At 57.6% G+C, this 139,104-nt stretch overlaps 2 protein-coding genes across 4 annotated transcripts; one reads left to right on the top strand and one right to left on the bottom strand.

Moving 5' to 3' along the window:
• The first annotated feature begins 24,000 nt into the window (after nt 1-24,000).
• Nucleotides 24,001-91,247, top strand: PTPRE (protein tyrosine phosphatase receptor type E). Of its 3 annotated transcripts, XM_054728677.1 has the most exons (20): nt 24,001-24,105; nt 56,643-56,761; nt 60,008-60,101; nt 60,767-60,840; nt 63,076-63,212; nt 70,318-70,408; nt 71,241-71,317; nt 72,114-72,150; nt 72,612-72,709; nt 77,360-77,479; nt 78,903-79,066; nt 79,764-79,899; nt 80,170-80,319; nt 80,623-80,716; nt 81,611-81,687; nt 85,052-85,186; nt 87,738-87,863; nt 88,901-89,067; nt 90,534-90,669; nt 90,904-91,247. In XM_054728677.1, the coding sequence occupies exons 2-20, from the start codon at nt 56,650-56,652 to the stop codon at nt 90,976-90,978; spliced, it is 2,100 nt and encodes a 699-aa protein (XP_054584652.1). In that variant the 5' UTR covers nt 24,001-24,105; nt 56,643-56,649; the 3' UTR covers nt 90,979-91,247. The 3 variants fall into 3 exon arrangements, with proteins under 3 accessions (XP_054584652.1, XP_054584651.1, XP_054584650.1); XM_054728676.1 differs by lacking the exons at nt 24,001-24,105; nt 56,643-56,761; nt 60,008-60,101 and adding an exon at nt 60,591-60,702 and having other exon boundaries at nt 78,906-79,066; XM_054728675.1 differs by lacking the exons at nt 24,001-24,105; nt 56,643-56,761; nt 60,008-60,101 and adding an exon at nt 60,591-60,702.
• Nucleotides 91,248-98,866: 7,619 nt separating this feature from the next.
• MKI67 (marker of proliferation Ki-67) lies at nt 98,867-122,510 on the bottom strand. The gene is made up of 15 exons (XM_054728674.1): nt 122,419-122,510; nt 120,316-120,394; nt 120,111-120,226; nt 117,133-117,199; nt 114,200-114,245; nt 112,530-113,516; nt 111,092-111,267; nt 109,582-109,900; nt 109,373-109,491; nt 109,102-109,273; nt 107,893-108,048; nt 105,872-107,015; nt 101,569-105,583; nt 100,329-100,772; nt 98,867-98,946 (listed from the first exon to the last, which is right to left on the bottom strand). Exons 1-15 carry the CDS (start codon nt 122,508-122,510, stop codon nt 98,881-98,883), a joined length of 7,998 nt encoding a protein of 2,665 aa, XP_054584649.1. The 3' UTR covers nt 98,867-98,880.
• Nucleotides 122,511-139,104: the final 16,594 nt, after the last annotated feature.

Here is a 139,104-nt window from a genome sequence, read left to right as displayed (position 1 = left end):
CCTTGAGTGTGGCTCTTCCACAAAATACCACGGCCTGGGCGAGTCTATTTTGAAGAAGTGGCGTTAGAAGAAGTTTAAGTTTAAAAAATTTGGCTCTCAAAAGAAATTTCCATCGTTGTCCTGTTGATATTTGGCTCTGCTGACTAAGGAGTTTGCCGACCACTGGTCTGACAAATCCAACGACGCTTTCATGACTTCACCCTTCGCCTGGCACTCTGCCAGGAAGACCCCGTGAACTTGCCCGTGAACTGGAGAGGGAGGGCTCATTTCAGGAAACGTCTCCACACTGTCGCTCAGAGCACCAGGGGCCCCTGTCGGTATCACCTCGGCGTAAATGTCGGCTTTCCTGCATTCCGCGGTGGGGTGCGTTCATCCCTAAGAATGGCCTCTGTCGAGATGATTCCATTCTTTCCCCTGAACTATCTGTGAGGACCCCCCCCCCCGCCCCAGGTCGGACGTCTCTGCCGCTCTGGAGACTGTTGCGGAGGAACGCCTCCCCAGTTCTTTCTTGGCCTCTCTCCCTCTGGCCCGACGGGCTTCCAGAACTCTGTTGGTTCTTGAAGCTTCTTGTCACAACGCATCCCATCGGGGTGGGGGGCACTCTTCGGCTTCCTGTGGTCTCAGAGCCCCAGTTTGGGGGCTGCAACCTGAGGATCCATCCTCCACGGCCCGGCCCCAAAGACATGCTACCTTGAATGGTTGGAGGCCTCCTGGGCAGGCGCCCGGATTTCATTTTCTCAGGCCCTGGAATTGGAGGCCTCGGTGCCGTTATTCCGGGGGGGGGGGGGGGGGGGCGGGATATGGGGGGGGATTGATGTCAGCACTTCCCACCGGGACTTTGTCTGTTCTCCCCTGCCGTTTACTTCCAGGCTTCCCCCGCCTCCCATCGGCCAGTCGACAGGCGGGCTGGGCGTGGCCGTGCCCAGAGCTGGGCCTGCCCGCCGGGGGGGGCGTGCTGCCGGGTGATGTTGTTGGACACGGAGCTGGGACCAGACAGTGTCGTCTGTGCCGCGCCCCTGAGACACGTAGACGGGGCAGAGCAGGCCTGTGAGGAGCTGGCCGGTGGCCACGGAGCAGCTCCCGGCGTGGACGGCAGTGGGGACCGTGTCCGTGTCCAGCCCCGTGCCCCGCGCCCCTGGGCCCGCGTGCTCCCCTCTCTGCTCTGGCTCCTGTCTGGGGAGGCCCCTTTCTCTGGACAAATGTCAGCAGCACTGACGGCGCCGGCTGCAGAGGAAGCCGTGCGGAGGCAGCGTGTGTGGCCTCCCCCGCCGGAACCGCGTTTGTCCGTGAACCAGGCTCGCTGTGTTGACACGTCCTCGGGGAAGGGGCCCCCGGGAGTGAGTGTTTGGCCGGAGAGTGGGCTTTCTTTTCTCAAAGCTCCTCAGGGTGTGTCTTCCTGTCACTGAGGCGTTTCCTTCCCCAAGATTCGTCACCCTCCCTCCTCACCTGACCGCAGAAGTGCACTCTCTGTTCTATTCGTAACCTTTGCTGGCCCCTGGAGGTGGGCGCCATTGGTGATTCTGGCCTTGCTGACCCCTGGAGGCGGTCGCCATTGGTGGTTCCCGCCTTGCTGACCCCCAGAGGCGGTCGCCATTGGTGGTTCTGAGCTTACCGACCCCTGGAGGTGGTCGCCATTGGTGGTTCTGGCCTTGCTGACCCCTGGAGGCGGTCGCCATTGGTGGTTCTGAGCTTGCTGACCCCTGGAGGTGGTCGCCATTGGTGGTTCTGACCTTGCTGACCCCTGGAGGTGGTCGCCATTGGTGGTTCTGGCCTTGCTGACCCCTGGAGGTGGTCGCCATTGGTGGTTCTGGCCTTGCTGACCCCTGGAGGTGGTCACCATTGGTGGTTCTGGCCTTGCTGACCCCTGGAGGTGGGCGCCATTGGTGGTTCTGGCCTTGCTGGCCCCTGGAGGTGGTCGCCATTGGTGGTTCTGGCCTTGCTGACCCCTGGAGGCGGTCGCCATTGGTGGTTCCCGACTTGCTGACCCCTGGAGGTGGTCGCCATTGGTGGTTCTGAGCTTACCGACCCCTGGAGGTGGTCGCCATTGGTGGTTCTGGCCTTGCTGACCCCTGGAGGTGGTCGCCATTGGTGGGTTCCCACCTGGCCCTACACTGTAGTTGAAGATGGGAAGGAAGGAAATTGCCGGTCAGAGCACCTGCTGGACCCGGTGTGACTGCGACGTCCCCCCTGGAGGTTCTGCGGGTTTCTGAGAGGCCAGGTGTGCGGTGAGCTTCTCCTCGAGGGGCAGGTGGCCCAATAAGGCGGCAGCAACCTGGGAGGTGCCTGGAGGTGCGGGCCAGTTGGCACCCGACAGAGCAGCCCCTGGTGAGTCCGACAGAAGCTGGGCGGGGCCGGCAGAGCACGGCCGTCCTTCATAGTCGGGGGGGGCGGGCTCCTGTGTGTGAAGGGAGTCCTTCACTCGGAGTCCATGGTCTACATCAGGGTTCACTGAAGAGTTCGCTCAATACTACATTTGGCAAATGTATATGTGATGGAGAGTATCCTCAGAAAATGCCCTAAAATTTTTCTATTCTCTACCAATTCATCGCCCTCCCTCCTAACCCCTGTAACCACTGATCATTTCCGCTGTCTCGCTGGTCTTTTCTGGAATGTCAGGTAGTGGGATCACATACTCATGGATGGATTTTTGGGTTGGCTTCTCTCACTCAGTCATATCCATGGACGGCTTCTCCAGGCATTGTCATGGCTCGATAGCTCCTTTCTCTTTAGTGCTGAAGGATACTGTCTGGTCTGGATGTTCCAGTTTCTTTATCCGTTCTCCTACTGAAGGACATCTTGATCACTTGCAGGTCTTGACAATTATGAATAAACATTCGGATGCAGGTTTTTGTGTGAACATATTTTCAGCGCCTTTGGCTAAATACCAAGTAGCACAATTGCTGGGTCCTCAGTGTCTTTAGTTATGTCAGAACACGACCAGCTGTCTTCCTAACTGGCTGTACCCGTTTGCGTTCCCGGCCGTGAATGAGAGTTCCTGTCGCTCCACATCCTTGTCAGCACTTGGTGGTGTCCGTGTTCTGGATTCTGGCCATTCGGACAGGTGTGTGGCGGTGCCTCATGGTTGCTGTAATTTGCATTTCCCTGATGACATATGGTGGGGAGCATCTCTTGCTATGCTGGTTTGTCCCTCTGTGTATCTTCTTCAATGAGGTATCTGTTGGGGTCGTCTGCCCATTTTTTAATCGGGTGGTTTATTCTTTTATTGTTGCGTTTTGAGAGTTCTTCGGATATTATTGATAAGAGCCCTTGATCAGATTTGTCTTTTGCAAATATTTTTCTTCCAGCCTGTGGCTTGCCTCCTCATCCTCTTGATATTGTCCTTTGCAGAGCAGAAATGTTTAATTTGATGAAGTCCAGCTTATGCCTTCTTTCATGAATCGTGTCTTTGGTGGTGCGTCTAAAAAAGTCATCACCATACCCAATTACATACATTTTTCTCCCATGTTATATTCTAGGAGTTTTATAGTTTTGAGTTTTACAGTTAGATCTGTGATCAGATTGGGTTAATTTTTGCAAAGGGTGTAAGATCTGTGTCTACCTTCACTTTTTTAGACGTGGATGTCCAGCTATTCCACCACCGTTTGTTGAACACATTATCTTTTCTCCGTTGTACTGCCTTTGTTCCTTTGTCAAAGATCAGTTGACACCATGTGCATCCATGTCTACGCTTTCTGTTCTGTTGACCTGTTTGTTTACTTACTATCTTAATTACGGGGCTTCATAGTAAGTCTTGAAGCCTAGCAGTGCCCATCCTCCAACCTCATTCTTCTCCTTCAGCATCAAGTTGGCCACTCTGGGCCTCTTGCCGCTCTATAAGAGCTGTGTCATCAGTTTCTCAATATCCACAGAACAGCCTGCTGGGATTTTGATTGGGATTGCATTGAATCAATATATCAAGTTGGGAAGAACTGACAGCTTGATAATATTGAGTGTTTCTATCCATGAACATGGAACATCTCTCCATTTATTTAGTTGTGCTTTTATTTCATTCACCAGAGTTCTGTCATTCTCCTCATAGATTTTGTACAGTTTTGAAAGATTTATACCTAAGATTTTTATCTGGGCTGTGCTAATGTAAATGGTATTGTGTCTCTAATTTAAAATTTCATTTGTTCACTACTGATATGTAGAAAAGCAATTGACTTTTTAATGTTAATCTTGTGTCCTGCAGCCTTGCTATAATTGGTTACTAGTTCCAAGAGGTTCTTCTTTTATCAATTCAGATTTTCTACATAAATCGGTGAATAAAAACTGTTCTGTTGCTCAATTCCCAATTAGTGTACCTTTTGTTTCCTTTTCTTGTCTTATTGCGCTCGCGAAGACTTCCGGTGCCTTGTTGGAAAGGAGTTGGGAGAGGAATCATCCTTTTCTTGCTCCCGATCTTAGTGGGGGAGCATGTAGCTTCTCACCCCTAAGCGTTATGCTAGCTGTGGATTTTTGGGAAGATGTTCTTTACAACGTTAAGGGAGTTCCACTCTCTTCTTCGTTTGCTGAGAGTTTTTTATCATGAATAGGTGTTAATGTTGTCAGATGGTTTTTCCTGTTTCTACTGATCTGATCATGGATGTTTCTTCTTTAGCATGTTGATATGATGAGGTACGTTAATTGATTTTCATATGTTGAGCCAGCTTTGCATACCTAGAATTAATACCACTTAGTTGTGGTGTATAATTCTTTTCATACATTGCTGTATTTGATTCCCTAATATTTTGTTGAGGATTGTTACATCTGTGTTCACGGGGGAAACTGGTCTGTAGTTTTTTTGTGATGTCTTTGTCTGACTTTGGTATTGGGGTAATGCTGCCCTCACAGAATGATTTAGGAAGTATTCCCTCTGCCTCTGTCTTCCCAGAGAGATTGTAGAGAGTTGGTATAATTTTTTTCTTAAAGTTGGGTAGAATTCACCAGTGACTCATCTTTGCCTGGTGCTTTCTGTTTTAGAAGGTTATTAATTTTTTATTCAACTTCTTTAATAGATACAGTCCAGGAAAAGACAGCACAGGGTGTCCTAAAAGGTACCCAGTCCATGCATTCATTCACTCACTCACTCACTCATTCATTCCTGAATTTGCAAGGAAAGTGATTGCCATGCCGATTAGAAGCGTTAAGTTTATTACTGGGGAGATGTTTGTATTAAAGGCCACACTTTTCAAACGGCCTTAAGCACTTTCTTCATTGTGGTTTAGGTGTGCCTCCTCTGTGAGCTCGTAGCCAAGATTTCTTTTTTTTTCCATTCTTGTTTTTATTTTATTTTTTAATATATTTTTTGTTTTCATAGAGGAAGTGAGAGGGAGAGAGAGATAGAAACATCAATGTTGAGAGAGAATCATTGATTGGCTACCTCCTGCAGGCCCCCTACTGGGGATTGCGTGTGCCCTGACCGGGAATCGAACCGTGACCTCCTGGTTCATAGGTCGATGCTCAGCCACTGAGCCACACCGGCCGGGCTGGTTTTTATTCGTATTTCCCTTCTGATAACTGACGCTGAGTCTTGAATGTAACCAGCCTTGCAGTGGCCGGGAGGAAGTCTTATTAGCTGGGTGCTATTTTCCTACTTCCCAGGTTCCATTTTTCCAACCTGTTCGGTTACTCCCCACACTCTGTCCCAGGTTTGACCGGATTTCTTTGCAGGACAGTCGAGACCCTGCATCCATGTGACCCAGGGACACAGACTTCGTGTCTGCTCTTTCACAAGGTCCTGCATCCACTTCCGGCCCCGGGCCCTGCCTCCCACGCCTTGGCCCCACTTCTCACCTTGTGCTTTGCACCTGTCACAGCTGTTGTGGCTCCTTGGGGTCTCACCCCCAACTTCACCTGGTCCCCTCTGACCCTGAGCTCCTGGAGACGCACACACTCTCTATTCACAGCTTCGCTCTGCGCCCCCAGGCCCTGCAGTAGGTCCCGTCGGCACTTGGGGATTTGCCATCGGCCAGACGTTCCTGGAATTCATGATCATGTAGCTCCATTAGCCCCCAAAATGGGAGACTTTCTCTGATAGAGAAACAAGGGGTCCCCACTCGCCCCCCTCTTTGCTGTGAGCGTGCATTCAGCCGGTGCCAACGTGTGGCCTCTGAAGCAGAGCTGTGGGTGTGGGGGTTCCCCCCCGCCCCACCCCCCACGTGCCCGGCCTCTATGTGGCCTTCTTCGGGGCATAGAAGTGCTTTCTTCAGCTCGCACAGGCGAGGACGCTTAGCATTCAGGGGCGACCCCAGCTGCAGCCTCGGTCCCCCCGTCGCGGTGACAGCCCCCCCTTGGGCGGGAGGAGAGCGGAGAACAGTGTGGGCCTGTGCGGAGCGGCTCCGGGGCCCCGGCCTGGAGAATGGGAAGAGCTTCCTTCCCCAGAGGCCTCCGTGGGCAGCGAGGCCGGGGAGGGTGTGGCCAGGGGCCGTCCAGCCCGCCTCGGGGAGCCCTCCCCCCAGACGCCTGGGGAGCATGTGGCCCTCAGCGCCCCCCGTCCCCGTTTCTCAGGACCCTTGGAAGGCCGTGCGCCCGATTCCGGGTGTCGGTTCAGAGTGGATCTCCGTGGCTGGAGCGTCGCCGCCACGCGACGTCGGCGTCGCTTCTGGCGAAGCTTCTGAGGTTGGAACTGGCGTGCTGCCGTGTTTATCACCCTCAAATGGCAGGAAGTGGATGCTGCCCCCCTGAAGCTTATCATCCTAAATGCCACCAGCCTGGCAGGGACCCTTCAGACACAAGGGAAGCGCTTTGGTTAGTGATTCCCATGGTAACTAATGAGCACCCCGCCCCCCCATTTCGGTGGCTATTTTAAGCCCTTACACGGATTTGCATCCCCGTGCAAACGTGCAGAAGTGTGGCCGGCCCAGCCATTTGGCTCAGTGGCTAGAGCTTCGGCCCAGGGACTGAAGGGTCCCGGGTTTGATTCCCGTCAAGGGCACGTACGCTGGTTGCAGGCTCGATCCCTGGCCGCGGTCCAGGCGTGCAGAAGGCAGCCGATCCCTGTGTCTCTCACATCGCTGTGTCTCTCTCCGTCTCTCCCCCTCCCTTCCCTCTCTCCAAAAAAAAAAAAAAAAGGCGCGTGCTCTCAGCTGGGATGCGGGCTTGTCGGGGATGGACATGCTCTCCGACTCCTTGCCGGCGTTTGCAGAGGGCGGGAGGCCAGCTCCCCACCGGGGTGCTCAGAGACCTCAACTCAGGGAGCGGTCTCGGCTCCCCGCTGCCTTCCTTTACCCTTTACATCAAAACACAAACACGCACGCGGCTGCGTGCGGGATTCCTCTTGCCGTTACATAAAGCACAAACATGCCTGCGCTGGAGTGGCCAGGAATGAAATGACAAAGCTGGCTCCAGGTGGGCTAAGCGGGGGGACCCCTCCCCGGGGCAGAGGCTGAGCCGGCACGCACTGCAAGGCGTGCAGCCCTTGGCTGGCTGGGGGCCTGGCCATCTCTCACCTCATCCCGGCTGCCGTGTGTGTGTGTGTGTGTGTGTGTGTGTGTGTGTGTGTGTGTGTGTGTGACAGAGGGGGGAGGAGAGAGAGAGAGAGAGAGAGAGAGAGAGAGACAGGGACGCTCCTGCCTCCCCAGGGCCGCCGTGCGGACGGAGGAGATGACATGAGCTGGCGTCGCGTGCATTCTTGGCGCCGGCGTCTGGAAGGGGAGGTGAGGCGGGGGGTCCTCTCTGCGTCTGGAGAACCCGTGAGTGTGAACGGGCCGGTCGGGAGCTGGTGCCACATGTCATCGGCGCTCTGGGTCCCGAGCACGGCCTTTGCCCGGGCCTCACGGCCTCGGGGTCAAGGCAGCGTGGAGGTCCCCTCTCCCTCGGCCTGAGACTCCGGAATCTGGACGCGTTTGCAACTGAAGCCGAATGTTGAGGTCGTAGCTGCGGCTGGCGCGTGGGCACAGGTGGGCACAGGTGGGCACGCCACTCCCGCCCACGCCGTGCTCCGGGCAGCGGGTCTCGGTCAGGACGTCCAGCCCAGGACGAGGGCTGGCGGGAGCGCGGGCCTCGCAGTCACCGCCTGCAGTTGAGGACGAGGCTGGACGTGACCCGGGGGCCATCGCCTGGTGCTCAGAGCTCCGCCTCCTCGGCCGCGGTGAAGTGAGGGCTCGGCGAGGGGATGCCGCCTGTGGGGCGACACGGCCCCCGCGGTGCCCGGGGCCTGCTGTCGGCACCTTCGGTCGGAGGGGCACCGGGAGGGAGGTTCCCGCCGAGCCTGTGGTGGCTGCTTCACTCTCAAGGGGGCTCCTGGGAAACTCTCCAGAAACACAACCCCTGGTTTAGTTTAAAATATGTTTTTCTTGATTTCAGAGAGAGAGGAAGGGAGAGGGAGAGAGAAATAGAAACGTGGATGAGAGAGCAACATGGACCGGCTGCCTCCTGCACGCCCCACGCCGGGGATCGAGCCGGCATCCTGGGCCTGGGCCCTGACCGGGAATTGAACCGTGACCTCCTGGTTCAGGGGTCGATGCTGAACCCCTGAGCCACCGGACAGGCCCGGTTCCGTTTAAATGGAAGGGGGTTTGTCAGACACGTGGCTGCCCTTGAATGAGACGCCCCACTCTCCCCAGGGCAGGCCGGGAGGGCGAGGCTGGTGCCGGCCGGTCGGGGACCCCATGGGGTGGCCGGGGACCCCGGGAGGGTGCGTCCGCAATCCCTGAGGCCTCCTGTCAAATTCCGGCGCGGCCGTCAGCTCCAGGCCGGGTTCCCTGGTTCCACTTCCGGAGCCCCCGCCTTCGGGGAGACCCAGCCTGTGTCCAGGGAGCCTCTCTCGTCCTGGAATTTGCTGGTGAATCCTAGGTCCCAGTTGGGGGTGAGGCAGGAGGATGGGACAGCGTGTCCCCGGCTGTGACGTTACATAAACTGTTGGCTCTTAGGAAGGGGTGTGCGGTGACCACGGAGCACGTGGGGGAGGGAGCGTCCCGGCCAGTGTCCTTCCGCTGGGCGCTGGCCACAGCGCCCCCTCTTCCGTGGCCCTGGGCTGCTCCCCACGCAGCCTGTCTCCCAGGAAGTGATCCCTGACCGAAGCATAGGGACCCGCTAACGTCGGGGCGTCATCTCCTGAGAGCGTGGGGTCGGCTGCTGGGGTGTCCCCTCCCTCCGCCTCTTCCTGACCGCGTGACCTCCCATGACCCTGGGTTTCCCATGAGCTCTAGGGTCTGGCGCCCGCGTCCCGGATTGGTCTCCTCGGCCTCGCCGTTCCCAGCATTCTTTCTCCTTCACGGTGACTGCGTGTCCTCCCGTGCTCGACCTCAGTGAGGACGCGTGACAGGGCTCAGTCCCGTTATCACGCATTCCCATCAAGGAGAGGAAAGGCCATCATGGGAGATGGGCCCCTGGCGGGAGTGTGGCCAGCGTGGCGCCCGGCAGACCGTCAGTGCCGCTCCGACACCTGGGCACCTGGCTCCCTCCCATCCCCCCCACCCCCCGCCACGCCCGCCCCTCGCCTGGACCTCACGGTCTCACCGTCGGAGCTCTCAGGCTCCTTCACACAACACTGTGTCCTCGGATCAACCTCTGAAGCTGCCCGTGACCTCGTGTGCAGAGGCCATCGGAGTCCAGGGACGTGCCGGGCCTGCCCAAGGTCACCAGCTGGCAAGGTCACCAGCCTGCCGCGGGGGCAGCGGGCAGGGCTCTGGCTTGGGGAGCGCCCACCCCTGGCCTCCCTCGCTCCCTTGGACCTGGATCACTGGGCAGACTACTGGCCAACCTGAGGCAGGTGAGGACCCGGGGTGCCCCCTCCCCCGATTCTGAGACCCACACCCGTCCCCTCTGACATCTGCATGTTGGTTGACCCAAATGCCTGGGGTGATGCAGACGGTGGAAGCTGCTCAGATCCACACATTTTACGGTGATTCCTTGAGTTGTGAAGAAAGAAAACAGCCCTGGCCAGTTTTGCTCAGTGGTTAGAGCGTTGGCTTTCGGACTGAAGGCCCCTGGGTTTTCGGGGTGCGTGCAGGAGGCAACCAATCGATGCCTCTCTCTCACATCGATGTTTCTCTCTCTGTGCCTCTCCCCTTCCCTTCCACTCTCTCTAAAAGTCGATGGAAAATATTCCCGGGTGAGGATTTTTTTTAAAAAAGAAAAAAAAACACATTTTCCTTGAGAATGCTGAGCACACCGCCCCCTCCCTGCCCGCCCCCCGAAGAGGAGGGCTGACTTTGCAGGTGGACGGACAGACTGCCAGCAGAGAGCGTGCCTGTGGCCGGGGCCTGCCCAGCATGGGGCCACCTGTCTGTGCTGTAACGCGGTTTTGTTCCCTGTTCAGGGGAGACTCTCAGCTTTTCTCTTTCAGGCAGTAGGACACAGGTGATGCTCAGGCCGCCCCCACCCCCACCCCCATTTTAGAACCAGCCCCCTCTTCCTGCACCTCACACAGATTCTCAGGAGAGCACTGATGGGTCAGCTCAGCCGTCAGGTGGAGGGAGTCATTAAGCCAAAATGTTTAGGCAGGTCGGGCTCGCCCCTCTGCCCTTTGTCCGGGGTTGGTGGGAACTGGCATTTGGATCAACAGCATCCGTTGTAACGTTTAAGTTAAGAAGCTCAGTGTGAGTTTCCTCTCGCTCTGGGTCCAGGGGAGTACGGGGCCTCCTGAATAATCACTTAATGCCGTGGCTCACGGTGAGGGGGCCGTGGCACCGTGGCTCCGCCCTGGGCCTCTGCAGCTGCTGCTGTTCACGGCGGAGGGTGGGACAGCCGCCAGCCCGGCCCTGCACACGCAGGCTCAGCAGCCTGGCCGCGGGCCTCGGCCGCCTCAAATTGACGCTCTGGAAAAGCGACACCTACGAACGTGGGTTCACTGCCCGAGGATGAGAGAGAAATCGTTTTCTCTGCGGCTCAGGGCACATTTATTAGAAGAAAAATGTCTTCAGAATCAGGCTCACAGTTGAGTCCCCGTGAGCATCATGTGCCCTGGAAGCCTGTCCTGGGTACCTTTCACAGCGCGACCCCAATGGGAGGCGTGAAGCAGGCCTGGCTCTCCAGAAACCCTCCCCGCTCGGCCCCATTCACCCAGGCGGGGCGAGGAGAGACAGTGTCAGGTGGAGTGTGATCAAGGCGCTGGCACAGGTCAGCAAGGAGGCACAGGGCCTGCAGACAGAGCAGTCCCTGGGTGAGGTCGCTGCCACCTGAGTTGCTCCCCCCCCCCCCCCCTCTGCTGCCTGGCCCAGGCGGCGGAGACGGGCAGGGGTGTCCAGGCTTGGTCACCAGGGCCCTCCATACGGGCGCCGACCTCGAGGGTGAGTTTTAGAGAATCGCCTGGAAGGAGAGCATGGGCCGCGGGCGTGTTTGGGCAGCAGCAGGTTCGGAGTCACAGCATTTTTGCTCCTAGTTGACGGCACCATGACGTCATTCCCCCGTCAGCCCAGGGCTCCGGACGCCTCCCCGGGCCAGACGCTGCTCCATGCCCGTGGCCATTTCTCTCCGGTGTGACATGGCCCTGTGTGTATGTTATAAAATCACAGCTCCACGCGGCTGGGAGCCCTGTGGCCAGCCGGCCCTGGCTTTTCCGTGAGCGGGTGATTTTATTTCAGCGCTTTATCCCAGGTCACTTACCGGCAGACGGCAGGGGTGGGGAAAAGTAACGTGACCCCCTTACACCGACTGATCTCCTCCTTCTGCAAACCAGAAGGTGTCGAGCGTGATGTGTGTACAGAGTCCTGGTGCACCGTGAGGGGCCCGGGTTTCCATGGCAGGGTGCCCGTTCTCCCAGCCAGGATCCGGGCCCTCCAGGAGGGGAGGGAACTGGCCAGCACTGTCTTGGGTCACGGCTGAGCTGACTCAGTTTACCGCAGTCAAACAGGGTGGGGTGGGGTGGGGCGGGGTCAAGAGCCAGCACCCAGGAAGTAAGAGACTAGGTCTGTGGGGTTCTGCGCGGGACCCCAAACTGCGCGGGACCCCGTCTGGGAGGAGAGTGTGGCACCGTGAAGCAGGCGTGGTCACAGGGGTGTCACTAAAACCGGGACAGGGCGGCGGGCTCACAGATGACCCCTGGTGAGGTGGCCGGCTTCCGGGGGGTGGCATGCGGAAGAAACATCACCTGCTGACCGGCCACGGGCTCCTGGGCCTGGACCGCCTGTGCACCGTTACCGAGCGGACGGCACCAGGGTCCCAGAGGCGATCGCCTGTGAGTGGCAGCTCGGTACAGTTCCGGCAGCATCCACCGGCGCCCTCTGGGATCTGCGGGGGCGGGGGGGAGGGTGGAGATAGGGCCTTTGCTGAGCAGCTGCCACGAGTAATTCCTAAACGGTGCCCCCCGTTTAGAAGTCCAACATGTGGGTCACAGGCTGGGCAAGTGGCTGCTTGAGAACATGGGTCTTCTTTCCTGTGTTAGCAGCGTTGCTTTAAGGGTCCCTCCCGCCCCCTTTCGAGGTGGCGTGCTGGCTGCAGGCCGGCAGCATAGGATTCGCCCCCCTCCTGTCCTTGGTGGAGGTTCCCTCCCCGCTGGGTTCAGCAGCTCCTTCCAGAGCTTTCCCTGCCGTAGAGCTACAGGTGTCCACAGCTCGGCTGATGCCCGGAAGGTGAACCAGGAAGCCGAGAGACGTGGCGGACGGGCTGCTGGGCCTCTGAGCTCCCGCACGCTCCCGCCGCCTGACTTACCGCCTGGAAGCGGTGACCTTGCCCGGAGCTGGGGCAGCGCGGGGCCCTCATCGCTGAGGGTCCCCCCGCCCCGAGCACTGGGGCCTGTGGCGGGGCCTCTTGTGTCCTCACGGGCAGGCATGTCCCTGCGCTTCGGACCATCCGTCTAGACCAGGCGTCCTCAAACTGCGGCCCGCGGGCCACATGCGGGTGTTTTTGCCGTTTTGTTTTTTTACTTCAACATAAGATATGTGCAGTGTGCATAGGAATTTGTGCATAGTTTTTTTTAAACTATAGTCCGGCCCTCCAGCGGTCTGAGGGACAGTGAACTGGCCCCCCTGTTTAAAAAGTTTGAGGACCCCTGATCTAAACGAATCGGCCGAGTCCTGTCTCAAGGGCCACCGCCGGGCAGTGAATGACGCCCCTCGCTACTCCGAGAGCCCTGACCCCCTGACCAGGTCGGCTCCGGTCTTTGGGGAAATGGGCACCAAGAGGATGCAGCCAGGACAGCTCCGCGCTGGGTCCCGGGAGCCTGCTTCGGGGTCAGAGTTCACGCCCTCTCCTTGCACTGCCTGACTTTTCTCTGTGTGCCTGGCGGTATACTGTCACCCCGCCATGGTGCTCACATTCGAGGTGCCCTCGGCACAGAAGCACGCACGCAGACGTCTTTTATATGTGAGTGTGCGCCCCAAATTTCCTAACGGCTGCTGCCGTCATTGGAATGAAGAGGCGGTGGATACCGCCTCCCCTGCACCCCCGCCCGCTGGGATGGCTGTGGAGCTGTGGCCCGAGGCTGGTGACCCAGAGGCCTTACTGCTGCCTGAACGAGGGGAGACGGCCCAGTTCTGCCGCCTCAGCACCGGCCAAGTCAGAAAGGACTGCAGTTCCCCGAAGTGGAGCGTTCTGAGGGGGCGGTGCTAAGAGCTGGAGTCGTGTTTTGTTCTTTGCAGAGTGATGTGGTCTTTCCTTATCTGGTGAGGGATCCGGACCAGACCCTGCAGCGAGGCCACTTCCTGTAGGAGCACCGCCCCCAGCCAGCGCCTGGCCTGGCCTCCCCACCCCCAGCCACCCCCTGGCCCGGCCTCCCCGCCCCCAGGTGGATTTCCCCTGCGCTGTGCCCTCACACCACCTCTCTATGGTCCAGCTGGGCATCCTCCCGGGTCTGGTCTCTGGAAGCCAGTGATGGTTCCTGTGTGCCCGGCCAGACCTCCGCGGCCAGCTGGCCCAGGCCTCTGTGAGCCAGGCCTCTCCTGCCCACTCACCAGCTCCACAGGAAGTGTGTGGCCCGCCTGGGCCTTTCCAGATCTTTCCGGCGCACAGACCACAGGGGAGCCCTTTCTAGAAGGAGGAGTTCTCCAGGGCCAACATCGCCCTGAACAGGCTGTGCCCCGCCACGGAGGTGAAGAATCACAGGGGAATTCTCTCAGGGGAAAGGACGGACAGATGTCACGACAGTGTGGGCGGATTCCCTCGTGGGCTCCCCGGTTCGGCCCAGCCACGCGGGGTCTCAGCGACCCCGCCTTAGGGTCCCCGCTACCCATTGCCTTGCTCTGTGCGGCACTAATCACGTCTCCGTCTTATCTTTAAAATGGGACTCAACTGGCCCGGCTGCTGTGGCTCAGTGGTTGAGCATTGACCTATGAACCAGGAGGTCACAGTTCAATTCCCAGTCAGGGCACAGGCCCAGGTTGTGGGCTCGATGCCCAGTGTGGGGTGTGCAGGAGGCAGCTGATCAATGATTCTCTCTCATTGTTGATGTTTCTGTCTCTCTCTCCCTCTCCCTTCCTCGCTGAGATCAATAAAAATATATTTAAAACATAAAAATAAAATTAAAAATAATGGGACTCAACCAGCTTCCTGGGGTTGACTGTGGGCCCACAGAGAGACAACCTCAGCGGCCGCCGAGGCACTTGACCGACCATCAGTCTAATAGCTTCTCTGCTTCCCCTTTTTGGGGGACAGTGCTGCCCCAGGAAGACCAGGGACCTCTCCGTTGCGGGAGGACACTGTGCAGGCCCCTCAATGCCACCCCTCCCCCTCCAGGAGCCGTGTGTCCACGGGGCCCACCCTCCCCTCCCCTCTCCTTCCCTCCCCTCCCCTCCCCTCTCCCATTTCGGAATGTGCTCATTTCACCTTTTTCAACGTTTCGCTCCATTGCGTGCAGCCATCTGCACCAGGCCCGGCTGGCGTTAGAGGGTCCCCTGGCTGGTGGTTTTTCTCGACTTCTCTACTGAGAGAAGCTGCCGCTTGTGGTTTCACGCTGACATGTGTGCGCCCCAAGCCGAGACCATGTGTGATCTATTAGTAGAGCCCGCTGTTCCGTGTATTCTTGCTTTGTTTAACCAAATAAAACAGGGGATGGGAGGTAGAAGCGGGCAAAGGGGGGACACGTGGTGATGGAAGGAGACCTGACGTGGGGTGGTGGGCACACAGCACAGTGTACAGATGACGGGTTATAGAATTGTACCCCTGAAACCCATATAGTTGTATTCACCCATGTCACCCCACGACATGCAATAAAAAAGCGGGAGAGTGAAAACAACACAGCATTCGTTCAAGGTTTAATGTAGAAGTACGGGTTGTGTTTGATTGACATGTGGCCGATGGTGCTCATTCATCCCTTTAGCCGGCCGTTGACAGAGGGCCCCTCTGGTTCTCACGCGACTGGGGTTTTCCTTGGGGTTCGCAGTCCGGCTTGACTCAAGCCTGCAGCCCTGCTTCTGCACGGGACAGGCTTCTGCTTGTCACTGGTCTTCTCTCATGCTGACATGACTCAGCATTTCATGCTAACGTGACTCAGCGCTGTGTGGCAGGTCGTTTTTAGCATTTCTAGGGATCCTGAAATATGAAGGGCTCCTTCCGCTCCTGGCTTGTCCCATGCTTGGTCCCAGGCAGACACCACAAGTCACTCCCTCCAGCATCTTCCCAGATTCTTTCTGGGGGACGGTCGGGGTAGATCTTACAATAAGTTATTCTTACAAAAAAGCAGTTCTCCGTCCTCCAGGGATCACCACAGTGTCCCTCACCTTCCTGCCACTCGCTGTGTTACCCTGGGCTCCATTGCACTCTGGGAAACCTGTGACTTCATGTTACTCCACAGATAGATTCCCAGTTGTTGTTTTTTTGTAGATTCGTTGGAATTTTCTATGTAGGCATTCATGCCATTTGAGAATTAAAATAGTATTATTTTTTTCTTTCCAATTTCTATGTCTTTTATTTATTTTTCCTGCCTTATTGCATGGACTAGGACTTCCAGTACAATCCTATATAATAAAAGGCTAATATGCAAATAGACCGAACAGCAGAACAACCCGTCGCTATGATGCGCACTGACCACCAGGGGGCAGAGGCTCAATGCAGGAGCTGCCCCCTGGTGGTTAGTGCTCCAGAAACCAGGCTGGCGAGCACAGCGGTGGTGGCAGGAGTCTCTCCCACCACTGGGGCAGTCAGACATCCCCCGAGGGCTCCTGGACTGCAAGAAGGCGCAGGCCGGGCTGAGGGGACCCTCCCCCGCCCCCTGGGTGCACGAATTTCATGCACCAGGCCTCTAGTGTTAAATATGAGTGGAGAAAGTAGACATCCTTACCATTATTCCCAGTATTGGGGGTCGGGGGGGACATTCAGTCTTCCACCATTAAGAATCATGTTAGCTGTGGATTTGCCCAAGTAGATTTAAAATTCCTTGGTAACCAGAACTGTTACTTTTGCTTCTTCAACTCTTAAACCTACTTCACGGGTCAGCTTTTCAGTTAATACAACCTGTTACAGTTGTGTAGAGCCTTCATTGTCTTCGCTTTAAAATAATGTGGCCTGGCCATGACCAAGGTAAGGAGTAGTCTGTTTTGGTGGGAAAATCCATGTACTGCACTAGACATTTAAAACCAGTGGCTATCGATTTCATGGTCTCCCCGTGCAAGTATGCGATGGCGACCGAGCATGTCCCCAGCCACAGCTAAGAGCAGGCTAAGTGCCTCACTGGCCACTCACGCAAGAACAAGGGAGTTGCGTCTGTCACCGGAGAGGGGATAAACAAAACGTGGTCTGTGTGTGCAAGGGACTCGTACTCATCCACGAAAAGGAAGCAAGTACTGGGACATCCTACAGCGTACGAAGCGAAAGCAGCCAGCCGCACGTGTTGTAGGATCCCATTTATATGAAACTAGAGGCCTGATGCACGAAATTCGTGCAAGAGTAGGCCTTCCTTCCCCCGGCTGCCGGCACTGGCTTCCCTCTGGCACCCAGGACCTGGGCTCCCCTCCGGGACCCGGGCTTCCCTCGCAGCCCCTGCTTCGTCCAGAAGGTCGTCCGGAAGGACATCCGGTCTAATTAGCATATTACGCTTTTAGTATTATAGATGTCCAGAATAGGCGAATCCATAGCCAGCCAGTAGATTCGTGGTTGCCAGGGCTCATGGGGTAGGGAGGAAAGGGGCTGGGGTGGGGCGTGGGGCCGGGGAGGTTATGAATGAAAAGGCATGGGGGTTTTGGGGGGATGATGACAATGTAGAACGAGATAACGGTGACGGTTATGAAACTCAAGGATATGCTGAAACCCATTGAATTGTATACTTTGAACGGGTGGACTTTATGGTGTGTAAATTATACCTCAATAAAACTGTCTTTAAAAGAGCATTAGCGTTAAATTAGTGGGGAAATGAGGAAGCCGAACGGTGATTAACTGGGGTGAGGGGATACCCCGAGCAGGTTTTAAGTGGGTGACTCTAGGGAAGGTGGGCTGAGGGGACGCCTCAGGGGGAGGGGCGTTGTGGGCTGCAGAGGGAGCAGCTGACTGGTGGGGCGGCCACGTTTCTCAGATCTCGGTCAGCCACCACCTCCACCATCAACCAGCAACCGGCGAGTCCAGGAGAGTTGGGGGAAGGACCCTTTGGAAAGCTGATGGTTTCGGCAAAAAGCATCGATGGTCCTGAAGATAAAAAGCCTCAGGGAGAGCCGAGCAGTGAAGCAAAAGTGAAGCAAAGTATATTTTTAAAACATAAATAATAAAATTAAAAGTGTATTTTTAAAACATGAAAATAAAATTTAAAATAATGGGACTCAACCAGCTTGAGTGAGGGTGAGCTGCGCAGGGTGAGCTGTTTTTTTTATCTTATTCCACCCCTGACGTAGAGAAAGCAGCGGCAGCCGCGCTTGTTAACCAGGAACCTGACCCTTTCTCTCTCTCTCTCTCTCTCTCTCTCTTTCAGACTATAGCCCGCGCCGGCCCCGGGTGAGTACCACGTCTGTCACACCTGTTTCTGATGTGGCGTCAGCTGCCTCAAAACCACGTGTGGGTTCCCCTGTCAGAGAAGCCTCCTCTTCCAGAGAAAGAAGGCCATCGGGCCGCGTGTTAGGAGTGAGTTTTATGCCTTAACCTGCTCGAACTGGCTCCTCTCCCACTTCCTTACTTTTGTTGTTGTTGTTTTTTGCACTTAAAGCCGGGCCCCCCTGCTCGGGGTCCTGACATGTATTGCTGCGAACTCCGTTTCCGCAGCTGTCCTTTCGCTGCCTCGTCCCGACTCTTAAAGGGGCCTTGTCTTATCTCGGGGGCGTGCCTTCGACGACGGTTAGGAGCCCAGGCACGCCGTCGAGTCTGTGGTCATGGCTCCTTCCATGCTCTGCGGTGGGCACAGCCGACAAGAGCTTTTCTGGATTGCACTTCCGCTCGTTTGCTTTTTAAAGGTGTTGTCCTCACGTAATCGTGTGCCTTCCGACGTCCAGGCCGCAGGGCATGGTCTTGATGTCTTCGTGTTTAGACAGAGAAGCACCAAACCCTTTTTGTGTTCTACTCAACCAGCGGAACGGGGTTCCGTCCCCTCGGGAGCTTGGAGGAGCGTCTGACAGCTGCTGCAGCGGCCGCGGCAGGCGGGCAGGCGGCCCCTGGTCTGCCGTGGAGGAGACGCCCGCTTTGAGTGAGACCTTTCGCGAGGGAGCCAGACGGGGCAGCCAGGAGTCCTTATTTCCCAAATGCCTCCTGTGTTCGACCCGCCCGAACTCTGCTCTGGATGAGCCTGCGGCCGGTGGGGCCAGTCTTGTGCCCTGGTTGGCTTTCTCTTGTGGGGCAGGCCCTCCGCGGTGCTCCATCCGGGCACGAACGTTATGGTCACTCCTGAGTGATGGACTGGTCACTCCTGAGTGATGGACTGGTCACTCCTGGGTGATGGACTGGTCACTCCTGGGGTGATGGACTGGTCACTCCTGGGTGATGGACTGGTCACTCCTGGGTGATGGACTGGTCACTCCTGGGTGATGGACTGGTCACTCCTGGGTGATGGACCGGTCACTCCTGGGTGATGGACTGGTCACTCCTGGGTGATGGACTGGTCACTCCTGGGGTGAGGGACTGGTCACTCCTGGGTGATGGACTGGTCACTCCTGGGTGATGGACTGGTCACTCCTGGGTGATGAACTGGTCACTCCTGGGGTGATGGACTGGTCACTCCTGGGTGAGGGACTGGTCACTCCTGGGTGAGGGACTGGTCACTCCTGGGTGATGGACTGGTCACTCCTGGGTGAGGGACTGGTCACTCCTGGGGTGATGAACTGGTCACTCCTGGGTGATGGACCGGTCACTCCTGGGTGATGGACTGGTCACTCCTGGGTGATGAACCGGTCACTCCTGGGGTGATGGACTGGTCATTCCTGGGTGATGGACTGGTCATTCCTGGGTGATGGACCGGTCACTCCTGGGTGATGAACTGGTCATTCCTGGGTGATGAACTGGTCACTCCTGGGTGATGAACCGGTCACTCCTGGGGTGATGGACTGGTCACTCCTGGGTGATGGACTGGTCACTCCTGGGTGATGGACTGGTCACTCCTGGGTGATGAACCGGTCACTCCTGGGTGATGGACTGGTCACTCCTGGGTGATGGACTGGTCACTCCTGGGTGATGAACTGGTCACTCCTGGGTGATGGACTGGTCACTCCTGGGTGATGAACTGGTCACTCCTGGGTGATGGACTGGTCACTCCTGGGTGATGGACTGGTCATTCCTGGGTGATGGACTGGTCACTCCTGGGTGATGGACCGGTCACTCCTGGGTGATGAACCGGTCATTCCTGGGTGATGGACCGGTCACTCCTGGGTGATGGACCGGTCATTCCTGGGTGATGGACTGGTCACTCCTGGGTGATGAACCGGTCATTCCTGGGGTGATGGACTGGTCACTCCTGGGTGATGGACTGGTCACTCCTGGGTGATGAACTGGTCATTCCTGGGGTGATGGACTGGTCACTCCTGGGTGAGGGACCGGTCACTCCTGGGTGATGGACCGGTCATTCCTGGGTGATGAACCGGTCACTCCTGGGTGATGGACTGGTCACTCCTGGGTGATGGACTGGTCACTCCTGGGTGATGGACTGGTCACTCCTGGGTGATGAACTGGTCACTCCTGGGTGATGAACCGGTCACTCCTGGGGTGATGGACTGGTCACTCCTGGGTGATGGACCGGTCACTCCTGGGTGATGGACCGGTCACTCCTGGGTGATGGACTGGTCACTCCTGGGTGATGAACCGGTCACTCCTGGGTGATGGACCGGTCACTCCTGGGGTGATGGACTGGTCACTCCTGGGTGATGGACTGGTCACTCCTGGGGTGATGGACCGGTCACTCCTGGGTGATGGACCGGTCACTCCTGGGTGATGGACCGGTCACTCCTGGGTGATGAACCGGTCATTCCTGGGGTGATGGACCGGTCACTCCTGGGTGATGGACTGGTCACTCCTGGGTGATGGACCGGTCACTCCTGGGTGATGAACCGGTCATTCCTGGGTGATGGACTGGTCACTCCTGGGTGATGGACTGGTCACTCCTGGGTGATGGACTGGTCATTCCTGGGTGATGGACTGGTCACTCCTGGGGTGATGAACTGGTCACTCCTGGGTGATGGACTGGTCACTCCTGGGTGATGGACTGGTCACTCCTGGGTGATGAACCGGTCACTCCTGGGGTGATGGACTAGTCATTCCTGGGTGATGGACTGGTCATTCCTGGGTGATGGACCGGTCACTCCTGGGTGATGAACCGGTCATTCCTGGGTGATGGACTGGTCATTCCTGGGTGATGGACTGGTCACTCCTGGGGTGATGGACTGGTCACTCCTGGGGTGATGAACTGGTCACTCCTGGGTGATGGACTGGTCACTCCTGGGTGATGGACTGGTCATTCCTGGGGTGATGGACTGGTCACTCCTGGGTGATGGGCTGGTCACTCCTGGGTGATGAACTGGTCACTCCTGGGTGATGGACTGGTCATTCCTGGGTGATGGACTGGTCACTCCTGGGGTGATGGACTGGTCACTCCTGGGTGATGGACTGGTCACTCCTGGGTGATGGACTGGTCACTCCTGGGTGATGAACCGGTCACTCCTGGGGTGATGGACTGGTCATTCCTGGGTGATGGACTGGTCACTCCTGGGTGATGAACCGGTCATTCCTGGGTGATGGACCGGTCACTCCTGGGTGATGGACTGGTCATTCCTGGGTGATGGACTGGTCACTCCTGGGTGATGGTTATGGGTGGACTGTTGCTCTCGTGAAGGATGGCAACGATAGTCAGTGATTTCAGGAGCGAGAACAGGGACGTCGGCCCGCGCTGCCTCTCAGCCGGTTGTGTTGTCCACCGTCGCTGTCGCATCCTCATTGGCTGCTGTCCGTCTGAATGACATGCTCTCCTTGGGCAGGTGCCGCCGTGGGGTCAAAGAGAAGGGTCATTACTGCAACGATATCCGTGGGATAGAGACTCCGTTACAAGGAGTCGGCAGTCCCTGTGGCCTCCGCGTCCCAAGCCAGAGGTACCGGCTCATCCACGCGGGTCCGAATGGCTAGATAACATGCTCATCCAGAGCAGCGGGTCCCACCCTGCTGGGCTGGAATTCCTGAAAGTCAGGCCCCACAGACGGGTCTCCTTCCGCAGCGCAGGCACAGGTTCTGATGGTTCACCGGGTCTGACCGTGGCTCCCTCCGCACCCGGTCCTGCCACCCGCCCTCTGGGACCACCTGGCCTCTTGGCTCGCTGACCTGTGGCCATGAGTGGGCAGCAGTTCAAAGCCAGTGACAGACTCACAAGTTCGTCCACGGGGCCAAGGTCACTGAGCGTCATCCAGGAGTCCACGTCTTACCGCTGCTCCCACCACAGGCCCTTGGGAGCCAGAGCAGCTTTGGGCAGCTCGCCCCTCTCCTCGGGCCCATCCTTTGCCTCCGTTTCCGAGAGGGGATTTGGGAAGCGGGGGTCCTGGAGGGAAGGTGCTCCTGATCCAGGGAATCTTTCTCTGGAATCCTGACCGCCGCCTCTGGAATCTGCCTGCTGGGCGTTGGGACAGAGCGTCCGACTGGGCTTTAGCCCATGGCATTTCCATTGCTAAGCATTCGAGACTTGGTCCGGAGCTTCCGGATTTCAACTAGCAGAAAAGAATTTATTTCTAATTTGTGGAATTAGCAACTTGCTTCTGAGTCCAATAGCTCAGCCTGGCCTGGCTGGTGGCTCAGTAGTTGAACGTCGGCCCGAGAAGCAGGTTCGATTCCCGGTCAGGGCTCATGCCTGGGTTGAGGGCTCAGTCCCCAGTAGGGGATGTGAAGGAGGCAGTCAGTCCATGATTTTCTCTCATCACTGATGTTTCTCTATCTCTCTCTCCCTCACCCCTCCTTTCTCTCTGAGATCAACAAAATAAGATTAAAAAACAGCTCACCCTGCGCAGGACGGGAGAGAGTACGCATCCTGAGGATGGAGACTGTCCCAGCCTCTGTCCCCACGTGGTGGGCCGGCTGCAGAGGGAGCCCACACTCTGTGCCCGCCCCCTTTCCTCCCATCTGTCAATCATCACGTCCCAGGATTATGGTGACACTGAAGTGAGGTGACTCAGAGTCAGCACGGAACATTGCTATTATTAACACCATCTCGGAAGTATGGCAATTGCTTTCAACTGTTAAAGGAGGCGTTCACCTGGGCAGCAGTGTGTATGCCGGGACCCCGTGGAGAGCAATGGGCTTTCCCTTCCTAGCCATGATCCCTCATCTTCCAGTAAATAAACCAACACTATGCTAATAATTGAACGTTTTTATTTTATTTATTTATTTATTTTTAATATATTTTGTTGATTTTTTACAGAGAGGAAGGGAGAGGGAGAGAGAGTTAGAAACATCGATGATAGAGAAACACCGATCAGCTGCCTCTTGCACAACCCCTACTGGGGATGTGCCCGCAACCAAGGTACATGCCCTTGACCGGAATCGAACCTGGGACTTTTCAGTCCGCAGGCCGACGCTCTATCCACTGAGCCAAACCGGTTTCGGCAATAATTGAACGTTTTTAAAGAGTCAGAAATTTTCCCACTTAAACTGGATTCAGAGGAGTCTTTTCAGCACAGCCACTCATTCTCGTATTTTTCCTTTTTTAAAAAAAAAAAATCTGTATTTAAAAATAAGCTTCGGAAGTAATGCTATAGTTCTTATTGATCATCTGATATGACCACAGTTCCCTCACGGGAGACTGTTGGCCAGTCCGTGGCTCTCAGGCGCATGGTATTTAAATAATGCGATGGAATTTCAGAATCAAGACTGTGTGGAAGGCACAGAATTCAGGTTGAGATCTCTGCCCCAGGCTCTCTGAGGCGTTACCTGGTTATCCCAAAGGGTGTCTTGACTCTCACTGTGGCTCGTGGCAGTACCAAAGGAACAAAAGAAAACTACATCAAGGGCTACTATCAAATGACACGAATTTGATTTTAAATTTAACCAGGGACGTTCATTCACCAGCCTTGCCCTCCGGAACGTTCCGTGCTGCCTCCTCCATCCGTTTGAACACGGGTGACCTTTGTCCTCCGAGTCATTTTTCCTCCTTGAACTTGGTCTGCGTGGCCACCACGGCAGGAAGGAAGAAGAAAGAATCTGAAAGTTTTTCAATGAGGTGTGTTCTGCAGCGGCCGGAGGGCCACTCGGCCCCCGCCCGCCTCGGCCAGGCTCGCTCCCGCTGACCGCCGCGCTCCGGGCCTGCGCCGGGTCTGCGGAAAAGCGTGGGGGGTGCGCAGCACGAAGCTCTGAAAACTCGCCGCGGCGTCCGGCCCGCTTCCTTCCTTGGCCGGTCCGGGCTTTTACTAGCTTCCTTGGATCCCACGGTTTCCTTTCTGAGCAAAAAGCCTTCCTCCCCCCAGAGCAGTGAGTCTCCCGGGAGACGGGGTGAGAGGAAGCCGCCAGCCACCGAGAGGAATGTTCCTGGATCTGCTGGCGACAGGCAGACTCACTCATCCTTTTACTTCCACTTCCATCCCACCCCCAGGAAAGTCCCCACGTTCTTCCAAGACGCCCCGAAAGGACTCTGCTGCGTCATGGTTCGTCAGGCACCGAGGCCTGGGCACGAGCAGTCACAGTTTCCCCTGGGGGGGCGGGGGGCACAGGACACAGCTTCCCTATATAAACCCACGGCCGGCCCCAGCTCCCAGCAGGCCCAGCTCAGAGCCGGAATCCTCCTTCCAGAGACCCCGTGGCAGCCACAGGCAGGGAAGCATGGATTGTCGCCGGCCAGGATGGTCCCCCGGGGACGCCCCAGGAGCACGAGAGGTAAAGGGGAGCTCCGAGGAGAGCCTTCTTGTGAGGGTTCACGCGGTGGCTGCAGGCGATAAGGCCTGTAGGCGTGGGCTCCAGGACTCCGCGGCCGGGCAGCTCTGGGGAGGGAGAAATTGGCCAGCGGTGGGTGAGCCTCGCCCAGCCCAGCAGGAAATCTGGGTGTGGCCGCAGGAAACCCTGTGGTCCCGGCTCTGCCAGGCACTGCCTGGGCTGCTGGCTGTCAGGCCGCCAGGAACCCGGGGGCAGGCCCGGCTCGGAGGAAAACAGTCCCCGACCATTGTGGGGCCCTGGGCTGGCCGCACACATCAACACCCCGCCCCTGTGAAGCCGGACATCTCCTATTTCTATCATCCAGACGCCCTCCCATTGTCCTTAGCCACAGGACCCGTGACGTGCACTGTGGGTCCCGGGACGTGGTGAGAAAGTGGGAGGCGCCAGGGCAGGGGTCAGGGAGCTGGTGGCCGGGGAGCCCGTGTTCAGGGCCACAGGGCGGGCCGGCGTGCCGGGTGCAAGGCTGTCCTCACCTGGTAGGAGCAGATGGTGTCGTCAGCTGCAGGCCCGGAGGACCCCCAGGAGGCGGCATCACCCACCCTGCGTGAGGGCAGGGATTGATAGAGCCTTTTCGGTGTGAGTCACAGAGAGGTTTCTCAGACCCACCGAGACACGGGCTCGGGAATGAGTTCCGGGGCAAAGGGAAGGTGTGTGAGCCAATCCCCTGGCTTCAGGGACTCTCCCCAGCTCCTGCCCCATCCGCTGGGGGCGTCCCTGTGTGCATCGGGACATTGAGCTACAGGATATTAGATGCGTTCGGCTTCAAAACTGCCGATTGGAAATGGTTTTTTAAAACTGCTTATCAGGCCCAGCCAGTGTAGCTCAGTGGTTGAGAGTTGACCTATGAATCAAGAGGTCACGGTTCGATTCCTGGTCAGGGCACATGCCCAGATTGTGGGCTCGATTCCCAGTCAGGGGCGTGCAGGAGGCAGCCGATCAATGATTCTGTCATCATTGATGTTTCTATCTCTCTCTCCCTTCCTTTCCTGTCTGAAATTAATACAAATATATATATTCATGCAAGGGGCTCGGCCCTCGCAGCCCCTGGCGGCCCCGGCCTCATCCGGAAGGTCATCTGGATGGTCGATCTGTTCAGTCTAATTAGCATATTAGCTCTTTATTATATGGGTTATATACTGAGCGGCCAGATTATTATGATCTCTGAATGCGTAATAATCTGGCCACTCAGTGTGTGTGTGTGTGTGTGTGTGTGTGTGTGCGTGTGTGTATTAGAGGCCCGGTGCATGAGTTCGTGCATGGGTGGAGTCCAGCCAGCCTGGCCAGGGGGAGGGGACATGGGTGGTTGGCCGGCCTGCCTGCTGGTCGAACTCCTAGTTGAGGGGACAATTTGCATATTAGCCTTTTATTATATAGGATATACACTGAGTGGCCAGATTATTATGTGTTCAGAGATCATAATAATCTGGCCACTCAGTGTATGTGTGTGTATAGATAGATAGATATAGATGTATATGTTAAACCTGCTTATTATGGTGCAGAGTTTAGTGCGAAGTATCTAAAATGTGGGGAAAGGAGAGACGCCTGTGGCGTTACTGAACTAAAGCCAGTTGCATGATGGATTCCCTGAGTTGCTTTTCTTCTCTTGGCTTTGAATAGAAGTGAGAATAAGCAAAAAAATATAAACACCCCAAAACTTGCATTTGTGTTATTTTATGACGGGGCTTATTGAATTCTAACAACTTAAAAACAGTATGTTGACGTATTCCAATGAGTTCAAACAGCTCTGTAAGGATGGATCTGCTATCAGAAATGGTACTTCTGTAAAGCTCCCACGTTGCCATGCTGCTGCAGAGAAACTCCTTTTTTAAACACGCCATGTTGGTGGAAAGATTTAGTCACAAAAAACAGGACTTGATCTCTTTCCTGTTTTTCCAGATAGCCTAAATGAGAGGCCTCATGCTGGAAAGATAAACCGCACTCAGGACCCCACGCGGGCAGGGGGCACACCTGGGAGTTTACGGAGCCGCTCGAGCTCCCTGTCCGGCTTGGGCCTCCGAGGCGCCCGGAGGCCGTGGACTTGTGATTCTCACCTCCACCCTGATGGTGAGGACACAGGCCGGTGGGCCGTGGGCCCGGGGCCCCCTGCGCCGCGCCAGGTCCTCTCCTCCCTCCCCCAAAGGGAGGCACCGCCAGCCGAAAGAAAATAACATTCTCCGTTATGAAAGGTACCGCCTTGCAGCTATTCCAGGCATAGAGCGTGTTAACGAACAGGAGCCTGTCCCGTGGACGCTTCTGCACACGCTCACGGGCAGTAATTGTATTTTGGAACGACTTCCCGATTTCCCGAGCTGATCTTGGCCAGGCTTCCGAACTGTTTCCGGGTGTGATCTGCTGGCCAATCCAGTGCCTAATCTCTCTTCACACACGCACCAGGCTTCCTTCCCACCGCCTGGCCCGCAGCCGGTCCGTGCACCCGCCCACCCGGCGGCGTGTACCTCCCGCAGGCTCCGGGCTGCGCACGCTCCTGAGAAACGAGGTCGGAGATCCCAGTTCTGATGGTGTGTTTGCGCAGGAGCCTAGAAGAAGGAGTGGGCAGAAACAGACCTCAGCCCTGACCGGTGTGGCTCAGGGGATAGAGCGTCGGCCTGCGAACTGAAGGGTCCCGGGTTCGATTCTGGTCAAGGGCATGTGCCTTGGTTGCGGGCCCATCCCCAGTGGGGGGCGTGCAGGAGGCAGCTGATCGATGTTTCTCTCTCATCGATGTTTCTGGCTCTCTCTCCCTCTCCCTTCCTCTCTGTAAAAAATCAATAAAATATATTTTAAAAAAAAGAAACAGAGCTCAGTTCTCCAGCGCTGAATGACTCAGCCCGGCCCGAGCCACCCCTCCTCTGTCTATAAAGTAAAAGGCGGCGCGAACAGTCACAGTTCTCTTCAAGGCATCGAGTTCTGTGACCCCCGGGGGGGGGGGGTTCTCTGGGTTTTGAGCTCACAGCAGAAAAGCCCCAAAGCAGCCACGGCTGTGTGTGCAGCGTGTCCGTGGAACGTCCCTGTTCCACGTGCCGCCGCCTTCCCTTGTGGGGTGCCGCGTGTCCGGGGAACGGCCCTGTTTTGTGCGCCCCACTTCGAAAGCCGCCTGGGGCGTTTTCTCGTCCCTGTGTCTTAGATGCAGGTGCTGGCCCACTCCTTCCAAAGGAGGCAGGTCCGGGAAGGAGGGTGTGCTAAGGGAAAAGGAGGGTTTTGCTTTCCGAGATGTGGCAGGAAGGCAGGAAGGGACGGCTGGGGGTCCCCGGGCGTTGATGTGAACACGTGAGCAGGCGCATCCGTTAATGGAGCAAAGGCCCTTTGCCTGCTGTTCTGAGGTCCTGCCCGCGGGGTTCTGGGGGGCCGGGAGCGTGTCCTTGACCATGAAGAAGTGGCTCCCGGGAAGGCAGATCACTTCATCTGGTCGGAAACCATGGAAACCCCCAGTGCCCGCCCCCCTCTTCCCGGGAGCTCTCAGTGAAAGACAGGCCAGGCGTGTGCGTGGCTGGAGGGAGTCGGCCCGGCCCGGGGGCTCAGTGGGAGCGGGATCCATTCAGAATCCTCCCTGTTTCCAGCGCCCACGGTTGCTTCCTTCCAGGGCGAAGCCACCTGACGTTCTGTGATGCAGTTTCCCGTCGGGGGTGGATTTATTGAATTTTTAATGAGTGATTCACTACCCAGGGCTGTCTGTTTTTGAGCTGAGGATTAAGTCATGTTTCCTTTATTTTTTTTTAAATACATTTTTATTGATTCCAGAGAGGAAGGGAGAGGGAGAAAGAGATAGGAACATCCGTGATGCAAGAAAATCATCCATCGCTGCCTCCTGCACGCCCCACCGGGGGATCGAGCCTACAACCCGGGCCTGTGCCCTGACCGGGAATCGAACGTGACCTGGTTCAGGAGCCACGCCAGCCGGGCAAGCCCTGTTTCCTTTGAGGAATTATTTTTAATCGTAGCCTGAGCGCTGCAGTCCTCGGAGCGTGGGGGCGCGGGGCGTGGGGACATTTCCAGGCTCCGAGGAAATGGCAGTGAGGGTCTCATCCCGCGACCCCCCTGTTCTCCCTGGAGGAGCCGGTGCCCCGTCAGATACCCCAAATGTTGCTTTCTAGCGAGATGGCTTCGAAAGTTGTGTGATTTTTTAACGTTTTTTCACGTCTCGGCAAGCCCGTTCCACTTGGGCGCCGTGCGGTCGCTTCCCCAGCGGAAGCCGGGACACAATCAGTTTCCACGCCGTGCGTGTCACGCTTCCTCCCGTCCGCTCTGTTTACTCCGAGTGGCCTGTCCGCCCAGCTGGGATCTGGTGCACGGCCTCGCTGGACAGTCAACCCCGGGGGTCGCCTTGGCTGCCAAGAGCGTTAGCTCATCTCAGGCGTCACCTCCCCTCAGCCCCGCCCCTCAGAGGAGGGAGGGAGCGGCCATCCACCCATCCATCCATCCGGTGACCCGTCCCGCCCAGCCTGGCCCAGGCCACCGGGACGATGGGCATGCAGAGGCGGAGAGGTCCAGTGGGGCAGGAGATGGTGCAAGTCAGAGAACAACAGGATGATTTGGGGGGGCAGCGGGGAGGCGGCCTGCTCTATGGAGTCAGCCTGGTAGAAACAACAGGGTCCGCAAAGCAGCGGGGTGAGAGTGAAGGGTGACCCCGGGGTCAGGAGGCCCGACCTCGAGCCTCACTCGCCCCGTGGATTCAATGAAGTCGCCCGTCTCCCAAGGTGCCCCCTTCTCCTGAGTCGCCCACCTCTGCAAGGCTCTAGCCTTCTGACTACCAAGACGGGGCCCCGGCCCTGGCCGGTGCGGCTCAGTGGATACAGCATCAGCCTGCGGACTGAGGGTCCCGGGTTCGATTCCAGCCAAGGGCACATGCCCAGGTTGCGGGCTCGATCCCCAGTGGGGGACATGCAGGAGGCAGGCAATCCATGAGTCTCTCTCATCATTGATGTTTCTCTCCCTCTCCCTTCCTCTCTGAAATCAATAACAATATATTTAAAAATAATAATAAAGTACATACAGGGGTAGCAGGTGGGGGTAGAGGGAGTGCTTTTCTTTCAAGATGAACTGTTTCTCACCGACTCTGAGGCCTGGGCTCAGGGCTCCTGGAGCTGGTGTCCCCGGAGAGGAGACCACCCTTTGTCGGGGTGCTGCTCACCGGTCCCCAGCCCTGGGGAAGGCCAGATGCTCACCGGCCCAGCAGCCTCAACTGCTTCATCTGCCGACGGGCCACCACCGGAAACCAGGTACCGAGTCTGAAATCCAGGGACCTCCTCCAGGAGCCCGGGTACCTGGTCAGAAGCCCTGGTATCGCACCAGCAACCCGAGTACCGGCTCCGGCGTTAGTGATCACGGCGCAAAGGGCCTCATTAGTCACCAGAACGGATTGACCCCTTCCTGAAACTCCTCCGAAAGAGCTCAGAACGCTTCACTGTTTCATCTCACCGAGGCTGCACGCGTTTTATAAAAATGTCCCTGTCCAAGGGCCACAGCAGAGTCCTTGGGAATTTGAAAAAGTGTGACATCGCCCCTCGTCACGGCCCCGTGGCCGGATGAACCTAGACGTGCCGACGCCTGAGGAAACGGCTCGTAGACATTTCTGCTGGGATCCCAGGTTCTGTGAGGCCGGAGCCCGTCACAGCGGGTCTCAGCCCCCGACGGTGCGTCTGAGCTCCTTACGTCCATGGCGAGGGCTGCCTTCGAGGGCGTGGTGTAAGGAGAAGTAGGTACTCATCTTGGCAGAGTGGCCCCATGATGGAGAGCAGTCCGCGCAGCTGTCTGTCAGGAGGGCAGATTTCCTTCCAACTCCTCCTCTCTGCTGTCACCGTGATGTCTGTGACGTGTGACACGGAACTGGAAATGGATGCTGGCTTGGAGCCTGGCCAGGGGAGCGGGACCAGGCCGTGCGACTGGCCCCCTGCCTGCCTGTGAAGGTGGGGGGTGTCAGCCCGGAGGACAGCCGCGTCCCAGTTGTCTGTGAACCCCTGGCCCCGCGCGCACCTGGCCGACCTCAGGCCTCCGCGGCGGCTGGTGAATGAGGGGCCAGTGAATGGCTGGGCGGGGAGAGCGGATGGAGTCGGAGGAGGCAGAGGACGCTGAGGACGCCGTCTGCCGTCTCCAGCGCCTGGGGCGGCACTTACGATGAACCGCCGGCTCCACGAAAGGCTGGCTCTCCTGGTCAGAAAAGCGGGGAAAAGCTTTCTCCTTTCTCCTGCCGTCTCTCTCTCCGCAGACCTGTCACAGTGGTGGGTGGTTTTGTTTTGTTTCTGAGATTTTTATTGGTTTCAGAGTGGAAGGGAGAGGGGGAGAGAGAGAGAAACATCAATGAGAGAGCAGCATCATCGATCAGATGCCTCCTGCACGCCCCTATGGGGATCGAGTCCACAACCCGGCATGTGCCCTGACCGGGAATCGAACCGGAGACCTCTTGGTTCACGGCTGAGCCACCCCGGCCGGGTTTGATTTTGTTTTTTGATGGGGGTTCTCTCTCCTGCCCCCCACCCCCAGGATTCCTAAGAGCTAAGGGACCCCCCACCCATCAGAGCGCCTCCGAGCGCGGAAATGCCATGTCTTGAAAAAGGGGGTGTGTCCCATCAATCACAGGTTGAGTCTGAGACAAGGACCTGCTCTCAGCTGTAGGTCTGTGCGCTGAGAAGAATGACTCGGACCCCCACCCCGTGGCCCCGTCAGAGCAGAGCGCGGACACCCGACAGACCTCCCCACCCCCTTCCCGAGAGACAGGCTGGTCCCCGGGGCGTCTCCACCCGCACCATCTGCGCTCTCTCCTCAGACAGGGGAACCCAGCATGCCTCCCCGGGTGCGGGGTGGTGAGTGCTGAGGATGAGGGAATCACAGAAGTCCACTCATGAGACAGGGCCCCCGACCCCCCGTTAATGAGGTGGGCTCGCCCCAACGTGCGTGTGGCAGCCAGGAGACCAAGTTCAAGCACCTGCTTTGCCCTCGGTGGACTGCTAGGGCCTCTGTGTAAAGGGCGTGGTGGGTTCCAGAGGCGCCTAACGCTCAGGGTCCGTGGGCCAGACCAGCAGCACAGAGCTGCCCAGCTGGGGCCTCGCGGACGGCCTGGAGCGGCTGGCGGCGGGACCTGGACGGAGCCAGGCCTTCTGTGGTCCCCTAGACAGCGTCCTGCAGGAGGTGGAGGGACCTGGACGGAGCCAGGCTTCTGTGGTCCCCTAGACAGCGTCCTGCAGGAGGCGGCGGGACCTGGACGGAGCCAGGCTTCTGTGGTCCCCTAGACAGCGTCCTGCAGGAGGTGGCGGGACCTGGACGGAGCCAGGCTTCTGTGGTCCCCTAGACAGCGTCCTGCAGGAGGTGGAGGGACCTGGACGGAGCCAGGCTTCTGTGGTCCCCTAGACAGCGTCCTGCAGGAGGCGGCGGTAAACACCCGCGTGGGAGCCGCGTCCCCGGCGATGCTGCCATTGCTCGACCCCCTCCCTGACGGCACAGCCGGCTGCCTGAACAAGCGCCGCGTGGGGTCGGGCGGGTTTGCTGAGCACGACAGGGAAGTTGCCGGGGCCCGAATCGTGCTCACAGCCTCGGCAGCATTCGGTCTGTGTTCACGCTCAGCCACGCACACACCTGTTTCCCACACGTCCAAACACAGGCGCTGTCTGCGAGGTCAGCAAGCCGCCGGCCCTGCCCCGGTGCGCTGGAGGCTGGTCTCCCGGGACAGTCCAGGCGTGGTCCTCTCGCTGCCGGGACCAGCGCTCACGGTCATTCCCGAATGCCGGGTCCCGGTGCTTCCCCGAGTGGACACGGGGCGGGACTGGTGCCGGTTCTGTGGAGGGAGGCGATCCTCGAAGAAGGACATGCCGCGCCGGGGCTGCCGTCCGGCATCACGCACCTGCGCCTGCGCTTCACCGAGGCGGTCCACGGGCGAGGAACCCCATTCCCGTGGCAGGCCGTACGCGGGGATCTCCATACCTGGCCTGGTGAAGCCGTTCCTTCCACAGCCAAAAACACGGCGAGAGAGGATGTGGGGCGGGCGGGGCAGGCTTGGGGGGCACACCCGTGGGTGCCCCGCCTCGTCCTGCCTCAGACTGACTTTGGATCATTATCCATTCCAATCGCTCAGGACTCCAGCCATGCAGTCGCTCAGCATCTACCCCCGAGACGCCCCCAGTTTTTCTAACTGTGGCCCCGGAGCCTGGAACCCATGCCTGCCGATTCCCATCCACCCATCGGGCACCCGTCCCAGCCTCCAGCCTCGGGCTCATTCCACATCTGCAGCCGAGCTCTGAAACCTTCGTCCCGGGGAAGGAGGAGGCAGGGGGGTGCAGGCAGCCCCACCACGCACCCCACCACACACCCCACCACGCACCCCACCATGCACGCAGGCTCCACGCTCAGCACCGGCCGTGCGCCCTGCTGCGGGTTCCCTAATGCCCGGCGCCCCCTCTCGGGGAGTGGGTGCTGTGAGCAGGGTGCCTATTGGTGCTGGCGGGCGGGCGGCGGCCGAGGCCCCCACGGACACGGCATTCCTTCCCGGACAGAAAGCCGCTTTCAGTCCCTGAGCCAACAGCCCTCTCCTCGCCCAGCCTGGCAGCCTTCCGAGCGGGGAGCCAAGAAGAAAGAGAGAAAAGGAAAACAAAGCGAAAGCCAAGCAAACACGGGGTCAGAGCGAAGACCGGAGGGCGTGAGCCCCAGCTCAGGCTATCGTTATGAAGGGGCCACGCGTGGATCGGACATTTTCCTTGGCCTGTGGCGTTCGTTACGGACCCCCCTTTTCCTTAGGGCGGCCTCTGGAGTGCAGTCCAGGTGGCCAATCCCTCTTGTGGGCGCCGGCTCCCAGGAGGCAGGCCAGCCCTCGGGACCGTGTGCGGCAGGCGCTGAGGACAGCCGGCTGCTGGCCCCGAGTGCCCACGTCAGCTCGCGTGTGCTCGGAAGGTAAGGCCATGAAGCCACGTGCTCCACGGGCCGCCACGGGCCGCGAAGGTGATCCTCCACGTCCCTCCTCCGAGGCGGCTCTTAAGAGCTGGGCACCATCCCACCACCCGGACGCCAGGGCTGGAACCTCGGAGGACCAGCCGCCTGGAGTTCAGGGCGAGGTCAGCACCTGACTGGGCCAGCCCTTAGGAGACCAGGCCTCAGGAGGCCCCTGGGCATGTCTGTCTGCTTTTACGTTTTAATCCTCACCTGAGGACAGTTTTCCCGTTGATTTTCAGAGAGAACGAAGGGAGGGGGGAGAGGGAGAGAGAGAAACATGGATGCGAGAGAAACACATCAATTGGTTGCCTCCTGCACATGCCAGCCCTGAGCCGGGGATCCAGCCTGCAACCGAGGTGCGTGCCCTTGACCAGGAATTGAGCCCGCGACCCTTCGGTCCGAGGCCGACACTCTAACCACTGAGCCAGACCAGCGAGGGCACCTGTCTTTTCTCTTTAATCCAAACGTTACAAGTGGGAGACCTCGGGAATTAGTATACGTGCACGTCGGTGTGTGTGCCTGACTCACAGGTTAAAAGCGAAGTGGAACTGTGCTGTTGCTTCCAAAACGGCCAGTTCACGTGAACGCCCAGCGGTGAACACGTCCAGTTCCTCACTCCCAGGCCTCTTACTTTCACGTTTTGTAAAAAAAAAAAAAAACATTTCTCAGGTCATTGGACGTAGTAAGAAACTCCCCGAAAGTTAAGGGAAGGGAGTGAATGGAGGTATTTTAAGATGTGTCTTCTTGTTTTAATTCACTGTCCAGCTGGCTGGTGTTGCTAGTGACCCATGAACCGGGAGGTCACGGTTCGATTCCCAGTCAGGGCACAGGCCCGGGCTGCGGGCTCGATCCCCAGTGTGGGGCGTGCAGGAGGCAGCCCGTGGAGGCAGCCGATGGATGAGTCTCTCTCATCACTGATGTTTCTCTCTCCCTCTCCCTTCCTCCCTGAAATCAATAAAAATAATTGCTCTCTACGTCAGCTGTGCCCGACCATCACCGCCGGGGGACGAAGATCAGAGTTCACGGGACGTTAGCACGGCCAAGTGTTTGTTTTCGGGGAGCAAACGGTTCGATGGAAGCGAGGGCCGTGGCTGCTGAGAGACCCAGTGGGACCCGGCAGTGACGCTGCAGCATCACCATGGCAACGGGGAACAATGGCCCCCGGGGGGGGGGGGGGGCGGTTAAGAGAGATCTCAGATCCGGGTGCAGGCTGAGATGGTTTTCCGTGATTGTTTCAGAAACTCCTTGTCACCAGGAAATGAATGAGAAGCGGCCTCTTGAGAAAAGAAATGGGTTTGCAGACAACTGACGTGTCATCCAAGTCACCGAGGCGGGAGGCGGGGCGGGCGGCCCTGGAGAAGCTGCTGAGGACGGACCTGCCTTGTTTTGTGTTTCATCCTCACTGGAGGGTGGTGCCTCCCGGGCATCATGGGGCCCAGGAGCCGCTCGGAGTCCGCACAGAACCGTCCCGGGGACCCGCCGGTGCGTCTTCACAGGAGGCAGACATGATGGGGAGTGACGGGCACAGGGTCTGCCACTCCCTAGCACCGTCCTTGGCACAAAGCAAGTGCCCAGGACACCGCACTTCCGATCCCCAGGACAGCGTGGAAGCGAGCCTGGGGCTGGTGCCGGGACGGAATGGCGTTAAGCAAGAAGGCGGGCATCGCCGCCAGCCGCGCTCCAGCCCGCCTGCTGCTGGGGGGCGCTCACACCGGGCTTCCTTCGGACAGACCTGAAGCCACGTCTTTGGGGGGGGGGGGGCCGTGTGGTGCCTGCACCGCTAACCACGGCCACGCTGCCGCGATGTCCGACCCACTGAACGCGAAATGAAGAAGCTGCCGAAGACCTTCCGCTTTGCCCCGGGCAGGGAGGCCTGGGGAGCGAGGCAGCTGCGGGGCTTCAGTTTGGGGAGACCAGGCCTGAGCGTAGAGCTTGAGGGTACGTTTCCCTTTAGGTTTTAGGAAGCGCCGTGGGAAAAAAGGAAACAGATATTTCTGATATGAGACTTCCGCCCTTCCAAGCAGCGGCACGCCCGAAATAGAACGGCTCTTTCTGCTGAGTAGAAAAAGCTAGAACGAAAGACTTTTATCATCTAGAGATATAGACTTATTGTTGATGTCAGAGAGGAAGGGAGAGGAGAGGAGAGAGAGAGAGAAACATCCATGATGAGAGAGAATCATGGATCCATTGCCTCCTGCACGCCCCACATTGGGGATCGAACCCGCAACCTGCACACGTGCCCTGACTGGGAATCGAACCCTGACCTCCTGGTTCATAGGTTGACACTCAGCCACTGGGCCACTCGGGCCGGGCAGAAGAATTTCATCCTGGAAGCCCGTTCGGGGACAGGCACTAATAATAGGTGTCCTTCCGCTTTCTTCAATGCAGGTGCCCAGGTTGCATTTCAACTTCGCTTTGCCTTGAAAGCATCGTTAGAAAGCGCAGCATTAGCCACTTATATTTGAAGACGAAACACGGAGCCCAGGGGAGTCCGGGTTGGGGTTGCCCTTGCCCTCGTGGGTGCTGGGGGGCTCCCCTCCTGTCCTCCTCCTTCCGGGCCCAGGTCACCCGGGTTCTGATTGCCCCGCGGGGATGCTGGCAGCAATAGCCAGGGACCCACCTGCATGGCTCCCAGGACCCGGACTGGATCGTATGCCTCCTTTCTCACAGATTTATTTGAAATTTTAAAAAAAGTCACACCCTCGCTGATTTGGTTCAGTGGATAGAGCATCAACTTGTGGACTGAAGGTCCCGGGTTCGATTCCGGTCAAGGGCACATGCCCGGGTTGTGGGCTCCATCCCCAGTAGGGGGCATGAAGGAGGCAGCCAAGCAATGATTCTCTCTCATCATGGATGTTTCTATCTCTCTCTCTCCCTCTCCCTTCCTCTCAAATCAATAAAAATATATATTTTTTAAAAAGTCACTCCACCTCTGCGAATCATACATTTCTGTTCGAGTGTGCATTTCAGCTAGAAATGAGCGATCTGCCCAGTCACTTTGCCCAGGTGCTGGGCTCTGGTGTGTGAGGGCATCGCCTGAGGACCGGAAGCTGCTGCCGTGGGAAGGTGGTGACGACGGAAACGCCACGTCAATAACGCGCTGCCTCCCCGCGGGAGCCTGCGTGGAAATGTCCGTCTCACCAGCCCGCGAGACTCCGTGCTGTGCACGGGGGTTTGAACGAGTTGGTCACCTAGGGGATCCCCGAAAGCCGTGCTCTGGGGGTGTGCATGGATGCAGAATACAGACACGGAGGGAGACTTCCAGAATGTTCCTTCCGTCGCCGGATTAGGTTGTGAGAAAAGTGCCTTTTCCAAAGGCTTTTAAATGCTCCTATCTCGTGCTGCTCCTCGCTGAACACGCAGGCGAGACACGGCAGGTCCGCTCTTTGCCGAGTTTGCGTGTGCGCTTACCCTGCCCGGCGGTAACACCCAGGCAGGAGGTGGGTTAGCGGTTTTGTGCAAGTGACTTAGGCTGGCTTACGTCTTCCTCTTCTTAAGTTGCTATTTAACGTGTAAGGACTTTCTCTTTCGCTTAAAATACAATAACTAAATGTCCTTTTTTTTTTTTTTTATCCTCACTCAAGGATATTTTTTCCCATTGATTTTTAGTTTGTATTTTTTTAGAGGGAGTGAAGGGGAGGAAGGAGGGGGGGAGAGAAAGAGAGAAACATCGATGTGAGAGAGACGGATCAATTGGTTGCCTCCCGCACATGCACCCCGACTGGGGCCAGGGATTAAGCCACCAACTGAGGTAGGCTCTAACCACTGAGCAAACTAAACGTTCTTGAATCAAAGCGACAGTGCTCAAAATTTTGGATGTGCATCTCTCACCTCATCTGAAAATTCTCCAGGCGTTTTGGGACGCGTTTGCCGGGAAGGCTGGCTCGGCGAGCATCCGCAGTGGCCCCCGGACGGGGAGGCTCGCGCTGCGTTCCTGCTTTCTCCTTTCTCTCTCGAGCTGCTGCCGCGGCCTGAGGCTGCATCACACCGAACAGCCGTGTTCTCCGGAGAACGTGTGTGTGTGTATGTTCGCATTACTTGTCCACGGCCAACGCTGCTACGCGGTAAACTCAGACACGGCTCCCCCATACGTTGTTTCTGGGGCCTACGGTGGAGCAGGCGTCGTGCTGAGAAACATGTGAGCCTGCGTTAGAAAAGGGGGCTCTTTCAGTCCGTTTGTCCGCGCCTTTCCCCAGGAGGGGCCCCACCCGCTCCGGCCCTTCACTCAACGGCGGCCGGCGGCCCGCGTTCCCAGCAGGAGGCCCCCAGCCCCTTGGCTCACGGCCCCAGAGGCTCAGCGATGTGGAGACCCCTGTGTCCGGGCGGTGACGGTGCCCCGGGCAGGAAGCTGCCAGCCAGGCCTGGCACCTCCTCACGCCGAGCCAGCTGGAAGGGGCCTGTGCGTTTGGGCCCATAGACACCCGAGGAGATCCGGAGTTCACCTCACATGTTTGCTCGGTTGTGTTTTCGCTGGAAGTTGACTCTTTGCTGTTAGGAAAGCGACAGGGAACATGTCATCGCGTTCGCCTGTCGAATGCGAGGGCTTCATGGGGACGTCGGAGGGTCCCGAGGAGGCTGGGTCTGCAGCTCTGTTCTCTGGCCTGCGCGGCTGGGCTGGGCTGGGCTGGGCTGGGCTGGGCTGGGCTGGCTGGGCTGGGCTGTGCTGGGCTGGGCTGGGCTGTGTTGGGCTGTGCTGGGCTGGGGAGAGGGTCCGGGGAAGGCAGCGTGGAGCCTCTTCGTGTGTATTTCACCCCCACCCTGCAGAGCGCCGTCTGGGCAGCTCGGAAGATGTCACTGGATTTCACGGGAGTTAATCCTCGCGCTCCCAGTCCCGCAGTGTCTTCTTGCCGTTTCTTCTCTGGGGGCTCCCGCGTCTGTACATCAGGCCCCGAATCCTGGTCCCACTCCGCTGAGGAGCCGCCCTCGTGATGGAGGCAAACTGAGGGCACCACCCGCCCACCGTCACGACCCCCTCCTCGGCACAGTCTCCCATCCTGTGCCTTCTGTGTCGGGGCCCCTGGCGCCTCCCGGGTGGCGGGGGAGGGGGGAGGGGGCGGGGCAGCGAGGCCCTGGGGAGACAGCGTGGGAACGCCTTTAGAGCGAAGGCCCGTGAGAAGCTGGGAAAGGCGGCCTCTGTTCGCGGAGCAGCAGGAGGCAGCTTGATGCTCACCTGGGGGAAGGAGTCCCACCTGAGAACAGCACCGAGGATTCGGGGCTGAGGGGGCGGTGGCTCGCGGCCCATCCCCTCTCCTGCCGTGAATCAGCGCCTTTGCAGGGGAAGCTGGGTCCCCCCTGCCTGGTGTCTGCAGGGGAAGCTGGGTCCCCCCTGCCTGGTGTCTGCAGGGGAAGCTGGTCCCCCCTGCCTGGTGTCTGCAGGGGAAGCTGGGTCCCCCCTGCCTGGTGTCTGCAGGGGAAGCTGGTCCCCCCTGCCTGGTGTCTGCAGGGGAAGCTGGGTCCCCCCTGCCTGGTGTCTGCAGGGGAAGCTGGTCCCTCCTGCCTGCTGTCTGCAGGCTGCCAGGCCGCTGCCTGGGAGGGCGTCCAGGCCGTGCCCCCGGCGGCCACGCTCCAAACTCCAGAGCGGGTGTGTCCACTCCGGAGCGGGTGTGTCCGCCGAGCAGGAGCTGAGCGGGAAGGAGACTGGATGTTCCGTTCCCGGACGCTCCCCGCTTGTCTGTTTGTGGTGTGACCTCGCGGGGCCGTGGGGAAGCAGGGGAGAGGGCCCTCCCAGGAGCCGGGCGGGGACAGTGTTTCCTGGAAGCTCGGATAAAGGGGGCCACCTGCGAGCTCCCCGGGAACCGCGTAGGAGAGGATGCTTCAGGAGGAGTGGGGATCGGGGTCCCGCCCTGAACTCCAGGGGCCCCCCGGGATGGGAGACTGTGTGGAGGAGGGAGTGGGGACAGTGGGCGGGGAAGTCGGTGATACGGGAACCGCGCCTGCTCATCTCTGTCTTCCCAGCTCCTGGCACATCAGTTCGCTTCGTAATATTTGTGGACAATATGTCTTTTTTTTAACATTTGTATTTATTTCAGGGAGGAAGGGAGAGGGAGAGAGAGAAAAACATCCATGATGAGAGAAGAATCATCGACCGGCTGCCTCCTGCACGCCCCACACCGGGGAGAGCGCCCACAGCCCAGGCACGTGCCCTGACCAGGAATCAAACCGGGGACCCTTCGGTCCACAGGCCGACCTATCCACTGAGCCACACCAGCGAGGGCAGTGGTCCGTGTGTCTCATGTGTGGTGTCTGTCTCTCTACAGACCCTCCTGGAAAGCGGCGTGGGCTTTGGATCAGACACCGGGTTCAAGTCCTGCCCCATCCCCTTGGCTCTGAGGCCTGGGACGGTGACCGCCTCTGTGAGGTGGACTGCACTCCCGGGAGCGGAGCGGCGAGAGGAGGTGACTTGTAAAGCGCTCGGCGTGCGCCTGCCCGTGCCCAGGCCCCGGCCTCGTAGCTTCTTCCCTCCTGATTCCGCAGGGGAGCCGTCACTGGGTTTCTTTGGGAAACAAATTCAAAAAGTGGGCCATGCTCTGGGAAAACAAACGTTCCCAGGTGTTTTCTAAAGCGTCAAAGAATATCGGCACCGCCCGGCCAGTGTGGCTCAGTGGTTGAGCATGAACCAGGAGGTCACGGTTTGATTAGACACTTGTCAGGACACAGGCCTGGGTTGCAGGCTCGATCCCCAGTGAGGGGCGTGCAGGGGGCAGCCGACCCATGAGTCCCTCTCAGCACTGATGTTTCTCTCTCGCTCCCTCTCCCTTCCTCTCTGAAATCAATACAAATATATTTAAAATATATATATACTAGCGTTCCCGTTGCAGGAAAAATCCTGCAATAGGATTTCCTGCTGCACTCTACCCCGCCTCCGCTCCGCCCTTGTCGCCCGCCCCGCCTTCTCCTCCAGCCCGCCTGCATTTCCCTTTGCCCCCGGCCCTGCCTCCGCTCCTCCCTTGTCCTCCCCCCCCCCCGCCCCCGGCTTGCTTGCTTCTTCGAAGCTTTACTCCTTTCTGCAGCTCTTGGCTTCTTTCGATGCTGTCTTGATATGCAAATTAGCCGCCATCTTTGTTGGGGTAATTTGCATACTCGTCCTGATTGGCTGGTGGGCGTGGCTTGGCTGGTGGGCGTGGTTTAGGTGTAGCGAAGGTGCGGTCAATTTGCATATTTGTCTATTATTAGATTAGATATATCAACGCTGTTGATGTTAAAGGTGTGCTCTGTGGTTTGTATTTCCAAACTGTCCTCTGTTACATCCAACCTGGTAATAGTGTAAAAAAGGGGGCGTGGGGAGGAGGGCAGCACACTCATGCCGGGAAGCAGCCTTTCAGCCTCAAATAGCCTTGCTAGAAAGTCAAGTACATAGTCCTCCGTCCACTCGGGGCCTAAGGGCTGGAGGGCCGCCAGCGCCTTCCACCCGGAGCGAAAGGGGTGAGACCCAACTTGATGGGTGTAAACCGTGCCGCGCACCTTCCGACAGCGTGATCTGCAACGCACACTCGCCGTGTAACCGGCACAGTGGGGCCCACAGAACGCAGGGCTAGGGCTTCCTCAGAGAAACGATGACTGCAGAAGGGGCGAGGGGCAGACGCTGGACGCCCGGGTAGGGGCCCCTCGTGTCTGCTAGAATATTCGTCTGTGGCACCATTTCCAGCACCCCACCGGCCCCCACGCCAGAGCGTCTGCCCGGTCCGTGGGAGGAAGCTGTGTCGTCTACCCAGACGTGGGACTCAGTTTCCTCATGTGTGCGGTGAGGGTGGTAACGGCCCCAATCCCTTGTTGTCGTGGCGATTGAATGAGCAGTTAGCACCAAGCGCACAGCGCTGACACCCAGCCCCCATCCAGCGCTTCCCATAACGTTACGTCCGCGAGGGTCTTGGCAGCCAGGAGGTGGGGGGCGGGGCCTTTTGTCCTAGAGCACCGTCTGTGGTCGTCCTGAGGGGATGACCTCGCTGCTGAGGTGAAATTCACATCCCATCGTATGAGCCGTGCTCGGGAGTACAATCCAGTGGCACGTAGGGCATGCACAGTGTTGTGCAACTACTGTCTGGACATGTTCCTCATCCCGAAGGAACACCCTGTACCCGGTAAGCGGTCCACCCCCCTCCCCCCTCCCGGGCTCCGGGCTGCCACTGTCTCTATGGACTTACATAGGCGGGATACTCCCCGTCAATGAAATCAGACGGTCCATGGACGCTCGCCCTGGTCTCTTTCACCCAGCCATGTGTGTGAGGCTGGTCCGTGCTGCGGCACGTGTCGATGCTTCCTTCTTTGCGCAGCTGAACGGCACCCGTTGTACGTATAGACCACATTTCGTGGGTTGGCCGTTCATCGGCGGCTGGGCGTCCTGGTGGTTTTCTGCCTCTGGGCTCCTGTGAGTAACGCGGCTACGGACATTCGTACAGGTTTTTGTTTCAGTACCTGATTTCAGTTCTGCTGGGCGTGTACCCAAGAGTGAGGGGATAGCTCATTGTGGTTTTAATTTGCATCTCTCTGGTGATGAGTGGCGTTGAGCATCTTTTTAAACGTCTGTTGGCCATCTGTATGTCCTCTTTGGAGAAGTGTCTATTCAGGTTCTTTGCCCATTTTTTATATTGCGTTATTTGTTTTCTTGGTGTCGAGTTGTAGAAGTTCTTTATCAATTTGGTGTACAGTATTCCACAAATCAATAAATGTGATACATTGCATAAACAAAAGGTAAAAATCACTTGATCATATCAATAGATGCAGAAAGTGCTTCTGATAAAATTCAACACCCATTTATGATAAAAACTCTCAGCAAAGTGAGAATAGAGGGAACATACCTCAATATTGTAAAAGCCACATAAGGTAAACCCACAGCCAACATCCTACTCAATGGGCAAACACTAAAGGTGTTTTCCTTAAGATCAGGAACAAGACAGGGATGTCTGCTTTCACTGCTCTTATTCAACACTGGAGGCCCGGTGCATGAAATTTGTGCACAGGAGGAGGGTGTCCCTCAGCCCAGCCTGCACTGTCTCCAATCTGGGACCCCTCAAGGGATGCCATCCCTCTCACAATCCAGAACTGCTGGCTCCCAATCGCTCGTCGGCCTGCCTGCCTGATTGCCCCTAACTGCTTCTGCCTGCCTGCCAGCCTAATCACCCCCTAACCACTCCCCTCCCTGCCAGCCTGATCGATGCCTAACTGCTCCCCTGCCAGCCCAATTGCCCCAACTGCCCTCCCCTGGTGGCCTGGTCCCCTGCCAACTGCCCTTCCCTGCTGGCCTGGTCCCCCCCAACTGCCCTCATCTGTCGGCCCAGTCACCCCTACCTGCCCTCCCTTGCAGGCCTGGTTGCCCCCAACTGCCCTCCCCTGCAGGCCTGGTCACCCCCAACTGCTCTCCCCTGCTGGCCATCTTGTGGTGGCCATCTTGTGTCCACATGGGGCGGCCATTTTTGACCACATGGGGGCAGCCATCTTGTGTGTCGAAGTGACGGTCAATTTGCATATTACCCTTTTATTATATAGGATAGTACTGCAAGTTCTAGCCACAGCAGTCAGACAAGAAGAAATAAAAGGCATCCAAATTGGAAAGGAGGAAGTAAAACTGTCATTATTTGCAGATGACATGATACTATATATAGAGAACCCTAAAGACTCCACCAAAAACTACTAGAACTGATAAATGAATTCAGTAAAGTAGCAGGATACAAAATTAATATTCAGAAATCAGTGGCATTTTTATACACAAATAATGAACTATCCACAAAGGAAACTAAGAAAATAATCCCACTTACAATTGCAGCAACAAGAAAAAAGGTATCTAGGAATAAATTTAACCCTTTGCACTCGCTTGCTTTTTTCTCGATTCCTTTATTCTACTCGGGATTTAATTTTTTAAATACCCCAGATTTTACAAAGCACGGCAGTAGAATAAAAAACTGGAGTTTCTTTTCATACAAACTTATTTTTTGGATTTTTTTATATTTCAAATTATTGGTACATTCAAAGAGTAATTTGCACTCGACATCCGAGTGCAAAAGGTTAAGGATGTAAAAGACCTGTACTTGGAAAATTATGGGATAGTGAAGAAAGAAACTGAGGCAATACAAGTAAGTGGAAACATATACCGTGTTCATGGATAGGAAGAATTAACATCATTAAAATGTCCACACTACCTAAAGCAGTCTATAGATTCAATGAGATTCCTATTAAAATGGCAATGGAATATGTCATAACTAGAACAAATACGTATTCCAAACATTTATATAGAACCACAAAAGACCCCAAATAGTCTCAGCAATCTTGAGTAAGAAGAACAGGGTTGGCGAAATCCTGCTACTTGATATCAAACTATACTATAAGGCCATAGTAATCAAAACAGCATGGTCCTGGCATACACGCAAGTATAGAGATCCACGGGACAGAATGGAGAGCCCAGAAATAAAGACATACCTCCATGGTCAAAGGAGGCAAGAACATACAATGGGGTAAAGAGAGTCTATTCAACAAATGGTGTTGGAAAAATTGGACAGATGCATGCAAAACAATGAAACTAGACCACCTACTTGCACCACACACAAGAATAAACTCAACATGGATTGAAGACTTAAACCACGAAACCAGAAAAATCCTGGAAGAAAACACAGGCAGTACAATCTCCAACGTTTCTCACAGCAATTTTTTTTTTTTTTCTGCTCTATCTCCTTGGGCAAGGGAAACAAAAGAGGAAAATAAACAAATGGGACTACATCAAACGGAAAAGCTTTTGCACAGCCTAGGAAACCATGAGCAACATGAAAAGACACCCCACTGCGTGGGAGGAGATATTCGCCAGCGGTACACCTTCTCGCTTTTTGGATGGTGCCCTCTGATGCACAAAAGCCCTTCAGGCTTGGGTGGAACCTGAGCATCGCGGTGAAGAAACGTGCATCACGCAGGGAGGGAGTCCTCCCTCCTGCATCCTCGTCCAGCCTTCCTCGCCCTCAAAGGGCGGCCCTCGGCTTGCACCTAGCGTGTCGTTACGTCTCAGCACTTGCTCACGCAGACTTTTAGCAGACTTTAGCCCAAGAGCTTTGCACAGGGCCAGTGTTTAGCAAGAATTTCAAAATTCACCTTCCCCCATCTTCACTGAGATGATGGTCAGGGTTGTCTCTCTGTGTGGCTAGTGAGGTCAAGGTCATCTCTCTATGTGGCTAGGGATGCTGGTTTTCCCATTTTACCCTAATGATAGAGTGTCCTTTTAAGTTCCATCCATGGAATTGATTGTTTTAGAGAAATGAGTGAACGCCGTTTCGGAGCTTGTGAAGGTGGCAAGAAAATACCGGAATGTGAGAACTTGCTGGAGGCCCCTGGGCACCCTGGGCAGGGACCGCTGAGAGGGTGTGATGGGAGGTGCTGGGCAGGCCAGCATGATGGAGCAATGGGGCTGCCGTGGGTGAGTCCGGGGTGTGTCCAGGGGTTGTACTGGGCCCAGCGAGATTGGGCGAAGAAGACCTTGGACTCCGGGTGAAGAGACAGAGCGAGTGGAAGTTGTCTGAGAGAGGAGCGCGGCAGGATGTGGTGGCCGATGGGCGTGGGACCTGAGGGGAGAGAAGGTCCTACAGGATCCCGGAGTCAACAGAGGGGAAGGCGGGCAGGCAGGGAACCGGAGGCCTCCTAGAGATTTCGTCACACCCGCCTTAGCTCAGCATCTGTAACAGTTTCCTGTGGCTGCTGCCAACCACGAGCACAGCCTCGGGGCTTCAGACCGCAGGCGTTCATTCTCCCACCTCTGGGAGGCTGGAGGTCGGAGGTCAGGGCGTCCGCGTCTCTGCACAGCGTCTTGGGGAGGACCCAGCCTGTCCTTCCTCCTGTAGGTCTCCTTTATTTACATAGAGCCCTTCACTCCCGACACGCGGGCCGCCGTATGTCTGCGCGTTTCCCCCCCAAGCAGTCCTCTGCGACACCGGCTGGGTGTCCCACCCCTTCCCTCCATTCTGACCCTGTCCACCTGCAGAGAGCCTCAGACCCACAAGGTAAGGTCTCAGCCCCACAGGACGGCCCCGCCCACTTCAGACGCCAATCCCACGGCCAGCCGGTCACCTGTGCTTTGACTGATGGGCTGTGGATCTGAGGTTCCCACACCCCTCTCCCCCTCGGGTTCACTTCATTTGCTAGCCGGGCTCACAGAACTCAGAGAAACCCTCGGTGTATAAAAGGGTGTGATAACGGACACAGATGGGCGGCCCGGAGAGAGATGCCTGCGCCAGAGGGCGTTGGGTGGGCCACCCTCCCGGCTCATGGAAGGGCTCCCCTGGTCTGGAAGCTCTCCGGGCTGTACTTTGGGGGTTTTATGGAGGATCCGTCACGTAGTCATGTTGGATCATGGACTCCATCTCCAGCCCTCCTCCCTCCGGAGGGCAGGGGGGAGGGGCGGTGCTGAAAGTCCCAAACTTCTCCTCACGGCTGGGTCTTCCCGGTGACCGGCCCTCACCCGGGAGCCACCCAGCGTCTCCTCATGGGAACAAACACTCCTATCAGCCAGCATGTTACCAGGGTTTCAGGAACTGGGGTCAAAGGCCAAACATTAAAACAAACGATGCTGTTAGCGCTCTTATCACTTAGGAAATTCCAAGGGTTTTGGGTGCTCTGTGCCAGGAATGGGGAAGATCAGATATATACTTCGTGGGGTTTTGTTGTGGTTAATCCCCACCTGAGGATATTTTTCCACTGATTTTTAGAGAGAGAGAAGCATCGATGTGAGAGAGGCACATCAGTTGGTTGCCTCCCGCACACGCCCCGACCAGGGCCGGGGATCAAGCCTGCAACCGAGGTGCGTGACCTTGACTGGAATTGAACCCGTGATCCTCAGTCCGTGGGCCGACGCTCTATCCACTGAGCCACACCGGCCGGTGGATTCTAAGTCACAGCGTCACACGTGGCCCTCTCGCCTCGTAAGGGCACCAGGCGTTGCATCGAGGGTCCTGCCTGGTCCATGAACCTCGTGTTGACAGCTACCCCTGCGAGAACCCGTGGGCAGGAGGTCACCTTGTGAGGTTCGGGGTGCACATGAACTTGGGGCAGCACCGTTCAGCCCCATACAGCACCTGTTGCAGTGGCTGGCCGTCCCTTTCCACCGAAGGCCTTAGGGGTAGCAGTGACACAGGTGGGTCTCCCGAGATCACACCTCGTCCACTCACCTTCTCTCTGGAGTTCTGGCCTCAGCTGGAGTCTGCGCCCCCAGGATCCCAGGTCACCATGTCACAGACCTAGGAGAGCGCTGGGGAAATCAGAGCATAAAAATGAAATGAAATGAAATGAAATGAAATGAAATGAAATGAAATGAAATGAAATGAAAGTGAGAGCATAAGGATGATGTGCGTGATTACGGCTGGGCACCTCGTAGGGACTTACCTGCCTTTGACTTGAAAAGTCTCAGCTTCCTGCCGTCTGAGCCGAGCAGAGCCAGGAGGTTGCTAGTCTTTGAAGCCTTCAGGGTAGTCAAGTTGCACTTGGAACTTCCCTGCACGGAGTCGGAGTCGGGAGACACCTGCCCTTCCTTGGCGTTTGCCTGGCTTTGCGGCCCGCGATCCAGCAGGGAGGTCAGCAGTCACTGGGGCGGATGAAAGGAGGGAGAGAGCCGACACCGGAGACTGTGTCCGGACCACAAAGCACTCTTTCAGCAGGAAGGGGCTCTCCTGCCCGCTCCCTCCCTCCTCCCTCCTCCCTCCTCCCTCCTCCCTCCTCCCTCCTCCCTCCTCCTCGCTGTCCTCGGATTTCAGATACAGGAGGCTCTTAGCCCAGAGGGACTTCAGAGTGGGACGCAGCTCATGCCAGCTCCGAGGTCTTACAGCCCTTCCCTGCCCTGAACATTTCTAAACAGAATTGAAAATCTCAGAAGCGCACGGCCTAGTCCCTATGTTCTTACCTGACGTCCCAGCAGGGCGTGGCAGTCCTTTCCTTTGAGGTTTCTTTTCTTCCTTCCTTTTTTTTTTTTCTTAGAACAAGGAATTCTCGAAGGCCACACGTTCTGTGACTGTTGATAAATATTGAGGAGACGCAGCAGGTGTGTGTAGAGGCGTTGGGCGGTTGGGGGAAAAGAAAGCTCAAGGCAGGCTCCTTCTGGCAAAGCTTCTGGCCGCTCCGTTCACGCGTTGGACAAATATTTACTAGGCACTCGCTTTGTGACGCGGGGTGTCTCCCAGGTGAAACCGAGTTCATTTTGCACTCGGATGTCGAGTGTGACTCGACACGGTTAGCATTAGAATAAAGGAACTGAGAAAAAAGCAAGCGAGTGCAAAGGGTTAAAACGAGGAATCCCAAACCCACAGAACGCCAACGTCTGTCACTGCCCACGCAGTGCAGTGCGTGGAGGTCTTTGGGGGAGGAGGAGGGGTAAATAAGTATTTTCAGTAAATTTTTGGAATTTACGAAAGTTGTGTCCCTTCGTCCTGAAAGGAAATGTTTTCCAGTTTAGACAGAGTGCCGTGTTCGCCACGTTTGTCCTGATGAAAGTCTCACCGCGTTTCAGACTCGTCCCCGGGTCCGAGTCCGGCCTCTGCCATTTTACCAGCGGCGTGGCCTCGGGCAGGGGACGTGACCGCTCTGATCCTCAAAACTCTGCTGGGAGGCAGGCACGGGGAGGGCCTGGGGCTGTCTCAGCAGCTGCTGGGAGGCGAGGGCCACATGTGTAATGTGTGAAGGGGGTGGGCCAGCGGCCACGGCCACGGCCACGGCCAGCACCGTTGCTTGTCACGCATCTGCATAGCTCGCCTGCTTCTGGGAATCAGGGTGCGTGTTGCCTCGGTACTGGACTCCTCCCTGGGGAACCCCCCGCGTCCCAGTGCCACCTCAGGGAAGAAGGGAGAAATCCAGCGATTCTTAGCAGAAGTTCCGGGAGCCATGGGTAACGTGCATGATGTTAAGGCCTCAAAAGCCAGCTCTCCCATCTCCGAATCACATGGGCCAGCGTCCTCTATCCCTGAGGAGAGAGAATCATAGGTTGGCTGCCTCCCGCACGCCCCCTACTGGGGATTGAGCCAGAAACCTGCCATGCGCCCTTGACCTGAATCGAACCCAGGACCTCCTGGTTCATCGGTCGATGCTTAACCACTGAGCAGCACAGGCCAGGCAGGGAGGGAGCAGATCTTTTATTCCTCAAAGGACAGATGTCAGTTCCCCGGGCCCAGCTGTGCTCTGTGCTCTCCGGGAGGGCGGGGAGGGTGGGGAGGGCGAGGCCAGCGGCAAGGACCTGCCTTGGGAAGGACCGGCCCTGGCTCCCTCGGCCCGCCGCGGTCAGGGTGAGAGCTCAGGCGAGTGCCGCCCCTGCACGCGGGGAGTGATCTCCGGTGCGAGGACGGCTGAGGCCATGGATGCGCAAGGCCAGATCGCTGCGAACCACTGGGTCATCCCGGCCGGGACGGGTGGCCTGGTCCCGCCAGCAGAGGCCCTGACGCCTGGGGCTGCCTGGAGGGAGTGCTTGCCCAGTGAATGGCCAGGGGGCGGAGGACGACCCTCATTCCCGCGCCGTGGGTGGTGAGCAGGGACCATACCGCCTGGCGGCCCTGGGCAGTCTCGGGTCCTCCGCTCAGTGGCACTGAGGGAGCCCTGGCTGCACCCACGCTCTGTGGGGGACGCCCGAGACCCCGCCCGGACACCGTGCCTCCCGGACCTCAGGAGGGGCGCCTCTGTCCTCCGGCAACGGGGGCGTGCGGGAGGCAGCCAACCCATGATTCTCTCTCCTCGGGGATGTGTCTCTCTCTCCCTCTCCCTTCCTCTCTGACGTCAATAAAAATAAATTTTTAAAAAACCCGCTCCCTCCCTGGGCAGCAGGTGCTGTCCCCACATTGGGGAAGGGCTGTGCACCCCACCCCCGCCCCGCCACTTCCTGCCCTCCGCTCCCCCTGCCCCGCAGCCTCCTTTTCTTTCTCCCCAGCTTCGTCTCCCGAAACGCAGATGTCAGAGCCCGGCGGCTGTCAGCAGTGGGTTTATTCAATAGCGGATAGCTGATCGGCACGGGGGAGGCAGGCGATAGCAGGCGTGGCCGGGACGTCTGCGGCGCCCTCAGCTGCCCCCGCTGCCCTGGCACCCCGTCCCATGTGCACGCTCGGAGTTACCGTCCCCAGCACGTCCGTGTTCATGCGTGTGCAAGAACTGCTGCGTGGGCACCGCGCCCGCTTCCTGAATGGGAGATGCAGTTTGCTTTCTAGTTTCTCTCTCGCTTCGGGCCAGGCAAGTCCATAGAGAGCAGAATTTCTTGACGTGGGTCGAGATCAGGACCGACGGATTAGGAAATAAAACTCCAGGCTGGGACACGGCTGGAGGGCGCCTGTCAGGAGGGTTCGGTGCATCTTTCCACGCTGGCTCCTAGCTCACGGCTTCCGCCGAATGAACGGAGAAGGAAATGGTTAGCGAGCATTTGTCCTGGCGGGTGGGGTCGTTACTTCGTCGGGGGAGGGAGGGGTGCAGGGACCCTGGAAAGATGCTGGTGGGGAGGGCCGACCTTGGAGGAGGAGGGAGTTAGGAACCTTCTGGTTTGGATCTGGGAGTCCCAGCAGGTGGGAGCAGACGATCCTATGGCTTCCAGACAGCGCCACCTGCTGGTCTTCTCTGGCATTGTTCCCGGGCTCCCAGCGACAGCGCATGCGTGAGACAAGAGTCCGCCCCGCCCCGCGTCGCCTTCCAAATTCGGGTGCAAGTTGCGCCCATAAAACAAACCGCGGAATGACAATACTCTCATCACGTGAAACCCCCTTCCTGGACATCCCTGCCACTCGCGGCTTCCTCTTTCTACAGCAGTCGTTATTATGTGTCTGTCTGCCCCGTTGGGCTCTGAGCATCCCGGGGACACCCTGCACCCCAAGGGACCGCGGTGGGTTCCCAGCCCAAGGAGGGGCTCAGCGAGTCTGGATGCATCAAACGAACAGGCCGCGCCCTGAGCGTAGGGCATGTGGCTGTCGCAGCTCCTCCCACCAGCTCGGAGCAGAGCTGGGCCAGGGAAGCCACCTGTGCCCCGCGGAGCCTAACAGCAGGCCCGGCCGCAGGTCACAGAGGAGGAACCCCGAAGGTGGTGGGGCCCAGGCATGAACCCGGACCCACGTGCCTCTCTCGTGCTCTGGGCTGGCTGCCTCCTGAGTCTCCCAGGGAGTCGCCAGGGCTATTCCAGGACAACAGGTACCTTGGGGACAGCTCTGGGGTCCCCATCACTCAGGGGCCCAGGCGCCCAAACGCTGCCCCTCCCCCCTCCCCCCCACCCCCTTCCCGCTTTGCTGAAGACCCCGGACAGCTCCTCGGAAGCAGGAAGGCAGAGACCTGGACCCTCAGGAAGGAGGCGGGGCAGCTGTCTTCCCGCAGCCACGCGGGGATCTGGGTTTCTGCTCATCTCCGGGGTCCTCATGCGCACCTACTACGCGCGAGACACGCAGAGGCATGGCTTCCTGCCTGTGGGATCTCCGGCACCGGGACCTGCGCTGAAGGCCAGGAATGGAACACACTTCCAAGGGGGTTGACGCCAGCCCCTCCCCACCCCACTGGGACCCACAGGCGTCCTTCCCAGGGAGGGCTGGTCTCCCTGTGCGAGCAGACACCCCTCCAAGGCGGCCGCGGCCCTGTCGGCGCTTGACGACCAAGCGAGCCCTCCCTCCGTGCTCTGTGTCCAGAAGTCGCTCCGTAAATATTTGTTGGACGGGTGAACAAAACAAATCTCTGCGACTGGCTCCCGGCCGTGCTCAGATCAGTGTTTCTGTAAACATTCATGAGTGTGAGACCAGCCCGCTGGATGAACAGGCCTGCGTCTTCCGCTAAAGCGTGTCTGTTTATTCATGTTCCCAAAGGGAGCTCTCGGGTGTGCTGCTGTCATCGCCTCCCATAACTGGGTGGTGCGGGTTGCGGTTTACCGGCGGCATCAGCGAGGGGACTGGGCCCCCCGAACTGCCACCCCAGGGGTTCAGTGGCACCGGGTGGAAGCTGATGGGTTAGCGGGGCAAACGGGGCAAAGAGAATGTTCTCCCCGAAAAACAGTGAGTAGAGGAGTCACGGAGATGCTCCGCAGATCTGACTTTTTATGGTCGAATAATGGGTAGGATCTTTACTAGGAAACCTGTTGGGGTAACTTAGGAATGGGGCGCATCCTATCTCTGAGTGCCCCTGGGGCTGGTGGTAGCAAGGACTCAGACAGAAGTCAGCATTGTGAGGTGGAGCCTGGTGAGAAAAGCAGTCCTGTAAACAGAGTCCCCGCGGTCAGAGGAAGTGCGTGAAGGGAGGTCCTGAGGGCGGGGCCCTGTTTATTCTGTTGTATTTACGCAGGAAGTGCCTACGAATGAATGAATGCATGAATGAATGAATGAATGAATGAAGCTACCAGGGACTTACTTAGATTAAATCCACATGTGACCCTGCTTCCGGCACGGAGTGGGCCAGGTCTTCAAAATGGACCCTGGCCCCGCGACCCCTCCCGGCAGGAGTGGGGTGTGCACCCACCGTGGCTGGGGTGCCTGGGGCGGGCCTGAACCAGAGGTTGGTTATAAATGAGTCACGCTCCTTGCGTGGCCCAGTTAACGCGTTCCAGGGACGGGGGGCCAGCTGGTTCCTTCTTGAGGGACAGTGACACCCCCTGCTGGGCTGGCCCGGCTTCTGCCCTAATTAGCTATTTACCCCAGAGGCCCCGGGCGGGAAGGTGGATTTATTTTTAATAAAAGAAGATTAAAAACGGTGTATCCGCAGCATATGCAGGGGGAGGGAACCAGATTAAAACCCTCCCCCAGCCGTGGGTAGCGGTGGGCTGACGAGGCATGGCTTCCCGCGGAATCACTAAAGCTTCTCACTTGGTGCTCCCCACTCTGTTTCAGAGTCGTTTGTTGAGTCGTGCGTGCGGGTGGGGGTGACGGAGGGCCTGGCCACCCGGGGAGGGGCAGCCCCGGGCCGTGTGATGAAGGAGGCAGGCGGGGTGGCCCGGCCAGCACCGGGCAGCGTGGGGCCTCCTGGCCCTCGGCAAGCCCAGGTCCCAGCCACGGGGCCAGCCCACGGCCACGCAGGCTGCACCCGGTTGTCCCAAGAGAAGCCACGTGTCCAGACTGTGTGTGGCCGCTCCCCTTTTTTAAACTTTTCAAACTAATTTAAAACCTTTCCAAATCATAAGCACCCTAGCCGGTGTGGCTCAGCGGGCAGAGCGTCAGCCTGCGGACTGCAGGGTCCCGGGTTCGATCCCGGTCAAGGGCACGGACCTCGGTTGCAGGCTTCCAGCCCTGGTAGGGGGGCGTGCGGGAGGCCACCCATCAATGTGTCTCTAAAAACCAATGGGAAAAAAATCCTCGGGTGAGGATTTAAAAAATAAATAATAAATAAAAAGCATGCACCTGCCTGCTCCTCAAACGCAGCAATGCCACTTGTAGGCACTCGCCCCTGAACAATGAGGAACATTTGTCCGCAGACAGACCGTGACCCAAGTTCAGAGCAGCTTTGCTCATCGTGGGAAAACAGCAACAACGCAAACGCGTGCCCGGAGGAGCGCGCGGACGGGCAGGCGTGGTGGCCGCGCCAAGGGAAGCCTTCAGCGCCAGGAGGTGGGTCCTGCGGAGGCGGCATCGGGCTGCCCTCCTCCCGCTCGGACACACGTCACCAGGACGGTGACAGTGAGCAGGGACTTGACAGCAGAACCCTTGAGTTCCCAGGGACGCCGTAGGCTCACCAGCCGGCCCGTCCACACATCATCCTCAGATCCTTCCAGAAAGGAGCAGTGGGCGTTCTCAGCCACCTTCGCAGACGCAGGGGGAGCGAGGCGCAGTGCTCACCTGCGCGCAAGTGAGGACGTGCGTGTCGGGACAGCAGGTGGCCTCTCTCTGGACACAGGTGCAGCCGCAGAGGAATTTCACCTGCACCTGCCCCGCGCAGGGGCCACCGTCCTCTCTCTCCAGCGCCTCCCAAGGTCACGGCGGCCGGCGGCTCCCGGGAGAGACCTGGGAGCAGGAACACGGTGTGCCTGGCCCGGCCTCTGCCCCACACACGATGGTGTCCGAGGCCGCTGGCCGCTGCCCAGCGGGAGGGCAGGCACCACCCCGAGCCTGGCGGGAGGGCAGCGTGCTGGGCTCCGGGGCCCTGGCTCCCCACGTGGCCGAGGGACCCGCTGAGCTCGGGGGCCAGGAAGGCAGGGTTCCTGCCGTCAGCTTCTGGTCCCTGCATTCCCAAGCAGGAGCCCCCACCCTGGGAGACCTGGAGACCCCTGTGATCGGCCTGTAGCCGTGCCAGCCCTCACGCCCTTCCTGCCGCACCCCAGGCCGGCCACCCCACCTGGGCTTTTCTCCCTCCTGCCTCTGCCCCTCCCGGGCTGCCCTTCCTGGTCCATGTCCCCTCGGGTCACAGTGACCCCCGGGGATGTGCGTCCCCCTCTCTGCCCTGCGAGACCGTCCTGTGGTTAGTGACCTACAGGGCAAACTCCGCAGAAGCGGAAATAAGACCGGGTCCTGTCCATCCTTGTCCCTGAGTGCCTCACTGGCCGGCCGAGGGGCTGTGTGGGCCTCAGTTTGCGTTGTCTCGAAGCCACTGTGACGTGTGTCTGAGCGGGAGGGAGCGTAGCCGATGCGGTGTCCTCGGGACCAACCTCGACTGCTCGCCGTGGGGGACTGAGTGGGAGGACCGGGGACTGAGTGGGAGGGCCGGGGGCTGAGTGGGAGGACCGGGGGCTGAGTGGGAGGACCGGGGGCCGGGTGGGAGGACCGGGGGCCGGGTGGGAGGACCGGGGACTGAGTGGGAGGACCGGGGGCTGGGTGGGAGGACCGGGGGCTGGGTGGGAGGAGCGGGGGCTGAGTGGGAGGACCGGGGACTGGGTGGGAGGACCGGGGGCTGAGTGGGAGGACCGGGGGCTGAGTGGGAGGACCGGGGACTGGGTGGGAGGACCGGGGGCTGAGTGGGAGGACCGGGGACTGAGTGGGAGGACCGGGGACTGAGTGGGAGGACCGAGGGCTGAGTGGGAGGACCTGGGACTGAGTGGGAGGACCGGGGGCTGAGTGGGAGGACCGGGGACTGAGTGGGAGGACCAGGAACTAAGTGGGAGGACCGGGGGCTGAGTGGGAGGACCGGGGGCTGAGTGGGAGGACCGGGGGCTGAGTGGGAGGACCAGGAACTAAGTGGGAGGACCGGGGACTGAGTGGGAGGACCGGGGGCTGAGTGGGAGGACCGGGGGCCGAGTGGGAGGACCGGGGGCTGAGTGGGAGGACCGGGGGCTGAGTGGGAGGACCGGTCGCTTGTCGGGCCGCCAGCTTCTCTGCGGCACTTGGGCCGTCACTGTCCACCAGCTGACGGGGCGGGGCGCCTGCAGTGAGCCCGCCCAGGATGGGCATCTGCGCCAAAGATGGGGAGTCACTGGGCCCCTCGGACACCTGGAACCAGGTCACATGACCAGCCCCAGGGTAACTGCCTACCAAAAAGTATTAAAAGGGCATTGGATGGGTCCAGCCGGTGCGGCTCAGGGGTTGAGCGTCAACCTATGAACCAGGAGGTCAGGGTTCAATTCCCGGTCAGGGCACACGTCCGGGTTGCGGCCTCCATCCCCAGTGTGGGGCGAGCAGGAGGCAGCCGATCCGTGATTCTCTCTCATCATTGAGGTTTCTATCTCCCTCTTCCTCTCCCTTTCTCTCCGAAATCAATGAGAATAAAATTTACTTTAAAATTCGTCGAATGGAATAAAAAGGCAATTCTAATCAGAATGGCAGCTGGCTGGCTTTCGCTGGGAGCGAAAGGCAAGTCCGCTTTGTTGCAAATAAACTGTTTCGGTTTACTCCGTTCCGGAGATCCGATGTGTTTTATGCCCAACGGCACGTAGTGGTTGTAAGGATCCTGTACACTGGTTCAATAAAATGGTGGACATTCGGCATGGAGTCCATCACCACCCCACGCGTTATTTTTGTACTGATTCGTATCTGTGCTCATCAGGTGGCGGGTGAGCGCCCTTGGAGGGGGAACGTCCGGGGCCTGACAAGGTGATTGATCTGGCAACATAATTGCTCCAGGAAAGGGACTTGGATGGTGGGCCGGGCTTGAAGGCTGCAAGGTGTAGTGCCCTCTGCTGGCCGTGCCAGGAAAATCACCCGGTGTTAGATGCCGGGTAAGATGATGTCCTTTGGGTCAAGAGTGCTGGCCTCCTCTCCCATTGGTCAACATGTGGGGAGGGGCGTTTTCAAATGAATGCGTGTGACTAGGAGTTCTGCATCTATGATTTGTGTTAAGCCAATGAATACTCCCTACCTACTCAATTCCTCTGTAATTTACTCATCATATTAAAGTATTGTAGCCCAGCCGGCGTGGCTCAGTGGTTGAGCGTCGACCTATGAACCAGGAGATCACGGTTTGATTCCCGGTCAGGGCACATGCCTGGGTTGCAGGCTTGATCCCCAGTAGAGGGCGTGCAGGAGGCAGCTGATCCATGATCCTCTTTCGTCATTGATGTTTCTATCTCTCTCTCTCCCTCTCCTTTCCTCTCTGAAATCAATAAGATATCCTACCTAATAAAAGGGTAATATGTAAATTACCATCACTCCGCTATGCCCACGATTGGGCCAGCGGGAGGCACAGGGGGCGGGACTTGGGATGGCCGGGGTGGCCGATTGGGCCAGCCGGACACTGAGCTCGCATCGCCAGCGGCAGTGCGAGCTCAGCGTCTGCGCCATGGCTGTGCTGCGGCACAGAAGGGGCCTCTGGGGCAGCGAGCTCATGTCCCACTGCGGACCATCAAAAGCGGGGGAGCTGGATGCCTGTCTGCTCCGGCACCAGGCACCCAGCTCCCCCCGCGATCGAAAGCGAAAGCATATAGGGGACTCTACACGTGCATGATTCAATCATGCACTGGGCCTCTAGTATATATATATATTAGCTGTATTCAATAGCAGATTTTTTGTTAATGCCGTGAGAGGACTGGACTGGGCTTTCAAATGATTAATCGGGCTCTGGAGTTGGGGGAAGGTGGGGGCCTGGGGGCCTGTTTGCACAGCTCTGGAGGGAGACAGCAAGGCCTGCTCTCGGACTAAGAGCCGGGGTGCAGGCTGTGGCGTGGCCGGGGGACAGCAGAGAGGACCCCGAGCAGGTGGCCTGGTTCCCCCGCTGAGACACGGGCTGTCTGCCCTGCCTTTCTGAGCCGGGGCTTCCTCCTCGGGGGCTGTCTTCCCCGAGCCGACCTGATGCAGACTAGCACTACTGACCGTGCCACGCGGGCACAGCGCCGTGTGCCCAGCTGTCAGCAGACGGCCCCCACGAGGACGCGGGAAGGAACGGGGACCGGCCTCTTTGGGGTCTGGGACGCTGCCTCTCAGAACCCTGGGTCTCGTGTTTGGGGAGTTTCTCCTTCCTGGGTCCCCCACGTCCTGGTTGCCTCCCTCTCCCCCTAAACAGACACACAGACACAGAAGGAAATTAATCCGACGGCAGGGCTCTGAGGGCCTGGGGGTTCTGGGGTGCCACCTGGCTCGTCAGGGAGAAATCCCTGCCCACGTGCGGTTCAGACCGCACCCCTGTGGTTCCGGGACCCTCCCCCAGCTCAGACCGACACGGCAGTGCTGCCGAAGCACCGCGCTGTCGCCCGGTCCCAGCCCACCCGTGTCCACCTGGGGAGGGGCGTCCCCTGAGCCTGCCCCTGCCTCTTCCAGGTTCGCCATGGAGCCCTTCTGCCCGCTCCTGCTGGCGGGTTTTAGTCTGCGGCTCGCCAAGGCCTTCACCGTCAACGACAGCACCCCAGCCGACAGCAACTGGACCTCCACAACCTCAGGTGAGCGCCCTGCGCCCCTTCGCGGCTGCCCCCACCCCCACCCCACAGCCGCCCCGCCCAGGAACTCACAGGGCCCTCCTGGGATTAGCCTGGCTGAGAGGGGAGGAGGGAGGCGGGCTGGCTTGTATGAGGGGTGAGGGGTGAAGGGTGAGGGGTCAGGTGCTTTGGGTGTGGACGCCTAGAAAAGCAGGCTGCCTGGGATAGCCCGTGGTTCAGGTTCATTCATTGCCCGGAGCCCAGCCCAGGGCTCAGGAGGCAGCAAATAGAAGCCCCTGCTGAGGGAGGCAGGAGACCCCGTGGGAGCCCATTCAGACCAACCCCAGCCAGAGCCACCCCGGGCCAGCCACCCGGTCCTTAGATACGGACACAGCAGTGAGGTGAAGACTTGTTAATGTGTTTAGATAAGATTTGGGTATGCCGGTTAGGATTGTTTTTAAACATAAGAACCCTTACCTTTTAGAGACACATGTTAAAGTGTTTACACATGATAGGGTGTCTAGCAGTGACTTGAAAAAGAGTAAGTGGGGGGTGGGGGGTGGGGCATGAGCTCCTGGACAGGAGGTGGGCGGGGCTACAGGGGAACGTGCTCAGCCTTGTCCTGGAAAGAAGGCTGGGCGGCCCATGGGTTCATTATTCTATTCTCTCGCCTATTTTAAAAAAATACATTTTTATTGATTTCAGAGGGAGAGGGAAAGAGAAACATCAGTGATGAGAATCATCAATCAGCTGCCTCCTGCACGCCCCCTACTGGGGATCGAGCCAGCAGCCCCAGCATGTGCCCTGACCAGGAATCGAACCACGACCTCCTGGTTCATAGGTCGATGCTCAACCACTGAGCCTCACCAGCCGGGCTCAAGTCCCTAACTCTCCATTTCCAGGACCAGATTCTATGTAAGGCACACGCTTTGCAGGTGTACATGTGCCCAAAATGTGCATGAGCACCACACACACCTGAATTTGGGGAGAAGGCTGCTCCAAGGTGACCGTCTAGGGACCCCCCCTAACCCCCCGCCCCCCCGTCTGAGCCACACCCGTTGGAAATGAAGCAGACACTGGCTTCGGCATTTCCTCTTAGCCTCCCTCTCGGGAGCCAGTCCGGCAGGGACAGCCTGGCCTGGCCCGTTTATTTTTCAAAGTTGTGTTTCGGTTGAATTATTCCCATGTTTAAACATCAGGTAGCTTTACATGAAAATGGAGTAGATTCCTTCTTTTGCAGAATTGGGAGAAGTGGGCACTCTGACCACTGTCCCCTTAGCCCCATGGGCTGGGCTGGGAAGCGGCCAGCAGGCCTGCCCACCGGTGCTCCTGCTGACCTCTGCCCCCAAAGAGGCCGCCGCTGGCACACAGCAGACACCCCGAGCGGGGGCCGCCTGCCCCATGCGCCACCTCTATCCCTGTGCACAGCCCCCCACCCCCGGAGCCCCTGACAGAGCCCCTGGGGTGGGCTGTCTGGGGTCCAGGTGCCCCCTGAAACTCCGGGGCAGGCTGCATCCTCGCCAGGGCCACCGCCCTTCGGTCACTGCCCAGGAAGAAGCTGAGCCGGGCAGCCTGGCCCCTGGGCGGTGAGAGGTGGCATTTCTGCGGCAGCGAGGGGAGGGGGCCCTGCCAGAGCCCTGTGGCTGCCAGGCAGGATGGAGATGGAGCCCAGTCCCAGGGCAGAGCAGTGACTCCTCAGCTCCGCCCCTTGGCCTTAGGCTGCAGCATGACACTGGCCAGAAGGGGGCGGCATTGGCACAGCCTGGACCGAGGATGTGTCCTGGGCGGGCCAGGTTGATGGTGGCTGGGCCGCCTCCTCACACCCGCTGTCCTCCGTGCGGCGCTGCATCTAACAGTCACTCCGGGGGCGGGTGTTGTCATTTATGAGAAGTAGAGGCCGTGGCCACTCCAGGGACCAGGGTGGGAGTGGGTTGGATGGCCTGCTCCCGGGAGCTTACTACCTGGAGGCTGAGATGCAGGGTGAGGGGAGACTGCAGGGCTGGGGAGCCCCCCTGGGCTCAGGGTCGTGCTTGGTGCTTCTGTGAACTCAGATGGCAGCGGCCCAGGTTGCCTTGAGGGGAAGGCCCCCCCACACTCAGGTCTGTCCGCTGCAGGAGAAGGCGGTCTGTGCCTGGAGGCATCAGAGCCCCTCGGGACCGACAGGAGGGAATCCCGGTGGGCTTCCTGGGGGAGGGGGCCTTTGCTGTGAGCAGGGACATTTTGGTGAGGAGGGGCCACATGGCCGGCTGGGGCGGCAGGAACCACATCAGAACATCGGGGAGCAGGCGGGGCTGAAGCTGGCAGCCAGGTCCCGAGACTCCCTTGGAATTGGGGCTTCTGGGGCAGGTCCCGGCTGTGCAGGGTCCAGGGCTGGGGCCTTCTAGTTGAGGAAGGTGAAGCTGGTGGGTGGAAGGACAGACAAGGAAGAGGAGGGTCATGCCTGGAGGCCAGCTTTCCCCAGAGCAGGGGACCTGGAGCTCGGGGCCTGGGGGATGGGGTCACGAGGGGCGGGGAGGTGGCTGTGGGCTCTGACCCCAGGCCCTGAGGTCCCACCGGAGGCCCTGGAGCCCCCCAGTGCGACCTGGGCCAGAGCTGCGGGTGGCGGCACCGTCACCCTTCTCTGCCTCCCCACTAGGGGGACAGGCAGGCGCCCTGGATCCCTGAAAAACGGGCCACATGTGGGGTGGGGGTGGGGGTGGGGACTCGGCGTGGTGCCTTCACCACCCCGCCAGGGGACCTCGAACGAGTCACTTCTCAGTGTCAACACTGCCACTTGTGAAGTGGGGGGCCCTTCGTGGCTGCCATGGACAGGAGTGGGCTGCGCGGCACCTGTGAAGGGGGGGGGGGCAGGCTGTGTGCAGGAAGGAGGGCGGGGGAGGAGGCTTTATAAACTGTAAGTGCGGTCCCGGGTCCGGGAAGAAAGGTCCCTGGGGAGGGGCTGCATTACAGACTGTGGAGTGTGGTTCTGCCATTGGGCGGGGGGCGGGAGGGGTGATGGGGAGGCTACTTGTCAAACTGTAGGTGGGGTTGTGGTGCTGGGAGGAGGGGCTGGTGGGATGCAGGGAGCTTTGTGTGAACTGGAGTGCGGGGTCTGGCATGGGGAAAGGGCTGATGGGAGGCAACTTTGCAAACTAAAGCGAGGCCACTACCGGGAAGGCAGCGGGGAGGCTGTGAACGTGGAGCGCAGTCTGGGGTTGGGACTCTCCCGGCCCGGACCCCCCTCTCCCCTGAACCGAGTCCGGTCCTGACGGGCGCCCCGCTCCCCGCTAGAGCCGCAGGCCCCGGGCGCCCGGCCGCTGCTGGCCTGGCTGCTGCTGCCGCTGCTGCTGCTGCTCCTGCTGCTCCCGGCCGTCTACTTCCTCAGGTGGGAGTGTCCCTCCCTCCGTGTCCCTCCCCCCGCCGGGTCCCTCCCTCCGTGTCCCTCCTCCCTCCCCCGGGTCCCTCCCTCCGTGTCCCTCCCCCCTCCGGGTCCCTCCCTCCGTGTCCCTCCTCCCTCCCCCGGGTCCCTCCCTCCGTGTCCCTCCCCCCACCCCGCCCCGCCGGGTCCCTCCCTCCGTGTCCCTCCTCCTTCCCCCGGGTCCCTCCCTCCGTGTCCCTCCTCCCTCCCCCGGGTCCCTCCCTCCGTGTCCCTCCCCCCTCCGGGTCCCTCCCTCCGTGTCCCTCCCCCCTCCGGGTCCCTCCCTCCGTGTCCCTCCTCCCTCCCCCGGGTCCCTCCCTCCGTGTCCCTCCCCCCTCCCCCGGGTCCCTCCCCCCTCCCCCGGGTCCCTCCCTCCGTGTCCCTCCCCCCTCCCCCGGGTCCCTCCCTCCGTGTCCCTCCTCCCTCCCCCGGGTCCCTCCCCCGCGGGCCGCCCCGTCGGCGCAGGAGGAAATGAGCGCCCGGGGCTGCGCGGAGAAGGGGCGTGGGGCCCGGAGGCAGAGGGACGCGGGGCCATGAGCTCCCGGAGCAGCTTCTCCCGGCTCACCTGGTGGGTGCCCTCGGGCGGCGGGCTGGGCGCCGCCCGGCGGAACCCTAACCCGTCTGTCCCCCAGGTTCAGGAAGCACCGGAAAGCCTCGGTCAGCGCCGGCGACAGGAAGATGCCCAACGGGATCCTGGAGGAGCAAGGTACGCCCGCTGCGCGGACCGGGGCCTGACACGGGGGCCCGATGCGCAGACCGAGGGGTCCCCTGCGCGGACACACGGGGTCCCAGGCGCCCACACGCCGGGGGCTGTGGTCCGTGATACGCAGACAGGCCGGGGTTCAGGGTCCGATGCGCCGAGCCGGGGGCTCCCTCCCGGCGCCGCGGTACCGGGGACGCACCGCCCCCCGGGGCGCCGTTTCAAAGCTCCTCTGCGCGGAGCAGAGCTCGGAAAGGTGCGGCTGGTGGCGTCTGGGCACGGCTGGCATCCCGTCTGCCGTCCTGACGGGGCGGGCACGCGTGTCTCAGGGCGCCTCGCAGTCCAGCTAAGGGGCGCTCAGCTGAGGCTCCGAGGGGCCCAGCAGGGGGTGTTGAACCGGAAGGATGGGGTCCGGGGCGCTTCCCACGGCCTCAGGCTCAGTGCGGCTCCTCGTGGTAAATGCTATTGAGAGGCACGTCGCTTGCCTGGCCACACCTCGAGGTGCGGACAGCGGCGTGCGAGGCCTCTCGCGTGGGTGACCTGGCTCCGTCAGCCAGCGCCTGCGGAAGTTCTGTGGTTTGGGGAGCAGACGTGCTGCCTGTCAGGCTTCACGGGGGTTGTGAAAGCCCCCCCTTCTCCCCCCGGCCCCCAGGAGCATCCCCAGCGAGGACCTGGCCCGGGAGCAGGGCAGAGTGCGGGGGGCGTGACCCTGGGTGGGTGATAATGTGGCCTCCGGGCCACCTTCCTGGAGGCTGTGGGAGGGGAGGAGGCTGTGGGGGGGAGGAGGCTGTGGGAGGGGAGGAGGCTGGGGGGGGGAGGAGGCTGTGGGGGGGAGGAGGCTGTGGGGGGGAGGAGGCTGTGGGAGGGGAGGAGGCTGGGGGGGGGGGGGAGGCTGTGTGGGGGAGGAAGGTGTAGGGGGAGGAGGCCGTGGGGGGGAGGAGGCTGTGGGAGGGAGGAAGGTGTAGGGGGAGGAGGCCGTGGGAGGGAGGAGGCTGTGGGAGGGGGGAAGGTGTAGGGGGAGGAGGCTGTGGGGGGGGAGGAGGCTGTGGGAGGGGGGAAGGTGTGGGAGGCTGGCTCCTTCCGCAGCCTGGGCATCGGGAACAGCCCTGGGGCAGGCCGTGGCTGGGCGCAGAGCAGCTGCCCTGCAGGCAGGCGGGCAGGCAGGGACAGGCCCTGAGCAAGGGAGACAGCGAGGTTACCAGGGTGACCTTGTCTCACTCCGAATTGTGGGTGCCCTTCATCTGGGACCCCCTTGCCGCCCATCACCCTTCTCCTTGTCTTTCTTTTTTTTAAATATAATTTTATCGATCTCAGAGAGGAAGGGAGAGGGAGAGAATCACTGATCGGCTGCCGCCTGCACGCCCCACACTGGGGATCCAGCCAAAACCCAGGCCTGTGCCCCGACCGGGAGTCAAACTGAGACCGCCTGGTTCAGAGGTGGATGCTCAGCCACTGAGCCACACCAGCCGGGCAGCCCTGTCCTTTCCAATGCCCCTTGCCTCACCCACCACCTCCCTCCCAAAAAAATCAAAACCCACCCTCGCCAGTTTGGCTCAGTGGGTAGAGCGTCGGCCTGTGGACTGAAGGGTCCCAGGTTCGATTCCGGTCAAGGACACATGCCTGCGTTGTGGGCTCGATCCCCAGTAGGGGGCGTGCAGGAGGCAGCCGATCACTGAGTCTCTCTCATCATTGATGTTTCTCTCTCTCCCTCTCCCTTCCTCTCTGAGATCAATAACAATATATTATTTAAAAAAACACAAAACTTGGAGCTCTGGGGGTTTGACCCAGCAGGACTGTGTGTCGCCAACAGGATGGAGGCAGGGCGTAGCCTGCTGATTCCCAGTCTGTGCTGAGCTTGCTTCCAGAACCTGGGACCACCCTCCCCTCCTCCCGGCCTGGAGGCTGCCGGGGAGGCTGCCTGGAGCTTTCGTGGAAGGGGCGGGGGCTGGAGGGAAGGCGAGATGGCTGGGTGGGGCGGTGGGGCGCTGGGAAGGGAAGGCGTCTATGGTTTCTGAGAGCAGGTAATGGGGACCCCGTCCCTTAGAAGGGGTGCGGGTGTCCTGTTGGGCTCAGACCTCTGCCTTCAGCTGCTCAGGCCCGCTGGGCCCGGCCAGGAGGTCTGACAGGAGCGGGGCCCTCCAGCCGTGGCCGCTCCAGGCAGGCTGTCGGTCAGTCTGGTGGATGGCTCGCCCACCCACCCCGGGTCCTGCTGAGCGGCCCGTGTTTCCTTGGCTCCCACAGAGCAGCAGAGGGTGATGCTTCTCAGCCGGTCCCCGTCGGGGCCCAAGAAGTACTTCCCCATCCCGGTGGGCCGGCTGGAGGAGGAGATCCGGGCCCGCTCGGCCGACGACGGCAAGATGTTCCGCGAGGAGTTCCACGTGAGTGGAGGGCCCTCCGTCCGGCGCCGCGGGGCTGGTCAGGACTGGTCAGGACTGGGACGCTGTTAGGGTTACGGTTAACGTCCCGCAGGCCCGGAACTCCTGCCTCCATGAGGACACTGTCCCCCAAGACTGGCTGGGCCCCCCCTCCTTTTCAGTGCCCCCACTGACGCCCGTTCCTCATTTATGACACGAGACATAGAGGGAGGGGTGCGTGAGGTCTCCTTCTGGCCCAAACTCCGAAACCAAGTGCCAGAGACACTGTGGCCGCGAGGCCGTGGAGGACCAGGCCCGAGGCCACAGTATAACCAGTGTCTCCCAGTAAATGTGATTTTCTTAAAAAAGGAAGCCATGGACTCCGGGTGCCGGGCATCTAACAGTGGTGGGAACTGTGCCTCTGAGCCAGCACCACGGGTCAGTCAAACTCTGGGGACCACCTTGAGGGAGACCTCTGCCCCAACAGCTTTTTTTAAAAAAAATATTTTGTATTGATTTCAGAGAGGAAGGGAGAGGGAGAGAGAGAGAAACATCAATGATGAGAGAGAAGCATTGATCCACTGCCTCCTGCACTCCCCCCACCCCCACTGGGGACCAAGCCTGCAATCCAGGCCTGTGCCCTGACCGGGAATCGAACCGTTGACCTCCTGGTTCATAGATCTGTGCCCAACCACTGAGCCACGCTGGCCAGGCCCAGCAGCTCTTTGGTGTCTGTTGGAGTCCGTGTAACCTAAGGTTTTACTTGTTTCCTCCGGCGACTGCTTCCTGGGTGTAGTACCTCCATGAACTTAGCAATGACAGCAGCTGAGATGGATTTGACCAGCTGGTACGGTCCCCGTGGTAACAAACTGGTCCTACTAACTCTCCGCCAGAAATACAAGTACAGTAAGGACACCTCCCCTGGCGTTGTTAATTAAAAAATATATATATTTGTATTGATTTCAGAGAGGAAGAGAGAGGGAGAGAGAGAAACATCAATGATGAGAGAGGATCATTGATTGGCTGCCTCCTGCACACCCCACACTGGGGATCGAGCCCGCAACCTGGGCATGTGCCCTGACCTCCTGGTTCATAGGTTGATGCTCAACCACTGAGCCACGCTGGCTGGGTATTAAATTAGTATTTAGTGTCCTATGAATTGAGAACCAAATAGATAGCTGGCTAGATAGATAGATAGATAGATAGATAGGTAGGTAGGTAGATAGATAGATAGATAGATAGGTAGGTAGGTAGATAGATAGATAGATAGATAGATAGATAGGTAGGTAGGTAGGTAGATAGATAGATAGATGGTAGGTAGGTAGGTAGATAGATAGATAGATAGATAGATAGGTAGGTATGTAGGTAGATAGATAGATGGTAGGTAGGTAGGTAGATAGATAGATAGGTAGGTAGGTAGGTAGGTAGATAGATAGTAGGTAGGTAGGTAGATAGATAGATAGATGGTAGGTAGGTAGGTAGGTAGATAGATGGTAGGTAGGTAGGTAGGTAGATAGATAGATAGATAGATGGTAGGAAGGTGGGTAGGTAGGTAGGTAGGTAGATAGTAGGTAGGTAGATAGATGGTAGGTAGGTAGGTAGGTAGGTAGATAGATAGTAGGTAGGTAGGTAGGTAGGTAGATAGATAGATGGTAGGTAGGTAGGTAGGTAGATGGTAGGTAGGTAGGTAGATAGATAGATAGATGGTAGGAAGGTGGGTAGGTAGGTAGGTAGGTAGATAGATGGTAGGTAGGTAGGTAGGTAGATAGATGGTAGGTAGGTAGGTAGGTAGGTAGATAGATGGTAGGTAGGTAGGTAGATAGATGGTAGGTAGGTAGGTAGGTAGGTAGGTAGGTAGGTAGGTAGATGGTAGGTAGGTAGGTAGGTAGGTAGATGGTAGGTAGGTAGATGGTAGGTAGGTAGATGATAGGTAGGTAGGTAGGTAGGTAGATAGATGGTAGGTAGGTAGGTAGTTAGATAGATAGATGGTAGGTAGGTAGGTAGGTAGATAGTAGGTAGGTAGGTAGGTAGGTAGGTAGGTAGATAGGTAGGTAGGTAGGTAGGTAGGTAGGTAGGTAGGTAGGTAGGTAGGTAGATGGTAGGTAGGTAGGTAGGTAGGTAGATGGTAGGTAGGTAGGTAGGTAGGTAGGTAGATGGTAGGTAGGTAGGTAGGTAGGTAGATAGATAGGTAGGTAGGTAGGTAGGTAGGTAGATAGATGGTAGGTAGGTAGGTAGATGGTAGGTAGGTAGGTAGGTAGATAGATGGTAGGTAGGTAGGTAGGTAGGTAGATGGTAGGTAGGTAGATGGTAGGTAGGTAGGTAGGTAGGTAGATAGATGGTAGGTAGGTAGGTAGGTAGATAGATGGTAGGTAGGTAGGTAGGTAGGTAGATGGTAGGTAGGTAGGTAGGTAGGTAGGTAGGTAGGTAGATGGTAGGTAGGTAGGTAGGTAGATAGATAGATAGATGGTAGGTAGGTAGGTAGGTAAATAGATAGTAGGTAGGTAGGTAGGTAGTTAGATGGTAGGTAGGTAGGTAGATAGATGGTAGGTAGGTAGGTAGGTAGGTAGGTAGGTAGATGGTAGGTAGGTAGGTAGGTAGGTAGATGGTAGGTAGGTAGGTAGGTAGGTAGGTAGATGGTAGGTGGGTAGATGGTAGGTAGGTAGGTAGGTAGGTAGGTAGATAGATGGTAGGTAGATGGTAGGTAGGTAGGTAGATAGGTAGATGGTAGGTAGGTAGATGGTAGGTAGGTAGGTAGGTAGGTAGGTAGGTAGATGGTAGGTAGGTAGATGGTAGGTAGGTAGGTAGGTAGATAGATAGATGGTAGGTAGATGGTAGGTAGATGGTAGGTAGATAGATGGTAGGTAGGTAGGTAGGTAGGTAGATGGTAGGTAGGTAGGTAGGTAGGTAGATGGTATGTAGGTAGGTAGGTAGGTAGGTAGATGGTAGGTAGGTAGGTAGGTAGATAGATGGTAGGTAGGTAGGTAGGTAGGTAGGTAGATGGTAGGTAGGTAGGTAGGTAGGTAGATGGTAGGTAGGTAGGTAGGTAGGTAGATGGTAGGTAGGTAGGTAGGTAGGTAGGTAGGTAGGTAGGTAGATAGATGGTAGGTAGATAGATGGTAGGTAGGTAGGTAGGTAGGTAGGTAGATAGGTAGGTAGGTAGGTAGGTAGGTAGATGGTAGGTAGGTAGATGGTAGGTAGGTAGGTAGGTAGATGGTAGGTAGGTAGATGGTAGGTAGATAGTAGGTAGATGGTAGGTAGATGGTAGGTAGGTAGGTAGGTAGGTAGTTGGTAGGTAGGTAGGTAGGTAGGTAGATGGTAGGTAGGTAGGTAGGTAGGTAGATGGTAGGTAGGTAGATGGTAGGTAGGTAGGTAGATAGATAGATAGATGGTAGGTAGGTAGGTAGATAGATGGTAGGTAGGTAGGTAGGTAGGTAGGTAGATGGTAGGTAGGTAGGTAGGTAGGTAGGTAGATGGTAGGTAGGTAGATGGTAGGTAGGTAGGTAGGTAGATAGATAGATGGTAGGTAGGTAGGTAGGTAGATGGTAGGTAGGTAGGTAGGTAGGTAGGTAGATAGGTAGGTAGGTAGGTAGTAGGTAGGTAGGTAGGTAGATGGTAGGTAGGTAGATGGTAGGTAGGTAGGTAGGTAGGTGAATGTAGAGGTGGGCAGGGAGAGAGACACTGGCGAGTGTTGGGTTTTGCTCTTCAGTGTTTATCCCTTGAGTTTTATGTTCTGCATCTTCCACGTGTACGTGGCCACGGGCGGCGTGTTGAGTGGGAAACAGGATGGGTTCCCCGCAGGACGGCTGCCTGTCGGGCCCTGCCTGTCGGGCCCTGGCACATCAGTCAGTGTCCGGGACGCCAGCTCCATCCGGGGTGGGGGGTGCGCAGGGGGCCTGGGTGACAGGGGCTGGGTGCGCAGTGGAGCGTGCGCAGCGGAGGTTGTGCAATTGTTACCTCGAAAGATGACGTGACTCCCACTGCAGACTCGCGCCTGTCCGCACAGAAGCCACGTGGGGCGCGGGAAGGTGATGACACATCTCACTGCACTTTCTCTATGTTTTAGCCCAGTTCTCGTCTGCACTTAGCTCGCTTCCTTTTCGGTGTTTCCCTGTGTCCCCTTTCTGGAGAAATTGGGTCAGATTGGAAAATAGCTCCAAGCAGTATTGTTTTGCAAGCGCTCCCACAGATAAGAGAAGTTACTTCTGCATTCTCAAAACACCCCTCCGGTTCCGAGTGACCAGGCTTTTCCCTCCCTTCCTGTCCGGCCCTGGCTCTGCGTGTCTCCCCGTCGAGACTGGTGACTGGTGACTGGTGTGGGGCTCTGAGTCAGGACCCACAGGCCCTGCCCCCACCTCAGGTCCGTGCCACTGCGGAGCAGGGACCGGAATCGAGGTCAGGCAGGCAGGCGAGGCCCTGGCCCCAGGCGCAGAAGTGGAGGAGCCACCAAAACAAAAGCCCTGTCCTGGGGAAAAGTAACATTTTAATGCAACATTTACAAATAGCACAGTGACCGCCAGCAACCCAGGCAGAACTTGTAAGCAACAACGGGGTTGCTGGGGCCAATGTTCCCTGCCGCTCCAGGCTCCGGGGGGCTTGTCCCCACACCTCACTGGGCGGGTCCTGACTTAAAAGTTTCATTATTTTATTTACTTATTTATTTTTGGTCATTATGGATTCTTGGCATTTATTTTGATTTTTTAAACATGGCGTTTGCATATTACTTTGTTTTGAATCTTGAGGCTCGGGGGTGCCCCTTTCCATTGTGCACCCACGACAGATGCCTCACTCTCTCTCCTGGACCCCGCCCCGCCCTGCCATCCGCAGCCTCCCCAGGGGGGTCCCTCCGTCCAGCGAAGGGCAGGTAGGCAGAGGGCAGAGGGCAGAGGGGAGAGCGCTGGGCTTGAGCCTAGCGGCGTGGAACCGGGTCCTGGCTCAGGGGAACCCCGGCCAGGCTGTGTGACCCCAAGGTGCTCTCCTCTCCAGTGAGGGATGGCCGTGCCCTCAGCCCGTCCGGCCTCATCCCTCTGCTAAGAGCAGCGGGGCCACCGGGACCAGCCACTCTGGGCTCTGCCCCGCTTCCCCCTCCTTTCTCGTCCGCTGCCCTGAGCTTCTCTCCCAAACACTGTGAAAGGGAGACCGTTGGTCTCCGAGGAGGGGGTCCCCAGGAGTTTGGGCACTTGAGTATTGCTGAGCTGAGCTTGCTGAGGATAAAAGGGGGAGGGGGGCGCTGGGACCAGGTCAGTGGGCTGACGGTCTGCCTCCGACCAGCCTGGAGGCAATCTCTGCCTCAGTTTCCTCGCCTGGGAAATGAGGGCACCCCCTGCCCCCATGAGGTTTTCGTAAGTAACCTGCAAAGAGTGAGGCGTGCCCAGCTGGGCCCCGTGTGCACACGCGGCGTCTGGAGGAGTCTTCCGCCCGCAGCCCCTGCCCCGCCCCAGGAGAACGCTGTCCTAGCCACGTCCTGCAGGTGCGTGCCCCCCGGGCCAGGAAGCCCAGCGCCTCTGCCCGGCAGGCGCTGTAGGAGGCACAGGGAGGTGCCCGGAGAGGTCCCGGCACAGGACACACACACACACACACACACACACACACACACACACACACGCCTGCACCGTCGCCTGGGCTCGCTGCCTGCCCGCACCTGCTCCTTGTCTGTTCCTCAGCTCGCTGGCACCTGCCCAGCCCTGTGAGCACGCGCTGGCTCATGCGCACATTCACGGAAATGAAATCTCACCGCAGACAAACAGACAAACCCTCTTCTGCCGCTTACACAACCGGACAGGGAATCACAAGGTGTGACTGAGCCAGCGCTACGTGCGCGGCTCACGCCTGGCGCTGCGGGCTGACCCGGCTCCGGCACAGCCCCCACTGCTCCCGGTTCCCCTGAGCTACCCGAGCCGATAGCCGCTGGCGAGGGGAGGCCCGGGCGGGTTGGGGGCAGGCAGAGTGCGGGGCAGCTCAGTGCGGGCGGGCGGCTGGGCGGGCGGCCGGTCCCTCCCCAGCTGGAACCGGGCTGGGTGGTAGGTGCCGGAGCACTTAGTTCCTCTCGCCCCAGCGCCGCTCTGTGCCGCCCACGGAGCTGTATCGGCACCCTGTCTCCATCCTGCCACCCAGGCCCCTCCTGCCACCCCACCCACCCCTGCAGCCGCCTCGCCTTCCGAGGAAGGCGGAGGCTTCTCGGGGCTTTTCCCTTCTTTTGAATTTACTGTTTAACAGACATTTTAGAGAGGTTTGGGTTTACAGAAACATTGGCCAGGAAGTGGCAGGTGCTGGATCACAGTTCCCAACGCCGAACCCATTGCTTTAGCGCTACATTGTTACAATTGTCCAGCCAATAGTGACTTGTTACAATTGATGAGCCAATAGTGACTTGTTACAATCGATGAGCCAATAGTGACTTGTTACAATTGATGAGCCAGTAGTGACTTGTTACAATTGATGAGCCAATAGTGACTTGTTACAATTGATGAGCCAATAGTGACTTGTTACAATCGATGAGCCAATAGTGACTTGTTACAATTGATGAGCCAGTAGTGACTTGTTACAATTGCCCAGCCAATAGTGACTTGTTACAATTGATGAGCCAATAGTGACTTGTTACAATTGATAAAGCAATAGTGACTTGTTACAATTGCCCAGCCAATAGTGACTTGTTACAATTGCCCAGCCAATAGTGACTTGTTACAATTGATGAGCCAATAGTGACTTGTTACAATTGATAAAGCAATAGTGACTTGTTACAATGGATGAGCCAATAGTGACTTGTTACAATTGCCCAGCCAATAGTGACTTGTTACAATTGCCCAGCCAATAGTGACTTGTTACAATTGATGAGCCAATAGTGACTTGTTACAATTGATGAGCCAATAGTGACTTGTTACAATTGCCCAGCCAATAGTGACTTGTTACAATTGCCCAGCCAATAGTGACTTGTTACAATTGCCCAGCCAATAGTGACTTGTTACAATTGATGAGCCAATGGTGACTTGTTACAATTGCCCAGCCAATAGTGACTTGCTACAATGGATGAGGTGACGGGCAGTGGTTGGACCAGAGACCTGTCTCCCAGGGAGGCTGACAGAACTCGGTGCTAGGATTGGTCACATTTAGTGTTTCCTTTGTTTTCTTCCAGTCGTTGCCGTCGGGACACACGCAGGGAACTTTCGAGCAGGCCAATAAAGAAGAAAACAGAGACAAGAACAGATACCCCAACATCCTTCCCAGTAAGACGTCACTGTTTCTGCGTGGCCGGCGGCCTTTTGACTAAACTCCGAGTTCCCTTGCAGCTCCGGGTGACGGTGCGTGTCACTCCGAGTGACGTGACGAGCCCGGTGCTGGGGGATCAGAGCCCGGGTCGGCGCAGCTGCTGGGAGCTCGCACCCGGCCCCCGGGCCCCGGTGTGCCGCACGGGCACAGGCAGCCTGCGTCGGCGACGGTCTGGCTGCTGGGCCTGTGCTTAATGAGGCCTGGGCGGCCCAGGGGCCAGGAGGGGGCCGCCGCACTGGCGGGCAGGGCCCCTCCTGCGGGATCAGATCCTGAGCCCCAGCCAAGGCGGCTGGTGGGAGGACTCTGCAGGGTCTGAGACTGTAGCTGGGAGGACTCTGTGGGGTCTGAGACTGTAGCTGGGAGGACTCTGTGGGGTCTGAGACTGTAGCTGGGAGGACTCTGCAGGGTCTGAGACTGTAGCTGGGAGGACTCTGTGGGGTCTGAGACTGTAGCTGGGAGGACTCTGCGGGGTCTGATACTGTAGCTGGGAGGACTCTGTGGGGTCTGATACTATAGCTGGGAGGACTCTGCGGGGTCTGATACTGTAGCTGGGAGGACTCTGCGGGGTCTGAGACTGTAGCTGGGAGGACTCTGTGGGGTCTGAGACTGTAGCTGGGAGGACTCTGCGGGGTCTGATACTGTAGCTGGGAGGACTCTGCGGGGTCTGATACTGTAGCTGGGAGGACTCTGCGGGGTCTGAGACTGTAGCTGGGAGGACTGCGGGGTCTGATACGGTAGATGGCAGACGTGATTTCCTTCTGATATCATGGTGTGTGTTTTTTAAAACAGATGATCATTCCAGGGTGATTTTGAGCCAAGTGGATGGAACCCCCTGTTCGGACTACATTAATGCTTCATACATAGATGTAAGTCCTCCGTGTTCCTGTCCCGGGCCCAGCATGACCACCTGGGGCTCTGAGTCATGACCCCCATGCTTTCTTCTGGGTCCGGGAACGTCAACTGTCACAACGTGGGCAGTGTGGCCACAGCGCGGAGGGCATGGGAGCATCCACACCTTTTGAATTAGTATCTGCGCTCGTTTTCAAGAAACATAGGTACCGCCCTGGCCGGTTTGGTCAGTGGGTAGAGTGCCGGCCTGCAGACCAAAGGGTTCCGGGTTTGATTCAGGTCAAGGGCACGAACCTTGGTTGCAGGCTCCTCTCTGGCCTGGGGCCTGGTCAGGGCTCGTGCAGGAGGCAACCAATTGATATGTTTCTCCCACATCAACGTTTCTCTCTGTCTTTCCCTCTCTCGTCCACTCTCTCTAAAATCAATGGAAAGATACCCTCGGGTGAGGATTAACAAAAAGAAAAAGAAAAAAAGAAACATAGGTACCAAGGATGTTCATTAAGGCTTTGTTTATATAACTGATAAAATAGAGCAGGAGGGACCGGTTAAATAAATGATGGTAAAGCCACACACAATGGATTATTACGGATCCATCTTAATTGAACCTTAAAAGATCATTTAATATAAGTTATAAAATTATCATAAGACTACAATATAAGAGAATTTATCTGTATAAACCAATTTTATATATATATATATATATCTGTGTCTACCCATGTGTGTGTCTCGAAAGGTATTCCCAGAAAATAAAGACTAGAGAGGGACATACAAAGATAATTTTGAGATATTATAACTCTGTTTTTCTATTTCTAGGGTTACAAGGAGAAGAATAAATTCATAGCAGCTCAAGGTAAGCTTGTTATTGTTACTCTCTCATCACACACACACACACACACACACACACACACACACACTCACACTCACACTCTCACACCACATCCACGTGCGATATTGAGACTAAAACACTGAGTGGCCACAAACCACTTGGACCCGTAGCTGCAGACCAGCTCCCATTCTGATAGGTTCCTGCCTGTGACTGTCACCTGCTCGGGGGCCAGGGATTCAGCCCCCCGAGGAGTTCCCAGCTCCAGCGGGGAGCGGCGAGTGTGGCGGGATGGAAGGGGCAGGCTGGGACCTGCTGGTCCCTCCAGCCCAGCGTTCTGGAATTCTGTAGGGTGTGAACTGGATCGACCCGCCCTTTTGTGCCTCAGAGAATCGGGGGAGCAGCCGCCCAGGGCCCAGGCGGTGCCTGGGGCGGGGGCCCACGGGACTTCTCTCTTGCCTGACTTTGGGGTCCTCCTCCACGTGCAGGCCCGAAGCAGGAGACGGTGAATGACTTCTGGAGGATGATCTGGGAGCAGAAGTCGGCGACCATCGTCATGCTGACGAACCTGAAAGAAAGGAAAGAGGTGAGCCCGCCCGCTGACAGGGAAGCACTTTCTTTTCGCTGCTGTTGGCGGGGGCGGGGGTGGGGTGTACCACTTCCTCTTCCTGTTCGCTCCCCTCTCACTGCACAAGAAAATTAAAAAGCGCCCCCTGGCTCACAGCATCTCTATCTTGAAATAAATACTCGATGTTCCAAGTAGCTGTGGATGGGGAAATGGGCAGACCCGTAGAGAATCCTCCTGGGTGCCTTTGACCCAAACTGATGACCGTTGTTGCCAGGAAGCGAAATCTCCAGGACTGAGAAAATGCTCCCGAGAAGGGCTGCTTCCAGCTTGTTTTGTACGTTAGTCCGAGGAGGAGGCTTAGGAGGGGCCCATGGAATCCACTGGTGGTGGATTAAGGGCGCGGGAGAGAGCATCGCGGGAAACCTCTGGGGTTAAATAAGAGACACACACGTCTTTTACATTGCTGGGTATAGGAGAGTCCATAGCCCGGCCGGCATGGCTCAGTGGTTGAGCATTGACCTATGAACCAGGAGGTCACGGTTCGATTGCTGGTCGGGACACATGCCCGGGTTGTGGGCTAGATCCCCGGTGGGGGACGTGCAAGAGGCAGCTGATGGATGATTCTCATCATTGATGTTTCGATCTCTCCCTCTCCCTTTGTCTCTCTGAAGTAATGATGATGATGATGATGATGATGATGATGATGATGATGAACATTTGCAGCACATAGAGATGGTATTCAGGGGACCAGATAACCATGAGGGGTTCCGTGCTCTCGGCTCTGGTGGGAGATTGTGCCCGGGGGTCTGGGAAAGGGATCGCTCGGCCTCCCAAAGGTTTGTTACATTAGATGCAAAGAGACAATGATAGGCTCAGCCAAGGGCAAACGCTGACCTCTGTCCAGGAAGCTACCTGCTGGGATGTGACTCCCACCAGGGCCCGCTTTAGTTGGGAGTTTCATGCCGGTCCTACCTGGTCACTTCCCGAGTTTGTAGGGTCCTGCAGGCTGGCCTCCCGAGCTGGGCGGGTTAGTCTGTGGCCCTTCTCCCTCCACGGGGCTCGCTGTTCTCCACGACGATGCCAGGATGTAAGGGTTTTCTCTTTTCCGCCAGGGTCCTCCCGGCTGGCGGGCAGCTCTCGCTCCATGATGGGGGCAGTGGGTTTTAGTACTTTGATTTTTATTATGTTGAGCATGTCATGTGTGGGCCTCACACTGTAAGCAAAAGTGACTTCCTGCTTATTAGCCAGACTAGAGAAATGCATTTGAAAATCAAGATATATATTGTATATATATAAAAAATACATATGTATAAAATATCACCTAAGGATATTTTTCCATTGATTTTTAGAGAGACTGGAAGGGAGAGGGAGAGACAGAGAGAAACATCGATGTGAGCCAAACTGGCTAGGGCAAGCTATAGTGAATGAAAGCTGAGTTATCCTTCTAATATATGGAATTGGCTGTTTCTAATTCAAGAAGGAACGTGCATTGTAAGAACTCAAAGCCACTTTAAAGAGTTAAGCTAAATGAGCCCTAGCCAGTTTGGCTCAGTGGATAGAGCATCGGTCTGCAGACTGAGGAGTCCCAGGTTCAGTTCTAGTCACGGGCACAGACCTCGCTTGCAGGCTCAGTCCCTGCCCTGCTGGGTGCGTGTGGGAAGCAACCAATCGGTACGTCTCTCTCTCACGTTGATATTTCTCTGTGTGTCTCCCGCTCCCTTCCACTCTCTCTAAATATCAGTGGGAAAATATCCTCAGGTGAGGGTTAACCAAATAATAATAATAATAATAATAATAATAATAATAATTAATTTAAACAGATTCCTTTCCTATGTGTGGCAATGCCATCTCTCATCTCCTGGCCCGGCTCCGCCCAGTGCAGGGTTGTGTGCAGGGACCCGGCTGCAAATCAGCCTCCTGCACCTTATTCCGCCCCGAGGGCTGGCGCCACAGAAAGAAACAAACGCAGCCGGGCAGGAGGGGCACACAGAGTGATGGAGCGTGAAGGGGACGGTGGTGCCCGGAGGCCTGAGCCACGTGGCGGAGGGCCGGGCCGGGCGGGGCCTGTACATCCCGCAGACCCGGGGCAGGAATGCGGGGCGAGCTTCGTGGCTCCCAGCCTGCTTCAGCCAGCTGGGCGGGGGTGGGGGGTGGGGGGGGGCGCAGACCCTGTGGGGCAGCCAGAACCCCCGCTGATTAGTTCCTGGCAGAAAGTGGGGGGTGGGGGTGCGGTGTGGGGTGGAGCAGCCCCTGGGGTCGAGGCCAGGACACCAGCACAGCTCACCTGGGGGATGGTGCTGGTGCCGGAGGGAATTTTACCAACTCCAGCCAGAGAGGACGCGCTTGTGAAACCAGGAGCAACCTCCCGCCCCCCACCCCCCAGTGGCCACTCCGCCCCGGGCCCCCCAGTGGCCACACCAGGCAGGGCGGCTAGAAATGCATCGAGGAGCCGGGCTTGGGGCAAGAGGGCCGAGGGCCGAGGGTCAGCGGGGGCTTGTCTTGAAGGAAGTGAGCTCACTTCCAGAATGGAGGCAGCATTGGGAGCTGGAGGGAGACTGGTAGGAGGTGGGGAAACTTTCTAGCACATTCTAGCCTGCGGGCTGCGGCAAAGGTGGCGGAAGCAGTGGGAAGGAAGGCCCAGATCCAGGCCTGGCCCCAGGAGCTAATCTCTGCTCTGCCTTTCCTCCTTCACTTCACTCCCTGGCTTGGGACAAGGAGCCCAGGCAGCTTGGCTAAGGCCCGGCGCCGGGGAGGGGGGTGGGGGGGAGGGCTGCCCTTTGCGATGGCCCTCAGCTGCGGTGGGGGTGGGAGGCCAGGGACAGGCAGGGCCGGCCCAGTCATTGCAGCCGGGCCCTGTCCCTGAGCCACGGGAGATAGCCTCCGGCCATGATTTCCGGTCGGGGTGGGGGGTGTTTTAGCAGGAGTGGGGACAGGGCTGGGCAGGGCCACCCTTCTCTGTGTGAGTCCTGGAGTGACTGCAGGAGGCTGGACTCCCAGGGACACTTAGCTGCCTCCCCTGCCCCCCACCCCCTCTGAGCAGAGGCTGTGGCGGGACTCCCCTGGGACCAGCTGGCTGGGGGCGGGGCTGGTTTACAAACAGGAAACACTGAGACCAGAAGCTGGGCGGGGGGGGGATCCTGAGAGCAGCCCCCACCGCCCCGCAGGCGGCCTGAGCCGGCCCCTCGGCTGTGTCACTCTGAGCCGCCTCCGGGGTCTCTCCGTGTCTGTGGCTCGGACAGGCCTGCCCGGGTGTCCGCGTCCCCCGTTGCCCATGAACTCATTTCTCAACCGAGTTCCCTTTTTCTCACGGCTCCCACTTCTGCTGAGGCCCCCTCCCACCCCGGCCCAGGGTTGTGAAACAGCTGCTGTCACCTCCTGAGCTGCCCTGGAGGGAGGGAGGGACGGCTTCGGGTGGCTTAGGAGGCCTGCACCTCACAGGAGCCTGGGGGGCAGGCACCCCCCAAGGGCCCAGGGACGGCCTTTCCCGGCGAGAAGCTCGGGCGGGGCCCAGGGGCCCAGGAGGCTGAGCCGGGCCCAAACCAGGGCCTTGGGGGGCTTGCTTCTCCGGGCCGCTTCGGGGACACCCCGGGCCGGATGTGGGAGGGACGTGGTCCCGTGGGTGTCATAACACAGACCCGGGCTCTGGTAAACAGCAGGGCGCCTCCGAGAGGTGATTAATCCTCATGGGACTCCCGCCGCGCCACCCCGGGCCGTTTCCGGGACCGGCTGTCCCGTGTTCAGGAGGCTGTGCCTGCAGAGATGGTGCTGATGGGCCTGCACCCCTCGGGGGTCCTGCTCAGGGCTGGCCGCTGTGGGTGCCGGGGCCCCGGGCTGCCTCCTCCGGGGCTGTGTGGGCCCTTTGTAGTGGGGAGGGGGAGGGACGGACTCGGCCTCTTAGCCACGTGGCCATGCCCGGGGTGCCCATCAGCCCTGTCCTCAGAGGAACGGGCATCAAGTGGCCACAGCCTCGCCCCTCGGCTGCAAGCCACACGCGTCCTCAGCCGGCGGAGCTGGGCAGGGCCACGCGCCCCACACGGGAGGTGTTTGGGGGCACAGTCCCAGGGGTTGGGTGCGGGCCTGAGGCCTGGGGGCCCCCGGTGTCAGGTTCCCGGCCCTGCAGGGCGCAGGCTCAGCAAGAGGGGTCAGTGAACCGTGGCCCGGTGACCGGGTGAATGCGTCCGGGCATGGGCGTCAGCTAGGCCGTTACAGGCCGGGGGCTGCTCTGAGCAGCTGCGTGGCCTCAGTTTCCCCGTTTATAAGCAGACACTTCCCCGTGTTCTTGTTTAAAATTTTACTTACTGATTTGAGAGCGAGAGAGAGAGACGTTTGTTGTTTCCCTTGCTTATGCATTCATTGATTGCTTGTGTGTGCCCTGACCCCGGGTCAAACGCACAGCCTTGGGTTTTCAGGACGGCGTTCCAACCCACTGAGCCACCCAGCCAGGGCCTGCCCTGCTCTTTCCCGCTGCAGGCAGCTGCCAGTCTATCTCCAAGGCTGGGGGAGGGGCTGGACGGGGAGGAGAGACGCATGCCCAGTACAGTGTGGTGACATGGAAGGTCCTTGCCGGTCAGCCACACCTGGGAGCAGGGCATGGGCCAGCGTGGGCGTGGCCACGGCCCCGCCAGGATTGGAGGTGTTTGAGGCCCGTGTGCTGTCCGCCCCCCGCAGGAGAAGTGCTTTCAGTACTGGCCGGACCAGGGCTGCTGGACCTACGGACACATCCGCGTGTGCGTGGAGGACTGCGTGGTGCTGGTGGACTACACCGTCCGCAAGTTCTGCATCCAGTCGGTAAGCGGGGCGCTGACGGCCGGGCAGGGGGCTGTCCAAGCGGGGGTGTCAGAGCACACGGGCCTGTGATTCATGGTAGACAGAGCTTCACCCACCGGGCTCTGTCCCCGCCCCCAGCCCTGACCCCGCCCCCAGCTCTGTCCCCGCCCCCAGCTCCGCCCCCGCCCCCAGCTCCGCCCCCGCCCCCAGCCCTGACCCCGCCCCCAGCTCTGACCCCGCCCCCAGCTCTGCACACACACTCAGCTCTGCCCCGCCCCCAGCTCTGCCCCTGCCCACACCCTCAGCTCGGCCCCGCCCCCCAGCTCTGCCCCCGCCCCCAGCACTTCCCCGCCCCCAGCTCTGGCACCGCCCTCAGCTCTGTCCCCGCCCCCAGCTCGGCCCCGGCCCCCAGCTTTGTCCCCGCCCCCAGCTCTATCCCCGCCCCCAGCTCCGCCCCCGCCCCCGCCCCCAGCTCTGCCTCCACCCCCCAGCTCTGGCCCCGCCCCCAACTCTGCCCCACCCCAGCTATGGCCCCGCCCCCAGCTATGGCCCCGCCCCCAGCTCGGCCTCCCATTCACTAGCATTGCAGTGGCGCTTGCTGAGTGGGTCTGAGGCCCGAGGACTTGCCAGGTGGGGACAGGATAGGGGGGACAGGACAGGGACAGATGGGGGTCAGCGGGCTGAGATGAGAGTCCACAGCGGAGGGCCAAGGACCAGGACCACTTAGTGCTGGGCGCTCCCGGCTCCCAGGGCCGCTCCGGGCGGAGGAAGTGAGTCCGGCGGAGGCGGGTGCGTGGGGATTCCCTTGGTAACAGTGCCTTTCACTCACTGGGACCCGCAGCGGGAGTTTCTAACGTTTCAGAATTACAGCTGGAACTTCCTCATTAGCCTCCACACTTAGTCCCTACGAGCTGTCCCCTGACAGGTTTACGGCGTCTCAGCAGAGACGCCTGTGTGTGTCAGGGCAGATGAAACAGTCAGAGCCGTGAGCACAGGCCGGGTACCAGGAATGGACGGTGGGTGGGTGGTGCACACACTTAGGTCACAGCATAGACGTCTGAGCTTCTAGGAGCCACAGCACAGAAAGGGAAGGTGGGCTTTGTCCCCTTACACCCCTCCCAGACACACACACACAGATACACACACACCCAGACACACTCACTACATATACACAGATACACGTGCACACACACTGTGGTCCGGGCAAGCTCCTAGGCCCTGGGTAACAGCATCCGTGGGAGAGGCTGAGCAGCGGGGCGCCTCCTCCCAGGCCCACAGCATCATTGTCTCCCCAGAAGGCCCTGGGGAGCGGAGGGCTGCGCTGTGGGCACTTACCCAGGCCCCAGGCAGAGGGCGCCCCCTGCTGGCCTCGGGGTCCCTGAGTCCTGGACCAACTCCAGGGGTGGGGGGTGGCTGTCCCACACACGTCCCCCTGTCCCCACAGCAGCTCCCCGATGGCTGCAGGGCCCCCCGGCTCCTGTGCCAACTGCACTTCACCAGCTGGCCCGACTTCGGGGTGCCCTTCACCCCCATCGGGATGCTCAAGTTCCTGAAGAAGGTGAAGACGCTCAACCCCGCGCACGCGGGGCCCATCGTGGTGCACTGCAGGTGCGTCGGGACCCGGGGCGGCTCGTGGGGGGACTCAGCCAGCGAGCACCGGTATGGGGGGGCACAGGGCCTGGCGGGCGGTGTGAATACCAGCACAGTCACAGGGCAGCAGCCCAGGGACCCCCACCCCGTGCATCCCGTGGTAGCACAGCCCTGACTCCCGTGGCACGTGAGGGGGACCCCATCTACCACTCATCTACCACAGACAAGCCGAGAGGCCAGCGTTGATAGTGGGAGTGGGGATGGATGGAGCCCGCAACCCGGGCTCTGACTGGGAATCGAACCGTGACTGGGAATCGAACCGTGACCTCCTGGTTCATAGGTCGAGGCTCAGCCACTGAGCCTCGCCGGCCGGGCATGGTGTTACAGTTTTTAAAAAGCCAGTTACACCAGGTGTGACGAGAAGACAGCACTTGGTGACAGGAAAATGTATCTGAACAGCCTCCGGCAGGCCGCCCACAGCAGCTCTTTCTGATAAGCCTGTGGAGTTTCTAGATGATTTTTACTAGGGTTACGGCGCCCTCTGGTGGCCCCGCCATAGACTTGCTCTTCTGTGACCCAAAGAGGCTGGGTGAAGGGATGAGGGGCCAGCCTCCCCAGGAAGGGCGGCGGGAAGGGCGGGCGTGTCCCTCTGAGGCCCTGTCGTTTGCTTGGGGGGGTGTGGCTCACGGTGCGGCATCTCCCTCTGTCCCCGCAGCGCGGGCGTGGGCCGGACGGGCACCTTCATCGTCATCGATGCCATGATGGACATGATGTACGCGGAGCAGAAGGTGGACGTCTTCGAGTTCGTGGCGAGAATCCGCAATCAGCGCCCTCAGATGGTGCAGACAGACGTGAGTCCCGCCTGCCCCGGCCCCGCCCTCTCCCCTCTCCCCTGCCCCAGATCCGGGTCTGAGCTCTACAAAGCCACCCAGCCACCTCTACAGCCCCGTAGGGGCGTGGGGGACCGTGCGCAGTAATGGGATCTTTACTCAAGGCCATAAGTGTCACTCTCAACAGCCATTAACCGCACTTGTGTCCAACCTCCTCCCGTGCCCGGAGCGGCTGCGCCCCTCGCTGGGGCGGGGCTGCGGGACTCCAGGCCGTGCCCGTTGCGTCCGCAGGTGCAGTACACGTTCATCTACCAGGCCCTGCTGGAGTTCTACCTCTACGGCGACACCGAGCTGGACGTGGCCTCCCTGGAGAAGCACCTGCAGACGCTGCAGGGCACCGCCACGCACTTCGACAAGATCGGGCTGGAGGAGGAGTTCAGGGTGAGCGCCCGGCTCCAAGGAGGGGGCGGCGTACAGGAAGCTGCCTCCCCGATGACCCCAGAGACGGCGAGGGGGGAGGGGAGGGAGGGCTGGCCCTCCGTGACTCCCTGGGAGGACGGATGGGGGGCTCTCGGAGCGGGGCAGCGGCCGGGGGTGGCGGGCAGGGAGAGTGTCCCGCATACATTAACTGCCCGAGGCCCCGAGGGGTCTGGAGATGGAGGGGGGCCCTGGTGCCCAGGGTCAGGAAGCTGAGGTGGGCCAGGAGCGTGCGTGTGTAACCGTGGCTGGGTCCTTTGACGGCAGAAACTGACGAATGTCCGGATCATGAAGGAGAACATGCGGACAGGCAACCTGCCGGCAAACATGAAGAAGGCCCGGGTCATCCAGATCATCCCGTGTACGCAGCCGGCTCCCCGGGGCGCGGTGGGCGGGGGGGGGCGGGGCGGGCGGTCCCTGAGGCTTCAGGCCCCGAGGGCTCACGACCACCCACCTCTGTCACCCAGGGCCCAGGGCAAGGCCCCCTCTGGGCCCCGGGCTCCCCCGCCCCCACCAGGAGAGAACGCCCACTGACAGGCCAGTGTGTTGGGGGTTGGGGGGCAGACGTGGGTGCAGAGCTGGGGCGGCGGCGGGGCTGGGGGGGGGACTTCCCAGCAGCGGAGGAGCATGACTCAGCGCCTCCCGGTTCTGCATTCCATGAGTCTCCCCGCAGCCTGGGCGAGGCCGGGCACCCCATTCCCCAGAGCAGGAGCGCTGGCCCCCCAGGCCAGGCAGCAGACCTGAGGAGCTCAGCGGAGACCTTCCCGGAAAAGGGCCAGGCGTTGGCCTGCCGGGTCTTGGGTGAGGGCGGGCCGAGGAACGGGCCTCCGTGATCGGAGGGACCTGGAGGCCGGGCCGCCTGGAGCAGAGGGAGTGTCCTTCAGACCCCTCCCGGAGGACCCGCTGCCGGGCACCGGCAAGGCGCAGGCAGACTCGCTGGGGCCACACTGCACAGGGAGTGCGTGGCGGCTGTCCGGGCTCCTTTCCCGGCCTCAGACGCCGGCTCCTCTGGGCTGCCCCCGCCCACACCCCTTTCGCCCCTAAGATGCAGTGCTTGTCACACTCCTATGTTGACAGGGATGGTCTCAGTTCATGACAAACGAAACCCGTCGCTGGGTTCCTTTCCTGACGGCACCCCCTCCCGGGCCGTTCATCCGCCTGTTCTATAAGGTCAACCCCCCGAGGGCCGGCCTTGCTGTGGGGGCTGGAGGGCGGGCGGGACGGGTCCCCTCACCAGAGGACTTGCCGCCTGCAGATGACTTCAACCGCGTGATCCTGTCCATGAAGCGGGGCCAGGAGCACACGGACTACATCAACGCGTCCTTCATCGACGTGAGTGCGGCCCTGGCTGTGCTGTGGGGGGAGACCCCTCTCAGTCCCAAGAGGAGTCGCCGTCACCATCGGAAGGCTGGGCCTGCCCCCCCCAAATCCAAGCCTCTCATGGGAATTCCTCGTTAGAAAAAATGAATGATGAGCGCAAGGAAGAGAGGCGATGGCCACGCGGCCCCATCGATTGTTCCGCCGTCAATGTGAACCGGTTTTCCTTTCCCGCCTCTGTCCCCGCCGGCTGTCCTGGTGCCTCCGGGCTCTCTCCTGCCGTTTCTAGGACACGTTCGCGCGGGACAGTGCTGGGCGGGAAGCTCGGGCCCGGTCTGGCTAGGACAGTGGTCGGCAAACCGCGGCTCGCGAGCCACATGCGGCTCTTTGGCCCCTTGAGTGTTCTAACGCCACTTCTGCAAAACAGACTCGCCCAGGCCGAAAACCGACTTCCGCGCAGGGGCCACGAAGTGTCAGTCGCACTGTACGTGCGCGCCCGCACGTGGTGTTTTGTGGGAGAGCCACACTCAAGGGGCCAAAGAGCCGCATGTGGCTCGCGAGCCGCAGTTTGCCGACCTCGGGGCTAGGATGTCTGCTGGCAGAAGGGAAAACTGTGCCAAAGGCCCCGGGGCCCCGAGGGAGGAACCGGGATGTGAGCCACTTCCTCTGACTCTGCCCCCGGGCTCTTTGCACAACCGCGGTGCCAACTTAACCGGAACCCCGGCCACGCAGAGTAAAAGCCCACAGTGCTCCCTCAGTGCTCCCCCAGGTGCCCCCCCAGTGCTCCCCCAGGAGCTCCCCCAGTGCTCCCCCAGGTTCTCCCACGGTGCTCCCCCAGTGCTCCCCCAGGAGCTCCCCCAATGCTCCCCCAGTGCTCCCCCAGGTGCTCCCCCAGTGCTCCCCCAGGTGCTCCCCCGGTGCTCCCCCCGGTGCTCCCCCAGTGCTCCCCCAGGTTCTCCCACGGTGCTCCCCCAGTGCTCCCCCAGGAGCTCCCCCAATGCTCCCCCCGGTGCTCCCCCCGGTGCTCCCCCCGGTGCTCCCCCAGGTGCTCCCCCAGTGCTCCCCCAGGTGCTCCCCCAGATGCTCCCCCGGTGCTCCCCCAGTGCTCCCCCAGGAGCTCCCCCGGTGCTCCCCCAGGAGCTCCCCCAGTGCTCCCCCAGTGCTCCCCCAGGTGCTCCCCCAGATGCTCCCCCGGTGCTCCCCCAGTGCTCCCCCAGGTGCTCCCCCAGGAGCTCCCCCGGTGCTCCCCCAGTGCTCCCCCAGGTGCTCCCCCAGATGCTCCCCCGGTGCTCCCCCAGGAGCTCCCCCAGTGCTCCCCCAGTGCTCCCCCAGGAGCTCCCCCAGGAGCTCCCCCAGTGCTCCCCCAGGAGCTCCCCCAGTGCTCCCCCAGTGCTCCCCCAGGAGCTCCCCCAGTGCTCCCCCAGTGCTCCCCCAGGTGCTCCCCCAGATGCTCCCCCGGTGCTCCCCCAGTGCTCCCCCAGGAGCTCCCCCGGTGCTCCCCCAGGAGCTCCCCCAGTGCTCCCCCAGTGCTCCCCCAGTGCTCCCCCAGGAGCTCCCCCAGTGCTCCCCCAGGTGCTCCCCCAGGAGCTCCCCCAGGTGCTCCACCAGATGCTCCCCCGGTGCTCCCCCAGGAGCTCCCCCAGTGCTCCCCCAGTGCTCCCCCAGTGCTCCCCCAGGAGCTCCCCCAATGCTCCCCCCGGTGCTCCCCCCGGTGCTCCCCCCGGTGCTCCCCCAGGTGCTCCCCCAGTGCTCCCCCAGGTGCTCCCCCAGATGCTCCCCCGGTGCTCCCCCAGTGCTCCCCCAGGAGCTCCCCCAGTGCTCCCCCAGGTGCTCCCCCAGATGCTCCCCCGGTGCTCCCCCAGTGCTCCCCCAGGTGCTCCCCCAGGAGCTCCCCCGGTGCTCCCCCAGTGCTCCCCCAGGTGCTCCCCCAGATGCTCCCCCGGTGCTCCCCCAGGAGCTCCCCCAGTGCTCCCCCAGTGCTCCCCCAGGAGCTCCCCCAGTGCTCCCCCAGTGCTCCCCCAGGAGCTCCCCCGGTGCTCCCCCAGTGCTCCCCCAGGTGCTCCCCCAGATGCTCCCCCGGTGCTCCCCCAGGAGCTCCCCCAGTGCTCCCCCAGTGCTCCCCCAGGTGCTCCCCCAGGAGCTCCCCCAGTGCTCCCCCAGGTGCTCCCCCAGGTGCTCCCCCAGGAGCTCCCCCGGTGCTCCCCCAGTGCTCCCCCAGTGCTCCCCCAGGTGCTCCCACGGTGCTCCCCCAGGTGCTCCCCCAGATGCTCCCCCGGTGCTCCCCCAGTGCTCCCCCAGGAGCTCCCCCGGTGCTCCCCCAGGAGCTCCCCCAGTGCTCCCCCAGTGCTCCCCCAGGTGCTCCCCCAGATGCTCCCCCGGTGCTCCCCCAGTGCTCCCCCAGGTGCTCCCCCAGGAGCTCCCCCGGTGCTCCCCCAGTGCTCCCCCAGGTGCTCCCCCAGATGCTCCCCCGGTGCTCCCCCAGGAGCTCCCCCAGTGCTCCCCCAGTGCTCCCCCAGATGCTCCCCCGGTGCTCCCCCAGTGCTCCCCCAGGAGCTCCCCCGGTGCTCCCCCAGGAGCTCCCCCAGTGCTCCCCCAGTGCTCCCCCAGTGCTCCCCCAGGAGCTCCCCCAGTGCTCCCCCAGGTGCTCCCCCAGGAGCTCCCCCAGGTGCTCCCCCAGATGCTCCCCCGGTGCTCCCCCAGGAGCTCCCCCAGTGCTCCCCCAGGTGCTCCCCCAGATGCTCCCCCGGTGCTCCCCCAGGAGCTCCCCCAGTGCTCCCCCAGGTGCTCCCCCAGGAGCTCCCCTAGTGCTCCCCCAGTGCTCCCCCAGGAGCTCCCCCAGTGCTCCCCCAGGTGCTCCCCCAGGAGCTCCCCCAGTGCTCCCCCAGGTGCTCCCCCAGGTGCTCCCCCAGTGCTCCCCCAGTGCTCCCCCAGGAGCTCCCCCAGTGCTCCCCCAGGTGCTCCCCCAGGAGCTCCCCCAGTGCTCCCCCAGGTGCTCCCCCAGGTGCTCCCCCAGGAGCTCCCCCGGTGCTCCCTCAGTGCTCCCCCAGGTGCCCCCCCAGTGCTCCCCCAGGAGCTCCCCCAGTGCTCCCCCAGGGGGCCGCAGGCGCGGGGCAGGGCACGGCGCCATTCAGCTGCCTGGTTTTCCATTCCCGCCAGCCGTGTGCCAGGGCTCCAGGTTCTCCCACCCTCGCCAGCTCTTACTGCTGTCGGCCCTTCCCGTAGAGCCAGGAGGGGCGGCCCGCCCTGGGGCCGGCCCGGGTCCTGGTCCTGGGAGCCGGGATGCTCTCCCTCGTCCGGCCCCCGCTGTGCGGAGTCCCGGCTGGTCCGGATGGAGCCGAGGGAGGAAGTCAGCCGTAACGTCCCCTCTGCTCCCCGGCAGGGCTACCGGCAGAAGGACTACTTCATGGCCACGCAGGGGCCCCTGGCGCACACGGTGGAGGACTTCTGGAGGATGGTGTGGGAGTGGCGCTGCCACACCATCGTGATGCTGACGGAGGTGCAGGAGCGAGAGCAGGTGAGGCGCTGCCCGCCCGGGCCCCAGGCGGCTCGCACACACGGCCCTGCCCACCCCGGTGACGGGCGCCTCATTGCAAATGTCCCACCGGCTCTCTGGTGGGGAGGTCCGGCCTCAGCTGCCGAGAGGGGTTGGCGCTGCAAAAGGTCTCATTCCACCCTCCCTCCGTCCCTCCGTCCGTCCGTCCCTCCCTCCCTCTTCCTTCCTTTCTTCCTTTTGGGAGGGGCTAACTATAACCACCATCAGCTTTCGTTCTTAGACTTTATTTAACCTGCCTTGAAATTGCACCGTTTGTTGTCTGCCACAAATACAAATTTTACTGCAACTTATTGGAGAAAATACAAATTTGTTCAAAACTTATTGGAGAAAAAGCATGTATTCACTTTTATCCAGACATAAAGCTGGCCCTAGCCAGCTTGGCTCAGTGGATAGAGCGTCAGCCTGCGGCTGAAGGGTCCCAGGTTCGATTCTGGCTAAGGGCACAGGCCTGGGTTGTGGGCTTGATCCCTAGGGGGCGTGCAGGAGCAGCTGATCAATGATTCTCTCTCCTTCTCCCTTCCTCTCGGAAATATATATTAAAAAAAATAAAAGACATAAAGCTGCAGGTGTTGATGCCGGCGCCACTCGGCGTTGTCCTGCTCGAGGTGAACGGGTTGTGTTTCGTTTTCCCAGAGACCATCGGGGCCTTCTCGGATTAGCCTTTATTTAATAACATGACAAGGACTCCTGAACCCACCGTCCAGCTGAAAACCCAAAGTTTTCCCAATAACGTGCGTCTACCCAGGTGTCCCCCCAAGGTGTAGCCACTACCCCGAATTTGGGTTTCGATTTCTTTGCTCTTTAAAAACCGGTTTTATTGAGACACGCTTCACCTACCGTACAGTTCGTCCTTGTAAAGGCCTCCGTTCAGTGGGCTTTAGCCTATGCACAGACTTGTGCAGCCTCACCACTAATTCCCGATCCTTCTCGTCACCCCCGAAAGCAACCCCGAACCCATGAACCATCACCCCCGCCCCTCCCCCTCCGCGGCCCCTGCCACCGCCGATCCACTCTCTGACTCTCTGGATTGGCCCGCTCTGGGCGTTTCACGTGAATGGAACCTCACAGCGTGTCTCCTGCTTGCGTTCCTTCCCGTCGCATCGTGCTTTCGAGGTTCGGCCGCGTGGTGGCTGGGAAGCTCTTGGTCCCTCTGGCTGGCAGGTGCTGCTCACTGTGCGGCGGGACCACCTGGGTGTGTCCGTCCCTCAGTCGATGGACGATGGAGCTGCTTCCGCTCTTGGGCTCTCCTGAGTCATGTGCCGAGCATTCAGGTCCAGGTTTTCACCTGGCGCCCGTTCTCGTTTCTCTCGAGGAGCGTCAGGGGGGATAGCAGGGCCGTACCCTAACTCTGTATTCAGCTCCTCTGACTTACCCTTTTGGGGCCCGCCTCATTTTACATCCCCGCCCGCCGGGTGCGGGTTCCAGGTCCCCCCATCCTTGCCAACACTTATTATTGTCTGTCTTTGTTATTTTTTTATTATTTTTTTAAAAATATATTTTATTGATATTTTACAGAGAGGAAGAGAGAGGGATAGAGGTAGAAACATTGTTGAGAGAGAAACATCCATCAGCTGCCTCCTGCACACCCCCACTGGGGATGTGCCCACAACCCATGCCCTTGACCGGAATCAACCTGGGACCCTTGAGTCCGCAGGCCGACGCTTATCCACTGAGCCAAACCGGTTTCGGCTGTCTTTTTTATAAAGCCATCCAGCGGAAGTGTTCTTTGCTTTAAAAAAAGCTTTACTGTCATAAGTATGTGTGTGTGTGTGTGTGTGTGTGCGTCTAAAGACACTGCCGATCGGTTTTGCTGGCTTCTTGCTGTCGATAGAGGGTATCGTTTCAGTACAGGTTCGTCAGGGACTTTCGGTTTCTGCTCTGAATTATGCTTTGATATTTTTCTGTGCCGCCTAAAGCTGTGCTTCATTCATCATCCCTTCGTTCTGTTCCTCTTCACCAGCCAGCCATCAGCACGGCACGTGCCCCTTCTCCTGCCGGGAGCACTGGGGGGGGGGGGGGGGGGGGCGCATTTTGTTGGTTTGTTTCATGAAGGCTCAGGGCAGCCACATAGGCCGTGCGGGTTACCTGTTCCCTGCCCACTCCAGCCGATGGCGCTGGCGTTCCCAGCAGCCCTTCCTGGCTGTGAGCAGGAACCCAGCTTCATGGAAAACCAGTTTTCCAAGCGCCACATATCGAATAACCTCTCCTTCCTGTCCCGTGTCCGAGTGCCACGTACGCACGTCTGTTCTGTCCCCTTGCCCAGCGGGCATTGGTGGGCATTCACGTTCGGATTCATGTCATTTTCTTGTCCCGACAAAACATGTTAAACGGAAACACTTTTCTCTGTATGTTGTGATCTTGTTTCCAGGCATACCCTCTGCTTACTCAAATAAACCATTATAAAAATTCAGAAAACTGTGTGGAACCACTGGAGAGCAGTCCTGCATCCTGTAGTTGAAACGGCTGGCAGCAAACTGCTCATTAGGAGACTTACATTCTGTTCCCCCCCCAGGACAAGTGCTACCAGTACTGGCCGGCAGAGGGCTCCGTGACGCACGGCGACATAACCATCGAGATCAAGAGCGACACCCTTTCCGAAGCCATCAGCGTCCGAGACTTCCTGGTCACCTGCAACCAGGTACCGCGGCCCTGCCCTGTGCGCGGCGCCCAGCACGCAGCCGGCCCTCCGGTTCCACCCGTCTAGGCTCCTCCTGCCCTTTCCGGAGCCCCCCGTGGAGGTCAGAGCCCCCGTGGAGGTCAGGGCCCCCCATGGAGGTCAGAGCCCCGCGTGGAGGTCAGAGCCCCGTGTGGAGGTCAGAGTCCCGTGATGAACGGGGCCAGGTTATGCAGGGGCCGCTCTATAACATTCAGACTGCCAAGCTCACCTGCCTCCTTGCTGAGGGACAAGGGTGACGGGGCGCCCCCTGCCCACCCCCACTCCGGTGAAAGGTGGTGATGGGCAGGAGGGATAAAGGGGACAGGTGAACCCACAGAGGCCCTGCGGGGCTCCCTGCAGGTGCCTTTTCAGAGCCCCTGACCGTGCCCGTCCCCACGGGGTCCCTGCCCTGCTCCTGGCCAAGAGGGGAGTTCTGTGGGGCGGTCATACGTGAAGGGCTCGTCTGTGGGACTTGGTTCCGAGCCCAAAGTGGTCAGCACCGCAGAGAAGGCTCCCGGGGAGACTGGTTGCCTCCACCCAGTCACCACCCAGAAACTAGACCCACAAACTGCTCACTCCAGCCCTGACGGTCCCTCGGGCCCCGGCTTCTCAGAGAGAGCTGGCCTGGCCTCAGGCACAGCGGCCAGGGGCTCCGGGGACACAGCTGGCCTGGCCTCTCAGGCACAGCGGCCAGGGGCTCCGGGGACACAGCTGGCCTGGCCTCAGGCACAGCGGCCAGGGGCTCCGGGGACACAGCTGGCCTGGCCTCAGGCACAGCGGCCAGGGGCTCCGGGGACACAGCTGGCCTGGCCTCTCAGGCACAGCGGCCAGGGGCTCCGGAGACGCCTCTGCACATCCTGCTTCCCCCTCGGAAGGAAGCACGACCAGCCTGCCCCCAGGGCGACCACAGTGGACACAGCCCCGCGGAACCCTCAGGGCGGCCAGTGGTGCCTGCGGCCCGAGGGCAGGTGGCCTGGGGCCTCCCCCCCGGCAGCACCCCTGAGATGCCCTCCCCACAGCCCCCGGCCCGCCAGGAGGAGCAGACCCGCGCCGTCCGCCAGTTCCACTTCCACGGCTGGCCCGAGGTGGGCATCCCGGCCGAGGGCAAGGGCATGATCGACCTCATCGCGGCCGTGCAGAAGCAGCAGCAGCAGACGGGCAACCACCCCATCACCGTGCACTGCAGGTGAGCGCCCCCTGCTGGCCGCGCGCCGCACCGCCGGCTCCCAGCGCGGAAGGTCTCCGGGCTGCACCCTCACCTCCTCTTGCGCGCGCACACGTCACTTTACAGAAATGCCCCCTGATCAGACGTGCGGATGCGTTTCGTGGGAGGGGTCAGGAACCGATTCAAACACACATTTCGTGCGCCTCTTCAGCCATCACAGAAACCCCAAGCACAGCTCAGAGAGACCCGCTCCTGAACTTCAAGGCGCTCTGCGTCGGGGTGCTGGCTCGCCTCTGGGCCCTCTCCCTTGGGCGCTGGGAGGGGAGCCGGTGCCCCGAGGCCAGTACCGCAGAGGGCTCTGCTCCTGGGACGCGCCTGGGCGCACTCCTGGCCTGGCCGCAGGGGAGCACACGCCCCTGTTTGGGGGCCCCAGGTGCCCGTGGAGGTCACTTAGAACAAACTAGAAATGAGTTCCTGCGTGAGTGGCCTCCGAAACCCGGACTGAGTTTAGAACACGTTGGGCACCAGAGCTACGCAGGTGACGTGGCCCCCGGGGCAGGCGCGGGACAGGACCCTGCAGGGGGTAGGGGCCCAGGTCAGCCCACCTTACCCCTCCTGGGGCCTCAACAGGGAGGCCTTGCATTGCTAACAAGTTCCCAGGAGGGCGCTGCTGCTGTTCCCGGGACCCCACTCTGAGAACCAGCGGGCTCCCCAGGAAGACGGGCAATGGTGACAGCAGCTTAAACGCCGTGGCAGGCCTGACCCCGCCCAGGGGGTGTCCGTCCGCCGTCACAGGCGGGCGTTGTGCCAGTGCCCAGCTGCTGCCTCTGGGCGAAAAGCTGAGCTGCACCTCAATGGCCATTAGAAGGCCACACTGCCCTGGCCGGTTTGGATGGAGCGTCGGCCTGCAGACTGAAGGGTCCCAGGTTCGATTCCCATCAAGAGCACATGCCCAGGCCCTAACCGGTGTGGCTCAGTGGATGGAGCGTCGGCCTGCAGACTCGGGTCCCAGGTTCGATTCCGGTCAAGGGCATGTGCCTTGGTTGCGGGCACATCCCCGGTGGGGGGTGTGCAGGAGGCAGCTGATCGGTGTTTCTCTCTCATCGATGTTTCTGGCTCTCTCTCCCTCTCCCTTCCTCTCTGTAAAAAATCAATAAAAATATATATATATTTTAAAAAAACAAATCAATAAAATATATATGAAAAAAATATTATATATATTTTTAAAAAAGAGCACATGCCCAGGTTGCGGGCTCGATCCAGTAGGGGGCGTGCAGGAGGCAGCCCATGGATGATTCTCTCATCACTGATGTTTCTCTCTCTCTCCCCCTTCCTCTCTGAAATAAAGAAAAATATATTAAAGTCACACTCCCATCCTCCCCACCATGGGCTGCAGCAGCGATGTGTGGGGTGGGCCCCGTCCCATTGCTCCCCCCTTCCCACCCCCAGGCGGGCGTGGCCCTGCCTGAAGCGCTCTCTCCCCGCAGCGCGGGCGCGGGGCGCACCGGTACGTTCATCGCCCTCAGCAACATCCTGGAGCGCGTGAAGGCGGAGGGGCTGCTGGACGTGTTCCAGGCGGTGAAGAGCCTCCGCCTGCAGCGGCCGCACATGGTGCAGACCCAGGTGAGCAGGCGCCGGGTCCGGGAGCTCGTGGACCTTTCTGTGTGGGGAAACGGACTCACCGGGGACCCTCGTGCTCTGAAAACGGAATTGCGTGCCGGGAGCTGGTGTGCATGAGGGTCTGCAGTATTTCCACACAGGCTGTCGCGTGTCTTCTTTCTGAATGCTTCTGCTAATTATTCCAGTGTTTTTTTTTAAAAAATATCATTTTAATGTATTTTTGGTTTTCTTTTTCAGGAACAGTATGAATTCTGCTACAAAGTGGTACAAGATTTTATTGATATATTTTCTGATTATGCTAATTTCAAATGAGAATTCCTGCCTTAAAATATTTTTTAATTTAATGGTCAGTCTATTTTGTAAAAAAAAAATCATGTTAATTTATTTCGTAGTTGACATTAATATCCTTTCTAATGTCTTTGTATATATATCCTGTTATGCTTTAAAGGCCGCCTGCTGTAAAGTTATGATGTCTTAAAAAGGCCCCCTTTTAAAAACTGGAATAATGTATTAAGGTCAGATAATTTCCCATAAAGTATATATTTCGCTAATATCAGTAAATATTTTAATTTCTCACTAGATTCATATCATTTAATCTCTCACATTCAGCACCTCTAAATGTTATACATCGTCATAGGCCAAGTGTACAAAATGCCAAACGCAGCGTTGAGGAGGAAACGGCCGGGGGCTCAGACATCAGTTGGAAATTCGCTTTCTTCACGCTCGTCTGACAGCCCTGAGCCGCAGCTTTTTGGAAGGCAAACTGCTCCCGAAGCGACGCGATAGAGCGTGTGTTTTGTCAAGTCCTGGGTCCCAGCCCACGTGGTTTCCCTCTGACAATCTAAAGGTCCGAGGAGGCTGTGCAGCCTGAGTCCGGGGCTGAGGTTAGTGACGGAGCAGTGAGACCTCCACATGCGTGTGTCCCGGGCTGTGTCCGGGCCTCCGGGGACAGGTGACAGGAGGAGACCCAGGTGGTCGGTCCGGTGCGCCCACGGCTTTGGATGCAGCCAAAGCAGCCTTCCCAGCTGCGCTCCCACAGCGCCCCCTGCCGCCCGGCCCTCCGCGTGTGGGACGCAGGTGAATGCGTTTCTCGCGCTGGTCCCATTGGCCGCAGCTGCCAGCGTGGGCGGGAGGTCTCCCCGGGGCCCCACCTCAAACCCCGTCCCACCCCCAAAGTTCAGGCCCAGCCCCACGCCCGGCGCCCACGGGAGCCGGGAGCCCGCGCTCGGTAGGAAGAGCAGGAGGAGCGCAGGTAACGATGCTGTAAACTTCCCGAGAAGCGTTTCGGTACGTGAGAACCCCTTGTAAAAACGAAGACCGTTTGTAAGAAGAGAAACCCTAAAATCTAGATTTATACCGTTTTTTAAACGCCCCGCTCCGCAGTGTTTAATTAGAGAAAAGAAAGGCTAGCTTATTTTTGGATGGAAATACTACGGAGACCTTGGACACTGGATGACCATGATCCCCTGCCGGACAGGATTGGCTTAAGGGGTTAACAAAAAAGGGGGGGTGGGAGGGGTGACCGCAGACAAGTTTAATTTGGTAGCCCTGGTCTTTCTGTGGCCGGCCGGTGCCTGGCAGGTGAGCACAACCTCACACACCTGGTCTCGCTGGCTGACAGCAGCTCACCTGTGCGTTTGTGGTACACCTGCTGCTTTTTAAAAGACATAACGCCTCGTGTGACATTCCCCCTGCAGGCGGATTGCACTTTCTCCTGTGTTCATTGCCTGAGCACGGTGCACCCGGGGCGAGCCGGGTTCTGAGGGCAGGCCCACAGCTGTGTCCATGCCAGTGAGCGGGCCGGACCCAGGGGGGCCGAGTTCTAAGCACAGGCCCACAGCTGTGTCCATGCCAGTGAGCGGGCCGGACCCAGGGGGGCTGGGTTCTAAGCACAGGCCCACAGCTGTGTCCATGCCAGTGAGCGGGCCCTACCCAGGCGGGGCCGGGTCCTAAGCACAGGCCCACAGCTGTGTCCATGCCAGTGAGCGGGCCGGACCCAGGGGGGCTGGGTCCTAAGCACAGGCCCACAGCTGTGTCCATGCCCGTGAGCAGGCCGGACCCAGGCGGGGCCGGGTCCTAAGCACAGGCCCACAGCTGTGTCCATGCCAGTGAGCGGGCCGGACCCAGGGGGGCCGGGTTCTAAGCACAGGCCCACAGCTGTGTCCATGCCAGTGAGCGGGCCGGACCCAGGGGGGCCGGGTCCTAAGCACAGGCCCACCGCTGTGTCCATGCCAGTGAGCGGGCCGGACCCAGGGGGGCCGGGTTCTAAGCACAGGCCCACAGCTGTGTCCATGCCAGTGAGCGGGCCGGACCCAGGGGGGCTGGGTCCTAAGCACAGGCCCACAGCTGTGTCCATGCCAGTGAGCGGGCCGGACCCAGGGGGGCCGGGTTCTAAGCACAGGCCCACCGCTGTGTCCATGCCAGTGAGCGGGCCGGACCCAGGTGGGGCCGGGTCCTAAGCACAGGCCCACAGCTGTGTCCATGCCAGTGAGCAGGCCGGACCCAGGGGGGCTGGGTCCTAAGCACAGGCCCACAGCTGTGTCCATGCCAGTGAGCGGGCCGGACCCAGGCGGGGCCGGGTCCTAAGCACAGGCCCACCGCTGTGTCCATGCCAGTGAGCGGGCCCTACCCAGGCGGGGCTGGGTTCTAAGCACAGGCCCACAGGTGGCCAGGTTCCTGCCTCTCCCCTGAACCCCACCAAGGGCAGCGCAGGTGCCCCGCTGGGAAGACAAAAGCACAACTGGGTGAGGGCTGCCGTGCCGCCGCCGGCCACAGCCCTGGCTGTGCACACCACACTGATGCCGCCCGCCGTCCTCCCTCTCGGTCCCAGGACCCGCACTTGGGCCCCGGAGGGAGACGCAGGGAGCTCTGCCAGGCAGGCCGGTTGGCCCGTGGGTCTTCATTGTAAATCCCGAGCCCAGAGCCTCCCTTTGGCCGAAGGGAAGAGGCAGCGGCTTTCGCTCGGCACCGGCTGCCTGTGATGCCGCTGCTGGTCATGTATTTGAGGGGCCCTCGTGGGAGGGCGCGGATTTGGGTCCAAATCGAGGAGCCTCCCTCAGCATCCTCCACGCCCCTCAGTGGGCTCCCGGGCACCTCCTGCGAGGAGACGGAGACCCCCTCAGGGCGCCCTCGGGAAAGTGCCCCATGGGTGCGCCATCCCGGTGTGCCCCGCAGGTGTCCGGGACCCCGCTTGGTCCTCTCAGTCCCAGAAACAAAGCAGAAGCCACTGTCCCTTGGGCACAGGCCCCTCCCAGCGGGGGGCAGCCCGCACCTGCCTTCCAGGGGGGCCCTGTAATGCAGCCAGCTGGCCCCGTGCAGTGGTCTGGGGGAGCCCTCGGGACTCGCCGCCTGTCTGTGCGGCCACCCGGGAACTCCTTTCCTTCAGTCACAGGAGGCCCCGTCCACAGGGGCGCCGCCGACCTGGTCCCCGCGTTCTCCTGTGCTGCGCGCAGTTGAATTCAAATGCCAAATCCGACCGGAGGCTCCGGTTCTGACCTGTGCGCTGTGGTCACCGTGTGACTCCCGTACTCTCCGTGTGCTGATGAAGGATGCAGACCGCCGGGGTTCCAAGGGGTATTTTTTACGTGTTTTTAAAAACTTTTACAATGAGCCTGGCATCCGTCTCAGCACTCGGAGACGTGCCCACGTTATTTTTTTAATGTCTGGTTACTGATACTTCTGTGTAACTACGTCGTGTTCCATTCATGTGCAATCTTCCTATGTATGTACTCCGGTGTCAGCCACCTTGCTTCCTTTTATTACGTTTCTCATTTGATCTTGTTCTGGTTTTGATGCCACTGAATGTTGCTGACTTCTCTGTACCTGCAAATTGCCAGGTGGGAAACATTCCGATGCAAGGATAAATCTTTGCTTTGACTTCCAGCCTGCGTCTCGTTCTTTCTAGACCACTGACTTTGGGGCTTCTGTGACTTAGCTAGGAGCAACCCCTCCGGCGTTGGGGGTGTGGGGGCACGGTGGGCGTGGGGGTGCTCAGCTGGTCCTCAGGCCTGAGTGTGCAGGCAGGAAACACACCATAACTCACCGTCAGGAGCCCGTGCTTTTGCTGGCATCTGGGCAGGAGTCTGAGCTCTGAGCAGTGATGTCTCGCGGTCAACAAGGGTGACGACAGATGCGTCAAGGTCACAGCCAGGTGGACTCAGAAAGCCCTGGATGTTGCTTTTCCTCCTAAAATCTAAGCCTCACCAGCCGCCCTCATGGCTCTGGCTGTGCCCACCTCGCCTCCCTCCTTGCCCCTCCCCCCCCAGCTTCCTTTCAGCATTCTAGACCCACTTGGGATCCGAACAGATGCTTTTATTATTCGCTGTATTTAATAAAATTCATGAGCCTTAGGTTTGCCAAAATGATTTGAAACCTTTTAGTCCCCTCTCCAAAAGAAGTCACCTGCAGTGAAGCTCACCTGCAACGAAGTGCCGTTGGCTCTCCTGGGCCCTGGCGTACCTGGGTCTTCCTTGGCGGTCTGCCTGCACTGTCTGTGACAGGGGTCCCCGAGGGCAGTGGCCCTCCCGCCTGCTGTAGGTGGGGGCAGGCCCTTCCCTGGGCTCGGTCCACCTGGAGGAAGAGGCACAGACACGCCCTGAGGTGTGGAGAGGGGAGGGTCCTCAGGCCATGCTGGGGTTGCAAGGGTTCAGGAAGTCCCCATATGGGCCACCATTAATGCCAGGGTTCTTGTTCCAGCATTACAAAGGGTTCAGCAATCTGGAGAAAGGCTGTGCGTAGATTAAATAAGAGTCCAGAGATGAAAGATAATTTTGAAAGGCATTAGGGGTCAGAGGAGCTTCAGCTAAAGGAGCTAAAGTTCTCAGTTCTTAGTTCTCCTTGTCTCAGGACCCCTTGCTTTTTATTAACACAATTTGTCCTAAGGCAAGGTGGAGACATAAACTTCAAAGGGTAGGGTTTACAGAAGCATTGTCAGATTGGGGAATAGCCTACAGCTGTTCAGGTGTTTGGCCAATAGGAGGCAACAACATGTAGACTGAGATGCCCTGAGCTGTCTGGCAGCAAACATCCTATTCAGGTTTGGGGGAAGTGCCTTTCAGCCATTCCACCAGGTGATTACATATGTGACTCAGCCCTTGTTGAGCCCCCAAGTTTCATCAACCGTTTGATAAAACTCTTGTAATTATGACATGCTGGAATTGGCTTCCGGCAGGCCACATCAGTTATTCCAACCAGTGAGCTGCAGCCTCAGGAGGGGTGTGCACACACGTGTCCGTGTGCATGTGTATGTGTGCGAGTATGTGTGCTGGGCGGGTCTGGCCTAAAGGCAAGAGTGGGCTGGTACTTTGAGCAAAGACTGTGCCCGACAGGCCATTCGGAGCTTGAAGGGAAGTGGGGAGACGTTCCATTTCCTGAAAACTTCAGGGCAGGGGGGCTCCTCACCTGGAATCGCAGGCTGACAGTCCAGACCCACAGCGAGCGGGGTGCACTGCCTGCAACCTGCTCTCAGCCTTAGCCTGGTGATGGTTATCTAATCCCTCCCCCCAAGTGTAAAACACCTCCCTCCCCCCCCCCCCCCCCCCCGCGCCCCGTGTGAAGTGAAGGATGCGCACTGTGGGTGTTTTCTCATCCAGACCCACAACCCTGGCTACACTCTGGAAATGCTGTGCTTATGAAGGTGGGAAAGTGGGCTCATTTATTTCCGTGAGATTTGTGGTCAGAATTAAACCCAAAAGGGTTTTTAATTTATTTATCTTTATTGTTAAAGTATTACAGATGTCCTTTTTCCCCCATTGACACCCTCCACTCCACCCCCATGCCCTGCCCCAGGCCTTCACCACACACTACTGTGTCCATGGGTTATGCATTTATGCATCTAAGTTATTTGGTTAATCTCTTCCCACCCATCCCCACCTTCCCTGAGATTTATTACTCTGTTCCATGCTGCTATGTCTCTGGATCTATTTTGCTCATTGGTTCATCGTAGTATTTTAGATTCCACATGAGTAAGATCATGTGGTACCTGACTTTCTGACTGGCTTATTTCACTTGGCATAATACTCTCCAGGTCCCTCCATTGTGTCTCAAAGGGTAAGAGATCCTTTTTTACAGCTGTGTAGTATTCCATGGTGTAAATGTACCAGCTTTTTTTATCCACTCGTCTGCTGATGGGCACTTGGGCTGTTTCCAGACCTTAGCTATTGTAAATAATACTGCTATGAACATAGGGGTGCATATATTCTTTCTGATTGGTGTTTTGGGTTTCTTAGGATGTATTCCTACAAGTGGGATCACTGGGTCAAGTAGCAGTCCCATGTTTAATTTTTTGTTTTGTTAATTACTGTTTCTTTCATTAATCAGTATATTCCATTCCCAAGGCACACAGCTAATTGAAAATTTCTATATGCGAACTCATGAACAACCTAATCAAAGAAAAGTCGTTATTATTTTTCATTTTCTTGAATGTGGCCTCCCTGAATTCACATTTATGACTCACACCTTCCAATCAAGCACCTTTCTGATGAGGCCCAATACTGTCCTTTCTTATTTTTTTTTCTATTTATTTAAAAAATATTTGTATTGATTTCAGACAGGAAGGGAGAGGGAGAGAGATTGAAACATCAATGATGAGAATCATTGATCAGCTGCTTCCTGCATGCCCCCTACTGGGATTGAGCCTGCAACCTGGACATGTGCCCTTGACAGGAATTGAACCCGGGACCCTTCAATCCACAGGCCAACGCTCTGTCCGCTGAGCCAAACCAGCAAGGGCTGTCCTTTCTGCTCGCACAATGCCACTACTCTTTCCAGGCCCCCTCCCCTGCCTTCCCTCAACCTTCCCTCCCTTAGGGCCTTAGACAACCCTGAACTCCGCCCACCATGCACCATGGCAGCGCCAACAGCACCACGGATGGAGACAGACGCCTCAGTTCATTAACAAAGGTTTATTTTTATATGAACCTGGCTCCACGCCAGACACAGAGGACAGGAGGGCACAGACAGCCACCTCATCCTCCATCCTCACCTCAGCCTGGCAAGGCCGGTGAATGGGGAGGCATGCACACAGGTGACTGGACAGAAGATGTGCTATTTTCTGACTAGAGGACACAGAGGGACAGGAGGACACAGGGGAACATAAAAACAGAGATGACAGCAGTTAGATGCACGTCTAGGCCTGAAACGGAAGGAAGTCTGGGCTTGACATGCAACTGGGAGGGCCTCCACTGGGAGGTACGGCCTCACAATGAGAGCGTGGGCCCTCGGGGAAGGGCCCTGGTGCCTGCCGCCGTCAGAAATGGCCTTGCGTTAGGACGGCTCATGTTGCTTCCTGTCCCTGGTGGGTGCAGGGCACCCAGTAGGCCGACAGGTGCAGCCAGAAAAAGCACAGGTGGGACCAGCAGAAGCTCAGAAAACTTTAACCTTTTCTGCTGATGTGAGAATCTCAGGTCTGCTTGGCTCGGTCGTTTTATCTAGGAATCTGACACCAGGAGCTAAGAGGGGTGTCAGCGCTGAGGACCGAGCCCCTGGCCGATGGGAGGGTGGAAAATACTGTATTATTTTCCATAAAACAACGGTGACCCGGGCCTTCTCAGATGAGCGCAGTCCATTTAGGCAAATATCAAGTGGAAAAGGCACGCCACCAGCCAGCCCCGTGATGTCCGCCTGACTCCTGCACCTGAAGGGGGGGCGGGGGGTCACAGGCCGTCCTCCGGGTCGCGTTCATTCCCTGAGTGACTGGAGTCCCGGACGAGCCTGACCCATGCAGACAGCCAGCCCCAGTGCAGGGACCACAGGCCTCGCACTGTGCAGACAGACCTATGAGCACCAGGTCTCTGAACTATCCCTTCCTGTCGCCTCCCGAGGGCCCTGCCTTTGGGGTCCTGAGGGGACACAGACAAACACAGAAGCATTTACAATGCAAGTGCTAGAGCCCGGGAGCGCGGCTGACCCGGAGGCCGATTCCAGGGCTGCATTTGGCAAAGTTGAAGAGGACAGCTTGGCTCAAACTCCCCTCCCACCCCCCGCCCGCCTTAGATTGCTATTTCTGGGGACCCAGGAGTCCCCCTTTCAGAACTCCATGCAGGGTTTTTGAATAGACTATGGAGAATCAGAAAATTTTTAAAAGCTTTCTTCCCTTAAGCACCCCGATAGCATTATTTACAGAATCCACATTTAAATTCACAGCAAACATTGTTCTAGAACCTATCACTAAACTACATTCCTACTCCCCCGCCCCCCGCCGCCCCAACGTCTGAGCTAAACATCCTCACGGCCCCGGCGACTTCGGGTCCTTATTTTCTTGACGCCCGTGTCGTCGTCCTCCTGTTTGGGAAGAAAATGCAACTCGAGTCACTTAAAGCGATGACTTCTGTACCCAACTCTGCTCTATGAGCGCCCTCCCCCGCCCCCTGGGGCGACCCTTTCCAGAGGGATGTGGAGGTTGGAGACGAGTTTTAAAATCCAGGGTTGGGGGCAAAATGCAGGTTTACAGTAGCGAGTACGGGAAACAAGGCGCACGCTTGTATTATTAGTGATTATTGTATTATTTTCCATAAAACAACGGTGACCCGGATCCGTCTCTGAGTCTTTGCTGACGTCAGCTGCTCTGCGCCTGTTCCCTCGTGACTCTAAGGGGCAGGGACATTGGATGCCATCCTGGACATGGGTGGACCCGGGTCAGGGCCTTTGCAGCGGGCGCCGGACCCGACAGCCGCTGGTCAAGCAGGAAGTTCCCGCGGACGCCGGCCGGTCTCTAACTGCGTCCTGGGAAGCAGATGCGTCCCCCTCACAGACAGGGGGCCTTCCAGCCTGTTCTTTGAACCCAGCAAATCGGAGGACTCCCCAGAGGAATGCAATCCTGCTTCGTGGGTTTAATCCAGCGCAGGCAGCTCTCGGGCTGTGAGTCTGAAGGCCGTGGGCACTTGCCGTCCACTAACTTAGATGGCGCCTGCCTCGCGAGGGTGACGGGACACAGCCCTTCCTCCTGACCCGGACTCCTAAGAGGAGCGGTGCCTCGGGGACACGCCCGACGTGGAGTCATTCTAGCTTTCCAAAGGAGCCCCCCGGGGACCACACAGGGCCACCTCTGGGCCTTGGCGAGTCCCTGAACCCGTCAGTACCAGGTGCGCCGTGAGCGCGGGAAGCACTAGCCGGATGAGGTCCCTGCTCCTGACCCAGGACTTCAGAATGTGCATGCGCGGTGGACACAGGAATTCCCAGGACAGACAGCGCTGACCCCGGCCGCAGAGACAGGACGCATGCTGTACGCCGTGCTTCTGTGCAGTGGGCCGGGGAGCCTGCTATCGCAGGCAGCGTGTAGGTTTGCGTTTGCCACAGGAGCATCTGTGCTCGTTCAAAAGCGAAACAGTGCCCTGGCCGGCGTGGCTCACGCTTCGAGTACCAGGCTGCTCGCGGAAGGGTTGTGGGTTCGATTCCAGGTAAGGGCACGGACCTGGGCTGCAGGGTCTATCCTCGCCCCGGCTGGGGCACGTGCTGGAGGTAACCAATCAATGCTGTCTCTCTCACATCAATGTTCCTCTCTCTCTCTCTCTCCCCCCCCCAACTCTTTCCACTCTCTTTGAAAAATCAATGGAAAAAACATCCTCAAGTGAGGATTAAGAACAGCAACAACAACAACAAGAAAAGTATTAAAAAATAACAATAAAGTAAAAGACGTTTAAAAAGTGAAACGGTAAGCGACTTGCCTGCCTTGTCTTTCCCGCAGGCCTCTTGGCACTCCGCGTCACTCTCGGTTCGGACCGGCTCTCCGAGGTGTCCCCGGGGGGAGGGACTGTCACCTTCCTTGGCCTCCGGTGTGCGAAGCCTGCATGCCGGGCTCCTTCGGTCTCTTCCGGAGTCTTCCCGGGGGTTTCCACACGTGTCTCCCCGGCTTTCTCCCCGGCCGCGCTGGGCGAGGGCGCCTTCCCCCGTCTCCCGGGTCTCAGGCACGTCCTCCTCGCACGGCCTGTGTCCCCAGGTGCAGAACTCCTGGCTCCATCTTCTGGGGTGTGACCCTTCACCTCCGGGGAGGCCGGCACGGGCTCCTTCCCACTCCTCTTCGTCTTCACCTTCTCTGCTGTTACAAGAATCCCGGCTGTTTGCTCAGCTCTGTTGGTTTTATTTGGGAGTCTGGAACGCAGGGACATTTCCTAAAAAGACACCCACAGAATGCCAAGAATAAGCGATGCACATCTGAAAGCCCAACATGGAGAAAACCCCCCAAACTGAACGCAGAGGGAAACTCAACTGAACATTTTACACGGGTTACCCTTCTAAAATGCCAGTCATCTAAGACAGCTACTTCTCGTATGGAGAAACCACTGCCTCTACTGATAGACCATAATAAGGGATTTGGTATGAACCTCAGTCACAGTGTCATATATGTGAAGTCTGGTGACCAGCATCACAGGGCATCACAGGAAGGCGCCCCTGACTCGGGCAGTGAATGAACTCCTCCGGCTTCAAGGACTGCTAAGCCAGAACCGGGAGATCGGCTCCTGGAGGTTCCCAACCTTCTCTCCCCAAGGAGTGGCCGCTCTGCTGAAAACCTTGACAGTTGACAGTTACATTCTACTGAGGACGCCCCTTCCCGGACAGGGTTCTAACCGGTTAGGCGCCGCGCTCCTGGCGGTGGGCTCTGAACAGGCTGCGCTGTTCCCTTCTCTCTACATCTTTGAGGATGAACACAACTCACTCAGTTCCTGAGAGAATCATGTCAAAATCTGCAGCGACCATTTTAGCTCTATTTCTCCCGAGTCAGCCCAGTCTCTCTAGAGATGCCCAAAGGATTCTGTGCGGGGCCCGCAGTTACTCAGCACTGAGGGCAGACCCCTTCGGGGAGGAGCACCCACATCAATTCAGGTTCCTTACGATCTACCAATGATGCGCCAATGGAAAATGTCGCCCCAGAGCACCAACCAATCGCTGTGCAGCAGCCATCCTCACCTCGCCTGGGGAGGTCGACCCCGGTGCTCTCCTGCCCCTACTCTTCGTTTCCAGGTCCTTGCTGGGCATGTCTTCCGTGCTTTCCGCCAAAGCTCCCCGCCTCTCTTGGGGAGCTGTCCGCGGTCGCTTTGGTGGCGGCTTCTCCTCTGCAGGGTCCTGCGCTCGTGTGCTAGTGCGCAGCCTCCTCGTTCTGGTGGGACTTCCATCTTCACGCTTCCTCTTGGGGGGCAGGGAAACGCTGCTCCCCCTTGGGGGCTTTACAGGGTCTCTGCTGCCCGCCTGGTCTCCCACGGGCTTTACGTCCGGGGCCCAAAGGACTCTTCTGGGTTTTGCAGGTTTGCTTTGGCCGGGGGCTTGCGTTGGGGTTCCAGCGCTCTCAGCGCCTGTGTCCAGTTCCTCGTCTCGAGCTGGGCTTTGCAATTGTTGGCAGCGGGCTGGGCCCTCTGGGGGCCGGGCCTTTCCCTTCCGTGATCTCAGCTGGCGTGTGCTGCCCTCCGGGTTTGCCGCAGGACCCAGCTTCTGCCTTGGGGATTCCTTGAACACTTGGATGTCTACGGGTGCTCTGTGGGACCGCGTGGTTTTCCCTGATGTCCTGGGTGCCGAGAGCTCTTCCTCCACGTCCGCCTTCCCGGGAGGCGCCCTGACCTGCCTCTTCCTGCGTGCTGGCAAGACTGCCTCTGGCTGTGGAGATCTGGAGGGCATGTCAGTGGTTTTAACAACAGTCTCTGGTTCGTCTTTGAGGCCGGCCAGGTCTTCTAGAGGTTGGGCCTTCTCCTTACGTGCCCTTGGCCTCCTCTTGCTTCCAGTTACATTTTCTGCAGGATCAGATTTCTCTTCTGGAATTTCCTCCAACAATTTGACATCTTCATCAGCAACCTCTGGTGCTCTGTGGGACCTCGTGGTTTTCACCAATGTCCGTGTGGGTTTCCTGGGTGCCGAGAGCTCTTCCTCCACGTCCGCCTTCCTGGGAGGCGCCTTGACCTGCCTCTTCCTGCGTGTTGGCAAGACTGCCTCTGGCTGTGGAGATCTGGAGGGCATGTCAGTGGTTTTGACAAGAGTCTCTGGTTCTTCTGTGTGACATGATATTGGGAGGGGCTCTTTGAGGCCAGCCAGGTCTAGGGGTTGGGCCTTCTCCTTACGTGCCCTTGGCCTTCTCTTGCTTCCAGTCACATTTTCTGCAGGATCCGATTTCTCTTCTGGAATTTCCTCCAACAATTTGACATCTTCATCAGCAACCTCTGGTGCTCTGTGGGACCTCATGGTTTTTGCTGATGTCCGTGTGGGCTTCCTGGGTGCCAAGAGCTCTTCCTCCACGTCCGCCTTCCCGGGAGGCGCCCTGACCTGCCTCTTCCTGCGTGCTGGCAAGACTGCTTCTGGCTGTGGAGATTTTGAGGCCGTTTCAGTGGTTTTGACAAGAGTCTCTGGTTCGTCTTTGAGGCCGGCCAGGTCTTCTAGGGGTTGGGCCTTTTCCTTACGTGTTCTCGGCCTCCTCCTGCTTCCAGTTACATTTTCTGCAGGATCCGATTTCTCTTCTGGAATTTCCTCCAACAATTTGATATCTTCATCAGCAACCTCTGGTGTTCTGTGGGACCTTGTGGTTTTCCCCAGTGTGCGTGTGGGCCTTCTGAGTGCTGAGAGCTCATCTTCTACAACCACTTGGCCTTGAGGTGCCTTCCCACGTCTGTTTCTACCTGTTAGCATGATGTCTGGTTCTGGGTTTTGAGGTTTGCAAGGTATTTTGGTGGTTTTGTCATCAGTCAGTGATTCCATGTGATTTGGTGTTTGGAAGAGCTCCTTGAAACCAACCAAGTCTTCTATGGGTTGGGCCTTCCTCTTGGGTGTTCTTGACCTCCTCCTGCTCCCAATTATATTTTCTGCTGAGTCCAGTTTCTGTTCTGGAGTTTCCTTAAATGCTGTGATACCTTTATCATCACCTGGTTCTCTGTGGGAGTGTGTGGTTTCCCCTGGTGTTGGCTTCCTGAGAGCTGAGAGATCTTCCTCCACATCCACTTTCCCCACAGGTGTCCTGAGTCGTCTCGTCATGCTGGTGGAAGTGATGACTGGTTCTGGTTGTGGAGATTTACAGGGTGTTTTGGTTTTGTCATCAGTCACTGTTTCTGCGATGTGAATTGGTGTTTGGAAGAGCTCTTTGAAGCCGGCCAGGTCTTCTATGGGTTGGACCTTCCTCTTGGGTGTTCTCGACCTCCTCCTGCTCCCAATTATATTTTCTGCTAAGTCCGGTGTCTGTTCTGGAGTTTCCTTAAATGCTGTGATACCTTTATCACCTTCTGGTTCTCTGTGTGAGTGTGTGGTTTCCCCTGGTGTTGGCTTCCTGAGTGCTGAGGGATCTTCCTCCACGTCCACTTTCCCCACAGGTGTCCTGAGTCGTCTCGTCATGCTGGTGGAAGTGATGACTGGTTCTGGTTGTGGAGACTGGCAGGATACTTTAGTGGTTTTGTCATCAGTCATTGGTTCTACTGTGTGATCTGGTGTTTGGAAGAGCTCTTTGAAGCCAGCCAGGTCTTCTATGGGTTGGATCTTCCTCCTGGGTGTTCTTGACCTCCTCCTGCTTCCAGTTACATTTTCTGCGGAGTCCAGTTCCTGCTTTGGAGTTTCCATGAATAACTCAGTGCTTTTATCATCACCTTCTGGCTCTCTGTGCGAGTGTGTGGTTTCCCCTGGTCTCGGTGTTGGCTTCCTGAGAGCTGAGAGCGCTCCCTGCACGTCCACTTTCCCCAGAGGTGTTCTGAAACACCTCTTTGAGCTGGTGGGTGTGCTGACTGGTTCTGATTTTGGAGAGCTGCAGGGTGTTTTAGTTATTTTATCATCAGTCACTGTTTCCACAATGTGATCTGGTGTTTGGAAGAGCTCTTTGAAGCCGGCCAGGTCTTCTATGGGTTGGACCTTCCTCCTGGGTGTTCTTGACCTCCTCCTGCTTCCAGTTACATATTTTGCAGAATCCAGTTTCTGTTCTGGAGTTTCCTTAAATGCTATGATACCTTTATCATCACCTTTTGGTTCTCTGTGGGAGTGTGTGGTTTCCCCTGGTGTTGGCTTCCCGAGTGCTGAGGGATCTTCCTCCACATCCACTTTCCCCACAGGTGTCCTGAGTCGTCTCGTCATGCTGGTGGAAGTGATGACTGGTTCTGGTTGTGGAGATTTACAGGGTGTTTTGGTTTTGTCGTTAGTCACTGTTTCTGCGATGTGAATTGGTGTTTGGAAGAGCTCTTTGAAGCCGGCCAGGTCTTCTATGGGTTGGACCTTCCTCTTGGGTGTTCTCGACCTCCTCCTGCTACCAGTTACATTTTCTGCTGAGTCTGGTTTCTGTTTTGGAGTTTCCTTAAATGCTTTGATATCTTTATCATCACCTTCTGGTTCTCTGTTTAAGTGTGTGGTTTCCCTTGGTCTTGGTGTTGGCTTCCTGAGAGCTGAGAGCTCATCCTCTATGTCCACTTTCCCCAGAGGTGTTCTGGAACGTCTCTTTGTGCTGGTTGGTGTGCTGACTGGTTCTGGTTTTGGAGATTTGCAGGGTGTTTTGGTGGTTTTGTCATAAGTCACTGTTTCCACAATGTGACCTGGTGTTTGGAAGAGCTCTTTGAAGCCCACCAGGTCTTCTATGGGTTGGACCTTCCTCCTGGGTGTTCTTGACCTCCTCCTGCTCCCAGTTACATTTTCTGCGGAGTCCAGTTCCTGCTTTGGAGTTTCCATGAATAACTCAGTGCTTTTATCATCACCTTCTGGCTCTCTGTGCGAGTGTGTGGTTTCCCCTGGTCTCGGTGTTGGCTTCCTGAGTGCTGAGAGTGCTTCCTGCACGTCCACTTTCCCCAGAGGTGTTCTGGAACGTCTCTTTGTGCTGGTTGGTGTGCTGACTGGTTCTGATTTCGGAGAGCTGCAGGGTGTTTTGGTGGTTTTGTCATCAGTCACTGTTTCCACAATGTGACCTGGTGTTTGGAAGAGCTCTTTGAAGCCGGCCAGGTCTTCTATGGGTTGGACCTTCCTCCTGGGTGTTCTTGACCTCCTCCTGCTCCCAGTTGCATATTTTTCAGAATCCAGTTTCTGTTCTGGAGTTTCCTTGAAGAATTCGGCACTTTCACCCTCCACGTCCACTTTTCCCAGAGGTGTCCTGAAATGTCTCTTCGTGCTGGCTGGTGTGCTGACTGGTTCTGGTTTTGGAGATTTGCAGGGTGTTTTGGTGGTTTTGACATCAGTCAATGATTCCGTCGTATGATCTGGTGTTTGGAAAAGCTCTTTGAAGCCAACCAAGTCTTCTAGGGGTTGAACCTTCCTCCTGGGTGTTCTCGACCTTCTGCTCCCAATTATATTTTCTGCTGAGTCCAGTTTCTGCTTTGGAGTGTCTTTAAATGCTTTGAGATCTTTATCATCACTTATTGGTGCTCTACGTGAGTGTGTGGTTTCCCCTGGTGTTGGTTTCCTGAGTGCTGAGAGCTCTTCGTCCATGTGGACTTTCCCCAGAGGTGTTCTGGAACGTCTCTTTGTGCTGGTTGGTGTGCTGACTGGTTCTGGTTTTGGAGATTTGCAGGGTGTTTTGGTGGTTTTGTCATCAGTCACTGTTTCCACAATGTGACCTGGTGTTCGGAAGAGCTCTTTGAAGCCCGCCAGGTCTTCTATGGGTTGGGCCTTCCTCCTGGGTGTTCTCGACCTCCTCCTGCTTCCAGTTACATTTTCTGATGAATCCAATTTCTGTTCTGGAGCTTCCTTAAATTCTTTCATGCTTTTGGCACCACCTGCTGGTTCTTTTTGTGTATCTGCTGTGTCCCCTGGGGTTCGTGGGGGCTTCCTGAGGTCTGAGAGATCGTCTACATTCACTCTCTGGGAAGGAGTCTTGATGCGTGTGTTCGCCTTGGCTGGTGTGCTGACTGGTGCTGGAGATCTGCAGTGCATCAGCATGGTTTTGGTTTCCGTATCCACTGGTTCCTCAGTGTGACTTGGGTTTTGGAGGAAACTGTGGCTGCCCTCCAGGTCTTCCTTAGATTCCGTCTCTTGCAATCTCTGGATGGGGATCAGGCCTGCTCTTGGTGTACATTTCAGCTCTGATGATCTTCTCGATCTCCTCCCAGTGATCCGTTTTTCAGAATTTTCTTTTGGTTCAGTATTTTTCTTACATGTTTCAAAGGATCTTTCCCTTTCCTTCATCTCTCCCTCTGGTAGTTGTGCTTGTACTGATGACTTTCTCAGACATCTTCCCAAGATGTTCTGGACAGTGTCGACTTCTTTGTCATCCTTTTCACATTCTGCACTTGTCACCTGCATATTTCTGAGCTCCACGGACCTCCTCAATTTGTTTGTGCTGGATGCTGCCTTCGGAGGCTCTGTCTCCGATCGTGGGGTTTTCACATTTCCATTGACTGTAACATACTGTTGTGTTAGGGCTGGGCTTGAAGACTGTTTATCCCCTGGCTCTTCTGGTGCATTCGGATTCTTTTTTCCTAAAAGGAAAAAAAAAGCACAATAAATACATTTTCTTCATTGTGTTGTAACCAATTTGGTATTTTATCCTCATGAAATATTGTGTAAGAGGCAATAATTCACCCTCCTCTCCACCTTACTGACAATATGCATCTGCTTATGTGGGCTATACATCTGTCTGACATATGAACCATGCACATTTAAGAATAATGGTATTTGGTGGTATTCAGTGGGCTCATACATAGGTGGTGGTTAGAATCCAGAGGGATTAGATCAAGGAAAAAAAGCAGGGTCTCCTAAAGGCTGCCACGCCATGTCTCAGTGACCTGTTTTCTTCAAACATGAGAAACAGCTGTTTCCTTTCTGAACCACCAATGCAATAGCATGGCTTATACATCCACTGAGTGTCCACGTTACACGGGAAACATCTCCTCTTTTCCTATGGGAAGCATGTTCAGTGCAGCAAGGAGCTCACTCTAAAACACAACGTGGTTCCAACCGAGAGCAAGACAGACTCACGCCTCCCACCTCACACTCACACTTGGACAATTTGCAGTCATTTTGAGTTTGAGTAATTTACATATAAGTATGATGAGAGAGAGTCCACTTTTCTGCTTCTCGCCCTCTTTACTTATAGTAAAGAAGGCAAAAGTGCTCACAGGTAGTTTGATTATTAAAGGAAAATTCCTTTTCACCCAAGACACTGAATGCCAGTGCGGGTTCAACCGCTGATAGGAATTTCTCCTAAAAGCAATAGAACAGACAAGCTGGAAACGGTATCTTATCATGAGTACCTGTTGTAGAGAAATAATACAGTTATCGGTTACAAAAAACAACACCCCCACCTACAGTTCTATTGAAGACATCAAAAGAGTTAGAAAACAAAAGTAAACCAACCAGACTTTTCTGGGGTGCACAGCAGAGGTCTGTCTTCTGAGTTAAGTACTTGGAACTTTTTCCCAAGCAAGTCCTCTGACTTTGAAAAAGCGGTGGGACCTATGTTCGTTGTTTGTGGCTTCTCTTTTGCTGGGGTCTTGAACATTTCGGTTAACCCTGTTATATGGAAATAGTGGAAAAAACAACGAACAGATCATTCTTATATGCAAACAACCATGTCATTCCCCACATACAACCAAGGAATCACAACCTAGAATCCCTGGGAGAGAGGGTCTCAGGGGCGAAGGAGCTACATTAGTAATAATAAACTCATTTTGTTAAAAGAGGGCGATGGGACATTAAAATCTGGGACATTGCGCCCAGTTGTGAGCACTGCCCGGAGGCTGGAGGCCGCCCTCACTGCCTGCCCTCCAGGCACCAGAGACCTAGTGACCTTGTGCCGCCTTCAAAATGTCTGAAGTTATGCAGCTTTGGATACTAAATACAAGTGAAACGTCCCCCAATTTTAAAAACGACATGGGGCTGCCCATTTTTACGACTGTCAGGTAATAGCATCCCCATCTTTTCGGAGGACAACTCTTCTATGTTACAACCAACCGGCCCTGCAATAAATAAAAGAGCCCCCCTAACAGGCTCAAGTCTCATCTCCCTCCACTGGTCCAGCTGGTGGCATGAAACCCTAACCCCGGGCCTGGCCGTGGTTCAAATCTGCTACAATCGTAAGGATTCTTCTAACGAGAATGGCAACAGTGGACCAACGTTATTCATGCTTAAAGAAAACTTCTTCAGTCCTTTGATTCGTGAAACAGGTAAGCTACATGAAAAAAAGGAACTCTTGAAGCAAAACATTGCTCACACCAGTTGCTCCAACTCTGGGGAAATTGCTTCGTATAAGTGCAGGGAAGCGGCGATTATCAGAGCAAGCCGGCCTTCTTCCCGGAGAGCAGCCTCCAGCGTTTTTACACCTGTGCTGCTCTCGGAGGTGAAGGTGTGCATCCGCCTTGCATGCCTGCCTCACGCAGGACACGTGATCCCCCAAGTGCCGGGGGCCCGTCCCTGTTCCCAGATGCAGCTTTGCCTGGACCATCCCGACCCCAAGAAGCTGACTGGATTGTTTGGTCTCCTGTCCCCCTCTCTGCGGACAGACACCCATCCCCGACCTCACAGAGCGAAGGGCTGTGGTTACAAGAGCCACGCCTATGATGTTACCGGAAAGGTCTTCACTGAAGTCGATTTTTTTGTTGATCACGAAGTTGTTCAGCATTCTGTAGGGCCGAGCAGGCGCGCTGACCTTTGCGATGTGAGCTTTCCCGATCACGATGGTGCAGGGAGAGGCGGCGTGGCCGGTGCTGAACTCATGGTGAACGCTGGCCAAAGGCTTCTGGAAAACAGGCAGGAGAGCACGGAACGTCAAAGCACAGCCCCACGGAAGGTACCCGGATAGCATGACGGGTAGCAGCCACGCACCGTGGACACCTACCTTTGGGGTGTTCACTCTTCTCTGCCTTTTGCTCGGCGGTCTTGGGGGACCATGTCTCACGACTTTAGTTTGCGTTTGTTTGGCACAAAGTTTCACCACGTCTGCCCACGACCTCGACACTGGCGAAAGGAAAAGGGGGTGAAACTTCCCAACACGGGCAGCGGTGAGAAAAATTCACCCCGAAACATACGCGTTCCCGCAACACTCACCCATCAGATTGGCTTCCGAGGCTCCGCTCCGCCGCCGGGAGTGGATGGTCTGCAGGATTCCACGTTGGCTCCGGTCCACAGAGGCCCTCCTGGCGGGCCCGCTGCTGCTCCTCCGGCCTCCCCTCTTGGGGGCATCTGCTTGATGTGGAGATTTGCTGCCACTCGAGGCGGGTGATTTGGGGGAGCGCCGGCGACCGTCATTTGCAAGTGGAGCCGTTTGCGCAGGACTGTGCACTGGGGAGCCCGTAAACATGTTTTGCGTGGTCACCTCCAAACGGGTTCCTGAAGATTCTCCCTTTTCTGATGGCTGAGGCTGTTCCTGAGGAGATTGAAACGCTCCCAGGTTAGCTTGCTACGAACGCAGCACCTCTGTAACCTCTGTGATGACTGTGGGAGCCCCACCCAAGTAAGAACTGACACTGTTTCCAAGTACAAGAACCCCCCAAAACCAAAAACATAAACACGTCTAGTGGTCATGGGAAAGTCTTTGTACTGAACTGGATTTGAATAGTCACACCCCAAGAATTTTCGCTGTTTAAATCTTGAAGCACCGAAACATTTCACCCACTGTCAAGTGCAAGATGGGGGTGAGAGTCTGTCCCCACCATTTAAGGCAGGGGTCCTCAAACTTTTTAAACGGGGGGCCAGTTCACTGTCCCTCGGACCGTTGGAGGGCCGGACTATAGTTTAAAAAAAACTATGAACAAATTCCCATGCACACTGCACATATCTTATTTTGAAGTAAAAAAACAAAACGGCAAAAACACCCGCATGTGGCCCGCGGGCCGTAGTTTGAGGACGCCTGATTTAAGGAAAAAGAAAGAGAAAAAAAAAAGCAGCAGACAAGCCTTCCCTGGGGTGTTTCAGGAGGAAAGATGGAGGGAACCTCCCGAGGAGAGGCGAGGGCTCTGCCCTGAACCCCAGCGACGGCACCGGTGGGTGTGCGGCCACCCGTGGTCTCTGCCGGGAAGGAGGCTGTTCTTCCGGGAGCCCGTGTAAAACGGAAGGAGGCCACACACACGGCATGTGCCTTTGCGTGTGAACAGCAATGCCAGCCCAGCCTCTGTGACGAAGGTGAGTTGATCACCGTTCTCAGCAGCTGATGGTGAGAATCGCAGTGTGTTGCCACCCAAGATTTCCCTTCCGCCTTATACTTCTAAAGAAAGAGCAGCCGCCCTGTGGTCATGGGTCCTGATGTCCCCGGACTTTTCTCCCTGGCGTTGTCACGGTGACCCCAGGGTGGTCCTCTGGCCCTGGAGACGGCCGGCGGGAGGCTGAGCAGGACAACCCGCGAGCACTCACCGGTGCGTGGCCACCTCCCAACCGTGGGTAGAAACCAAGCGTTCGTTTTCAGCACCCCGGTGAATAAGCTCATTTAGACGTTTTATTTTTACTTTATATTAGAAAGAAAAGGGTTTCGTTGTAATTCTACTCGTGGGAGTGGCTAGGAAAGAGGAGGTGGCGGACGTGAGCATCACACAGGAGGGCGCATGCTCGCTATCGGACGTACCTTGATGATCTTCTTCAGGACAGGTGGAGTGTGGGTTACCAGAGAGCGTCTTTTCATCGGTGTCTCTCCTCTTTTGAGAGGTGTGTTAGGAGGTAAGTTTTCATCAAATAACTCAGGTCTCAGATGACCCCCAAAGGAGACCCGCCTTCTTTTTAAGGGCTTCCCCTCAGTCTTACCTAAAGGAATGAATACAAACGGGAAAGGGAATGAAAAAACCACCCTAGTACTTATGACTTGTTTCCAATTGATCTTAAAGACAAACCAATGATTCCTGAGGCCGAAATACCTTCATTCTCTGGTGAGGCCCAGGAAGCTAAAGGTGCTTCCAGAGCTCATGATAGATCGGGGCCAAACCATCAAAACACCTGGCCCATCGCGACAGTACAAAGATGTTCTTTAAAACACTGAAAACTCCTGGATGGACACAGCTTCCTAAGGGGATCAGCCTGACGCAGGGGCGCTCGCTGCGGAGCCGGGGCTGAGGGAGATGGATGCTTTAGCAGTGACCCGAGGAAACTTGCCCAAAAGACACATGCTTGGGCCTCACCTGGACCTGCATGGTAGAACAAGCTGGGAAAGTTCTGCAGGTGATTCCCACAGGCAATTCTGGGACCCCAGCCCACCCTCTATCGTTACAAACCAGCAGTCAACATCATGAGCCGGGGTGGGGGGGGGGGGGTCTCACTTTACAGAGCCGCACGGCTCTGCACTATGCGCCCTGCAGAAGCACAACCCGCACGGCCAGGGCCGCATCAGACGCCTGGAGACCCTGCCAAGGGCGGGCAGGCTGCCCAGGAGCCACGGGGACCGCAGAGGCCCTGCCTCGGCCACTCACTGGGGGCATCAGGTCGTCAGTGTCCTCGCTGGCAGAACAGAGAGAACTGCCCGTCACCTCCACCACCCGGCCCGCGGACGCTCCTGCTGCGGGCACGGAGGGTCCACGTGTGAATGTCGGGAAAGCTCGCCAAACAGCGCCTGGCACAGCAGCCCGTGGGAACCAGTACCCGAGGGCCACCCTATAACCACACCTTCCCCAGGGACTGCCACTGACTTAGGACCAAGCCCTCAGGACACAGACGCTTGTCACTCAGCAGGGAGCTGCCGGGCAAAGCGATGCGGCTGCTGCTCCCCTCTAGGCTGTGGCTGGAATGGAACCAAGCCTGTTCGGAGCAGCCTCCGGCCCCTGCGACGCCGGTCCTTCTCCAACCTCCCGTCCCTCCCGTCCCTCCCGCTCCTCCCTGTCCCGTGAGCCAGGTCTTCAAGACCAAGCTCTCGGCGTGTACAAGGGACACGGGTGTCTGACTGTCCCCCCGGCTCCTCTGCCACAGAGCGAGCTGCCCTTTTAGAAAGGCGGTGTCACAAATTCATACCTAGACACCGGTAACACGGGTACGTGGGAACGCTTGGGGAAAATGAATTGAAAGTGAAATGAACTCACTGAGGGAATCGCCGACATTGCTGACATCCACGGCACTGAGGCCCGGGGGCCCGGCGGCGGCGCCCTGCTGCCTGGGCGTGCCCAGGGCCCCGCCTGGAACCTTCCGCTCCGGGGGGACCCGCAGCGGGGACAGCAGGGCTTGCTTTGGGGTGTCTGCTCCTGTGGTGAGCACGCCGGCGCTGGGGGACAGGCTCCTTCTCCTTTTCCTGGAAGAGACCTTTTCTGCCGTGTTTCCGGGGTCGCCAGCGCTTGCGCCGTTAGAGGGCGTCTGCTGTCCGGCCGAGAGCCTCCTGGGAGCAGCCGCGGCGCCGTCTGCCCCGAGGTCTTCCCGGCGCTGCACACTCACAGGCTCACCCCCGCGGGTGACGCTCAGGCCTCCGCTCCGCCGTTTCTGTGAGGAGTGGTGCTGTGACCCCTGGACTGGGGCCTTGGCTTTGGGCATCTCTGTGGGGGGCCTGCCGGGACTCGCGGTGGCCTCTGGAGTCTGACCCAGTCCCTCGCCCGCGCTCTCGGCCTCGGTCTGGCCGCTCCGGCCGGATCTCCGCCTGGCCTTGGGGGAGACCCGGGGCTGAGTCGCACTTTCGGATTCGGATGCACCATGAGCCCGGGATCCCGATTTTCTGCGATTCTGTGGAACAGTCTCTTTCTCTGGTTTCACATCGAACTCTTCCTTCATAGACTCATAGAGCTTCCGGAAGGGAGACTCATTCTCCCCATCCTTCTCCAGATCCTGTCCTCCATTCCAGCTCGCGGCGGTCACACGGGAGCCCGCTCCGAACCCCCCAGCAAGGGGCCCCGCTGCGTTTCCGTGGTTGTCTCCGGGGGGCTCCGAGGAACCCACATCTGCTGTGCCTTTGGTAGCGGGACCTGAGCCGCATGAGGGGGTGCGGGCCGCCCCGACGCGCTCCCTGCGCTCCAGGGCCCCTCCTGAGCCTCCCTCTTCAGTGACTTGTGAGCGGGCAGCATGGGGATCTTGAACTTTCCCATCTTGACAGCGAGATATGAAATAAGAAACAAGTTCCAGATGTTCTCAATGGTTACGAGTGCAGTATTCAAACCTTACAGCTGTTCCAAACTACCTTATAACCCAGCTCTTCACTTAGCCTACACCAGTGGTCGGCAAACTCATTAGTCAGCAGAGCCAAATATCAACAGCACAATGACTGAAATTTCTTTGGAGAGCCAAATTTTTTAAACTTAAACTTCTTCTAACGCCACTTCTTCAAAATACACTCGCCCAGGCCGTGGTATTCTGTGGGAGAGCCACACTCAAGGGGCCAAAGAGCCGCATGTGGCTCGCGAGCCGCAGTTTGCCGACCACGGGCCTACACGTTACTGAGTGTCCCAAATGTGTAATAACAGTATTCTGATACTCACATTACATCAGATCTAATATTATGATCTGATCCAAATCAGTAAATCACATTAGTCTCCTGTAACTAATCTGAGACAAAATGCCATTATTCTACTCAGAACTCGGCAGACAACCGAGCAAGACAATTTATTTACGCATGGCTTCTCCCGTAAGCCCCCACATCACTGGAGAAGAACGTTAGCTTGGGGTCTGCCTGAGCCTGACCTAGGACGTGTGTGAGATGGGTGTCCCCTCCTTGTCGTTACGCTCTGGAGAACCGACCTTGCAGATCTGGGATGAATGAAACACTACTTACCGGGGTTGGAAGAGAAGCTAGACCTCGAGACCCGACTCGGAGATGCCTGTGAATTGGTAAAGAATGAACTGCAATTTAGTACCTTTTGTGAAACCGACAGTCGAGTTCATTAAAACATCCTATCTATCGATGATCGTCTTTGCCTAACGGTTCTTATAGGACTTCGAGAGGCTGAGAGATGAGCCCGAGACCCGCAGGTTAGCTGATTTTAAAAACACAGTGATGGGGCGCATGTGCTCCCAGACGGTGGGCGTGCACACCCTCCTGCAGGTAGTAAAGGTATTTGCCTTGCTGCCTGGCTCCCGAGTATGCGTGGTGCTCTACCAGGAGCCCCGATTTGGGGGGCTCGCACTAGTTCTAACAGTGCTTTTCAAACTGTTTAATTCAACTGAGTCAGCTGGAAGGTCTGATGGGCTCGATTCCCCATTCAGGAACCGGCAGCTTCCCCTCTAGTAAACAGAATCTCAGAGGAGCTGGTGAAAATGGAAGGCTTTGGCAACAGGCGTTGAGAGGCTCTTAGTAAAGGAAAAGGAAGGACTGCTTCAGGCAAGGCCACCTTTCCTCAGAGGAAGGAACCGCAGGAGTCTCAGGCAGACCGGTGTCGAACAGGAAGTTGCCGAGTGATTGGGCTACAGTTTTATCCCTGGGAGAGTTTGAAACTGCGGTTAACTACAGTCACGCACCCGTGAACCTGGGGAGTACATCTTGAGGCAGTTTTGTGTTTTCAGTTCTCTTACACACACCTGCACACCTAGGCCATAGGGTACAGCCTGTGGGTTCTAGGCCACAAAGCTGCACAACGTGCTACTGCACTGAATACTGGAGGCACCTGCAATGCAGTGGAGTAAATATTTATGAAAAGGGATAATAAAAATGTGGTGTGCAAGGTAACCATTGGTACACCCATATGGGGCACTGACCCTGAACGGAGCTCACAGGACTGGAGATTGTTGCGTAGGCGTCAGTGATTGGAGAGTGAATATGAAGGCCTAGGACGTACTGTACACGACTGTAGACTTTATAACACTGTACATTTAGGCCACGAAATTTACAAAAAACAGATTCAATCAAGCACAGGAGAAAAAAAAAAATATATATATATACACACACAAAATATATATATATACTAGAGGCCCGGTGCATGAAAATTCATGCATTGGAGGGGGGAGGGTCCCTCAGCCCAGCCTGCCCCCTCTCACAGTCTGGAAGCCCTCAGGGGCGGAAGGCGACCCAGTGATCAGGGGAAGGCAACACCCCAGCACACCTCTGCTGCTGCCACGGCTGGCAGTGCAAGCCTCGGCCGGCCCTGGTTACCTGAGCCTCGGGCGGCCCTGGGCGGCTGGGCAGCCACCATCCAAGGCTTGCCTGCGCCTCGGGCCAGCCCTGGGCAGCTGGGGAGCTGAGGGGACTGGGGGACTCCGGAGGCAGGCAGTGGGGCCCACCCCCAGGTGGGCCCGGCCTTGCTGCGCACCTGCCACCCTGGCGGGGCTGAGGGGACTGGGTGCCACCAACATGTGGCTGTGGGCGCTGCCATCTTTGAGGATGGGGTAGTCAATTAGCATATTCCCTCCTTATTGGTGCTGCCACCTTTAAGGGCGGGGCAGTCAATTAGCATATTCCCTCTTTATTAGATAGGAAGGATGTAGTGATGGAATAAGAAAGGACCTCGGGCCAAAACCGGTCTGGCTCAGTGGATAGAGCGTCAGCCTGCGGACTCCAAGGTCCCAGGTTCGATTCCGGTCAAGGGCATGTACCTTGGTTGCGGGCACATCCCCAGTGGGAGGTGTGCAGGAGGCAGCTGGTCAATGTTTCTCTCTCATCGATGTTTCTAGCTCTCTATCCCTCTCCCTTCCTCTCTGTAAAAAATCAATAAAATATATTAAAAGAAAAGAAAGGAACTTGGAGCTGAAAATTGTTTAAACTGAACTTCTGTGAGTTGCTAGAACTTCCTCAGACTTCCTTTCCTTCATCATCCATCTGAAGGAAGTTAAACTTCAACACCACCGCCACTCAGTACCGTGAACCTACCAGAGGCACAGAATTACTGACTTGATGCCCGGGTTCCCCAGAAGTCGGCACAGGACCTGTGGGCTCCACTCCGCGTGTGTGCTCTCGGCTGGCAGACACCTCGGTGTGTCTGAGCCCAGCAGTTAAGGCAGACACCACAGTGCAGCCGAAGCACTGCCCACTCGGGGCACAGGCCCAGCCCCCGCACACCCACCTGGACCCCTGACGGCGCTGCTAGAGAATGTTCTAGAGGCCGAGGAGCAACCACAGAATGACATGTATTTAAGATATAAAGTCCAGGATTGTTTCCAAGAAGGAAAAAAATACATCATTTGAATAATTAGGGGCGAGGGGATATCACAAAATTTATCCAAAGGCAAATAATTTAACTTCTTTCTTTAATCAATGTCCAATTTCTTGATATCTAACATGTTGCCTGTCAAACTTCCCATGGGAAGGGCCAGTTTCTAATTTCCAACCTGAACTTGATCAAGACACTCACGACTAAATAAAAAGGAAGTAAAATTTGCCCTGCCCGGGTAGCTTACTTGTTTGGAGCATCGTCCCATAAACCAAAAGGTCACAGGTTCAATTCCCGGTTAGGACATATACCTAGGTGGTGGGTTTGATCCCTGGTCATTTCCTAGTTGGGGCTCATCTGGGAGGCAATCGATGGATGTTTCTCTCTCATATGGATGTTTCTCTCGAAAAAAAAAAAAAAAATCAATAAAAACATCCTTAGTTGAGGATTAAAAAAAAGTAATCTAAGTTCACCTTGTTTTAATACCTTGGTTACACTCTCCTATTATAACTGGTTAGTCACCCTCCCTTGTGAGAAACTGCTCATCAATGTGCACATAAATGATTTCCTGTCTTCAAGCAAAAGAATCAGAGCCCAGAGTTTGATTCCACCCCACCCCGGTCACCTGGTCACGTCTTTGTCCTGGAAATTCGGTTGACTTGCTCCCGTTCTGATGACTGTCATTTTCATACCTGAAGTGCATAGAACGACAGACACATGTTCAGATTACTGATCGGCAGCCTGAGCGTCTGATTAATATCCGAGGAATAAGGAGCAAACTTCAAGATGTTACCCTATTCCTGGAAATAAATTTAGAGTGGATTGCCTCAAGTTTCTTTCAGAACAGGAGTCTGAGGTTAGGCACCCGGGTTAATTTCTGAACACGGACCAGCCTGTATGATTCACGCTCCCTGAGTACCTGCTATGTGCGAACCTACTGCAGTGGGAACAGAATCGGTGTCCGCTAGTTTACGTTCATGGAAATCAGCCGATGGCTTGAAAGGCTAACCAGGAAGCCAGGGGCGGCCGATGCCTGAACCACGGTGACGTCACTTCCTGCAGAGACTAGAGCTATGTGCTACCCTGAAAGCACTCTGATCCCGTCAGCCCCCACTTATTCCATCTGTGTCTCAACAGCGGCGGGCACGTTGCATGAAGATGAGAGATATTCAGCAAGACGCATCGTGGTCCTCACAAAACCTCAGGTACCGCATCACAGCACAGCCGCTTAAAAGGCAGGCAGAACCTGGGTACCCGGTGAAAGGGCCTGATTCAAACTTAGACGCCACCCGAGTGCGATCGGGAGCAGCGAGGATTCTGGGATGGTTTCTCTGGATCGAGTCCCTCTTCCTAAGACCCGTTTCCGACTCACTGTTGGAGGTAGTCAGTCATCTCAAGTAACGTGAACTTGAACAGCATCTCCTTTTGAGGAAATAGTTCTGGCCTCTGTTTCACATCAAATACTTCCTACCTGGAGCTCTCTAGTCAATAAACATGCCCTTTAAAAATGAAGCAAATTCACAACAAGCACAGAAAAAGAAATGCCCGGGTGCCAGGAGGCACAACAGACAGCACCAGTATTTAACGAAGGCCATAATGAAGGCAGAGCTCCGCTCAGCAAAATGGGTGGAAAATGACCCAACTACATGTCTCTTTAAGAGACACAACTTGGATTCAAAGACACAAATAGGATGCCAGTAAAAGGGCAGGAAAGATACACCTGCAAACGGCAACCGGAAGAGGGCTGGAGAGGCTACGCCAACGCAGAAGAAATAGACAAACCTTGTTCTCAGAGACCGAGCACGTGTTATAAGGATACAGGGTCGATCAAACAAACAACACACACACAAAAAAACAACAAATTGATTATAACAGATGTGCCCCTAACAGCTGGTCCCAAGAGACAACCTTACCCTTAAGGATTGTGAAAAGTTCAAAGTATGTGATAAAAAAAAAAGTCGTGTGCAACCCTAACCAAAAGCGCTGCTAAAGGCACAGAACACGTCAAAATGATTCCCGATAGAGCCTCGCCCACCAGATCACTCTAAACTGAAACACATGGAGAGCAGAGCCGCCAAGCACAGAAAGGGAACTGCCACGAGCTGGAAAACAAAACGCCCTCAGTGTGTGATTTGAACTCGCCTGTGGCAGTAACTAAGAATCGGGGGGAGGGAACGACTGTGATTCTAGAATCTGAACCCAATGGGCACAGACCATCGACAGAACACGGCACCCAACAGCTGTAGAACACACCTTCCTTCAAACACAGATCAGTAAGAAGCTAACCCTACGGAAGCATAAAGCAAACCCCGACGCATTTCGAACAGGAAGTTACTCCAACGTCCATCCAGAGTGAACAGGTTGTGTGGGTAACTGCATATTTTATTTCACCGAAACACTTGTGCAGTGAGGGCATCCATGCTCTGAATGCCAGCACCAATGAGAGAAGAAATCAGTTACAAATATGTCCGTCATTATTACAAATGGAGGGAGCTTAATAAACAGACAAAACCACAGTGGTTAGGGATGCAGGCTTACGCAGTAAAACTCAGACTTGCATGCGATCGGAAAGCGTGGCCAGAGAAATGAGTAGTGATTAGAAGTTGCGTGAAGGGAGCTTCAGACATCTAAGTGGGCTGTAGGTGGTGGGTCAGTTTGCTGGGGCTTCTACAACAAAACGCCACACACTGGGTGGCTTAGACAGCTTCTTGTCTCACTGTCCTGGAGGCTGGAAGTCCCATGTCAAGGTGTCAGCAGGCTTGGTTTCCTCGGGGGCTGGCGTCTCGCCTCGCTACGGTTTCCCTTTGCCACCTGCACACACGGTTGTCCCTCTGAGCACCTGCTCCCCTGGTTCTCTCTGTGGGTCCTCGTCTCCTCGGCTTTAAGGACACCAGTCAGACTGGATTAGGGCCTGTTCTAAAGGCTGCATTTTAACGTCATCACCTCTTCAAAGCCCTGCCTCACGCTCTGAGGTCCTAGGGTGAGGACTTTGACACCTAAATTTGCGGGAGGGGGAGGGCATTCAGCCATTAACATGTAACGATCACAGGGCTGTTCACGCCTGCCTTGTTTTGTACCTTCCTCTAGGAATATCTTCTAGTTTACAATAATAAACCAGCCGAAACCGGTTTGGCTCAGTGGATAGAGCATCGGCCTGCGGACTGAAAGGTCCCAGGTTCGATTCCGGTCAAGGGCATGTACCTTGGTTGCGGGCACGTCCCCAGTAGGGGGTGTGCAGGAGGCAGCTGATCGATGTTTCTCTCTCACTGATGTTTCTAACTCTCTATCCCTCTCCCTTCCTCTCTGTAAAAAACCAATAAAATATATTTTAAAAAATAATAAAATAATAAACCAAAAATCGTTTGCAACGTCTCAACACTTCCAATAAAGTGAAACTCCCGTAGGACCAGGCCACCCCTCCTTGGCAGCATTATGGGCTCTCAAATCCTTGAACTGGATGACGTCGGCCGCACATGTCCCTGTGATTTCAGGGTAGGAGTCAGCGTGGAGAAGGCCCATCTCAAACACGTGGACATTCACCCACCCTAAGGAGAACCACAGGTCTGCAAGGCGGGTCCCTGGAGCGCCAGGAGCGCCACTGACCTGAAGGAGCGGTCAATGACCGTGATCACGTCCCCGTGCTTGAGTTGCACAGGCCCGTCGATGGCAGATCCATTCACCTGTGTTGGGTTTGTGGCGCTGAAATTAATCAAGACTGCCTGAAAGTAGAAAAGGGGGGAAATGCTGTAATACACGGGTAACACGTGAAGCGAAGGCTTTTTAAAACAGACTCCCAGGCCGCGCTAACCTTCTGGTCATTGACTTCAATTTTGCAGTGCTGTTTGGACACGACAGGAAGCTGGATGCGAATGTCACACTCAATACTCCTTGATTGAAAAGAATGAAGACTTTTTTAGGTGGTTGCATTTAAAAAAATTACATCAATGTAATTCAAAATAAAATAGCATTTGACTCTGTTTGATCTATAAATGTAATGACATCTGTATATATATAAAAGCCTAAGCGACCGTTTGACCAGTAGCTATGACACGCACTGACCACCAGGGGGAAGACGCTCTACGCACAGGCATGGAAACATGGGACAGACTGATGAATCTCAAATGGAAGGCGGGAGGGAGGGAAGAAATTAACAACCAAAGATCTTATAGGCATACTAGAAGCCCGGTGCAAAGATTCGTGCACCAGTGGGGTCCCTCGGCCTGGCCTGCGGGGGTCAGGCCAAAACTGGCAGTCCAACATCCCCTGAGGGGTCCCAGGTTGCAAAAGGGTGCAGGGCCTCTAGTAAAGAAATAATAAACTGGGTAAACCTCAATGATCTCCTTTGCAAATAATTTTTACAAATATTGTATAAGCAGCTATTTTAAATCTTTAAAACTTAAGAGTAAAGATAATTATACTAGAAAACATTACAATATAAAGTTGATTTGCCTTTTACTAAGATATCTATGCTAAAAAGCCCCAACTAAAGGAGTATTTTACATCAGTTTGGAGAATGAACATTACTTTTAATAACACTGCTTTTTTTTTTCCAACAAAAAGGTTTATGTTCACTTGTAATGTTAAGTATAGCTTAAGGTTTAATCATCACCAGAAGTGCTGTATTTTACGCCAGCACCTCTCTGTGCCTGTTTCTTTAGAGACAAAAACAGGATTACGTTAGCACCTGTATCACGGTGTTCTTCAGAGGATAAAATGAGTTATGCACGTCATCATTTGCCGGGCACACAGTAAATGCTATTACTTGTGAGCTTCTTACTGTTGTTTTAAAACTATACTCCATTTATTGACAGATGCACTAAAAATACTAATCTGCAAGCAACAACCCCCCCGCCCCCGCACATTCTCTAGATTTGACTTGTCTTTTCACAAAAAGCTAACCCCAGCAGGAGGCACAGAGAGGAGACTTCCCAAACCCACAGAAACCCAACAGAGGCCCTCGGTGAGGTCCGCTGGGGGTCCCCGTTACCATCCCGGGGTTTTATAAGTTTGAACAACTCTAGACTCTCATCTCTGTTCTCACCCTGAACCTCTGGAGTCTAAGATCTCTCTTCCCACCCACGTCCCACGACCAAACACTAATGGCTTTCTAAATGACAAAACCGTGCATAAAAACGTTAATCGTTGCTGTGTAATAACCACAATTACTGCCATTCAACACCAACATGTTTTTAAACACTTTTTTTTCTCTTCCCAAAAGAAGCTATGAAAAGTGAACAGCTGCTTTAAGTCAAAGAAGATAATTTGATCTTGAGGGGAGAGAACATTCCAGGAAGAGAGAGTCTCTCATTAGGAGTGAGAAGTCTTGGGCAGGAGACTGCGGACTAGGATCACCGTAGCCGAGCGGCTCTTCACCTGGCGCTGCTGACCTTTTAGGCCACAGAACGCTTCCTGGCGGGGACTGACCAGGACAGGTCGGGCGTGTGGCAGCATCCCGGGCCTCTGCTCACTGAGGCATGAGCCTCCCACAGGGTGACACAGGAAGGCAACTAGAGAAGCTCTCAAAACACTCTCGGGAGGCCTTGCCCTCCCATTTCATTTTTCCACCAAGACCAGCAAGCCCCACAGGAACCTCCTTCCTTCCTTGGCTCAGCAGCGTCCCCAGGATGTTCAGATGAACACAGCCCTCGGGGTACTGCAACCACCTACGCTTTTCTCCGTCTAAGACGTGCGTCAAATCAATTTTAACATGTATGCTTGCCTGAATCACCAGTTAATATATAAACATCGTCTTAAAATTCTGTTTGGTAATAAACCCACTCCCTGGAGTGGACGGTACCCAGGAAGTCCCCAGCCAGGGGGACAGCGGAGGAGCCGAGCCCAGGTCCGTTCATGGGTGATGAGGGTATTCGGGCCTTTCACGCTCAACTGTCCACGCGTGCGCGGGGCTCACCTCCCGAACAAGCAGGTGCTCAGGCTCAGTGGGAAGTGGGGGCCGTCCAGCCCGCTCCTTTTGATGGTCACCAGGCGGCCTGTCGGACCCATTTTCTAACGAGAATCGGAGTTGGAGCCGAGCCGCACGGGAAGGTCAGGCGGAAGCAAACTTAACCAGCAACTCTTGCCCGCGGGACCACGCACTGGATAAAAATGAAAATAAAAAGAACACGCGGGGTCGCGGGGAGGGTGTGCTACTCCGAAAGCAAAGAGCCAAGCCGTCACTTGTAAGGCACCGCATGGGGTTCCCTGTTCAATTCTCCGGGGCCCTGTCGCCGGGCCCCCTCCTTGTCTGACAGCTGGGGGGCCCAGCCAGGCCCCGGGCTGCCCCCAGGGCGCCCTCCTGCAAGCATCGCCCCCAAAGACCCGCGGCCAGGACGCCGCCCACCAGGGTCCCGTCCCCTGGGAGTTCCCTCCAAGACCCCTGGGGCCGAGCCCGGAACGAGCCAGGCCCCGGCCGCGCTCCCGGGGCGCTCCCCGCACAGCCCCGAGGGGTCCCCGCGGCTCCCGTCCGCGCCCCTGGCACAGCCCCGAGGGGTCGCGCCAGCTCCAGCCCCGCCCCGCCCCTCGCACTGCCCAGAGGGGAGTCCGCGACTCCGGCCCCCGCCCCCGCGGCGCCCAGACTCACCGGCGAATCGCTGCACCGCCACCCGTGCGTCCACTGCTCGTCGGGGCGCAACCCAGGTCCGCGCGGCGAGGAGCCCGCCCCGGGTCCACTCGCACCCACCGCCCACCGCCCGCCCCGCGCTACAGGGTCGGGGCCTCAGCCCGCGGGCGCGCGCCCACCTCCGCCGCCGCCGCCGCCGCCGCCGCCCGCTGCCCCCGCCGTCGCCCTCCCCGGTGCCCGGTGCCCGCCCAGCCGCGTCCCAGAGCTGCGCGGCGTCGGCGGCGCAGGCGCGGAAAGCCTCCCGCCCAGCTCTCCGGATTCAAACGAAAACAGCGATTCAAATTTGGCGCAAAACGCTGCGATTGGACGCGGCGGGGCGGCGTCCGACCAATGGGGAGGGGCGAGGGGCGAGGGGCGGGGCCAGAGAGGCGGGCCGGGCGGGCTCCGCTGGAGGGGCGGGGGGAGCGGAAGGGGAGGGAGGAGGGAGCGCGGCCGGCCGGGCGGGCTCCGCGGAAGAAGCGGGCTCTGGGTGCTCACCGGGGACCCCAGGAAACGGGCGGGAACCCCGCTTGCAGCCTCGTCTCTAAGGACCAGACGCAGCCGTACAGCGAACGCTGGTACACCATATGCTGTTCATTGCTGGAAGGTTTTTAACATTTTTTAAGTTTTTGTGTGTCCCCAAAGATAACCAATTCTTACAAGCCATCTCCCAGTGACACATGTGTTATTTTCTTCCAAAAACACACAGAAAGGTCACGTTGGGAGCCATCCCTTACCTAACCACCACCACGGCTGTCCTTGCAGGTGACGGTGGTTTCCTCTGAGAAAAAAATCTCCAGTTCAAAACCCGGAGGGAGGGTGGCAACAATGGGTGAGTGCCAAAGAGCCACGGGATGTCTCCGCGGAGCCAGCTGCCTGGTGGGGGAGCGGGACTCCCGTGGGTCCGTGTGTGGTTAAGAGAACGGGTGCAAAACCGGCCAGCCCCTGCTGTCACCTCCCTCCCCTCGCCCGCACCCCTTGGAGCCTGGCCATCATCCATCAGGATTCTCACCGGGTGCTCTGGGGACCCCAAGGCTGCAAACCACCTCTGCAAGAGCCCCAAGCTGAGCTCTTGGCCCCGTTTGCGCGTTTTCTCTGGGGGGGGAGTAGGGGGGGTAGGCTGGGGTTTCCCGAGTGCAGAAGCAGAAGTGAGAACCCAGCCCTTTTACTCAACCAGGCACCACAGAAACCTGCAAACAGAAAACGATGCTCTTCACTTCTCTACGCAGAGAAAACTGTTTATGGTAGCATGGAGTGAGTACGTCCTGGCTTTCCAACGGACAAATGACGTTTTTACGATCACTCGGCTAATAACTCACATGTGCACGTTCCTGCTGCTGTGATAAGCCAGAGGTGGGCTCGCGTTTCAGCGTGAATGTAGACATTACTAGTCAGGTGGAACCCCTTTCTCTCCGTTTACACACCTCGTCTCCCTGACGGTAACCTTTCTGTGCCATTTCCCTGCCTATCCGTTAATGTCTTAGAGTTTCCATGGTCGATGTATTTAACAAACCTATGAATTCTTGTTCTCCAGAGTCAGTAGAACTTTAAAAGTCAGTCCTACCGCCAAAGGAAGTGGAGAAGCCGCCGGCTGGCAGGGGGTGTGCAAAGTCTGTGACTCACAGACCTGAGGTCCTGGGAGCAGGGCAGGCCTCCCATGCAGGTCTGCTGTGGCCTGAGACAGAGGCCTGGAGGCTGGCTGCGGTTTCCCTGTGAGCAGGGGAGGGGCCCGCTGGAGAGGCAGCCGGAGGCAGGGCTTGGGGTGAGGAAGGAGGAAGCTCCCCCGCTCCCGCCCCCCCCCCCAAGCTATGTTCTTCATCACCTCTTGGGAAAGGATGTAGATGTCAGAAACATCCAAACCTATAGAGAATTTTTTAAAAATATATTTTTATTGATTTCAGAGAGGAAGGGAGGGGGAGGAGAGAGAGAGAGAGAGAAGCATCCATGAGGAGAGAGAATCACCCATTGGCTGCCTCCTGCACGTTCCCTGCTGGGGATCAACCCTGACTGGGAATCAAACCGTGACCACCTGGTTCATAGGTGGAGGCTCAACCACTGGGCCACGCCTGCCCGGCTAGAGAATTTTTGTAAGAGTGTATCTGAGCCAAGCTGACGACATATGCTGGGAGCAAGATCTCAAATGCTCTGGAAAACAGTCTCGCCCCGGTTCTTTTGTGCATTTGAAAGTCAAGAGAGACGGAGGAAGGTTGGAGAGAGCAAGGCGGGGATCGGACTGTGGGAGAGTCGGCGAGATCACCGCTCTCTCGTCTGGTGGGTGCTGGGTTTATGTCCAAGGTGTGCGGGCTCCCTCCGTGCGCAGACAGCTGGGCAGGCCTTTCACTGCAGTCACAGGCCTGGGGCCTGCCGCCACCATCGCCCGCCCCGTTAGGAATTCAAGACAAGGTCACCCTGCGAGGTTACGTTCCACAGACACCGCCCCCCCTTTTTCTTCGTCCACAAATGGTTTTTATTTAAACATTTAAAGGACGATCATTGGCAGCTTTTCAAACAAAAATCCAGCTTTTGGCTTCTTGAAAGCAAAGCATCAGGACACCTTCATCAGCCCCTCCTCCGCCGGCGTGGAGGCGTGAGCCTGGGTGGCAGCCCTCAGGGGCCGGAGTCCCCGCCTGCGCCCCCCTGCTCCCCTCTCTGGCTGCCTCCTGCCCGTGCCACCCCTGTCCCCTCCACTCCCCGTCCTGGACTCCGAGCGCGATCGCTGGGGCCGCAGCGCCATCTGGCGGCCAGGCCGGGCCAGCGGCCCTTCGGTAGACGCGGCGGCCCAGGGAGTGAACGCCAAGGTCAGAGCCAGGAGGGTGCAGAGCGGAGCTGGGCGCCGGCCGCGGAAGGGTGCTGGCCACCCGCCTCGGACCACGTCGGGCCGCGTGGGTGCGACAACAGGTAAAGGACGGTCCCATGTTCCCACCTGGCGGGGGTGCCTGAGGTCATCGCACTTTTCAGACCCCAGGGTTGGGGACAGGGCCGCCTGGGCCACCTGGTGTCCTGCTGTGCGCCCTGCAGGCCGCGCCCTCTGGGAGGGGCCCAGAGCCAGGATGGCAATCCCGTTTCCTGCCCTGTCTCACCAACCTTCGAGTCCATCTCCCCGGAGAAGAAACCTCCCCATTTCACAGATGGGAAGTTGAGGCTCAGAGAGTGCCGTGGCTTGGTCCACGTCCCACGGGCAGGGCGCAGCAGGTGACCCCCGTCTTCCTGCCATTCCGCACCCAGACCCCGCTCTGCAGCATGAGTGACCTTCCCGCCGGTGCGTGGGAGGCACGGCCAGGCCCGAGCACCTGGGTCCAGGTCTTAAGACATTTCCCATTGGGTTTGGGAGGCGAGACTCAGATGCACAGGGACTGCGCAGACTTTACATTGTTCCGAGGCCGAGTCGTCCGCTTCGGGGATGTTCTGGAAAGCTCCACGGGGAGCAGGCGGGGTGTGGAGAGGAGGCGGCTGGGAAGCAGGGACAGGTGGGGGAGGGGGTGGGGGCGGGGAGGGGAGGGGAGGGGTCAGAGGTGCAGTCTGGAGAGCCCGTGAGGAGTGTGAACCCTGGCGCAGTGCTCAGGCCGCCATACAATGCCCCCCCCCCCCCCCGTCCCCGGGGGTATAAACAACAGAAATGCATTTTCTTTTCCTTCTGGAGCGGAAAGTCCAAGATCAAGGTGGCTGCAGGGTCCGCTTCTCCTGAGTCTCCCTTCTTGGCCTGCAGGTGGCCACCTCCTCACTGCGTCCTTCCTCTGCCTGAGGGCCCTGGTGTCTCTTCTTCTTTTTTTTTTTCTTTTAAAAATCTTTTTCTTTCTTTCTTTTTTTTTTTTACACCAAGCAACCTACATGGCTGCTTTTGGGATCATTCCTTCTTCAGGCAGCAATCACGGGGGCTCAGGGCTCCACCCAGTGATCCCACTTTACCTCCATCACCAAAGACCCTCTCCAAACACAGGCACCTTCTGAGCCCCTGGGGGGTGGGACTTCGACCTTTGGATTCGGGGGGTGCCGTTCAGCCATAACAGACCCAGTGTTCTTTTTTCACATTTGTGTTTTTATTTTATTTTAATTTTTAAATTAAATTTATTGGTGTGACATTGGTTAATGTGACCATGCAGGTTTCAGGTGTGGGTTTCTTCTTTTTTTCACATTTGTGTTTTTAATGATTTCAGAGAGAAGGGAGAGGGAGAGGCAGAAACATCAATGCTGAGAGAGAATCATTGATCCACTGCCTCCTGCACGCCCCATGCTGGGGAGCGAGCCCACAACCCGGGCCTGTGCCCTGACTGGGAATCGAACTCGTGACCTCCTGGTTCATACGTGGACGCTCAACCACGGAGCCACGCTGTCCGGGCGACCCAGTGTTCTTGAAGAGACCCCAGGAGGGCGGGTGGCAGGAGAGGGACTGCTGTTGGGGGAACACAGGATCTAGATCTCCTCGAGCTTGGGGAGGGGGTGGGGGAGGTGGAGGGTTGGGGAGTTGGCAGGTGAGGAGGGGACAGAGGCCTTTGAAGCAGGAGGCAGCCCCGATCCGATGACCAGTGAGGGAACCCCCTGGGTCAGAGCCCGTGGCGAGCCTGCGTGTCTACAGAAGGGGCTGCTGGGATTTGGGGTGTGCGGGGGACAAGTTGGCTTTGCCCTTTCTTCAGGCGTCAGACTTTTGATTACTCCCCCTTCTCCCCCTTGGTCTCTCATCGCATCAGCGCCGTTCCCTTTTCCTCCAAACCCGGGAGGGCAGGCACCCCGGGTGCTGCTGGAAGGAGCCTCGGTTGAGCCCACCTACCTGTGTCCCTCCCCCCGTCCCCGCCCCCATTGGTGGGAGGCCCGTGGGAGGCTCTGGGTCTAATGTGTGGGAAGCATCTCCCAAGACCATTCAGGATCATTTGCTGTGGAAACCGCCTCCCGTCCAGAAGCCCGGCGGCCTCTTGGTCGTAGGCGCTTACATTTCTCCGGCTCCCTAACCGGCTCCTCATTGCGGGGCTGATGGTGTAATAAGGAAGCACGAGATGACGGGCGAGGCCGTTTCAGGAAGGTTGCCTGTCCGCCGGGGAGGGCTGTGCACCGGGGGAGCCGAGGGAGGCTGAGGGGAGGCCCAGGGGAGGCTGAGGGGAGGCTGAAGGGAGGCCGAGGGGAGGCTGAGGGGATGCCCAGGGGAGGCTGAAGGGAGGCCCAGGGGAGGCTGAGGGGAGGCCCAGGGGAGGCTGAAGGGAGGCTGAAGGGAGGCCCAGGGGAGGCTGAGGGGAGGCTGAGGGGAGGCTGAAGGGAGGCCCAGGGGAGGCTGAGGGAACCAAAGGTGCCTAAGGGGAGGCCGAGCCACTGCCCCCGAGTGGAGGCCAGGAACCTTCTGGAAACCCGAAGGCAGCGCTGTTTCAGACTGGGAGCCATCAGCGAGGGCAGCTGGAGTTCGGTGACTGCGCTGGAGCCGTCTCGTCACCCCGATGGCCCGTCCACGGAGGCGGGCTCCTCTGTGAACAGGGAAACTGGTTTTATCATTTGCTCCTGGGCAGCCGGCTGGCGGCTGTTTCCTTCTGCCTTCTCCCGGCAGCTGGAGCACAGCCAGGGCTTCCCAGAGCTCGGGAAACCGTCATGACTCAAACGGAAGTTACTGGTTCCCACGCCAGACGGTAAATAATGTGAATACGGGGCTGGCTCCACAAACAAGGTCTCTGCATTGGGTCTTGGGGGAGCACAGCCCGCCTTGCAGCACCGGGACTCGCCGGGGGTGGCAGGCGCCCTCTGCTGGGGTCGGCGGACTATTGCACCTTCAGGTTTTCACAGGAGCAAAGGTGAGTGGGTGCCTCTGACTGCAGCCATCCCCCTGCAGTTCCTGCCAAATCGTGGGTACAAACAGGAACACGGGAGGAGGCTGGAACGCGTGAGTTACACCCTGCGCCTAGGAAGCAGCCTTGGCAGCAGAATCCAACCAGACTCCTGATAAGTGCAGTGGATTCAACCACCGATTCCCGAGAAATACAGGGGATGGAGGACCCCGACAGGGGACCCCCCGTGACACAAACTCCAAACTGAGGGACAAGGGACCTGTCTTCTCCCACAGATAAATAAGTTGATGAAGGTAGAGCTGGTGATGGGGAGGAAGAGAGAGAGAGAGAGAGAGAGAGAGAGAGAGAGAGGTGGAACATATCAGACAATTATAACACGTGGAACTTATTTGCATCTTGGCTCAAACTGTAAAGAGTATCACTCAGAGCATTTGTGGGGCAATTGGGAAGTGGAACTCTGACCGATTATCCAATAATATTAGGAATTCTCATTAGAGTGTTCCAGGTATGATGATAAAAAAGACCCGCTCTTCTGGGCCACATCCTAAAGGCCTGCAGTTGGGATGCTGGGCTGTCCAGGACTTGCTCCGTGGTAACTTGGGAAGGAGGGAGGGAGGAGGAAGGAGGGGAGAGGGAGGTGTTGGGGGTCAGCCATGAGTTGGTCCCACGAAGCTGGGGTGTGGGACCCGGGAGGGTCTCGGGGCTCATGCCACTGCCCCTCTTTTGTGTCTGTTGGCGTTTTCTTGGATGAAGAAGTTTGAAGGGCCGAAACCGGTTTGGCTCAGTGGATAGAGCGTCGGCCTGCGGACTGAAGGGTCCCAGATTCGATTCCGGTCAAGGGCATGTACCTTGGTTGCGGGCACATCCCCGGTGGGGGGTGTGCAGGAGGTAGCTGGTCGATGTTTCTCTCTCATCGATGTTTCTAACTCTCTATCCCTCTCTCTTCCTCTCTGTAAAAAATCAATAAAGTATATTAAAAAAATAAAAGTTTGAAGGAAGCGGCTCTGGCTTTTCTGGAGTGACTCAGACCCGCTCCCCGGGCTAGGGGTCTCTGCCCACCTTTCTCTGGGGGACCCTCTGGTCTTCCCAACCCCTTGCCTGCTTCTGTTTCTTTTTTAAAATGCTTTTTAATTTTTATTTTTTAAAATATTTTTTTATTGATTTCAGAGAGGAAAGGAGAGGAAGAGAGAGACAGAAACATGAGTGATGAGAGAGAATGATGGATCGGCTGCCTCCTGCACGCCCCACACTGGGGATCGAGCCCGCAACCTGGACATCTGTGACCTCCTGGTTCATAGGTCAACGTTCAACCACTGAGCCATGCCAGCCGGGCTGCTTCCGCTTCTCTCTCGCTCCTTCCAATGACCCGGAGGAGGCCGGGCTGCATCCACCGGAAGCTGGACCCCTGGGCCAGGGGCTTCGAAGTCGTTCCGTTCCGAGAAGCGTTTCCTCCAGCGAACCGGGGGACCGGAGCTTTCCGTGCGGGAGGTCTCCTCCGCCGGGGCCTCGCCACGGAAGCCACGGCCACGCGAGGTGGGCTCCGGTGCCGCCTTCCCCGTTCAGGTACGTTACCAGCCGAACCCAAATTATTAGCCTTCACACCAATTTTAAAACAATTATCGAGCTAACCGGATGCAAATTAAACAAAATGAACCTATAAATATATGTGTTTTTCAAATTAGTAATTGGATTTTTTGATGATCTTCGGTGTGACATTGATAAGCTGCCGCGCATAACGGTCTAATTAGGCAATATGTAAACTTTGGCACTCGCTTGTGTCCTAGTGGCTTTTTCAAATGATGTTTGTAAAATTTGCAATTTCATATTACAGATTAAAAATTAAAAACTGCAGGAGGCTAACATTAAAATGAGAATTCATTTCAGGGAAAGCCCTGTAGACAAAATTCGCCCTAATAGAATTGTGCCTGAGAGGCTGCAAATCACGGTGTATCGGCACACAGGGGAAGGCCTGTCAAAGCCGCATTGTGGTCTGCACTTCCATTCACAGCGCTCAGCCCATCAGCGGCGCCACTTTGGGGAAAATGTGAACATTATCAAAGAACAGTAAATTAGCAAGAAATTAAAGCATATACCCTTGCATTTCCAAAACAAAAGATCCCTTCATTAAAAACCTTTCATCAGTGGTTTAATATTCATAGCAGTAATTTGCATAACTAAATCAGTTTCCACTGATGAGAGACGACCAAAGTTTTCCCACTAATTTCTTTTTTGAATGAGCTCTCTAGTTTTTTGATTAAAATTTCACACCAGTAGTTGAGCAGCCTTGAATCCACGGCTTAGCCGTATTTGCAAGTATCATCGTTTAACGCAGATTAAAAGTTATTTCTTGGGAGGGGAGGCATTGTTCACGCGGCTTTGTTTACTTTACCTGCTTGTGTGTTTCTCTCCTGGAGCGTTAGGCTTTGGGTAACAGCTCCACGGGGCGGGAGGGAGGGGGTGGCATTGCGCCTGCTCCCTGCTCCTCCTGGACCTGTAGGTAGGCACCGTGCCTGGAAGCCACTGCGACCTGCCAATGAGGACACAGCCGTCAGCCATCAACCCAGCATCTCTCGAACCTGCAGTGACGGTCCAAGGCCGTGGTCGGCAAACTGCGGCTCTCGAGCCACATGCGGCTCTTTGGCCCCTTGAGTGTGGCTCTTCCACAAAATACCACGGCCTGGGCGAGTCTATTTTGAAGAAGTGGCGTTAGAAGAAGTTTAAGTTTAAAAAATTTGGCTCTCAAAAGAAATTTCAATCGTTGTCCTGTGGATATTTGGCTCTGTGGACTAATGAGTTTGCCGACCACTGGTCCAGGGTGTGGCTCTCAGGAAAAGGTGGTTTCCCTGGGATCAGGGAGGCCTTGTTTATACCCTGGAGACGGCAGCCAGCAGAGGGCGTCTGTGAGCCCAGTGGGAGCTGCCTGATCCTGTCCTCTCTCTCTCTCTCTCTCTCTCTCTCTCTCTCTCTCTCTCTCTCTCTCTCTCTCTCTCTCTCTCCTGCAAAAAGCTTTATTGTTTCATTTGTATGCAATGCGTAGGAGAGGGCTTCATGGTGGTTAAGGGAATGGCTAGTGGTTTTGGGGAGAGGCTCAGGTGAAAGCGAGACCCCCGGAGAGGAGAGGGGCCCTCGCAGGCCTTGGGCTCCACAGGCTCCTGGCCGTGCTCGAGGGGGGGCCTTTGGAAGAGCTCCCGGCCCGGCCCGGCCTGGGGGCCGCAGCCTGCGGAGGTGAGCCAGGTGTCCCCATCTTCTTGATGAGTTTTACCTCTCACCCCGGAAGTGGTTCCCCAGGAAGTCAGAGCTGAGGGTCTGCGCAGGTAGAACCAGGGCCCGCAGCTCCACAAGGGCCTGGCTCAGGCTCCTCTCCAAGGCCTGGGCGGCGTCCATGGCCCCGAGCTTTGCCCACTCCCCTGGGGAGGCCTCAGCTCGGCTGGAGAGAATGCGGCCACCGCGCTGGGTTTGCACCTTTAAGATGCTCCAGGCCCGCGCTTCTCCTCCGCCAGCTCATGGCAGAAGCGGCCCCCGCCCTCCACGGCCACACCGTCCCGGCCACAGGAGCCCAGAGAGAGGTGGGTGTGGGGCCCTGGGCAGGGGGCCCGGCGGTTGCCCGCAGCCTGCACCTCGGTGGATAATTCTGCCGGATCTGGGAGCTCCTGGCTGCTCGGCAGTGGGGGGTGGAGGTAGAAAAGAAACGGGTGTTGGGAGGCTTGGAGGTGGGTCTGAAGGTGGAGACCGGTAAGACGCGGGGTGCGGTCTGAGGCTGGGAGAAGGGGCGTCCCTGGTCTGCTCCGTCCAAACACCTTGAAGCAGGAGGGACCCGGACCGCCGAGGGCACTCGCGCCTTCTTCTCTTGCCCCAGCTCCTAGCAGGAGCCGGTGCGGCCCCTTCCGATGACCGGCGGGGGCGGCCAAGTGACCGTGGTGTGCGCTGCGTGGGCGCTTTCCCGCGACACAGCCTCCGGGCTGTCTAGCCATGTAATCCGCGTTACACACAGACCTGCGGCCTGTGCTCAGAGCCCGACGGCGCATGGTTAATCTCTTCTCACTTTGTTACTTCTTTATTATTTTAAATCCTCACCAAGGATATCTTTTCCTTTGATTTTTAGAGTATAAAGGAGGGAGGAAGGGAGGGAGGAAGGGGAGAGAGAGAGAGAGAGAGAGAGAGAGAGAGAGAGAGAGACATCAATGAGAGAGAGACACATTGATTGGTTGCCTCCCGCACACACACCCCCGACCAGGGAATGGGGGTCGAACCTGAACCCAGGTACGTGCCCTTGACTGGGAATCGAACCCAAGACCCGTCAGAGCGTGGGCCGATGCTCTAACCACTGAGCCAGGTCGGCCCGGGCTCTTCTCACTTTCAGCCAGAGGGGCTCAGGGGTAAATCAGTGCACACTGGGGGGGCAGTCACATGACTTCACCAGTGGCGGGTGACTTCAGTGGCCCCCCGCGTGGAGAGGGCTGCAAAGCCGGATCCTGGAAAGACGGGGTGCCCCGCCCGCTGGGAGCAGCCTCCGACTCTGTGACCTCTGCATCCCCAGCCACTGCCTCAAACCTGGCCAAACGGGTTACACGCTGAGGGTGGTGAACCCTAAAACTCTGTCTCCCCCTAACCCAGCTCTGGCTCGAGGCCGGGTTCCTGGAGGTTCTTACATTTGGGTCCGCTGCATTTCCTCAGGCCCAAACCAAGAAAACAACTGCCGGCATAAAACAGGGCGCAGGCCGCAGTGACGGGCACCCTTTTGAGCTCGGTGTGCCAAACTCCGCCAAAACACTGAGCATCACTCGGGTAGTGTGTCACTTTGAGGAAAAAACATGATTTCGCAAATGTTTCATCCTCAGGAGCAGCAAATGTTTCAAACTCGGCACGCGGCCACTGAGGCGGCCGCGTGTCATCAGAAATGGCTACGCGTGTCAGTGCTGACACACGTGTCATAGGTTTGCCATCACTGGCGTAGGGACACATTTAAAAAATATATATATTTTATTGATTTTTCACAGAGAGGAAGGGAGAGGGATGGAGAGTTAGAAACATCGATCAGCTGCCTCCTGCACAGCCCCTACTGGGGATGTGCCCGCAACCAAGGTACATGCCCTTGACCGGAATCGAACCTGGGACCCTTTCAGTCTGCAGGCCGATGCTCTATCCACTGAGCCAAACGGGTTAGGGCGGGGACACGTTTTTATAAAGCGCACAGGTGGGCCGCCTGGTGGTCCGATTCTCACTTACGGGGAACCTTCCGGACACCCAGCGCTGCCTGCTTCCCGGGGACCCCGAGGCCGCCGCGGGGTGCTGTGGGTTAGACAGGCGACCAGGTAACACAGTTCTCTCCTGCCAGCTGTGCGCGCACCTGGGGTGGCAGGTTCCACGCCTCGGCCGGTGAGGTGACGTGGACCCGGCAAAAGCCAGGTCGGTTTCTTTCTCATCTAAGTTTCCAGTCCGTGTTCCAGCCTGGGAGCCGTGTGCCAGACCTCCCAGCAGCGCGAGCGGAACGCCTTTGAAATGAGAGGGAAACATCCCGTTTCCAAGAACCTCAGGAAAAGCCCTTTCTTTCCCTCGGCAGGCCTGATTGTCATTCCGCGGTCCGTGTCTCTCAGACGGGCACTTGGTATGCGCTGGCCCCCACGGCTGCACTCGGCGGCCTCCTGACCCTGGAGAGGGGGTCAGACCTGGACCCTCCCAGGGCGCCTGGCGGGATCCGTACAATCCTGGGGACAAAGGAGGAGACGACCCGCAGGGCGTGTCTTGGGCAGCGAGGGACGGAGCGTGGACCGAGGCTCCTGCGTGTGGGGCGGAGTGTGTCCCTGGAGAGGAAGGAAGGTGGCGTGGGGGGACCCGACCTCCCGCCATGGGACCCGGTCATGGACAGGCCGGTCTGAACTCAGAGCACCCTCCGCCCCTGCCCTTCTCAGCAGCACAGCGACAACCAGAGGGGCTGGCGCTGAGAAACCCGCCGGGCCTGAGCCCCGGAGGGCGTGAGACACAGAGAGCCCAGGCGCCTGTGCTGAGCGCCGCGTCCGTCCGTCCGTCCGCCTGCCCGCCCGTCCGCCGGGCAGTAAGGCTGGGTGGACGCGCACACTGCCTTCTCGTGCTCCCTCCACCCGGGTCCCCCTTTCCTGGCTTCCTGCACCGTTTCCATGTGGGCACGCGTTCCCCACCGAAGTCTGAATTGGAGGACAACCCGGATGCTCTTTGGGTATTAAATAGACCCGCTCAGTAAAATGCTGAGCCCCGCTTTCTGTCCCGATGTCCAGTCCCGTCCTGGAGGGCTCCCGCCATGGCTGGGGCCCCGCTGCATGCCCAGGTGGCCGCTCCGGGTGAGAGGGACCCTCAGATCTCAGCACACCCACGTCTGACGCTCCCAGTCCCCGACACCCTGCCGGCTCGCGAAAGATTCCGTAATTAAAAATGTGGAAATGTTAATTACCTGAAGGTACTTCCTGATGGGTAGCCTGATCAGGAGGGGAATTGGCGGCATTAAAACAGGGGAAATGATTAGACTCCGCCGTGTGCACGGGGGGACGGGTCCCCTAAGAGCGCTGTGTGTGGTCACGGCGCCTGGCGCTGCTCCCCGCGTCCTGTGGTCGGTAGGAGAGCGCGGGACTGAGGCTGCCGGTCACAGAGGGTGTGTCCCCGGGCCAGCCAGCTGCTCGGACACCCGGGAACGGGGCCTGCAGGAGAGGGGGAGAGACCATTGAGCTTTGACACTTTAAAATTTTTTTATATATTTTAATTGATTTCAGAGAGGAAGGGAGAGGGAGAGAGAGAGATAGAAACATCACTGATGAGAGACAATCATGGATCAGCTGCCTCTTGCACGCCCCCCACTGGGGGTTGAGCCCGCAACCCGGGCATGTGCCCTGACCTGGAATCAAACTGTGACCTCCTGGTTCATAGGTCAAAGTTCAACCTAATCCACACCCACCGGGCGAACTTTGACACTCTTGTGGCCACAGCAGAGAGGGTGTGGGGGTGGAGCTGGGGAGGACCCCCTGAGGATCCGGGCAGGGACGGGGGTGGGAGGGCTAGGGGTGGGGATGGCTGAGCTGCGTGAACTTCTGACCCTGAGGTGGCCTCTCCTGCATGGGCAGGGGTGGGGGGGGATGTTTCCCCTGTTGGTGTGGACCCAGCACCTCAGACGTGCCTGTCACGTGACTCGAATGTCTCACCGTGTGTCAGGACTGGCAGGCCCTTGGAGGTCAGGCAAAGCCCAAGGAGGGGGCGGCATTTGCGTCCGCGATGCCCGTGTCAGTCCTCTGACCTCTGGTCTCTGGTCCCGGCTGGGCCACCGCGGCCTCCAGCCTCCCAGCTCTGGCTCCGGGCCTCCGGGCCTCCCGTGGGTGCGGGACTGCAGCTCTCCCGGGTGCACGCTCACACCTGAGACAGGCTGGGTAGAGAGTGTGACCTTTAACTCCGTTACCCGCTTCTCTCTCGCCTGCTGTCCCAGGCCCAGCGCCCCCCGCCCCAGGTGCCCGCCCACCTGGAAATCACAGGCCGAGCTCCCTGCCATCCCCGGCCTGCCCGGATTGGAGACGTGCAGAATAGCCGGGTGTCTGGGGTTTTGGAATAAAATTTCTTCTCCTTCTGACTACAACAGATTCGCATCTCATCAAAACCCGTAATTAAAAAATATCTCAGGTACTTAATTTGATTTGCTTATTTGCATAATATTGGAGGACAAAAGGAATGGGTTCCACAGCCCGCATTGCTGCTGCAGGCCCAGCTCTGCCCCCCACAAGCTGCCCCCCCTCCACGAGGCCCCCCCACCCCCGGCCCCGTGAGCCTCCCCCTGCCACCTGCCCCCTGCGATCGGCTGCGACCAGGGCTGACCTTGGGGAGACAGAGGCCCCGCTCCTGTCAGTGCCATTGGGGTGCTGGGGGTTGCTCCATATGCAGGAGGATTCTGGAAAAGCCTTTGTAGGAAAAGGGCTTTTGTCCCCCATTTCAACTGCTGGTTTGAAACGGCAGATTCTCTAAAAGTGGGCGCCTTTTGCTTGCATTGGGCCTGGGATACGAATGGAACGGGAAGTCAGGAGCTTCAGGGCCTGAGCTTGGGGGTGGGGGGTGCTGGCAGGAGGGTGAGGGGGGGCCCCCCGGAGGCAGGCTGCCTGCCTCACGGCGGGTCTGTGCCAGCCGTGGCCGGCTTCTGTTTCCCAGGCTGGTCCATCTCCCTGCCCACATGGGCGCGCCCTGTTGGCGTCTGAGGACAAGCGTTCAAAGCAAATCTGTCTTAAGAACCAACTATCGAAACCAAAGCCAAGAGGGACGGGAAGTTCCGTGTCAATAGTATCGGCATTAAGCACCAGAGCCAAGTCCCACAGGGGCCCGGCCTGCTGGGGTCTCAGGTCGGGCAGTGTGCTCTCGGGCCAGCAGGGGGAGCCCCCGGGTCTGAGGAGAGCCAGCCGGGCAGCCGGCTTTCAGCCCAGAACAGCGGAGAAACGCAGCAGAGACGTACCTGCCGAGAAAGGCAGCTGCAGGGACCGGCTCACCATCTCCATCGCCCATTAAACGCCGCCAGGAAAGGTAAAACCGGGCCATCGCCATCGTGAAAAATGTTTGTGTCCACTTTACGATTTAAGGATGGCGTTTGACAAGAGCATTTTCCCCTCAAATGGTCCAAGCGAGCTGCGTTTCGTGTCTTTAATCTGGAATTATCCTCTGATCTGTAATAAAGCACCAGGCAGGCACGGGGTTCGCATTCTGGAAGAAAGGGCTTAATGAGCTAAAACCTTTCTGTCTGGGGTAGGGAGCGCAGCTTACCTGCCGGCAGGAACGAGGAAGGAGAGAGGCAGGATAAGCCGTGGGACTAAGCGGGAAAACAATAGGCCAGCCCCCCTCCTTCCCCCCGACCCCCCAGCATCTCAGCCAGTTCGCATGGCCGCACCGAACTGGCCAGGCAGTGCCGCCGGAGCCCTCGGTGCGGCCGGGGCTCTGCACTGGGACGTGCTGGGCTCTCGCGTGGACCCGCGCTGAGGAGACGCGCAGCCGCCTCTGGCCGGCGTGTTTCTGGCGTCGGGTGCGGGGCCATACATCATCTGCGGCGGGCGGCTTTCGGCGAGCTGACTATTAGCAACTTAATTGCCCTTGAATATACAATGCAGGCTGGATTGCCAGCAGACAGTGAAATTACAAAGAATGGCCTCTTGGGCGACATCTGTTATCGGAGTTTTCAGGAAGAAATCAGAGAAGATGGGGCGGCTCTTGGAAGTTTCCGCCGGGGTTGAACAACTGTCGTTCGCTCTGTTTTCGGGCCCTGTTAGGACTCGGGCTTCGGGGGGAAGGTCGTTAATGTGTGGTGCGTGGACAGACAGGCCCTCCGGGGAGCATTGTCCAGGTGGTGGACTTGTTGAGTCATCGATGAAGAAGGATCTGTAAAATACACATTTGATAGGAATGGGCTCATTATAAACCCCTTTCACTAGATGTGTTTTTATGAGGTTTTGAGAAAGATATCTGGGATTAAGAGGACATGCAGCAAGACCTCAATTATATAGCAAAGTGGATTTTTTCAAGCATATTTTTAAAAATTGATTTCAGAGAGGAAGGAAGTGGGAGAGAGACAGAGATGGAGAGAGAGAGAGAACATCAGTGATGAGAGGGAATCATTGATCGGCTGCCTCCTGCACAACCCCACACTGGGGATCGAGCCCTCAACCCGGGCATGTGCCCTGACCAGGAATCGAACCGTGACCTCCCGGTTCATGGGTTGATGCTCAACCACTGAGCCACGCCGGCCGGATGCAAGTTGGACTTCGAAGCCTCGAGAATCCAGAACCGTGCAAGTCAGGAATTTGAACAGCCTGTGATATCGGGGGTCCTTGATCTCCGGCATCACCCCAAAACAGATATCTCATCTATAGTGGCAGTGTCTCCGGGGATGAGCAAATGGCACTGGTTTTGTTCGGGTCCTTTAAAAAAGAATTCAAGTGGAAGGCTGGTCAGTGTGCACATCTCTATATATAAAAGGCTAATATGCAAATTATCCACTCGGGAGTTCAACCGGGAGACCGGAAGTTCGATCGCTCGCTATGACATGTGCTGGCCACCAGGGAGCACCACAGAACGAAGGAAGGCCCTGGCTGGCAGCCAGCAGCTGGGGAAGGAAGGCCCCAATCTGCCCTTATCGCCGGCCAGGCCTAGGGACCCTACCCGTGCACGAATTTCATGCACCGAGCCTCTAGTTAGGACATAAAGCATGAAACAGGTTAATGAGATCCAGGTGGTGCTGGGGCTATTGAAT

This window comes from Eptesicus fuscus, chromosome 17 (genome assembly GCF_027574615.1).
Source record: "Eptesicus fuscus isolate TK198812 chromosome 17, DD_ASM_mEF_20220401, whole genome shotgun sequence".
In the NCBI taxonomy this organism is placed as follows: domain Eukaryota; kingdom Metazoa; phylum Chordata; class Mammalia; order Chiroptera; family Vespertilionidae; genus Eptesicus; species Eptesicus fuscus.
This window is presented reverse-complemented; position numbering and strand designations above follow the sequence as displayed.

Bases quoted from the DNA above. Each gene is read 5' to 3' on its own strand.
- PTPRE (XM_054728677.1), top strand. From the start codon at position 56,650: ATGGAGCCCTTCTGCCCGCTCCTGCTGGCGGGTTTTAGTCTGCGGCTC. The intron at 60,102-60,766 runs GTGGGAGTGTCC...TCTGTCCCCCAG, and splicing joins CCGGCCGTCTACTTCCTCAG to GTTCAGGAAGCACCGGAAAG. The intron at 85,187-87,737 runs GTGAGGCGCTGC...TTCCCCCCCCAG, and splicing joins AGGTGCAGGAGCGAGAGCAG to GACAAGTGCTACCAGTACTG.
- MKI67 (XM_054728674.1), bottom strand. From the start codon at position 122,510: ATGGGTCCGACAGGCCGCCTGGTGACCATCAAAAGGAGCGGGCTGGAC. The intron at 114,246-117,132 runs GTGACCGGGGTG...ACCAATTCACAG, and splicing joins CAGGACAAAGACGTGACCAG to GCATCTCCGAGTCGGGTCTC. The intron at 105,584-105,871 runs GTCGAGAACACC...GAGCAGGAGGAG, and splicing joins AATATAATTGGGAGCAGAAG to GTCAAGAACACCCAGGAGGA.